The 141,719-nt window shown below is 43.9% G+C and overlaps 3 protein-coding genes and 1 non-coding gene across 7 annotated transcripts; 1 reads left to right on the plus strand and 3 right to left on the minus strand.

The window, feature by feature from the left end:
* The first annotated feature begins 9,891 nt into the window (after positions 1–9,891).
* Positions 9,892–26,304, plus strand: CD40LG (CD40 ligand). Its single transcript, XM_045029681.1, has 5 exons — positions 9,892–10,080; positions 13,478–13,615; positions 17,512–17,557; positions 19,539–19,604; positions 23,942–26,304. Exons 1-5 carry the CDS (start codon positions 9,925–9,927, stop codon positions 24,310–24,312), a joined length of 777 nt encoding a protein of 258 aa, XP_044885616.1. The 5' UTR covers positions 9,892–9,924; the 3' UTR covers positions 24,313–26,304.
* A 13,589-nt stretch (positions 26,305–39,893) lies between these two features.
* On the minus strand, positions 39,894–105,051 carry ARHGEF6 (Rac/Cdc42 guanine nucleotide exchange factor 6). Of its 3 annotated transcripts, XM_045030888.1 has the most exons (22): positions 104,360–105,051; positions 103,103–103,186; positions 93,076–93,160; positions 86,966–87,093; positions 86,348–86,549; positions 81,836–81,906; positions 71,168–71,262; positions 69,229–69,324; positions 67,711–67,833; positions 65,497–65,635; positions 60,929–60,988; positions 57,537–57,683; positions 56,611–56,697; positions 55,642–55,720; positions 54,347–54,471; positions 52,862–52,987; positions 48,500–48,520; positions 47,498–47,591; positions 46,134–46,223; positions 44,360–44,459; positions 43,517–43,571; positions 39,894–42,632 (listed from the first exon to the last, which is right to left on the minus strand). In XM_045030888.1, the coding sequence occupies exons 1-22, from the start codon at positions 104,522–104,524 to the stop codon at positions 42,492–42,494; spliced, it is 2,313 nt and encodes a 770-aa protein (XP_044886823.1). In that variant the 5' UTR covers positions 104,525–105,051; the 3' UTR covers positions 39,894–42,491. The 3 variants fall into 3 exon arrangements, with proteins under 3 accessions (XP_044886823.1, XP_044886824.1, XP_044886826.1); XM_045030889.1 differs by lacking the exon at positions 48,500–48,520; XM_045030891.1 differs by lacking the exons at positions 103,103–103,186; positions 104,360–105,051 and adding an exon at positions 99,307–99,452.
* Positions 105,052–117,660: 12,609 nt separating this feature from the next.
* Positions 117,661–132,285, minus strand: RBMX (RNA binding motif protein X-linked). 2 transcript variants are annotated; one of them, XM_045030893.1, is made up of 9 exons: positions 132,175–132,285; positions 130,625–130,750; positions 130,335–130,441; positions 123,097–123,268; positions 121,831–121,950; positions 121,351–121,465; positions 118,958–119,083; positions 118,781–118,869; positions 117,661–118,269 (listed from the first exon to the last, which is right to left on the minus strand). In XM_045030893.1, exons 2-9 carry the CDS (start codon positions 130,731–130,733, stop codon positions 117,962–117,964), a joined length of 1,146 nt encoding a protein of 381 aa, XP_044886828.1. In that variant the 5' UTR covers positions 130,734–130,750; positions 132,175–132,285; the 3' UTR covers positions 117,661–117,961. The 2 variants fall into 2 exon arrangements, with proteins under 2 accessions (XP_044886828.1, XP_044886827.1); XM_045030892.1 differs by having other exon boundaries at positions 118,781–118,884.
* Positions 130,510–130,583, minus strand: LOC123378133. Its single transcript, XR_006582475.1, has one exon. It is a non-coding gene; the product is annotated as a small nucleolar RNA SNORD61 (small nucleolar RNA).
* Positions 132,286–141,719: the final 9,434 nt, after the last annotated feature.

Raw genomic sequence — 141,719 nt, forward strand, 5'->3', positions numbered from 1 at the left:
TTTGTATGTATGTATCATTTTTATATCTGAAGTTATGAGCGTTGGCTCTATGCTTGTATTATTTGCTGTAGGAAGCACATAAGGCAGATTTGGTCAACATAGTGTGAAGGGGTTATTCAAGTAATTGGGAGTACTTAACTAGCAATGGACTTTGGGAGCCACCAATCCACATCTGAGCTTTCCTGGGAACATTCAAACTAACATGTAAACAATGGCATTGGCCTGCAAAAAATGGACTCATTCATAGACGTGGGACTTGCCCAGGTGGCTACAGACTCCATCTTGTTACTGTGATTTTGCACAGGAGAACAAAGGGGTTTCCACCCACAAGAGAAAGAATATAAAAGGTCCTGGAAACCCCTTCATTTTGTCTTGAGCTGGCTCAGGAGAAAGCCCTTCCAGCCCACAGAGATGCCTGAAAGAAACTGGAACAAAGGACAGTAACTATGCGGGTGTGAGTGATTGCTGGACCCAGACTAGGAAGGAGTCTAGTCTGTGAAAGAAGCTTATTGGAACATCTCTGAGGGTGAAATTTACCTGCATTTAGTTTCCTACTGTATTAAGCTTAGACTTGCGTGTTTTTGTTTTATTTTGCTTGGCAACTTACTTTGTTCTGTCTGTTATTACTTGGAACCACTTAAATCCTACTTGTTATACTTAATAAAATCACTTTTTGCTTATTAATTAACCCAGAGAAAGTAATTAATACCTTGGGGCGCAAACAGCTGTGCATATCTCTCTATTAGTATTTTAGAGGACAAAAATGTTTACCCTGTCTAAGCTTTATACAGAGTAAAACAGATTTATTTGGGGTTTGGACCCCATTGGGAACTGGGTATCTGGGTGCTGAGACAGGAGCACTGCTTAACCTGTTTTCAGTTAAGTCTGCAGCTTGTGGGGGACGTGGTTCAGACCTGGGTCTGTGTTTGTAGCAGGCTAGCGTGTCTGACTCAACAAGACAGGGTACTGAAGTCCCGAGCTGCCAGGGAAAGTGGGCTCAGAGGTAGTCTCAGCACTTCAGGTGGTAGTCCCAAGGAGGTTTCTGTGATCCAACCTGCCACAGGGCCCTTATTGATTTTGTGTCTCACCCACCATGTAAGCAAAGGAGCCTTTCCAAAATTCTTTGGGCCTGATCCTGCACTGTCCTGCACCTTGTGTTATCACTTACCCTTGTGAAAACCCAGTGCAAAGTGGGTGTAAAATGCTCCCACCATGAAAACAAGTGGAAAATTCTGACCTGGTAGCATTTGACACCCACTTTGCAGCAGGTGTAAATCACTGCACAAAGCACAAGGCAGGGGTTAAGCAGCCCCTGCATTTTTAATGCTATTTCCAGCATGCGGACAATCCCAGGTACAGGTGATGGGGTCACAACAGAAAACTGCTCTAAGTACATTGTGAGTGACCCACTATCTTTGGAGAAGGTCAGACCTAGTTTCTGACAGGTTGTTGCAATTGCTCACTCAGCTTGTGTCTTCTGTCAGTGCGCCGTGTGTTTTTGTTTTGCTGGTTAACACGGCAGAGATAAAGAACACTGTCACGTATCTATTTCAGGAAAGGCCTAGGAGTAGGAGTGCCAGCGTAATGCTGGGACCCTCCCCACCCACCCTACAGAGTTGCACTGTAGGAAGATGGCGTTGGCACTTAGAAGGGCTGGGGGCCTCCCGCAGCTTTCGCTCTTCCACACACCTACTCTTTTCTGTCACAAGATAAAAGGGCAGAGCCCCACTTGTGCATTTCAGTTCAGCTTTGATGCGCACAAGCCTCTGAAAACTATTGGTGAAAGCTGCTTTCGGCGTGTGCTAAGCCTGGCCACGCGCTGCTTGGGGAGCTCGTGGGGCGCCTCTGCCTGACGGGTTCTTCCCCTATGACTCAGACAGCAAGGCTTTGGCAAGACTAATGCCACAGCGTGGAGCTTTTCCAGGGTCTATTTTTAGGAAGCAGGGAGTGGTAGGTACAGCCGCCTCAGTGAGCAGTTTCTGATGCTATTTGTGTCTCAGTAAATGCAGTGGGATGCAGCATCACTTTTGAGCTGGTGAAAGTCAAAGGTGCCCTCCTGGTGAAAAGACGGTGGGTTTAGTCTTATAATCAAGAAGCTCAGCCAGCAGCACCAAAGCCATGTAATGAGCATTTGGAGGCTCGTGTTCTGCTCTCATCAAAGCCAAGTGTATGGCCTGAGCTACTTTTCTGTGCCTGGCCTTGGTTAGAGAACAAGCCACCAGCTGGGGGCCTTCCTCTCGCTCCCTGTGACTTGAGCCCCTGGAAGCAGCACTGAATAAACAAACTGCAGTCGCTGTCCCTCCAGACAGATGGGGTGCAGAGTAAGAAAGGTTGGAAGGAAAGAAGAACAGAGACATCTTCCTCCCCGCAGCAGTCAGAAGAGGAGAAGAGGGGCAGGGAAGAAGACAAGATTATGGGAAATGTAGTTGCAAAAAGCCTCAGAGTGATTGGGGCACAGTATTCTGATGCTGCTCTGTCAGCACATCACCCTGCGGTTCTTTTCAGTTGCTCTCTGCAACTCCATTTGATGACTGATGGAGTGTTTCTCCAGAACTCAGCCTGGCTGCTTTGAAATGTGGAGCCAACCCTGGGACCAAAATATAGTACGGCAGATAGGTCTGCATATGCACCATACTGGCAGAGCGTGTGCTGTGTTCCCTAGAGGAGAAAAATCTATTACTGCTGCTAGCTAGCAGAGTTACTTCTTTAGGTCAAGTGGTGGAGGTCTCTGCTGCAGTACTGAAGGCAGAGGTTTCAAACTTGCTGAAGGTTGTTACACATTCTTATCTCTACATGCACCAATTCTGTATTTCCATGTTCAAATGACAATTTGCAAGTGCAATTCTTGGTTCGTACATGGCCATGATAAAGATACTTTTTTTTTTAAAAACACAGGACTGTGAGCTTCAGACCTTTTCACAATCACTCCTGCGTGTCCTTTCTGTGCTAATGTGGACTAGATATAACTTTCTATAGTTAAACCTAGGGAGAGTCAAACATAACATTTCTCTTTATGCTGATGGCATTTTGTGTTTTCTGGCTATATTTGTTCCCTGTTTGCAAAGACCATTTTGAAACTTGGGGCTGATACCTGGTTTTCTAAATATATTGTTAAACTGAGGGCCTTCAGATTCACGTGGCAATAAGAGAGAGGTGCTATAAAAAAACCTTACAAATGGGGAGGCTAAAATATTAATGTCCTCCATACCCCTGAATCTACATCCTCTTAAAGATTCTACTCCTTGTATCTCCTTCAGCATTACACCAAACTGCCTTTGAGACTCAAAATAAAATCCTCCCTTTCACTGTATTGCTATTAGCACGTTGCACTGTGGCATGTTCATGAAGTGCAGGACCCTGTAAAGCATCAGGGGGCAAGTGGTATATATCAGCTAGCCAGACGCAAACCACTAGTGAGAACACGAAATCACACCTTTCATCAGCATACTCAATGGTGCGCTGCAGCAACCCTACAGTATTTGCCAGAACATCAGGGGAGGCTACCGGATATTTTCTTAGTAAACAAAGCTGAATGCTCTAACCATAGCTGTGACAATTTGCTGATCAGTGGAAATACCCTAAGTAGGTCACTCGGCATCCAAGCGATGGATCACATTTTCCCATCCTGTCACACAGCAGGCGGTGATCTGGCTGTGAGAGAACCCTGCCTGGTTTGGTTCAGGAGGGGGTTTGTGACTTGGGCCCTGGGATTCTGTTCAAAGGGATCTGGGCGTGAAACCATCCCAAGCCCTGCAGGTCTGCATTGAGGGGTTCAGCTTGACAGAGTTCAGTTCCCATGGGGTATCCTACACAACTAAACCCTCCCCCGCCCTTCACATCCTCCACTGGGGCCTTTCTGTGCTCCCAACTGCCCTTCCCCCTCAGACAGTTAAACCACCCACAGGGCCCTTCTGTTACATCCACCAAGTCTTCCATACTGCCAGATGACTGCTTCTGCCAAGCATGGTGGGGAGGCGTGCAGCATGGGCTTCTGCCTCCTCGAGGGCTCTGTGGGGACAGGGTGTACTTCCTCATACCCTCCACTGCCTTGATCTCATCAAACATTAGGCTGGGCAACTGAACACTGGCAGGGCCCTGGGGGATGAAACTATAGGACTGGGTGTTAACAGCATACTAAAACCACTGCAACCTCCTTCTCCTCCCTAGCCTTCCCAGCAGCCCCATAGACGCACATTGATCAAGAGGAGTGACAAGATGGAGCCATTTGGAGACTCCCAGGAGAGCTCCCTCGGTTTGGAGGAGCAAACCACCTATTGAGAATGCTCAGTCAGAAAAGGATGGAGCCTCCTAAGAGCCGCTTTGCCCAGCCCCACTGAAGTCCACAAAAGAGTCACCGCCATCTCATGGTCAAGGGTGTCAAAGTCAGCCAGATCTACTGCTAGCATCACCTACTCACCCAGCCAGAGCAGTCTCAGTGCCACGCCTGGGTTGGTACTCAGCCCCACAACAGTTCAAGACCTCAGGCTGCCATACACTCAGAGAGTTGCTTGGCCACCAGCTTTTCAATAATCTTAATCAGAAAAGGTAGATGAGATACAGGATGGTGATTGGCCAGACTGCCAACTTCAAGTGAGCAGAGCCCAGACTTCTTTAAGAGAAATTGTCAACCTTCCCTCTCTCAAGGGGGGCATTGATAATTGCTGCCAGAATCCCAGATGTACTATTCTCCCATAGAGTCATTGTTCAAGTGACTTTGTGCCAAGACTTTCAAATGTTACTAGTGATTTTGGGTATTCAACTTGCAACACCAGAAAGGGGCCTGGTTTCAGAAAGTGCTGAGTACCCACCTTTGTAAATCAGACCCCTTTAAGGGTTTCACGTTGGGCAACCAAAAATGGAGGCCACCCTAAAGCACTTTTGAAATCCTGGGCCTTTTGAGTTAAGTTCTAGAAAGTACCATCTCCTCCCTGCAGGGTGCATGTCAAGGGCTTTAAGAGTTTCCGGTGTTATTCAGAGGCTGTGCTCATTTCGGTGAAATAGCTGCTGGTACTTATCCAAAAGATGATTTGAATGAGTTTCATCTGCAGGTGACAGCCAGGGTTTAGGAATATCTGTGCAAAACCTCAGCTGCTGTTCTTTATAAAACGCTTCGTTGTGGTTTCACACATTATTGACATTGAAGGATTCGGGGAAAGTATTAAGTAACGACTTAACTTAGCACTTTTTTCTCTCATTTAAACAATTCCTTTAAAAACGAGTCTTAAATTCAGAAGCAACTTTGAAGAAGTCAGGGAAATTGAGGTTACTATCACATGTGCTTAAAGAGCAAGGATGCCCTTGTAGTAAAGGCACCGGGCTGGGACTCAGGGACCTGCATTTGATTCCAGGCTCTGCCACAGATTCCCTGTGTGACCAAGTCACTTAATCTCTGTGAGCCCAGTTCCCCATCTATAAAATGGAGATCGCCCCACTGAACCTACTTTCTGTCTGCATTATCTATTTAGATTGTAAACTCTTTGGGGCAGCAACTGTCTCTCAGCACATGTCTAGAATAGGCACAAACATTTTTGTCCTAGCACAAATCTTTGCTGAGTGTCTAGTTTAGCAATTGCAAAGGTCTTAGTCAACTTGAGTTTAACAGGAACAAAATGCTAGTCTCCAGCGACTCTCAATGTGTGTGTACAATGCCTAGCAAAATGGGGCCTTGAACTCAGTTGGGACCAATGGGCCAAATCCAAAGCGCATTGAAGGCAACGGGAATCTTTCCACTGACTTCAATGGGGTATGTGTCAGGCTCTCTGTTGCTACCACAATACATATAATAATAATAAATAATAATAAGATTTGGTCCATACAGTGGGCTTATCCATGTATAATATGCAAGAATAGTAATAGTCCCATCCCCGAAGAGCTGTTTGTCCAAAAGAAAGACAGCCCGAAGACAAGATACACTGGGAAACCCAGAGGTAGGGTAACTTGGGAAGGAGGGGGCTCTCTTTGTTTGCATCTTTTAAATTATAAGCTCGCTTCCTTTGGCCTTGGCAGAGGATGGGGTGATTCAAGAGGCTTTTGAATGAAGAAGGGGCTGTAGTTTGGCTAACTGGGATGGGGAACTTTTGTCCTATAGAAAAGCAAAGGTAATGTTTAAATTGGATTCCAGGTGTGCAGAAGAAACTTGACCTGGAACAGTTCACTGCAGCAAGGGTTTTTGTGAATGAGCCCAGGATTGCTGTTCTTTGCATTATAGTGGTGCTGAGAGGCCCAAGCTAAGATCAGAGCACTGTTCTGCCAGGAGCTGTATGTGTATGTATAGTAAGAGAAAGTCCCGGCCCTGAAGATCTTACAATCTAAATAGAGAAGGATAATAATCCTCATTTTACCAATGGGGAACCCCGAGATAAGGGACTTCCCTGAGGTCATGCAGGAATCTGTGGAGGAGCTAGGAACTGAATGCAGACCTCCCGAGTCCACAGCTAGTGCCTTAACCATAAGGCTGGCCAGCCTTCCTCTGCTATTCTATTACATTCATATGAGATAAGGCTCAGGCAGTATTAGGGCATCCATTTTACTGATCCTAAATTTAGGTACAGAGGTTCAGTGACCTGCCCAAGGTCAAACTGAATTGGTGGCACTGGTACTTGTGCTTACCAGCATTTGCATTTGCAGCAAACAGCTCCCCAACCACACAGGACAGGATGCTGGAGAGTGGGTGTATAGCTGCAGGAAGCTGCGAGCTCAGTTCTGCAAGGTGCTGAGCACCCCTGCAAGGCACTGAGCATCCTCAACTCCAAATGCAGTCAATGCGAGTGGAGCAGCACTCAGCACTTCACAGCTAGCACTCAAACTCCCGCAGGATCTGGCTCTTTAATTACCATGTGCACATCAGATAAGATTGTTGCATTTAACAACTTGATATGATGGTTTGATTGCTGCCTGAACAAGAGACCTAACCCTTTGATTTATGTTGCAAACTGCTAATCCCACATTACAGCTACTGCAGACCTGGCTCTCTGCGATGGTGTGATCCACTTTCAGCTACCACACAAAATCCGAACACTCCATCCCACTAATTGCTAATGGTTTAGGAGCCCACAGGATTACCATGGTTTTGTTACAGCAGTGCTGAGAGAGTCCAACTCAGTCCAAAGCCTTGTTCAGATGGACACTGTACAAACACAGACTAGGAATAAGTCTCTGCCTTAAAGAGCTTCCAGTCTAAACAGACACGGCAGACAAATGAAGGGATACCATTTCCTTGTTACAGCTGGAGAAGTGAGGCCCAGAGAAATGAAGTGACATTTGGATCTACATGTCACACAAGGAGTCTGTGGCAGAGCCAAGAAATGAATGCAGATTTCCTGCATCCCAGGCCAGTGCATTAAGCATGAGACCAACTTTCCTCTCTACGAATAGCGGGCTTGTTATTCACGATAAGTGCTGATCCCACTCCCCCAACTGCTAGCACTCATGAGCTTTGGTTGCTCCCTAAATGGGTCAAGTTGCAGAAAGGTCATGGCAAGGATCTTGATACCAAGAGTCTCTGCTCTATAACAACTCTCTCCACATCAGGTGATGGGGTGGGGTGGAGGGGAAGGAGAGGAGTATGGCCAGTGAGTTTGCAACAGCATGAGGTCACTCGTCAATGCTTTCACTCCCAAGACAGCGGGAGTAAAAGGGTGATGCTTGTGGATAGCTTCTCCATACCTAGGTGGTGGGGACTACCCCTCTTCTTGGGGATCCCAGTGAAAAGCCTGGAGAGTTTTGCCTGAGCAAGGACTCCAGGATTTGGCCCTCAGATTATTGAACAGTTGGGACCAGATTTCCAAAGTACTGTCTCTCTTTAAAGACCTGGTCTTATTGAATTCAGTTATTAAACTTCCACTGACTTCAACGTGAGCAGGATTGTCACCTAATTGTGCAAGTGTCATCGGGTCCACTCACCACTGGAGCACCTCCTACTGATTGCTCTGGGGATTAGCTAGTTCCAGCTCTGATGCCCACTTCTGTGAGTTCCTCGCCCCATGGTCTCTCTTTCTGTTGGACTCAGAGTGCTCCTTCATGACTCAGCCCTCCAACCAGGTCACTATAGTCCATCCCTTCTGATATCAAAGTCCCTCCCTATAAAAATAAGAACATAAGAACATAAGAATGGCCGTACCGGGTCAGACCAAAGGTCCATCTAGCCCAGTATCTGTCTACAGACAGTGGCCAATGCCAGGTGCCCCAGAGGGAGTGAACCTAACAGGCAATGATCAAGTGATCTCTCTCCTGCCATCCATCTCCATCCTCTGACAAACAGAGGCTAGGGACACCATTCCTTACCCAAAAAATGGCAGTCTTCCCTTCACTGCCCTGACTGTATCACTCCTCCAGTGGCTGGTAGGGGAACCCGGGCCCACCCTCTACTTTGGGTTCCAGTTCAGGGACCCATTCTCTAGCAAAGGTGGCCTACACGCTCCCAGACCATGTTGCTCTTCCCCATGACTCCTTCCTACTTCCAGCTCTACCTTCTGGCTCCCCTCTGCTCAAGGCTTACCAGCCCAAACTCCCTCCTCCCAGGGAGTTACCACAGGCTAGTTGGCACCGTAGCCCTCAAATACACCTCCCTTCTCCAAGGGAGTGACTACAGACTACTTCCCCCACAGCTCCTTCCTGAAACCAACTTCCTATCTTTATAAACCTGGCCGAGGTCCTCTACCAGCTGGACGTCATCAGCAATTAGGCCTTAGTACACTCGGGCTTTACTCCAGTTGCAGCCTATGGGTTAATTGGCCTAATTTATCCCCTTCAGGCCTGTGAGGGGTGGACATTCTGTCACACAGACCAGACCTTATGGGTGGGTGATGTGGGCAACCACCCAGGCTGCTGTGGTCAGGAGGGCGCCATAGTCAAGAGGCAAGAAGCAGGGTGGGCATGGGGTTTGAGGCAGCAGAAGTGAGCTTGGGGCAATGGGGAGGGGAGGCAGCTGGGTCCTGGAGTGATGGGAGGGATGGGGAGCCCAGAGAGGCAGTGGGTGCCAGTGGCGATGAGGGGATGGGTGAGTAGCACAGGCAGCCAGCGGGGGTTGGGGCACCAAAATACAAGTTCGCCCAGGATGCCATTTTCCCTAAGGCCAACTCTGCCATCCCATAAAGTCAGAAGATTCATTGAAAACTTGGCTATAAAAGTAAATAGATACTAGAAGACATAGAACCCGAGACTATGGCTGTTGATATGATAGCACATAAAGGCCCCAACCAAGCCTGGCAGTCCATTTTGCCAGGTGCTGTACAAACACATGGTAAGAGACATTCCTTGCCCTAAAGAGAGACCATCAAAGCAGACACAAGAACCATTATTACCCCCCCCTTTTCACATACGGTGAGGTCAGGCATAGAGAGATTACGCAACTTGCCCATGGTCACAAAGGGGGAGACTGTGATAAAGCCAGGAACTGAACTCACATCTCCTGAGTCCTATCTAGGTCCTTACTTACAAAACCATCTTTCCTCACTGAGGAAAACAAAAATTAAAGTAAGACTTTTTGTGTGTGTTGGTTTGACTATTTCCCAATCTTTTACTCTTCACACTGAAATTCAACAGCTTTGCTGGTGGATTTGTTTTCCTCATTTCTTTGAAGCCATCAGCCATGAAATGTTTGTCCTCAGTAGGAAAAAAATAAAGTTATTTTCTGGAGCATTGCTAGGCAAGTATGAATACATGGAATAAGAACATTCAACTGACTTCTGATAGAACAATAGGAAAAAGTATGGAAGTGAATGAAAAAAGAAAGTTCAAGTCACTTTTTGTTGTGGGAGATGGTAATGAACAAACCTACCCACTACGAAGGGTTTTTTCCAGGAAGTGTGGGCTGTCACAACTATCTATCCCTTAACTATCTTGAGTAGTGTGCTAGCGAGGCAGTTCTCATGCTGCTCCTGCACCGTGCTTTTGAAGGGGAGGCCACAGCCACTTGAACACAGAATGAACGAACCTTATAGTCCAACGACGCCTCGACCTATCAGTACCAGCTCACCTAACACCATGAAAATGTTTATGTGTTTTCTTATTGTATTTATTATAGCACAGACTATTGGGACTGTACTTTTTTGCTTATATCTTCACATGAAGCTGGATAAGGTAAGGTTAGAAATACGATCATGTTAAATGGACTGGTTCTAACAATGATTTACATTTAGCTCAAAGAAAACTAATTAACAACAGTGGAAAATGAGGCAGAATAATGCAAATAGTTGTACTTACATAGAAGCAGCATTTATCGCGTAAACCTTCTTGTTTATGCCTTAATTTTCCACTTAATAAAAGATATGTTGTCATGAAGAGTTTTCCCCTTTAATTAACAAAATGATAATAGCATAGCAAAGGGCACTGTAGATTATATCAAACTAAGCTGCTTATTTTATCAGATTAAATACAGTGACAGTAGAATGATATATTTGTTGGGTTGGTTTGAACAGTTTGACAATTATTCTATGCTCTTCGTCGGGAGTAAGGTGACATCTTTTATTTTGTGATAGTATTTTAGATTCAGCAGTATTGAGCTTTAAAGTGATACCTAGCAAGAGGAAGAGATTTCAAAAGCTTTTTAAATATTTGCCTGTGATAATTTTATAGTAAGTTTCACTTTAGGAGAGTAGAGTTTTTTTAAATAAGCATAATCCAAATTATTCTGCTTCATGCTTCTAACCATATTTTTTAAAGAATTCAAAATTTCAAAACTGTTTAAGTTTGCTCTGATTCAAACTGCAGCCAGACTATGCTATGCTTATAGTCGCTTGCCTAAAACTAATTTTTAGCCAAGTAAAAGAAATGATATACAGTAAGTAAGCCAGCTGTGTTTCATAGATCAAGTAAAACAACCAAATTGGGTATACATAAAGTATATTCTCCTTAAAAGGCATGCAGACAATATTTTCTCATTGACATTAAAAATATACATTTTTGCACATTTATAATTTAAATTTAAATGCGTTAATACTGATCCCTAATCATGGAATGTAGAGCTGGGCTCCAAATGTTAAAGTACAAGAGGCAAAAGAGTCTGGAAGATGAAGACTGGGTTAGTTTGCATGCAGAGGATTAGTTTGTAAATTCTGTACCCACTTTGAGTGGTACCTTACTATGCAGTAGTCCCACTGATTTGAATGGAATGACTTGTGCAGTATGGTACTACTCAAGAGAAACAAAGCATCACAGTCTGTCTGAATGAATGTAATGACTAGTTATTACAACAAAATATTTCTTCTCCGAGTTATGACATTGACTGTTTTGGTCTAAAAGAAGATGAAATGCAGTCGTACACCATAGAAAGAGTCTGAATCTGCCACCCTTACTCATGATGAGTAGTGAGTCTGACCCTGCATTTGGATCCACTAGCATAGATCATGCAGAAGTCTGTTCCAATCACTGAAATGTGTATCAGCACAGGAGTCTGTGTTCTTCCATCCCAATACAGCCTCAATGATTTCAGTGGGACTTTACCGATTCAAGGTTCTACTCCACAAGAGTAAGGGTGGCAGAATCAAGCTCTTCATCAAGATTCACACACAGATACCTAGAGCAACTAATGAAGTCTCACCTTCTGCTTTTTGAAAAGGGGAAAAATGTAAATTAATTAGGGCTATCAAGCGATTACAAAAATTAATTGCGCGTAATTGTGCTGTTAAACAACAATAGAATACATTTATTTTAAATATTTTTGGATGTTTACTACATTTTCAAATATATTAATTTCAATTACAACACAGAATACAAAGTGTACAGTGCTCACTTTATATTTATTTTTTATTACAAATATTTGCACTGTAAAAAACAAAAACATTGTATTTTTCAATTCACCTCATATAAGTACTGTAGTGCAATCTCTTTATCATGAAAGTTGAACTTACAAATGTAGAATTATGTAAAAAAAACCCTGCATTCAAAAATAAAACAATGTAAAACTTTAGAGTCTACAAATCCACTCAATCCACTTCTTGGTCAGCCAATCACTCAGACAAACAAGATTGGTTACAATTTGCAGGAGATAATGCTGCCTGCTTCTTGTTTACAATGTCACCTGAAAGTGAGAACAGGGGTTTGCACGGCAGTGTTGGAGCTGGCATTGCAAGATATTTTACATGCCAGATGCACTAAAAATTCATATGTCCCTTCATGCTTCAACCACCATTCCAGAGGACATGCTCCCATGCTGATGATGGGTTCTGCTTAATAACGATCCAAAGCAGTGTGGACTGACGCATGTTCATTTTCATCATCTGAGTCAGATGCCACCAGCAGAAGGTTGATTTTCTTTTTTGGTTGTTCAGGTTCTGTAGTTTCTGCATTAGAATGTTGCTCTTTTAGGACTTCTAAAAGCATGCTCCACACCTCGTCCCTCTCAGATTTTGGACGGCACTTCAGATTTTGGATGGCACTTGGTTGAGTACTGTAGCTATTTTTAGAAATCTCACATCTGCACATTCTTTGTGTTTTGTCAAATCTACAGTGAAAGTGTTCTTAAAACGAACATGTGCTGGGTCATCATCCGAGTCTGCTATAACATGAAATATATGCAGAATGCGGGTAAAACAGAACAGGAGACATACAATTCTCCTCCCAAGGAGTTCAGTCACAAATTTAATTAATGCATCATTTTTTTAACGAGCATCATCATCATGGAAGCATGTCCTCTGGAATGGTGACCGAAGCATGACGGGGCATATGAATGTTTAGCATATTTGGCATGTAAATATCTTGCAACGCGGGCTACAAAAGTGCCATGCGAATGCCTGTTCTCACTTTCAGGTGACATTGTAAATAAGAAGCAGGCAGCAATATTACCCACCAATGTAAACAAACTTATTTGTCTGAGCAATTGGCAGAATAAGAAGTAGGACTGAGTGGACTTGTAGGCTCTGAAGTTTTACACTGTTTTGTTTTTGAGTGCAGTTGTGTAACCAAAACATAAATCTGCATTTGTAAGTTACACTTTCAGGATAAAGAGATAGCACTTCAGTACTTGTATGAGGTGAATTGAGAAATACTATTTCTTTTATCATTTTTACAGTGCAAATATTTGTAATAAAAATAATAAAATAAAGTGAGCACGGTGCACTTTGTATTCTGTGTTGTAATTGAAATCAATATTGAAAATGTAGAAAAACATCCAAAAAAATTAATAAATTTCAATTGGTATTCTATTGTTATAAGTGCAATCAATTATGATTAATTTTTTTAATTGTGATTAATTTTTTTGAGTTAATCACATGAGTTAACTGCGATTAATTGACAGCCCTAAAATTAATACAAAAGATCTGAGAGCAAGTTTCAATTGCTGTTATTCATTTTATGGACAAAATTCCCATTGAAGTTAATGGGAACTTTGCTTGAGTATGGACGTCAGGATTGGGCGCTTGAGGTATAGTGTAGGGATCTACTGTTTCAGGAGACGTTGTTTCAGAATACAGTGAGCTTATTTTCTTTTGTCTGTTGGCCTCTAGCATTCTGTTTACCCTCTCTATTATCTCACTGACAGTTGGAGCAGGAGTTGAGCTTACAAGAAGACTATTTGTTCCTCCGAAGAATACAAAAATGTCGGAAACCAGAAGGTGCGGGATCATCATTATTGGACTGTAAGGAGATCATAAACAGATTCCAGGATCTGCTAGTCAAGGTAAGATGCTATTAAATAAACAAAGATGTTGATAAAGATTGGCAATGTCACATATGTATGTACACACACACAATATTGCAAAGTTGTATTTAAAAAGTAATATTTGTACACTTCCACATATTGGACCAGATTCTAATCCCATTTTAACTGGAGTTAAATTCAGAATAACTCAATTGAAGTAAATAGAATTATTATAATGTAAGTGTGATCAGAATCTGGCCCACTAAAACAAACATTATAGAGCCTGATTGTACAAACACAAACACCTGCAGGTAATTTTACTCACACAATCTGCCCCAACTGACAGTGGAATGTTTGTCTTAGAAAGTTTGACGATCATTTGCATTGAATGAAACTTTTAACAGACATGGGATAAAATGAAATTTAATTATTTATCATGTACTGAAGACAAAGGTATAGGAAAGGCTCAATTATATTGGAGTTCAGTTACTGTGTCTGTTTAGAGTGTGAGCTCCAGAGGGCTCGGATCATGTCTCCTCCATGTTAAATATAGTGCAAGGCAGTGGCGTTTGAACAATGTTTATAGAGGGGAAGCTAAAAGCCATTGAACAAAGCTATAAACCCTGTATATGATGGAAACCACTTCAAGCCAAGGCGTGGTGCCACACTTCCTGCACTCCTAGTTCCCGCACTCCAGTGCATGGTATACCAGTGGCACTTAACACATCGTAATTATTACACAGGAGTAACATTATCCAGAACAATATTTGCAATGCACCAAGCATGAAAAATATAGATGACAAAATACTGGGTCACTCTAAGCCCTTCACAATATTTGCTCTTTTTTACATTAAAATGAGTTACATTATGTAACAACAATCTCACCCATTATTTAACAAACAAGACAGTAGCTACAAAAGGGTACACGAGAGGTTGTGTTCTCAGTACCACACTCAGGACTTTGACACCCTAACTCTCATCGGCTTAGTGGGAGTGTTGGAGCTGACGCCCTGCAAGTTGATCTCATATTGTATCCAAGAAAAATTGTTCTCCTTAACCTCTGAGGATAGGACAAGGAGCAAGGGCTTAAATTGCAGCAAGGGAGGTTTAGGTTGGACATTAGGAAAAACTTCCTAACTGTCAGGGTGGTTAAGCACTGGAATAAATTGCCTAGGAAGGTTGTGGAATCTCCATCATTGGGGATTTTTAAAAGCAGGTTAAACAAACACCTGTCAGGAATGGTCTAGATCAGTGGTTCTCAAAGTAGGGCCACCACTTGTTCAGGGAAAGTCCCTGGCGGGCCGGGCTGGTTTGTTTACCTGCTGGGTCCGCAGGTTCGGCTGATCACAGCTCCCACTGGCCATGGTTCACCACTCCAGGCCAATGGGGGCTGCAGGAAGGGCGGCCACCACATCCCTCGGCCCGCGCTGCTTCCTGCAGCCCCCATTGGTCTGGAGCAGTGAACTGTGGCCAGCGGGCGCCGCAATCGGCCGAACCTGTGGACACAGCAGTAAACAAACCAGCCCGGCCCACCGGGGGCTTTCCCTGAACAAGTGGTGGCCCTACTTTGAGAACCACTGGTCTAGATAATATTTAGTCTTGCCATGAGTGCAGGGACTGGATTAGATGACCTCTTAAGGTCCATTCCAGTCCTATGATTCATTAACATTGCTCTGATGCCAGCTTTCATGCAGAACTGGAGGGAGCTCCATTTGTGGGCTGCTGGTAGGATCTGACCCTGTGTGCTAAACAGTATGCAGAAGGCCTGATTCTCCACTGTCTTGCACCTTACTGACACCTTTGGAAGGTGGGTGTAAAATGCTGCCACCAGTGTGAGATTTGGTAGTGTTTTTACACCCACATTGCACAGGTGTCAATGACTACACAAGTTGCAAAGCGCTTGAGAACTGAGCCCAGACACTGTGCTCATTTTGATTTCTGGGGGTGAGGTGCAGCACATACTATTTGGCAGCTAGAAAAAAGTCTGCTATTCACGAAGAAGCAAGGCAGCAGGTTATTCGAGATGCGTGAGAACAGTATGCATAGCACATCTGAGTCTAAATTCTGCTCCAGCATAGACGCTTTACATTACACAGTCCTTGGTTTGCACATGGAAGTGCAGTGCCATTAATGTTAATGAGAATTCCACGCACAGATCTAAGCTAGCACAGGGCTCCAGATGTTTGATGTCAGCTACATGGACACATATCATCATGGGTTTTTTTAAATTCAGGTACTTAACTATGAGCTCATTGATGAGGCACTAACTAGGATCCATTTGGTATAGTCAGTAAGTTCCTTCTGGCATTTCCCAGTGAATGGAATAGGTGAAGAGAACCAGCTAATGAACTCTGAATTGGTGTCAGACTAGGGGAAGGCGCCCTCAATCTGCCTATCTCTTGGAATAATTAATTAGCAGTGTTTATTCTGTTCAGTAAATATAATAATTTGGCATTTTCTACCTGCGTTAAGTGGATTCTGGTGGCAGGCCCATCAGGGGCCCATCAAAGTCAAATGGGAGTCCTTCCGAACGTTTTCAATCAGGCTCTAGTTAATAAAGCAAATCATGCCTGAAACTGACCAGCCTCATCAGTTCCGAATACCCTGTAGTCACGTGTATGAGCTGGAGGAGACCAGCATTGCAGCTCTATGCTATAGCCTTTTAGGAAAGCCTCACACTTTTTGAATTGCCCTGTACAGTCATTCTTCTAAGTGTTTTCAAATACACCTTTCCTGTCACAGCATTTTAATGATATAAAAACTAAAATCAAAGGCCCTTTAAATTGTGAACTACAAATGGAAAGTCAAAACTCTGCTGCACGTGACCTCAGCAGAGCTGTTTTCACAAGTTCTGGTGATAGGTATCCCAGAACCGAGAGCCAAAGAGCTCTCAGGGCCAAATTGTAACCTCACTAACACCTTTTGAATCTAGTGCTGGGGAACAGGAATAAATGAGGTCAGTAGTAGGTCTTAAATATCTGCTGTACCAAAGCAGTGAAAAATACTGCTTACCATAAAAATGAATTCCAATAGGCTGCACTGAAGGGAAGAAAAGATCTCACAACACAGTTGATGAAAATGGGAACTTACTGGCATTTTTCTTTCTGCTTTCTCAAATATTTATCTTATCTTCTCTCCATACATCAGAAACACTGATAAGGTAGTTCAGGCACTAGAGAGAACCGAGAGGATTACACTCGATGATGATGAGCTGTCAATTTCTTTTATTCAAACCTTGCCAAACAGTAATAACCAATGTCACTTGTAGGGTATCTGTGTTGGAGGGGCACTGTATTGTCCCCCACGAGTGCTATGCTTTGTTTATGTACTAGCACTGATTCTGCTAATGAAAGGTCAGGGTGGTTTGCCAGAAGAACAAAAATTGGGTGATCTATTCTCCAATCTTTTTCCACTCATGGAATTTTTACTGTATAATGAGGCTGGTAGGTAGGGGATGCCTTAGTGTTTTAAGCATCTGATTTGAAATGCAAGCAGCCCTTCATCCTCCTGTCAGACAAAAGGAATAACATGCAGTTTAATATGGATTAACCTTTAGGGTCAAACTGTTTTGCTCTGTATGGATATTTACATATGAGGAAAGGTTTGATTCCCCCACCCTGCCACTATTTTTCATTGTGCTGTCCTACCCTCTAGCTCCCCGAATTGGCTGCCTTTCCTTTCGTACGGCCCTGCGATCCTTTAGGATGATAAGTTTCATGTAAATCTAAAATATTAGGGGTCAAACTCTGTTTTCAGTGATGCTGGTGTGCTTTTACTATGAATATTGTTATATGGTCACAGAGAACTCCAAGGGTACTATTCCGATACCTTTGGTTATCACACATACATTGTAGGATGAGATGTGCTATGTTTGGAACACTAATTAAATGTGATTTCAAATCTCTGAATAACCTTTTTTAATGCTCTGGTTTTAGGATACAGAAGTCAGCAAGGATGATGCAAAATTTGAAATGCAAAAAGGTACATTTCTTGATATTCTGGGAAACTTTTACTAAATGAAATAAAGTGGAAACTAGGTCTGTTAAGAGACAATTTTCTTTGCATCACTGAAAACACCAAAGATAACATAGGAAATCTGGGAATGGCCTGCACTTTGCTTGGAGCCTGATCTTGCTCCCAGTGAAGTCAATGGCAACACTCCCATGCAGCAGGTTTTGTTCCTTATGGTTCAGAAGGTCTAGAGTCAGTATCTTAATACCTTTGGCAATACGTTAGCTTTACAGTGTCATTTTGGAACAAGATTTGAGGCGTCCTTTGCTCAGCATCTGGCTCTTTCAGTGCTATTATATCATGATAGCATGAGGCAGCAGAACATCTCTACAAACGTAAGAAGGATAAGATGTCAGAAGAATAGAAAGTGCTTGCCAGGAAAGTGACCAAAAAGTGCTGAATTGCTAAATCTGCTGGTATATAAGCCAGTAACGAAGCACTGTTCTGCCAGTGCCCCCATGCTGCTAATCCTTTAGTTTACATAGGCAGAAAATATTTTACCAGCTATTTACTATGTATTGTATGCCCATCATCTGTGTGAGGCCAGTGTTTGTACCAAACAAATTAAAGAGTTCCTGCTGCTAATTAAAGCCAGCGAGTTAAAGCCCTTTTGAAGTCAATGGGGCTGTACACTTGCAACCAAAGGGAGGATTGAAACACAGCATATACAGAAGGAGTGTCAAGGTGGCATGCATGTAAATACTTATTGGTGGTGTGCATTTTACAGTCCTGCCTGATGGATTCCTGTTGGTGCATCTGTCATATCTTGACTGGGCTCCTATAAGGGAATGTCTTCACTGCAGAGTTAGCCCAGGTGATTAGCACCTGAGTCCGAGCATTCAAGTTAGGCTAGCTCAGATGTGGGCAGCCACACAGCAAAGCTATGCCTGTATTACTGCATCCTCACTGATGCTACACTCACCTATGTGTGTAACTAGGACTGCTGGGGGCACATCCCATAATGCTTGGCACTGCAGTAAATTGAGCCACTCTATAATTTTTTCCCAGTAAATTGTGGGAGGATTTGTCTGTCCTTCTAGGCACATGGGGAATTATGGGAAGGCATTGGAGGACTATCAGCATTCAGTGATTTAGCCTGTGTCCTCTCTGCAAAGTGGGCACATTACCAGCCCGAGTGAAAGTGGAACCCAGGCTCTAACCATCACCCCAGCCAGCCCAGCTAACCCGGGGTGAAAGCACCATCAAATTTGGGTGAAAGGGTTTTTGCGTGTGGAAGGGAGGGGAGTTAGGGGCAACATTTGAGTCAGAGCCTGAGCTAACTCTGCAGTGAAGACATTCCCTGCTCACCCCAAGCAGAGGGTGTTAGGGTAAGGCTTATTGAAGTGGTTAGTCGCTGCAGTACACAGCATCCCACTGTCTGGGTGAGGTTGGTTTCTGTGAGCGCATAACACCTTTACACTGTGTGCCCCACAAGCAACCTATTGGTAATTCAGCGTGCGAGCCAGCCCTTCAGGGTCTGGGAGTTGGTTAGTTAATGCACCATCTGTCACCTCATTTGAACCTTACATTTGACGTTTGATGAGATGTCTCTGCTGTCAATGCCTTTCAGGTCAGCAGCAAAGCACTCTGAGCTGAAAGTCCCCACCTTGCTGTGCCCATCAAAGCATTCGTACACATGGAAATTTGTACATGTTTTGTTCGGTCAGACTTCTGACTGAATATTAATTTAGGCCCTGGTCCTGCAGGTCTCAGCATGGGCACAGGGGGCTGCTTCCATAGGGCTCATTGCAAGATCGGGGCCATTAACTCGATTAGACAGGGAAGTTTTCTGTCGGGGGTGGGGCTTTTTAAAATCAGTCCTGATGATTCTGGCTCTTGTGTACTTTAATATGATTACACAGCACAGTGCGTCCAGGGCAGTTGCTGTACTGCCCAAGATAATGAATAAGGATAAATACATGAATAAATCACTGGCCTTGTTTGATTGCAGATGACAGGCAGCAACCAATTTCAGCTCACCTAATGGGGTTCAAAAACAGCACCAAGAAAGTATCAGGTAAGGAACTCAGCTTTGCCAGACCTTATTCACGAATCAGAGCGGTGGAGAAGGAAAGTGGGATTTAGAAGTGGTGAAATAATCATAGTAATTATTATAATAATTGGGAGGGCATATCTAGTGGAGTCCCCCAGGAGTCAGTCCTTGCCCAAAGTCACCCAGCAGGCCAGCGGCAGAGCCAGGAATAGCACTCAGCTCTCTTGAGTCCCAGTCCTCTGCTCTAGCCTCTGGGCACACATTTTCCTGTGTGGGGTTTTGCTCTTCAGGGAATCAAACTCAGCGGTAACTATGTAGAGTATTATTCTTGAGTATGATGATATTGCACGTAGGCTAACTCCTGCTTGCCTTACTCATGGGCATCTGCCCACTGGACTCCACTGGGTCAATGCACTTGAATAAGGTGGGCTCAGTTTGGTCCTATGTGAAGTGTAATTGAAGGGCTACAGAGAGTTAGAAGACAATAATTCTAGCACAGGAGGCTGGTGACAACATAAACTAAACCTTGCAATGAACGTTTTTCCTTTTGCTTCATTCCTGGTTGTTCTCTGGTTTTTTTAAATATCGTGTTTCCTAGAAATAAATAATACATTTTCTTTAAGAAAAGGAAATAACGTCATTGTTTTCAAATGGACCACCCTCCTGCTGCAACCTGGCTAAAATACATTTGATCTTGTAGGCATGTCACACACTTTGAAGGACTGGGGAATTGGGTGCCTTTCGCAAAGACTGTGTGTGTGTGGTATATGTGTGTGTAGTGTATGTGTGTGCTTTTCGTAACGTTATTTCTGGTGGTCATTTTACAAGATAAATGCTAAATGAAGAATAGCATCATACCAGGGATTGTCAGGGTCAGCTGTGAGCGGAGAGGGTTAGGGCTGGTTTAAGTGAAGGGTAATGTTCGTCATATGCAGAATCTGAAATAGCCCATGGCATAGGCAAAATAAGGCCTAGTCCTGCAAACCCTTTGTCATGAGTGTAGTCCTTACTCATGCAAAGCGTCTCACTCTTCTCAAGGCTGTCTCCACATTTCCCCCCTTTGATATCAACAGTGAGAACACTCATTAGATAAGGCGCTGATGGTCACTGGCTTTAAAGGGTATATCTACACTGCAATTAAAAACCCATGACTGGCCTGTGCCAGCTGACTCAGGCTCGCGGGGCTCAGGCTATGGGGCTGCTTAATTGCAGTGTAGATGTTTGGGCTCACGTTGGAGCCAGGCTCTAGGACCCTGCAAGGTGGGAGGGTCCCAGAATTCGGGCTGTAGCCTGAGCCTGAACCTCTCTATTGCAATTAAACAGCCCCTTAGCCAGAGCCCCACAAGCCTGAGACAGCTGGCACAGGTCTGCCACGGGTGTCTAACTGTAGTGTAGACATATCCTTAGTCACTACGATGAACATATAGAGACCACGGAGCCATGTTCTGTACCATCTCAATTACATTTACCTAGAACAGTTTTCTGAAACTGCTCAATACGTTGTGGTCCTGTCTACACTTGCATTTATACCATTTTCATTACTGGTTCAGCTGCACTAATTGTCAGCAATAGGTAAATTTTCTAGAGTAGTCCTGGCCCAGGAGACAGTCTGCAAGAGCAAAGGTGTATGAGTAAGCGTCTGTAAGATCAGACCTATAATCTGGTAAAAATCTCTAAACCTAAGCACATTTCGATTGACTCTGGAGTAACTACCAGTAAACAGAAATTGCTCTTTCCATCTCTGACGCTACAACTCACACAGACTTTATTCCACTTTATAGCTCAACCCATAACCTTGGGGAAACCTTAGTATCAGATAAAAATCACAAAAAAACTCCCTGTAATCCTATTGATATTATAATGCAAACTAACAAACACTCAGAAATTGGAACTCAGTGCTTAGACTCAGCCATTGGAGAAAAAGAAAACAAGACAGTAACATGCACATGTATAGATCCCATGCTGGATTATTCCTTCACTAACAGAACTTCTCATTAAAGGACAAGATACCCATCCTGCTCCCATTGCAGTGAATGGTATTTCAGTTTCTCCAGGGTTGGGTTTTTTGGTGAGGTAATTAGAAACACTGATACTGGATATTATTTTCATATTAATATCTGAAGCTGGAGTTCATTCTATTCTCTTTACTGGATTATCGAGGGTCACTCAATACATAGCTTGCTCTGGAACAGTCATAACCGTCAATGGGATTATTTGTGTGCCCTAAATCCAGATCAGCCCGTGGGTGTTTAAATTCTGCTCTGTGCTGCAGTGCCACTCTCAGAACTCCATCAGGTCTAGCAAACTTCCAAAAACCTTAGTTATTTATTTTCTACTTCCTTACCTGATTCTCACTCTTTTTTTCCTATTAGGAAAAAAAAATCAAGACTTTTTTTTTTAATTTAAAGTTGAAAATGGGTATTTGCTCGGTAGACATTTTAATAGGACTTGATTTTGCATTAGAGAAGTCAATGGGAACATTGTAATTGACTTCAATGGGCCCAGGATCAGGCCCGCAGAGAAAAAAGCCCTCTAAAGGTATGTCTACACAGCAACTAGACACCCATGGCTGGCCTGTGCCAGCCGACTTGGGTTCGTGGGACTCGGGCTGTTTCATTGTTGCGTAGACTTCCAGGCTTGGGCTGGAGCCTGAGCTTTAGGATCCTCCTACCTCACAGGGTCCCAGAGCCCGGGCTCCAGCCCGAGCCCAGAAATCTTCACAGCAATGAAACAGCCCTGCAGCCCAAGGCCTGCAAGCCTCTCGGCTGGCACGTGCCAGCCACAAGCGTCTAGCTGCTGGGCAGACATATCCAAAGGGTTCAAGCTGGAGCTCAGGCTCTGCAGCCTAGGGAGAAGGGTGGGCCTGGAGACTCGCTGCTGCAGGCTGTGTAGGTGCGTACTCTAATTGCTTGTCATATTTCATGTTCTAAATTAGAGAGGGGGTTTTAGTTATTTTAGTTTAGTTATTTGACAATGCTCAAGGTGGTTGTACAAGTCAGCCAAGAAAAGGCCCCTCCTGTGCTCTTTTACTCAGCTCTCTTTGACTCTAATGGGCATTTTACCTGAGTAAGGATGGACTCCGAAAATGTCCTTGGCACCTCCATCACCCCCACTAGCTGTGGCAACTGGTGCACACACAACAGCCCAGCCTGGCATGCAGCAGATAGTGCTGCAGATGCTGTTGGTGGAGATTTGTGTCTTGCCACAAGAACATTTATGGTACATAAGTTGCTAGGCTCAGAGGCACTCACTACAACTGTAGAGTGAAACCTGCAGCAAGTTTATTTTTATACTTCCTCACCTGATTCTCACCCTCTTCAGTAGCTGGAAGAGGGCGATGGAAGGAGGAATCTAAGTACAGAGTACAGGTCAGAAACAAATGTCAGCACCTGGGTGTTGAACACACCTGATAACATAAAAACAATCATTCATTTCAGAGGGACTCTTCATGGCTATGAGTCAGCTCCTCTCAAAGGCAATGCCCGAGCACCTGAAGGCTGCATTGATTTCAATGGAGCGATGCCCATTTACACCAGCTGAGAATCTGGCTCTTTGTGTTTATTATTTGTAGCAAAACATATTATAACCATGACTACTTCTCTGCTGCGTAAAGAAGGCCAAATGCTAAGCCACACACCAGGTCAATCAGAGGGGACAGTGTGGGTTAAGAACCAAAAAAACCCAACTTCCTTCCTGTGTATAAATAACACAGCAGGGCAAAAGGCCACTCTAGTGCTGGGATCCCATTAGAGCGCAGAGGGGAAGGACAGAATATCCACCTAGAGCTCCCAATCCAGCTCTAATAATTCCCATCAGCTTGTACCTCACAGACTCATAGACTTTAAGGTCAGAAGGGACCATTATGATCATCTAGTCTGACCTCCTGCAGTGCACAATGCAGGCCACAGAATCTCACCCATCCACTCCTGTAACAACCCCCCCTAACCTATGTCTGAGTTATTGAAGTCCTCAAATTGTGGTTTGAAGACCTCAAGCTGCAGATAATCCTGATGACAACTGATACTATTACTTGCCATGAAGAACAAGGATCCCCTTTCTCCCAGAGCAGAAAGAGGGAGGCTGTGCTGTGCTGTGGGCAGCGCTCATAGCCACAGAGGAGAAGCGTCTGGGCAGGAGCAGGATGGAGACTGGGAAGCTGTGCTGGGGAGCAGTTATCTTGCTACATGCTGTAGATACACTTCGAGAGACAGTTCTTACCACAATTTGCTTACAGTCTAAACAGACAAGAGAGACTCGGGGTGGGACTGATTCCATTCACATGAAACGTTCTAATGGTATTTTTTTCTCCTAATGTGATTTCTGACTCATTCAACTCAAAAGTGATATTTTTCCCTCCACAGTTTTACAATGGCAGAAAACTGGGTATGCCCCTATGAGCAACCTGATATCCTACAAAGGAGGGAAATTGAAGGTGGAAAAAGAAGGGCTCTACTACATCTACTCCCAGGTCAGCTTCTGCACCAAGACAGCACCTGGGGCGCCATTTACAGTGTTTATTTATTTGAACCTACCATCAGAATCTGATCGGCTCTTATTAAAGGGACAGGATACACACAGCTCATCCAGTGTTTACTGTGCCCTACAATCCACTCACCTGGGAGGAGTGTTTGAACTCCGGAAAGGTGACGTGGTGTTTGTTAATGTGACGGATTCGACTCAAGTGAACTATGATCATGGAAACACATACTTTGGTATGTTTAAACTCTATTGAGAAGTGACCTGCCACGAAGAACAGAACTGCAGGAGGCCCAATCCCAACTTTGTTGAACAAAGTGAATCCTGGTTTCCAATATTTATGTTCCTCTGCATCTTTAGTTTTCTTGTATCTAGTTCTGTATATTTTGTTATTTATTAACGGGGGCAGAATGAGCCCTTAGAACAGAAACAGAACAAAGTTTGGAGCTGTTACTGTGTGCACTTTGTTCTCACCTTTACTCATTGTGGAATGTCTGTACACATCTGTATCATATGTATTTAAGCCTTCCATGCCCTGTGTGCTATCACTTGTCTGACAGAGTGGATATGCTTATTTAGTAGAACATAATATGAGTGTTTCTTTCCAAACAACATTATGTATCTCTCAGGGGACTCCAGTCAGATAGATTATATGTACCTCTTTTTCAATCTGCTTATAAAGTAACAATGGAAAAACTTTAATGGTTTAGAAATATCTTCTCTAGGAAAAAAGCAATCAGCAAATTGCCATCCTTAAGCGGTAACTGCCAATGACACATATTTACCATTTAAATAGTGTATTTCACTTGAAGTCTCCCTTCTTTTCATCTCTGTATATGTACAATATACAATCAGCAGAGCCTTGTACCTTTTATAATCATGTGACATTTGCTGGGGCTTGTTCACACTGGGTGAAATTCACTCTGGAGCAGAAGGGCCTGCACAAGGTCCATGTGCCACTCCTGTCCTCAGAACAGGGCTTCAGTGAGATGTAAATAGTCCTCTGCCCCATGGTGAATTTCATCCACAGGCCTAGACTGTCCTGTATAGATTTGTGAATGAAGGGGACACTGCTCATGGAACAACCCACAACCATGTGGAAGGGAGCCTCAGCCACCTTCCCCATACCACGACCCCTTCTCTCCAGCCCCCTGGAAAGCCCTCCTCCATGGGCCCTTATTCCACACTAGGGGAAGAAATGAGAAGGCAGAAGGCTGGACCAGGCAGGAACCCTTGTCCAGTCCTATGATACATCTCCAAGCTGTATTATCTATTGTGTAGCGCCTCCCCTGGACATTTTGGGGCTACCATTGCCAGGGTAGGTCCTGTTAGAGAGGCTCCATTGGGGTCACTAGGGCCATAGCTGGTGCAGAGGGACTGGACCTCTATGGATAGGCCCCAGAGCTTTATCCATGTGGGAACAATGGGTAATATGGGATGTCCTTGCTGAGATTTTCTCCCCGGGACCTTCCTCCCATGGACTGTGTGAGAGGGTGATCTGGCCCATAATAAATTAAGACAGTTACATAGCACCTTGCACCCAAAGATCCCAAAAACCAAGAGACTTTTAACGGTCCTGATCCTGGAACTCTGACTCACTCAAGTAGTACTCACTCATGGGAGTAGCTCGGTTGAAGTAAATAAAATTGCTTGTATAAAGGTTGCAGGATTGGGACATAGGATTTTTGCCTGAGTAAAGATTGTGAGATTGGCCCATATAGCATAGCATGATCACTTGCCCCATCTTCAATATGTAGCCACCTCTGGGATGGAAAGCAGTAGTCTTTACATGCAGAACACACCAATACCAGTGACTGTGGATTTAAGGCCTGATGCTGTACCTATGTATGTCAATGGGAGGCATGCTCAGAATCTGCCAGTCTACTTTTATATGTAGTGTTGGTGGCATAACTTTATTAGAGAATGGAGTCAGTGAAATGTTTTTGTTTGATGAATTGTGTAAAAATTATTTATTTAATTAAAGCTGTATTATATTAATGGACAAAGGGAGGGAACAACTCAAAGTTGCATTGAAAAATAGAAAGTATGCAAGGAATAAACATGACTGTTGTTATGTTTGTGCAGTAATGGTGGAGCCCCAGTATTGAATGTTGAGTTCTGAAGTGCTAAACAGGAAGTGCTGTGTTGCTTACACATCACAGCACTGAGCTCATTTGCAGTCTCGCTACAACAGTTGGTGTAGAATTCTGCATACTGTAGTGTTACAAATAACAAACCATTTATAAATTAACCAATAAAATTTCATTTTATACAGTTTTTAACGTGGTTGCATTTTTTAAAAAATATGCCAGAGTTTGCCACTCTGATTTGGGGTTTAGTGTAGAGTTCTGTACTGTTGCCCATCACTGTATCATCTGAGCACTTACACTACAGGATACTGTATGTGCTTTCCTAACTGAAGTCATGACACTCAACATTATATGTACTCTTGCAGTTTGACAGGGATTTTGACTTTTCCTCTATTGCCATACACAATATGCCCGTGCTTCTTTTATCCATGTATTTCCTGTGTATTTTCTATATGAGTTTCCTCCCATCTCTCTTTTTTGCATAACTTCTTCCTCCTGCAAAAGTTACTCTTCATCAGACGGAAGTGGAAAAGTGAAATTATCTCAGCCAATCAGAGTGCAGTTACGTACAATTCTCTTCACACTGATTGATTTAGGGAATCTTACTTGCATACTGACTCTGTGCAATAACTACGTAGTACGGAAATATATGTACCCGAGCTGGTTGCCAGCCATTATTAGCCAGTTAAAGAACAAGGATCTGTAGAACCACTGGATAGTTATTTCTCACAGATTTTTCTGTGAATGCAACTCTTTGCACTCCCATTTCTTCGATGCAGCAGTGGTGAGTCCTGTAATGGGGGGGAAGAGGCAGCTGCAGCATGTAATACATAGAGGTGTCTATTGCATTCAACAACCAATATTAAAATAAGAAACAATATGGGATACTTAGCACAATGGAAATTTATGGAGTTTTTAAAATCATTTCACATTGTCATAGAAATTGAACCCCGCTAAAGAAGCCAATGGGAATGGACAGCAGATATCTCATGCCAAAGATCAGCTACAGCTGGGAAACAATTAACTTATCAAGGCTTCTGTCCCTGAAGCAGGGGCTTTTACCAGGTCTCTGCAGCAGTCAGCACCGCTGACCATGAGATACTGCCATCTCACCTGAAAGAGATGGCAGGGATCCAGGGGAAAGCACTATGATCAAGGAACTCCATGGCCTGGTCCCAAGACATCTAAAAGAGCCTAAAGACCTGGGATGAAGACAGTGGTCGACACTTGCACTGCTCAGGCACGATGGAACTCTCTGCACTAAGGGTAAGGTTCTTCTGTGTGGGACACAGAGCTTTCCTGGGGACTGGTCGGAGACTATGGAACAAACTCCCCCAGTGTTCTGTGTTCAAGCATAAAAACAGAGAGCGCATCCTTCAGGCTTTAATCCTTCCTCCACATATAGTGCACTCTCTCCTCAAGCACTTACTGAAAGTAGAGTCCTCTACATTCAGAGCCATTACCCTAGACATAATCACACTCTTCATACCGTGACGCTCCCATTGAGCAGCGAGCTATTGTAGCCCACAGGAACGAAGGATCATTACAAATCTCACTACCTTTTACTCCAAATGCAAGATGCATTTATTTGACAGAGGTAATGTGTATTAAAAAACAAAAACAAAAAACCCTATCAAAACAAAACATTCCACTGCACACACAATTCGCCCCTGGAGAGAGGATGAGAGAACACATAACGTGACAGATGTTAGTCACTTTGCTTAATGCACTCTACTGAAGGTGCTCAGATACCATGGAGATGAGGGTGGTAGAAGAAGCTATATAGAATAGGGTTTCAGGTGTGGCTGTATGACTGTCTTCCACTTGTGCACACTGTTCCCTGCAGGGTGAGATACTGAGACTCAGTGGGTGGCATGCATGAGTTCATGTGGAGGCGGAGCTTTCTAGTGCGGTCCTGCAAGGATCAGTACTAAGCTCGGTTCCAGCCTCTCCCTACCCCCAGGCCCACCTCTCGCACTGGTATTTCTGCAAGGTTATAGTTGCAGTGGCTTTGAGGGCACCGTTTCTTGATATTCACATAGGTTTGGTGCTTACTCTGCCTTTTTCCTCTGAAGGGACAATCTGCCTAATTCCTGTCAAATTCCTACTAGGAAGCCAAGCAACTAAACACAGGGGTCCTGAGTCTCCATGCCTGTACACCTTATGCAGTCATTGACACCAGTGCAAAGTGGGTGTAAAACTCTATATAGAATAGAATACAATAGACACAAGAGCTGCACCAGTAGAATTCATCTTTTTTCGGTGGCAGCACACATACATCCAAACTCATGTGTGTCTACCACCAAAATATCCTTCAGGTTTTTCAGTGTAGTTATTCCCCTTTTCGGAGTGGCACAAAACCCGAATGGCGGACCTATATTGGCACAACGTCAACACGGACACACAGACATCAGTACTGTATTGCCAATCTCCACAGATCTCCCCTGGCCCATCCCGTGTGTGTGTGTGTGTGTGGATGACAATCACTATTGTCCACTCTCCCAAATTTATTGGGTAAGCTGATTTTGGCCCGTACTGCAGAAGCTCTTACCCCCACATCTGCCTGTCCTCTACCCAGCAATTAATTCTGCCCCCCAGCTCCCACCCCCTCAGTTCAGCCCCCACCCCTCGAACCTTCAGTCCTCCTACCTGTATCAGTTCAGCCGCCCTCAGTGCCCAGCACCTCCGTTCAGCCCCCTCAGCCCCCTCTATTCAATCCCCACTCAGTTCAGCCCCCTCTGCCCCCCTCCATTCAGCCCCATCAATCCCCATCTCTTCAGCCCCCTCAGCCCCATCTGTTCAGCTCCCTGTGCGCCTCCGTTCAGCCCCGCCAAACTCTCCTCAGTTCAGCCCCTCAGCCCTGTCTGTTCAGACCCTCCTCAGTTCAGCCGCCCTCAGTGCCCAGCACCTCCGTTCAGCCCCCTCAGCCCCCTCTATTCAATCCCCACTCAGTTCAGCCCCCTGTGCCCCTCAGCTCAGCCCCCTCTGCCCCCCTCCGTTCAGCTCCCTGCTCAGTTCAGCCCTCCAGCCCCCCTTAGTTCAGCCTCCCCCTTAGTTCTGTCCCCATCCCCAAGTTCAGCCCCCCAGCCTCACCTGCTCCTCCTGGGTTCTTCACACCCCTCTCCAGGCCTAGGGACTGCAGTGGGGTCCCCTCCTGGTTCCAGGCTGGGGGGCAGCTCATGGGCTGCTCACCCCCCCAGTGCCCCTCCCCAGGCGATGCTGCAGGGGGCAGAGGAACCATCCTGTCCCCATTGCCCACAGGAGGGGGTGGGGCCACCCCTCCCCTTCCTGAGGAGAGAGAGCGCGCACCAGCGAGCCCAGCCTGCAGTAGCTCTGATTGGTTATTCTGCCCCAAGAGGCGGGCAAGCAGGCTGGGCGTCCAATCAGAGGGCTCAAATTCCCCAAAAGGCCAGAGCGCCTCACTTCATGGCCAGAATGGCTCATGCCCAGGGGCTGAGAAGGTGGCGGTGTCGGGCAGGTGCACACTGATGCCATGCCGGCAGCCCCCCCACCCCGCTGCAATCCTACACTGCACCACTCCCGTCAGCCATGACGCTCCCCCCGGTAATCCCACCAGGGAGAGTGGGATGAGGGTGGGTTTGGGAAGGAGGTGAAGGACTCTGGGATCCCTACCCACAGTGCACCATGACTGTAGTGACAGAGCTGTAGTCTGAGGAGCGGAATTGGAGAGGGAGGGTCTGGCTTCAGGAGGGGTTTGGTGCAAAGTGACACCAAATCGCTCCTTATTTTGGGCTTTTTTGTAACAGGCGACTTCAACACAAAGTTATAGTTTAAAAACGATTCTGGGAGTGGTTTCGGTGATTGACTGGCATCAAGGTAGATGCACTTCATTAGAATTTTAGAATCCTCCTATCCCCACGCCCATTCATTTAAGAAAACACACCCAAGTTTGTGAACTTTCTGGCCCGTCCACTTGACACAGCCTATGTTCCAGTTCTTTGTCCCAAAGCGGGATATGCTTCAACAGTTCAACACAGGCATATACCACATTGAGGCAACAGAGACCATGGAGGATGGAGAGAACAAGGATGACCTTTTTTAATAATGTAAGTACAGACAAATGTATTATTTTAATATTTTTCATGTGTCACAATGCTGTATGCAGCAAAACTAGAACTACTAAAAAAATGACATTTATATACCCCCCCACACACTCCCCTTCCTCTGAAATGGGGTGTGTAATGGGTCAGACTCACCCCTGCAGCACCTCCTGCTGGTGATCCCCGGGAATTAGCTTGGTTTCCAGCACGGAGCGCCCTCTGAAGGCCAGTGATCCGCCTGTTCTCTGGCCCCGAGTCCCTCCCTGGATCCCGGTGCCCTTTTACATAGGGTGCTGCCCCCCTAGCAGTAACCCCTTTCTCTCAGGGTCTCCCCTCCCCAGGGAACCCCCACCCTCTATCCCCACCTTGCCTCAGTGTATGGCTACTGCCAGTCATTGTCTAGCCCCACGTCCTGGGGCAGGCTGCAGTATCAGCCTATTCATCACTGGCAAGGAGGGTTTGGACCTGCTGCTTTGGCCTACCCCTGGGTTGCCCCCTGCAACCACCAGTACCTGTTAGCCCAATGCTAGGCCGCAGCCTGGGGCTTTCCAGGCTAGAGCTCCCCAGCTCCTCTGCCTTTCCCCAGCCCTGCTCCACTCAGGTACCTGATCTAGCTCCCTGCAGCCAGGCCCATCTCCCTCTGAATGCAGAGAGAGACTATCTTTTCTTCTGGCTTCCCTGGCCTTCTTATAAGGCCCTGTGGCTCAGTTTGGGGCGTGGCCCCAGCTGCAGCCACTTCCCCAATAAGCCCAACCTAAAGCCCCTTCCCAGGGCTGTTTTAAAACCCCAAAAGGGCAGGAGCGGGTAACCCGCTACAGGGTGAAGTTGTTTTGAAAGGCAGTACCGCTTTTCTTCCCCTTCGTGAGACTTGGCAACATGATCTGGGCCAGGCTGCCAGCTAGCACAGGCCTCTCAGCATGTAACGCTGGCCTCTGTGTATGCTCAGCAAAGATCTGTCCTATAAGTTGGTCTGCCTGCCACATCCCTTACGACTAATGGCAGCGATCTGTGTGCAGGATATCGTTAGACTGACCTCACACTTGGTAAAGCAACTCCCATATTTTCATGTGTTTATACCTGCTCCTGTATTTTCCCCTCCATGCATCTGATGAAGTGGGTTTTAGCCCACAAAAGCTTATGCCCAAATAAATGTGTTAGTCTCTAAGGTGTCACAAGGACTCCTCGTTGTTTTTGCTGATACAGACTAACACGGCTACTTCTCTGAAACTTAATGTGTGTCAGCAATGTAATGTAGTTGTGAAAAAGGCTATTATCTTTTTGGGATGTATTAACTGAAGTGCCACATGTAAGACATGGGAGATAATTGGACTGCTCTAATCTACTGGGCACTGGAGAGGCCTCAGCTGGAGTACTGTGTCCAGTTCTGGGTGCCATGCTTCAGAAAAGATGTGGACAAGTTGAAGAGCATCCAGAAGAGAGCAACAGACATGATAAAAGTTTTAGAAAACCTGACCTATGAGGAAAGGTTAAAAAAATTGGGCATGTTTGGTGTTGAGAAAAGATGACTGAGGGGGAACCTGATAGTGCTGAAATATGTTAAGGACTGTTATAAAGAGGAGGGTGATCAATTGTTCTCCATGCCCACTGAAGGAGCAAGGGAGATTCTGGTTAGATATTAGGAAAATCTTTCCAAGTATAAGGATAGTTAAGTTCTGGAATAGGCTTCCTAGGGAGGTTGTGGAATCCTCATCACTGTAGCTTTTTAAGAACAGGTTGGACAAACACCTGTCAGGGATGGTCTAGGTCAGTGGTTCTCAAACTTTTGTACTGGTGACCCCTCTCACATAGCAACCCTGTGAGTGTGACGACCCCTCCCTTATAAATATATAAAAAAGTGTTTTTAATTTAACACCATTATAAATGCTGGAGGCAAAGCGGGGGTTAGGGTGGAGGCTGACAGCTCGCAACCTCCCCTGTAATAATCTCGTGACCCCCTGAGGGGTCCTGACCCCCAGTTTGAGACCCCCTGGTCTAGGTGTATTTGGTTCTGCCTCAGTGCAAGGGGCTGCACTTGATGATCTATTGAGGTCCCTTCCAGCCCTACATAGCTATGATTCTCTGACCCCTAAATCCTTTTCAGAGTCATTGTTTTCCAGGACAGAGTCCTCCATTCAGTAGGTACGGTCTGCATTCCTTGTTCTTAGATGTATTAAAATGTATTTTATTTAAATCTAGATCACTCTGTCCTCATTTACCACTCTACCAATCTTTGTGTCATCCACAAATTTTATCAGCAGTTACTTCCTGATCATCTGTGACATAGTGTTGAGCTTAGTACTGATCCTTGCAGGACCCCAGTAGAAAGCTCTGCCTCCACGTGAGGCCCCCTACTGAATCTCAGTATATATTAAGATATACACCTATCTCATAGAGCTGGAAGGGACCACCCTGAAAGGTCATTGAGTCCAGCCGCCTGCCTTCACTAGCAAGACCATGTACTGATTTTTGCCCCAGATCCCTAAGTGGCCCCTCTCAAGGATTGAACTCACAACCCTGGCTTTAGCAAGCCAATGCTCAAACCACTGAGCTACCCCTCCCAGCAGAGGGAATGGGATGCACAGGTGGAAGACAGTCATGCAGCCACACCTGTGGACAGCATGCAGGGAACCCGGGGAAACAGCAGCGCTGTTGGGAAAATGTATTTTTCACTGGTTTTTTTTTCATTTTTATTTTATTTTGTTGAAAAACTTGGTCTTTGGTTGCTGAAAACTAAAAAAAAAATTTTTTCAACACCACCACCTAAAACTTAGATAAAAATAGACATTTTCTTGTGAAAATGTCCATTTAATCAGAAAGCTGTTTTTGGTTGCAAAAAGGTTTTGATGAACATTTTTTCAACCAGCTCCACTAACCAGGCAAATGCCCCTGAAGTTAATGCAGCCTCAGACAGCAGTGACTTCAGGAAGATGGGCTACATGGATTGCAAGAGATTCCTTGCTCAGACTCTCTGCAGTTTTGGCCATGTCTGAGACAGCCATATGGACATGGCTCCAGGGCCACTTTGCTCAGAGCAGGGCAGCTTTGTGCATTTGGGATGGGGGACTCCAGCTGGGTCTCTGCTCTCTTGGCACTGGATCTTTCCACCCCTTTCCCTACACTCTGCCTCTAGGACTCTTGGTGGTGCCAGTCTCCTGCCTTGGACTATGGGCTCTTCTTCAGTGCCTTGCCCTTTCTAATGGTTCTTTGTACCCTAGGGAACTGTGGCAGCTTGTATGCACATTATGCAATCTCCATTCTCAGGAAAACACTGAAGCAGTACTAGGTACTCCCTCAAGTAGCACATGTTCTGCTCAGTTCCAGCCTCTCCCTCTCCCCACCCCCAAGCCCACCTCTCACGCTGGTATTTCTGCAAGGTTATGGCTGCAGTGGCTTTGAGGGCACCGTTTCTTGATATTCACACGGTTTCCTGCCTAGGTTTGGTGCTTATTCTTCCTTTTTCCTCTGAAGGGACAATCTGCCTAATTCCTGTTGCTAGGAAGCCCTGCAACTAGACACAGGGGGGCTGAGTCTCCATGCCTGTACACCTTGTGCAGTCATTGACACCAGTGCAAAGTGGGTGTAAAACTCCACCAAAGCAGAATCAAGGAAATGTAGGACCTCCAGAGGACATCTTGACCAATCCCCTGCACTGAGGCAGGACTAGATATTATCTAGACCATCCCTAACACGTGTTTGTCTAACCTGCTCTTAAAAATCTCCACTGATGGAGATTCCACAACCTCCCTAGGCAATTTATTCCAGGGCTTAATCATCCTGACAGGAAGTTTTTCCTAAATGTCTAATCTAAATCTTCCTTGCTTCCCTAAGCCCATTACTTCCTGTCCTCTGTGGTTAAAATGAATAATTTATCACCCTCCTCTTTACAACAACCTTTTCATACTTGAAGATTATGTCTCCCCTCAGTCTTCTCTTCTCCAAACTAACAAACCTAGGTTTTTCCATCTCTCCTTGTAGATCATGCTTTCTAAACCTTCAATCATTTTTGCTGATCTCTTCTGGACTTTTCCCAATTTGTCCACATCTTCCCTGACGTGCAGTGCCCAGAACTGGACATAGTCCTCCAGCTGAGGCCTCATCCGTGCTGAGTACAGGGAAAGAATCGGAGCTTTATACCCATTTTGCTCTGATGTCAGTGGCAACACAAGGTTCAGGGCAACAGGTAACCAGGCTCAGTGCGTATGACCTGGGGGAGGGGAGGGGAATTCCCATCCTGCTGCAATTTGGTTTTTTGTGGTCACATTCTTCTTCCCCTGTCATGGGAACAAGATGATGTTAACATTTCAGTCAGACTTGAGAACCACATTAAACCATTGTGAGGCATCAGAGAGGAGATGGTCTCAAAAGACCAGGTATTTAGAAGGGTTAGATTCTGCTAGTAACTTCCTGAGATTTGTGCATATGCAGCCGAGGGGACAATTGGGTCCCAGACATCTGGCCTCATGATCCAAGCTGCTTAGGGAAGAGTGGGAAGAGAAAGAGACAGACTCTTTCATAGTGATCTGGGGACAAAATACTCAGCTCTGAATCAGGAAGTGCAGAGACTTGAACTTGAATGGAGGGAGCGGTGGCCCCCGTTGCCTCCCAAACTGCTCAGGTTTCCAGCTGAAAATGACCATTTTGATAGAGGCCCATTTTCACGAAGCCTTTCGAAAGGGCTTGTTTGTTCCAAAGCAGAATGAAAACAAATATCAAAACCGCAAAAGTTGCCGGGAAACACCAGTGTTGCCCCGCACTCAGCTGTGTTCACGCTGTGCAGTTCTGAACACAGTCCAGCCTAAGCACCGAGTATCCCTTCCAATGCACCTCACAGCCAAGCCTCAAACATTTGCCTCCACAGCGAGGCTGATGTGTTTCTCCTCGCCTTAAAACAAACGCTAGTGCTAGTGTAACCCACACAGCACCTGGGTGTGGTGCTCTGTCCCATCTAGTGGCACCGAGACCACTTAGAGAGAGAGAGAAAAGGAGTCTGCTCTCACCCTTAGCTAACAGCCAGTTGGCTTCTAGCTCATGGTGGCGAGACTCATGCACTAAAGCTCCAGAGGTCCCAGGTTCGATCCCGCACACCACTGACTGGGGTCTGTCGGCATTAAACTACAGAATCACTGAAGGAAAGAACAGTTTACAGCCCTCTACTGTTGTTCAGTATAGCTCCATTTCATGAGTCTGACTGGGAGTCTTTCCACTGGCGTCAGATGAAGCGCCATGTGCATTATCAAAGAATAGATGCTTGTCTCTGCCTGCTGTTACTATGTGAGATACTTTCTCAGGGAGTCCTGAGGTGTAAGTCACACTGGCACCTTTCTGTCTCAGCAAGAGAGTGATTTGCTGTGTGATAGCAGCTAGCCAAACAAACGCCTTGGGATTCTGCCAATCCAAACTTTGCCTTACAGGTAACCCTGGGTTCCCCCAGCTCCCAAACCCGCTGGAAGAACATTCCTCCATACTGGCCACTCTCCGAAATAACCAAGTCTCCAAAGAAACAGGACGCACGCCAGCCTGCTGGCTCAGCTGAGGATGGGCACCACACTGGAATATTACAGCACTGAGATGAATTTACAATAAAACTAGAATAAGTTTAGTAATAAAGAACAGAGATTTACATGATACCAAGCAGAGATGATAGAAACAGAAAATGGTTCCAAATAAATTAAAAGTATGACATGCTTCAAAGCTTTGTCTAAAGCAATTTTCTCACCTAGTTACTTTTCCAGCATCACCAAGCCACAGAATCAGGGACCTACTGCTCAGAAATGCAATGAGTGCTGACGCAGCAGTTTTGGCTCACGGCCCCATCCAACTGTGCCTCAGTTTCCCTGCTCTCAGTGGCATGCAGGCTCACATCTTTCCCAGCTGTGCCAGAATCTCACCACTCCCAGGGGTCTTTCCTGCTCTCAGTGGACTGCTGGGGTCAGTGAGTCACTGGTACAGCTAGTAAAGCTCTGGACTCTACTGGGAACCATCTGCCGAGTGGTAAGAGATCTGGTTTCACACCTTAAGGGGGTGACAGAACCCTTCACTGGTCTGAGTGAAGGAAGCAGGCACAGCTCAAAGATGCTGTGGCCCAGAATCTACTGTGGGCCAGGACTCCATCAAGAGTAAAGAGGCGTGTCTGTGCCAGGGGCCCAGGTAGGCATGGAGGGCAGAGAGCGCTGGCCAGGGAGATTCGAGTCGGTTGGTCACTCCCTCCCCCCGGTGTGAGAGAGGTGTGCAGGAGTGTGTGTGTGTCACCCCTCCCTGTGTGTGGGGTAGAGGTGTGTGTGTCACCCCTCCCTGTGTGTGGGGTAGAATTGGGTGTGTCACCCCTCCCTGTGTGAACCCTAAAGCCTTAAAGATAAGGAAGTAAATAAAAAGAATCCAACTATGCAGTATTTCTTTTTAACACAGGCTTAGTCAACTTGATGTTAATTTGAACATTTGTACTGCATATGATTGCTGTTGAATTCGCTTGAATATGAGTAATTTTACCAAGTGTCCCGTATTTAGCATAGGGAAATATGGTCACCTTATTTAGGATGGTCATTTCCGATATCATTAAACCAACAGTGAGACTGGAGAACAAAGTAGTCAATGCCCTGTCCAGAAAAGAGAGGGCAGAAGTGAAGCTTACATCATGGCCAGTGGCCAAAAGGGAGTTGTGACAATCAGGGTCCAGACACCGCATGGTGAGAACAGGGGTCTGAACCCTGAAGGATAAGCAATGAATCAATTGATTGCATACAATATTATTGTCCTATAAAAGTGTATCCAGTAAGGTCTTTTACTGGTGATGCATATCAGCATGATCTGTATGTTTCAGCACTATATGAGGAATTCTGGCTATTTACTGAATTATGTTTTAAAGTCTGTGACCAAACAAAGGGAGAAAGAGGCTTTCTCCCAGGCAGGAGGGCAGGCAGCTATCTCCCTGTCTGCGCTGCGAATTAAGCATTGTGGAGTGGAACCGAAACACTGGAAGCTCTATTTACATAGGAGTCAAGAGGAAGAGAAGAACCGCGAGGGTGGCGTGGGACGGGGTGGTGGGAGTCATCCTGTCTCTGGCTACAAAAATGAGTTTTGGGAAACATAAGGAGAAGAACAAAAACCATTTTGGCATCCATCACTGAGGGAATAGAGGTCGGCTCTCTTTGCATCTCTGAACAGTGGGTTCCCCCCGCTATGTGGGTTGGTGACGCTGAAGAGAAACTGTAGGGGAGAAAACTGCTTTAGACAGAGCATGGAGCCTGCTAGGAGTCCCCTAGAAGCATGTTATACTTTTGTTTTATTTGTAATCATTTTCTGTTTCTGTTATCTCTACTTGGTATCACATAAATCTCTGTTCTTTATTAATAAACTAGTTTTATTATGAACTCATCTCAGTGCAGTTATATAACAGTGATGTGTGCATCCTCTGCTGAGCCAGCAGGCTGGTGTGTGTTCGGTCTCTTTGGAGACAGCAGGCTTGGTAATTTCTGCGTGTCCAGCAAGAGGGCCTGGATTCTGCAGAGGAACACTCTTCCAGCAGGGCTCAGGAACTAGGGGCACCAACAGTTAGCTGCCAGGCAAGGACTAGCAGAGTCCTGAGGAGTTTGTTGGGCTAGCTAACAATCTGGAGTGACATGGAGCTGATGCAGTTTAGCAGCAGCAAATCTCTCTTGCTGAGGCAGAAAGGTAACAAGGTGACTTACTGTTCTGGACGCCCCATGAAAGCATTACCAGTAGGGTGTCTGTACGCTGATTGTCACACTATGCAAGAACTTATTCCCTTCCACAACTACCCTCACAGCCACGCTCTCCACTGACTTTAAGCCTGAATTTACACCAGTAAACCACTTATGGGGAGCACCAGTTCCTTTAGGATGGTTGAATTAATTAAAATCACAATGTACTATTACAGATGTAGTAGAAACATGGGCATGTACTAGAGGTTTTGTCCAAGTGGGAGACTAACGGAAATCCTGTTGCAAAGAGAAGCAATAAACTCCACCTGGGCAGAAAGTAACATACTGTATAACAGGCAAGTGACTCATACAGTAGAAAGAACAGATACTTCTCTGTAAAATACCCTCGTTAGAAAACCTTTACAAGAATGAATCTGGGGCACAGGCAAGGTTTTGAGAGCCAAAGCTTCACTGCTGTCTTCACGTGTCCTAGCTAGAAGGGCTTTTCTCATTTTTCAGAGGGTGACAGGTTAGTGGTAGATGTTGCAAGCGCTTGTGCAGGTAAATTACAGCAGATCTGTGCCAGGATTGAGTAATTTGTAATTTGAGAAACCTGGGTACAAGTCCCTGCTCTGCCACAGCCTTTGTGTGACACCTTGGGCAAGTCACTTAGCCTCTCTGTTCCTCTTCTGTACAATGGGGATAATAGCACTGCTCTGCCTCACAGAGGGTTGTGAAGATAAACACATTAAAAGATAGTGAGACACTCAGATACTACAGTAATGGCGCCATGCAAGAGTACTTACCTAGATGATGTCCTGCATGGACATCTATTACACTGCCAGAAGCCAGTGAGAAAGACCAGAGCTGAGTACTGTAAGCTGGCATGTGAAGGAGCATATTATCCATGAGGAGCACAAATGGAGCAGAGACTCAACTCCTCTGCTTGCTGGGATATCCCCCAGCATGGAGGAGTGCCCAGTGGACAGAGAACTGGCTGAGCAGGCACTTCCACCCACGTCCCTATAGACCAAGCACAGGGGGCATGACGGGAGCAGGGTAGGACCATTGCCAGCTGACATAGGCTTGAGCAGGCTGTTCTAACCTATGGCTGGAGTCAGGCAGAGATTCAGGGAGTGGCCAGCTCCCCAACAGCCCAGCCCACCACCCCTCTCTGTGCTGCAGAGGATGTAGCAGAGAATCAGCCTGCAATCACCACACAACTCACCTTCTCCATATAAATCTGGTTGACTGAGGGCAGTATTTTGAACACCTCCAGATTTCACCGCGGCAGGATTTTCAGTAAAATCCACTGATGCCAGAGCCTGCCAACAGCCTGTATCCTAGATAAGATAGGACCCTGAGCCTGCAAACTCTAGCCTTAGATCGACTTCTGTATTGCCATAGCAACTCGTTCTTGGCATGGCCTTTGGGCCAAATGCCAGACTGTCAGTGGGCACACGGGGGGGGGGGGGCACCCCTGCCCTGTCGCCAAGCATGCAATTCCATGCCCAGGCCCAGGCCCAGGCCCAGGACAGGAGGTTTATTCTTTTCTAACAAAGGTTAACAAGCAAAGAGAACAGTCTTAAGCCAATACCTGGTCCCCAGGCTGCTAGTCACCCCTCCCAGGGGTCTCTGGCTCTCCAGCTCCTGGCAGCACCTTGTCTCCTCCAGCTCTGCTCCCATCTTGGAGCTGTGGAGTTGCCCCTTTGCTCCAGAGACCCACCACAGGAGTCAGCTCCAGTCCAGTGTGACTTCTGCTGACTGGGGCTCAGCCTGGCTCAGCCCTGTCCCACCAGCTGCCTACTAGCTGCACTTTACAGGCCCAGGTGTACCCAGCCCTCTTCAATTAGCTGGACTGGGCTCCCCTGCTCCAGTCCAGTGGCCCTGGGCTCAGTCTGTCCACAGAAACCAGCGATCCTGTGACCAGACACAAAGCCTAACCGAACAGGTGCTGTATTTTGAGGATTCCAATCCCGGGGACGAGGGGAACTGGACACAAAGACATCAACAGATGTAGCAAAGAAGCCATTTTTATCCTTCTTTATTTGTTGAAAATGTCACTTAAAAATAGTTCAAAATAAAAACATTAGAAAAATTGAACTTGCATAAGTAGTAACAGTAAATAAATCTACATGACAAAAGATCAAGTGGAAGGCAGCTGACACAGAGCATCCATCTTAAGACAGACTAACCAGAACCTATTTACAAAGTACTGTAAACAAAGTAACTATGGCAACACTGCTATCAGTTTGACATGGCTTCCTTTCCTTTATTTATTTCTTTTATTTTATTTTTGGCTTGTTACGCTCAGTACATGCGTCTGTTCCAAAAACGTACTAGCACATCCTCCAGCACATCAAAAATCCTATAAACATGCATATGTACACAGCATGGGTTCAAATAAACTCTAACTAGATGGATATATTTATACCTTTTGCTCAGGACCATAAGTCACAGTCTGGTTTAGTTCACTTATTGATTACAGTTCATGAGCCAAATGTGGCCTGGGTGCGTAAGTGCATGCCAGCCCAGCAAGTCCGAAGACACAGCTGGCCTGCTGCTGGAGCATGGGGTAGATTACTGCCTCTCCTACTCTGGCTCCCCAAAAATCAGTGGAGAAGTTACTCTGACAGGAGCAGCACAGGTAGGGTGACCAGACAGCAAGTGTGAAAAATCAGGACAGGGGGTGGGGGGTAATAGGAGCCTATACAAGAAAAAGCCCAACAATCAGGACTGTCCCTATAAAATCAGGACATCTGGTCACCCTAAGCACAGGGATGTTACTAGGGAAATCAGAGAACCAGCTTCATGACACCCAGCCACACACCAAAATTTCACACTTCTGCCCTTCAGAAGTGAATGCATGTTAAAGCCCAGTGCCCGTGCAATGGGGCATGGCCAGATTGCCATGGTCAGTGGTCAGCTCAGTACATCTCAGCTTCACACACTCGCTGCCGATGTGCGAGGAGTCAGAGAGCTGGTTGCTTCAGGGACCACCTACCATCGATAAGTAAGGACAGGGACAGTGAATGTTGGCCAAAGCAAACAAGGGCCAAGATTTAAAAAAAAAAAATCAAAATCAAACAAACAAACAAAATCACCCCAAACTCACAATAAAATGAAAACCCATTTGAAAATGCTCTGCCGCTTTTAGAATCCAGCTTTTCAGCCTAATTGCTTCTCAACCCCAAATGCAATTTGCACCACTCAGGTTGAACTTTAATTGCAATATGAGGGTAATAATTATTCCCTGCAATATTTCCTTCATGAAGAACTTAAAGAGTAATGTGCTATGATATGTGTCTACATCACTGTGGGACACTGCCCCTTGATAGTCATTCTTACCAGTTAGAATACTCCAGACCTTCTGCTACAATGAATGATGAATTGCTAGCAAGGAAAATAAAGCAACAATAACAAAACAAGGGGAACTCAGAGCCAGATAGTCTATATATACACACTGTATGTGTTCTTTGATTTAGCTGGTATTTCTGCCAGCAATTTGTAAAAACTGTATAAATTCTTATACAGGAGGGAGATTGACCATTGCAGCTCTTGTCAAAGCATAAATGTAAATATTTTTCCTGTTGCAACAGAACGTTGTTTCCTATTATAAAGCCCCTTTGGGGTGGACGGAGTAATTAGTGGTCATTGTCTTTTTTTCATAACCAAGGTGAAGGAACTGCAAATGTTTTAAGTAGGGGGAAAAAACCCTAGCAACCCCTTGTCAAGCCAAGTGTGCATTCCATAAAGGGGGGGGGCACATATGGCAAGGTAAAAGCACTGGGAAAATATAAAACGTATTCACTACATGGAGGTTTAGAAAGTGAAAGTGTAACAGGACCCAAGTATTAGAGGTCATGCATTAGAAACAGGCCTTTGGGCAAAAGAGACGTTAACTGTTGTGTTAACCATTAGCTGCTAAGAGGCAGTTTCATCCAATGTGACTTCCTGATGTGCTAAAGACAGAAGAAGATCCTACTGCTCCAAGGAGTTAAATTAAAAATGTCTTAAAATGTTAATTGCACATTTTCATCTGTATAAAGGCCACATGGGAACCACACTATTGCAGAGCACTATCTTGCTACAGACAACTAGTGGGGGGCGGGGGGAATATTTGGAGGGGAAAACTTCCATTCTTGATTTTCAGAAAACAAGTGCTCGTTGCTTTTTGGTTTTCACCTTACTCCAGCTCAATAACATTTCCATTTAATAAATTAAGTACCGGGCACGTTAAAAAGCATAAAAAGGAAAGCATAAAAAGTGCTTACATTTCCTTTATAGGAAACCACTGCCAAACCCCTCTTCTGAGTGGCAGTCATTTGCAGACTTCTTATTTGCTTCCAGTAGCAGGTACAATGAGGTATTAGTTGCTGCAGATGAATTGTGAATCGTAGACCCCTTGCTGACCATTTTAGCTGTTGACTATTTACTCGTTTGTGGTATGTGTTATATCCTTATGGAATAGAAACAAACTATTTTTCATTACCACTTTTTTTTTTGTAACAAAAAACCAAACTCCACAACAAAATAAAATAAGGAGCAAGAAGAGGCAAAGCATCCAGTTCTGCTTCCCAAGAATGCCTGAGGTCACACGCAACTGCCAGCAGCTTCGTCCAGAATTCAAGCTAAAACCGAGGACTTGCGCCCAGTCTCATCCCTGGCACATTCATCACTTTGCTTCAATAGCCTTCTGACTAACTTCTCTAAATCTTTTCTTGACTTCAGCTCTTCTTCCAAACATTGTTTCATTTTTTTACTCTCCTGGGGGGGGAAGAACAAACTGCTATATTTATTCTTAGCAAAGTTCAAAAACCTTATAGGCCCAAAAGAGCAAAGCATTTAAATACGCGGTTCATGTTAAGTGCAGGCCTAATGCTTTGCTGACCAGTAATAGACTTAAACATGTGCTTAAGTGTTTTGCTGTACCATGGCCTTAATCGTCGCCGAAAAGTGGTGGTGGGGGGAAGCCCCCCCAAACCCAAACACACCCAAAACAGGGACAATTGACAAAATGTAGTGCTGGTTTCCAACGATTCGCAGACCGGGTCACTTGTGGTTTGGAATAAACTAAGGGCTTGATCCTGCTCAGCAAGAGCTGTGCTGCTGTACAGGTCCACATTGAAGTTACTGGGACTTCACATGGGCATAAGCATCCACCTGCAGGAATCCCATTCCAGGACCGGGACTTCAAGGCCCTCTGGTAGTGGAGTGAGTCAAGAAGATCCAGAACTGGGGTGCAGGGGAAGGGAAGGAGGGATGCTTCCCTCTCCTACCCCAACGGGCATTAATTTTTACTTCTGTTTATCATAATCCTATCAAAGGAACACTACGGACAATAGAGATTAAAGGACAGGACAATTAAAAAGCCAATATACAGCTGAGAGAGGCTAAACCTGCTCTGTACTCTTCATATACTGAGACAAAGTATAGAGCCCCACGGATCCTGCAGCCACTTGGCACATAGAACTCGTGTTGACGTCAATGGGAAGTGTCCCTGTCAGGCAGCTGCAGGATCAGACCCATCATTTTGAAGGCATCTGAGCCCTCAAACAAAGATCAGCTAATTGATAGAATGTTGGTAGAGCAAGGCCACTTGTTTAATCACCGCTCCTTACTGACATCACATGCAGAAATGCTCTAATTACCTGCTTTAATTCTTTGACCTGATCTTTCAGTGCATAAACCGTGTCTACCAGACTTCTAGAAAATAAGCAGAAAATTAAGATAAGAGAGCTGAGGTGCAGTAAATCGACATCAGAGTGAGATCTGCATACAAATAGTTGGGGGAGGTGCTGGCAGTTTGTATTTTATCTTAGGCTGCTTATTCCAGCAAGGCTATTAACATTTCTTGAGCTAAGTATGTGCCAGCACTTCAGTGCTGAGGGTCCATCCATAAGACCTTGTTCTGGAGTCTTACCAGAGGAGCATTTAAACCTCACAGCCATCAAAATTTAGATATCTTTTCAAATTTTAGAAAATATTGTTTATCTAGGTCTCAACAACAAAACATACAAGGCATTTACATCGAATGGTATGCATGGAATATGGATGGATGAATGAATCTGTTGGGGCTTGGCAGGAGCAGTAACGATTTTACAAATAAATAACCTGTAAAAAGGATTTACCTTAGCTGTCACAGTGAAAAATCCAGGTGCAGACCCTGAGCTGGTGTACACTGGGACAGCCTCCAATGGAATGATGCTGATTTACACCAGCTGAGGATCTGGCCTCCAATTTTAAAAAGAAAAGGAGCTAAATACAAATTGGAATCAATCTTATAGTCCTCACCACCTGAAACTCACAGTGAGTGTCAAGGGCCATAGTTTGTAAGGATGCACTGGGCATGTTCTGACCTGAGTACCTATATCCTTCCAATGACACCTACACAGAGAAGACATGGCCTTGGTTTTTAAGGTATCACCCCAAATCCACTGGAATTTATCATAAAGTTTAAAGACTAAACACGCAAACAGGGAAGCCTCACGCACTTTTCCTCTGTGACAGTCTGACCATTGCTTCTTGTTTCCTCTATGATGATTTTCTCTTCCTCGGGCAGTAGGACCTGGGGTAGGGAGTCTTTACGAGAGCCTATAAACGAGAGTTGCCAAACAAAAAGAAAAACTGAAACCTTCCACAACAGCTGACACCATTTAGAAATCACAAGCCTACTTGTGAACTGGCTCACCCTAGTCTATATTAATTAGGAACACCTCCAGTGAAGCCAATGAGGATAGATCATTGTGAAACTGCTGAAGGCAGAATTAGGTCCTTGTGTTGCCTGCTATCATTCATTATTTAGTATTTAGATGACAGTAGCACCCAGAAGCTCCAGGCAGGATGGGATCCCTGTTGTCTACACATGTCCCCTGCCTTACGGTACGTCTATACTACCCGCTGGATTGGCGGGTAGTGTTCGATGTATCGAGGATCGCTCTCGTCTGGACGCGATAAATCGATCCGCTAATCAATGCCCGTACTCCACCTCGGCAGGAGGAGTAAGCGGAGTTGACGGGGAAGCTGTGGTAGTCGACTCGCCGCCGTGAGGACGGCCAGGTAAGTCGAACTAAGATACTTCGACTTCAGCTACGCGAGTAGCGTAGCTGAAGTTGTGTATCTTAGTTTGAACAAACCCACTAGTGTAGCCCAGGTCTTAGGGGGTTTCTTCAAAGGCCACGATCAACATTCCTCCTTTGAGCTAACTTGCCATTTAAACCTTGATAACGCACTAGTTTCTGCACAAACAATATGCAGCCAGGAGTAAAACTTTCTACAGCATGTGCAGAGCCAGACAGGCCAAGCCCGCTAACAATGAGAGCAGAAGTGACTCCACTCGATCCCCACAATGCCTACACGGCAGTACGTTAAATACCCACATAGAGTCAGCACCCTTAAAAACTTGTTTTTTGAGCGATCCCCATGATAGCTGTGGCCATTCTCAATCTAAGCAGCAGGAATACTGAAAGAAGGTACATTATGGGCAATGGCCTAATTCAGCAAAGCACTAAATCACGTGCTTAAATATAAGCATGTGTTTAAATCCTATTGACTTCAATGGGACTTTAGCAAGTGCTTAAGTGCTTTGCTGAAGAAGGATGGACTTAAGCATGTGCTTAAGTTAACTGAGGCTAAAGCAGTAAATGGCAAGTTGTTGGAGGCACTGCCTGAATCTAAAATTATTTGATTGCTTATAAATTAAAGTATTTGTTTAGGGTAGGAACCATTAGAAGATACATGTTTCATGGGTACCAATTTAAAAATGTTTCCTCATCTGATAGTTCACCAATTGACTCTGATCTCTCACCAGCACTGATAAATAGCTGTAGTTCCAGAGTTTCAGAAAATGTTAAATACTCGGGTTCTCATGAAGCAGCTTCTTCTTAAACATGCGGCTGATCAAGAGATAATATTCAAGCTTCCTTTCAAAAGCTACCTACCAACCTGAGATTAGCATCAGTTTCTCTTACTCTCAGCCACAGGCACAAACTAGGTTTGTTTAATTCCTATCAAGTGCTAGTGAAGTAGCTGTGTTCTACAACCCAGAGCGCCTGACATCTTACCTCCTACTTGCTCATCCTCTGTGACAGAAGAAAAACAATAGCAAATAAACCACTAGATGTATGAAATGTCCTTATCTTGATGATTCAGACACCATGGTTTCTTTGCACAAGCTTGATTGCCATATGTTGCAACACTGTTTTTTTCCTAAGAGGTGATGATCATTTCAGATACCTTGTGAATTATGTAATAGATTTGTGTGTCTACCTGAACTGAGAGTTTGCTGAAAACCTGCACCAGTGCAATAGGCCTCAATAACTTTCAGAATCTGGGCATCCTCTTCTAGTGCAGCAGTACCTGCAAAACATTGCAAATATTGGCTAAAAGCAATATATTTTGGCTTCTTTTTTCTCTTTCAAAACCCTTGCAACAAACTCACTTATGAGGAGAGACAGCCTTGCTTGTATGACAAATGGTATTGTCTCTGGGAGTGAGCCAGAGATGATAGGGACGGAGAGCTTTGTATTTCACATGAAGGCCAGTTAAGTGGAGTGGTGCCTACCACTGGCTGAGGTCTGACTAAAGGAATGATGGGGATACTGGATAGCAAGTGCTGTGAAGAGTGAGGTAGCTACTACCCACGGTATGAAGGACTTGCAGGGGAAATAAGTGCACTTGTTAAGAAGCTGCAGGCTTAAAACCCCACTGCCAGGATCCTCGAGAGAGGTACAGCTAAAAACCAGGACGCCCTGATTTCTAATCCTGGCTCTGCCACTGTCTCACTCTGTGACCTTGGGCAAGTCACTTATCTGTTTTAGGGTTTTGTACTGCCACTCTTCATCACAGTATCTGATCCCCTTCCATGTAAAAATCAAAAGTTACGTCCTAAGTAGACCTCATGGAGTCTCCGACAGATCTCCCTTAGCATGATAAAAACATTTGGGGGGGGGAGGGGGCGAGAAGGAGAGTTAGATTTTATCAATTTTTTTTTTGTTGGCAGGGGTTTAGCAGTACAAGAAGAAGCCTGCATTGGGAATATTACTCTTATGTTGGAAAGCTTTTTTGAAGAGATAGGTTTTGCAGTGTTCCTTAAAGATAGGCAGACACTGAACTGGCCTGATCTCCTCTGAAAGTTAGTTTCATAGCCAGATCCCCTTGACAAAGAAAGTTTTGTCCCCAGCTCTCACAGGCTTCCTTCTTGGGCTTTGTGATCTGCATTGTCCTAGAAGAGCACAGCTATTGTGACGTTCATAGATTGAAATTCAATTTAACCCATTAACTGCTTTGAAGATTATCATCTCGGTCCCTGTTTCCCTATCTGTATGGTGAGGATAATAACTTCCCTACCTACCTCATCATGATTTTGTGATGCTTAAATCAATGGGAAAAGTGATATAAATGCTAAGCATTCCCACAAGGGTCTCACAAAACTAAGATAGATGGCAGCTGTGCATGACATAGTGGGAAGCTTATGAGTATGACGAAGGCTTTCAAAAAATCTCAAAAACAAAGTACCTTTAGTTATTTATGTGCAACATAGGATGCATTGAACAAATGGCTCTGTTTTCATTTAAAATCTCATGTAAATTACTTTGCAAACAGAATTCCCCTACAGAAAAGAAAACACTTACTTTTTCTAATAACAAACTCCTCATCAGATGCTTTTCTTTCCGTTTTCCTTTTAGGAAGAAACTTCTTCATTGTCTTTGGACTCTTGCTGGAATCCTATAGAGAAACAGACTTTCCTTCTAAATAAGAGCCAAAGGTAGCTAAAATAGCAGAGCAATTCAGACTGAATGTGGTTCATTGCATTATGCACTAAACTCCTTTGCACGCAATTATAAAGTTAAGGAACGTCACAGCACTTAGGGCTATTTCCTGCAGTAGGTCTGTGTGCACAAATCCCAGTAAAAGCAACGGGAACTGTGCATGTATCTCAGGGAAATGACTGGGGAATAAAACGCAATCAGATGAAATATAATCTTTTGGTAAGTGACTCACATAAATTCACTAGAAATATCAGTATGATCAACTTTTCTGTGGTCAGTTATAAAATTCCCTATGGAACTGTATGCATGTTAATTCCTATACTACATTTTTGTTTATAATATAGAACATATCATAAATGATATAGTGTTTGTTTATATATATATACACACACTATATCTGTGTGTGTATAATTATAAACACCTTCCCACACACATATGTATGAAATATAGGCATATACACACAGAGTTAGTGTCTGATAAGATTGTAAAGATAAGAAACAAGTTTTTAGTTCTTTTGTTGAGCCACAATCATTCTGATTGATTTTGAAAGCATTTGTATATGACAGGTTATGTGTAATATATATATCAAGGCTAAAAGATCTGGTAACTATACAAATAACAGGAGTGTCATGTTTTTCATGCAATTCAGCCTTTGTGTCACAGTCCTAAATATTTTTTGTGAGCCTGTTCAAAATGTATGAGCCTGTTCAAAATGTATACCAATCAGAATTGAGTCATACTGTAAATTATTAAAAGCAGGCACAATTAGGAAAAAGCAAACAGGAGAGGAAGAATCTGCTTAATAAAGGTCACAGCACAAGCATTCGATGTTACAATAAGCCAAAGAGATGTATCTACCCTTACCTTTAAGATATAAGACATCCTCTAAAATGAATATGTAAAGAAAGAGAAGATGAGTGTGAGTGGTCGATGATTTTATTGACCAAGTCCATTTAATCAATAATTCTAAAACAACATTTAAATGTTAGTGTTGCAATTAATGTGCTACAAGGATTGTCACACCCTCAATATCAACATGCAAAAGAACCAAAAAGGGCATGGTTTCATGCAAAATTATGAATGTTGAAAAATAAATGAAATATGAAATACATGGCAAGCAGGCATTCATATACTCCTAATACAGCAAAAATAGTGATCATGCTTCAATGAGTAGTAGTAGGATGTCAGTAAATACTGCCTATTTATAACCATACATCTTAGAAATGCAGTAAATCACGAAAAATCCAACCTCAAAATGCAAGCTAAGGCACTGACTCTGTAGCGGCTCTGCATCCACAACTCCCACCCACCCAGACTTGCAGAGAAGCTGTAGGGTCAGGCTCAGGGGTGTTGCTCTAGGCTCAGATTTGTTTCAAGAACAGTAACCCTTTCTTCAAGTCAATTGGGGTGAGGGAACATTTGGTGTCAAGGTGGCAATGCGCCCTGGCGTGCTGTGAACTGTGTTTTCTAAAGCAGAATGGGACCCTTTCCGAGCGAAATTATTTTTTTTCCTGATCAACGTCCCCCTAAATGGGAGACTGCTACAGTGCGAGGCATTGAAATACACCAGAACTCTCCTCCTACTTCATTAGAAATAGAGTTTCCCCTACAACCATCGTCAATATGGCCCCAATCCTCAGCAGGCACACAGCAACACGGTGGAACCGCTGTGGATCTGTTGCAGAAGAGGACAGAAAGATGCCAGGAGATTTTGCAGGGAGGTGTCCACACACGCTGCATCCAATAGGGTCCCGCACCATGGGTTTCTGTGGTATCCATTTGCTCTGAGGACAGTGTGGTGTGGACAGAGGTTGGCTGAACCTCTACTTTTCCCTTCCCTAGTGTGGGCTACAAAGGCCACAGAAACTATTCTAGTCCTTAGGGTGGATTAGCAAAGTAGCTCCCTGGCCTGATAACCTGCTGTCAGGTGTTCCCCAGCAGTTAGACAAGTTTCATAGCCGAAGTACTGAGGGCCAGATTTGCTCCTACAAGCAGCTCTTACTACAAATGGTTTTGTGGGGTCTCTGGGAAAGACCCAGAGAACCTATATGATATGGGTTTTGAGGCAAGATTCCTCCTCCGGGTGCACTCACGCACGTGGTGCCCTCTGACCCAATAGAAGTTGCTGTTTGCACAGAAATGTGCTGCTGTAAGAAGAAACCTTACAAGTCATGCAAACCAGGTAATTTTTCAAGCTAGGAAATGTGTGTCACACCCCATTACCCCAAATATGGACATGAGAATTTACCGATGGGCACCTGCTCTGTAATTTCAAATTATGACTAGAAACAGAACAGGAAAAATGACCCAGTTTACATGGAAATGGCAGCACTGATACACAGTGCGTAAGCAAGGTTCTGGGGTTTCCTGAATGCAGCTAGCTATGAGAAAGAGCACAAAAATCTGTGAAATTCCGTCCTACGAACAAGAAACCAATTGAAATCTCAGTGGATGTCTAAAAATCTCCTTTCTTTCCATCAAACTCCACCCCCCCGCCCCCAAGGCAATAATGAATTTCTTTCAATTGAAGCTCTAAATTCTCTTTTCAGAAATGGATTTTTAAAATCACTTTTATATGTCTCATAACAGGAACCTGACCTGGTCTGATTTCTCATCCCCATTACATGGTTGTATTCATGAGGTGCAGCCTAAATTTTAAAAGGTCTCTTTCAAAGCCATTACTGTGCGCTAGGTAATTGCGGGAGGTGTGAATTAAGAATGCATTGTGTTGGAGCCCTTTGAGTCACTTAGTGTGTGAACAGAAATGTTATGCCTTTAAAAACAGAGCTGAATACTGGCTTCTAGTCCATGAACATAGCTCCAGTTGGAGTTCATCTGAATTTACACAGGTGTAACACCAAGATCAGAATGTTGCCTTATGTGTTTAAAATTTACGTTTTTCCTTCCTGCTCAAAGTGGGCCAATCAATTAGTGCACATTCCAGATGAGTCACGTCGGATCTGGTTCTACTTGGAATTGGGGTTCTGATTTGCAAAACGCAAACAGCTCTGAAAAGGTTTTTTATCTTTAAGCTACAAAATGATGTCGGGGAGGGTCCACATACAGATCCTAGCAGGTGAGGTCCACTTCCCAAGACCCCTCTTCACAATTGGCGCTAAAGAGCACCCTGCCAGGAACCTCAGTAGAGTGGGTCTGAGCTGAATGGCTCATTCCTAGATCCAATCCTGCCAAAATGCACGTGAGGCATGCTGATAGGGCAGTGTGAGACACACCAACTACCCATGCTGGGCCTGGTCCATAGACATTAAATAAGTGGCTTTTCATTGTCAACCTGGCATCTTTCCAAGAACACTAGCTTCACTTACACATTTTACCTTAAGGTTTGTGTGGCTGGGGGCTGGGGGCTGCCACCAGAACGTTGCCCCTTAGCACCAGGGGCGGATTAATTATTTTGCCGACATAGGTCCTGAAATAATTGCCACCCGTGGCCCCATATGAACTTATTAAACATCAATATTTTCAATATCAACACCAATATTTTCACTTTTTACTTCACTACTACTTTCAACTATTTTTTCTGTCTCACTGTTGGCACTAACTGATACAACAAAGGAATCTATTTTGCACATTTTTGCTATCATTTCATTTTCCCTTTCTTTCTTTTGTATAGCTTTTTTTTTTTTTTAACTGAGAACTGCTTAATTTCTTCCTTCCGGTCATATTATTAATGTTTAGGATTCTCGTGAGTATGTTTACTAAATGGTGTTGCGTCGTCATTGGTGGTTTCAATACGCGCTATGCGTGGTAGAATCGCGGCGTCCCTGATGCCGTGATTACAAAAATGCTACTATTATAAATTTGCCGCCCCTGTAAATTTGTCGGCCTAGGCGATAATATGCCTCTGCTTAGCACACAGGGCATTGCTGACATCCACTTTGTGCAGGGGATCATCGCAGCCTGCCCCCATGCTCTGCGGAGAGTTTTTCATTGTACCGTAGGCTTCACGCACCAGGATTTGACCCTAAGTCACATGGTCATTCTCTTATCACACAACAGTTGCTATGGAATCACCAATAATAAATTCTGTTCTTGAGAAATCTTAAACTGTTTTCTAGACATATAGTCTAACATGTGCTGTGTTGCAATTACCCAGTAATAACTTGTGAATGAGATTCAAAGGGCTGTGGTGTCAATAGTTATATTGGTCAACCTATACATTTTTGGCCTATTTTAAAAAAATCCATTTATTATTGCAAAGCAGTGATTCATCCTTAGATTAAAATGTAGTCAGTGGGCAACAGTTTGTCATGCAAGTATGAAGCTGCTTAGTCAACATTAGGGACTCAGAGCATGCAAAGATTAAGGGGTCTTAAAACCCAATTTAGTTTTCAAAATAAAATTTCTGAATTTTTTAAATTAAAAAAATCATCTCAACTGCCACAGTGATGTCTCAACCCTCCTCCTAAATAATTCACTCCTGCAGCCCGCTGACCCCCTGCCCACCAGGTTTCAGAATATTGCAGGCCCTTATAACAGAAGGGTGGATGACACAAGCCTAGGATGCTTCTAGGACCATGAGACAGTAATGTTCACACCTTTGCTGTAACCAGGATGATTGGTGATTCAGCTGTTTAGTCATCTACTGCTACCGGGAACATTACACAATTTCTCAGTTTATTCTAAGGGAGGGAAGGATGGTCTTGTGGTTAAAACAGGGGACTAAGAATCAGACCTGGTTCTATTATGGGCTTCCCCACCGACTTCCCGTGTGTCACCTAAGCCCTGGAAACTGAGTTTCCCCAGGGGAATAATACTGACAGGGGATCCATGATCTAGCACCAAAAATACAGGGTGGAGAAATATAATCAAAATTAATGGTGGTTTCCTTCCCCCAACTTTCTGTGTTAAGCCCAGTTCTGAGGTCCTCATACGTAAAACTCTCAAATGGAAGTTTTGCCTAAAGACTGCAGGACTGGAATCAGTGGAAAATATTAACTCTTCAATCCTGCAAATACGTATGCACTTAACTTAAAGCACGAAACCAGTTCCATTGATTTGGTGGGACTTACATGCTGAAAGTTAAGCATTTGCATAAGTGTTTGCAAGATCGGGGCTTTATTTTGTGGAATCCTTTAATTTAACACCTATCTTCGTTAAAGGTCATTCAACCTACTCCTTTCTACTATCATCATGCAAAACAACTCTGTGCACAAACTTTAAAGATTTCTATGAAAGGCACAATACGCTGCATGTATCCAAGATTACCTCTTTGTAACCTAGAGCTGCTGATGGTCTGAGTGGAGGAGCAGGTCGGAGACAACTTAAGGTCCAGGGTTTAAGGATTTTGGGCGGTTCCAGTGGTCCACGAAGCTGTCCAGTAGAACTAAAAGTCTGAGAAAATACCTGATGAGATTGTGAAGGCTGTTTGCCTTCACATAGAATCATAGAATATCAGGGCTGGAAGGGACCTCAGGAGGTCATCTAGTCCAACCCCCTGCTCAACTCAGGACCAATCCCCAACTAAATCATCTCAGCCAGGGCTTCGTCAAGCCTGTCCTTAAAAACCTCTAAGGAAGGAGATTCCACCACCTCCCTAAGTAACCCATTCCAGTACTGATGTTAAGTGTCTGTAAAATTTAAGTCTCTTGCCTGAAGTCTCCTCCCCATTTTAATTAAATCAGAATCATTACAATATGTGAGAGGAAAAAAAGGACCTTTCTCCATCTGAACTACTGTAAGATCATGGCTTACCACAAAGATAGCAAGGGACATTAGAAAAATGGCATGAATAGCTAGCTATAGTGTTAGGTGTGAACTCTACAGTCACAGGCATGAGGAGGCCCCAGAACCATGACCTCAATGTGAAAAATCCTGTAGCTCTATAAACTGATCTGAAATCAACAAGATGAAATTCAATAACGACAAGTGCAAAGTACTTCACTTAAGAAGGAAAAATCAAATGCACAACTACAGAATGTGGAGTAACTGTCTAAGTGGTAGTACTGCTGAAAGGGATCTGGGGGTTATAGTGGACCACAAGCTGAATAGGAGTGGCCAATGTGATGCAGCTGCAAAAAAGGCAAATACGATTCTGGGGTGTATTAACAGAAGTGTTGTATGTAAGACACAGGAGGTAATTGTCCCACTCTACTCAGCAATGGGGAGGCCCCAGCTGGAGTACTGGGTCCAATTCTGGGCACCACAGTTTCGGAAAAAGGTGGACAAACTGGAAAGAGTTCAGAGGAGAGCAACAAAATGATGAAAGGTTTAGAAAATCATTTAAACTTGAGACAAGAAGGCTGATGGGGGACTTGATAACAGTCTTCCAATATATTCAGGGATGTTCTAAAGAAGATGGTGATCAATTGTTCTCCATCTCCACTGAAGGTAGGACAAAAAGCAATGGGCTTCATCTGCAGCAAGGGAGGCTTAGGTTAGATATTAGGAAAAACGTTCTAACTACAAGGCTAGTTCAGCTCTGGAATAGATTTCCAAGGGAGGTTGTGGAAGCTTTAAAAACAAGTTGGACAAACATCTGTCAGGGATGACCTAGGTTTACTTGGTCCTGCCACAGCAGAGGGGCCTGGATTTAAGGACTTCTCGAGGTCCCTTCCAGCCCGACATTTCTATGATTCTGTGAAACTGGCTAGATACAAAACCATCTGCTTTTGTCACATTAGGTAAAAAGCCTAGTGACAATACTGAGATGCAATAAATTCAGAAAGGGCTGGAATGGTCCAACATACTTACAGAATGAGGACTCCAGGACTGTGTTTTGGATATTGTCCCTTTGGTTAGCCTTTGCAAATGGTCGAGCCATTCGTGCAAATCCTGGCTGCTGTTACAGGACACTGTGATTCGTTCTATCATGTTCCCTGAATTAGAGGATTAAATTACATTCTTTATAAAATAGCATCAATCCACAGAAGAGAGAAATTCAGCCCAGCTCATTCTGACAACAAGCACCTCCTGTGCTTGCAATGCGATATGGCTGCAAAAAAAAAAGCACTGCATCCCAGAGGAGGAAGGTGCAAGCGCCTCTATATGCGCCTGTTCCAAAGCCCAACTAAGTCAATGGGAGCTTTTCTTCTAGGGTCAGTGGGCTTTGGGGATCAAGCACTCTGTGACTCTGGTATGAATGTATCTGGAACAGTGTACTCGATTCAGGGCACCTCATTGCCGGAAAGATACTGACAAACTGGGGGGAGTTCAGAGAAGATCAGCAGAAATGACCAGGGTACTGGAGGGATAAACTTGTGAGGATTTATTAAAAGATAAATGTAGCTTCACTAAGCAGTAGCTAATGGGGGCCATGATAACAGTCTACAAATACTTACAGGGTTCAAATGCTAATGATGCAGCCAAAGTACTGATCATGGTACAAGGTTGGTCTAACTAGGAGTCGTGGGATGAAATTATGAAAGGGAAAAATTTAGATTGACTATTAGGAAAAGCTTCCGAGCAGTGAAATGTTTTGGGCTGTAGCATGATCTGTCAAGGGACCCCAAGGCACAAGACATTTATAACTAGAATGGACAAGAAATTAGGAAATATAAATCAGGGAACAATGTTGCATTGGTCAGGGATGGACTGGATGATCCAGATCTTTTTCCATTTCTAGCTCTGATGATACTCTGATTCAATGCGCAGAAGTAGTGGCTTGTGAATAAACTGGTAGTAGATTATGGAAGTGGCTCCCAACATTTTCAGAGGACATTACCAATTTAAGCAGACCTTGGCTGTACCCTACACTCCCCTCTTTCCTCAGCATACAAGCTACTGGTAACTCATAATGGAGTCTGAAGCAGCCCAAGCCCAGTCATGGCAGATTAAACTGCACACAGATGGATCAAAAGCAGACCCCCTTCTTGCTCATCAAGGGAGCTGGACACACACAACTCAGATGTCACTGTAGCATAAGAACAAGAAAAGAATAGCATATCATACCAGTGAAAGTGTAAAGCATATCATGCAGTAGCAGCTGGGAACTACTTATACAATAGATGCTGCTCCCACTGGACAGGAAATGCAAAAAGTGTAGTGACCTGTGATTTCAAAAGCATGCTCGGTCCCTTCCGTTCCTTCTAATTTTGTCAGCGTCATTCCTGTTAATGGCAGTTTTCCCTACAAAAAGAAATGAGAATGATTCAGACTCTACATCTATCATTTTTAGCCAATTTGCCTTTCTCAGGAATCACCACCAGAAATCATTGAAGGCTTCAGAAAACCAGAAAAGATTCCCCTTCCGTCTGTGGATCTAGATTTCCCTGTCCTTAGCTGGCCAAACACAAGGTCAAGTCCATTAAAGGAACTCCCATGCTAACTTAATTATAATAGGAAAGGTCACGTTGCACAACTGAGCTGTCAGTCTCAAATCAATGCCAAAGAATACCCATCATGACTCCTTACTATTATCATGATTGCTCGTGTTCATGTGTGCTTGAGTGTGATAAATTGGCATGAGGCTGTTCCTTTCTTGGGAATTATTTCATGCCTCCAGTAGCTTGTTGAGAATAAAGCCAAAAGAGAATGATTTCCACCACTCAGTCGTGTAGTAAGCCCCAGAAAACTCATTGCCTGGAGCATCGCATTATGTAAAATGGAAATTATCAGCCTATGGTTAAAAAAAAAAGGTCATAATGAAAGCTTTTAACCAGTCATTATTGAGATGGGGGTGGTACACGCCACTGACACCCAGTTTGAAGTTTCTATTTGGGTTCAGAATGGTAAAGCCATGTCAGCATTTATTGTGCATGCACCAAAGTAATTGCTCAGAACTCTCTGAGTATAAGAAAGTGAGATATTTTAATTCAAGGGCACTCACGCTGGTGGAAACTGTCTAACGACTCCCCATGCTGTATGTATGGTAAGCTAGAGTTCTCAGTTTCCTGGCGGTGGGGGGTTAGCACCACAACAGAGGAGTTTCAGAAAGCAGAGGAATTTAATCTGATTACAGACATTTGGTTTCCTTCTTTACGCCCAAATACTTGCAACTTCAAATCAAATGTGCCTACCTGATAGATAAACCCAGTCATCCGAGGGCTTGCAGACAACATTAGCAGAACATTGGAAAACAACATGAAATACCTCTCTTCTTTCTCCTAAAGTGAAAAATACGTCCATCTTACAATGCATCACAAAGATTTTCCTCAGAGACATTAGTATAATGGGCCCGATCCAGTTTCAACTGAAATCAAAGGCAATGTTCCCAATGATCATAACAGGACCAGAACTGAGCCTATTAATTTGAAATTTACTTATTTTCTTTACTTAATATCCCTTCAGAGACTATAAACATTCATATATGCATCCTCCCAAGCATTAATTTGGCTGGTAGTGAGAAGTACCAATGCTCTAACTAGGTAAATAATCAAAACCAATAAGAGCTACTGTAGTAAGAAATTACTCATATATAATACACACCCACGTACACATATATATGTACTAGAATATATAACACATATATTAATATATATACAGAGAGAGAGCATTAGAACTACCACATCTCACTTGTTTATTTAAAACTTAAAGGTCAAAACCTGCCCTGATTCTACCCGCAGAACTTCGGGTAACGGCAACAGGAGTAGTGCATATAGATTGATGACAGAACACATTCGCTTGACAATATGAAAACAGCTTTTTGTTTGAGAGATAAATGCCAGCCAGATAGGGCATGAGCCTGCATGGGGCTGAGCACTCAGGATCTGATCCAGGGATGCATTTAAGCACATGCTTAACTTTAAGTATATGAGCAGTCCCATTGACTCCTGAACTTAAAGTTAAGCAGATGCTTAAGTGCTTTGTTGGGCTGGGACCAGAGCTCTTAGTATCTTTCACAAACACGACCATGATAAAGAAAATGTTTAGACCTGAGCATTCTTTTACCATTTTAGCAGCACTGAGAGGGAGAGAAGGACTTTTGCCATGTTAAACACCTTACCTCACTTGCCCCACACTGTACCATGACCTGTGACATGTAGATTACATTGCCCATGGTTTTGATATCCTCCCCTTCCCATCCTGGAATGGACTCTGAAAGGATCTGCAATTCAAGTTGTTTCCTCTTCCTCAGCTCCTGGCACTGTGACTGTAAAGCCGATATCACAGACAAAAAAAAGTTTTGCTCAAATGAGAACAGGAAAACTTCAGAATCAAACCTGCTCTGGCCCACCAAGAAGAGATTTTCTGGCAATGCTCCTATCAGTCTGAGGGCTAACACCAAATGCAGTCATTAGTGTGACCACTTCACAAGGAGAATGTCTTTCTACAGGGCAGATTTTTAAAGGTATTTAGGATTTTGAAAGGCATCTAGACATCTAAAATGCATTGATTTCAATGGGTGTTAGGTGCATAGGTGCTTTTGAAAATCCAACTAGGTGCCTAAATACCTTTAAAAATCTGGCCCTAACATTCTACATTGTATATTACTTATTACTTATTTACGGTCACATGAACCTGGCTAAAGATTATGGCTTACTGTAACTTTCCCTTAATAAAAATTATCAAAAATCTGGCTTTAGAGGAAGACCAGAAGAGACCAGGCCACCACCAATTATCTCAGTGAGAAATGAACAGCATCACTCAGCTTTATACCATAGAATTCAAGCAAGCAGGAAATCTGAAATTTGCTTTATTGTACTAAGTTTGTTAAAGTCACAACAGTTTGATGAATTACAAAGTCAGAAGATATTTTAAAAATGAAAATTAGAAAAAGAGAAAATAAAGGGGCACTGAGGTATATGTCCTTTTGTCAAACCAGCCCTGTACCTAAGTGAAAAATGTACCCCTTTTCTAAGCCAAGGTGGCCACAGAGTGGGAATTGTGAACTTTCTATTTTTGTAGGTTTTTAATGGGAAAACAGCAATTTTGTCCAAACTGTAAATAAAGTGCAAAACTGCATGAAGCAAATCAGCAAATATTTTCCTATTAAATACTGCATAACAAAAACTGTGAATTTTGCACATCTTGAGTACGTAGATAGAGGAATAGAATAACTTAAAAGGAATCCATTTAAGTTGATCTAAAACCAGAATATCTTGTTATAGTTCAACAGAATGGGCCAAACGCTCGGCCTGTCTAAATGCGTATGGCTCCAATGAACAAAATGTGTTGCTCTTCTTTCCTGCTGCCTTAGTTGGCACATGGGAATAATTATACAAGATGCAAATGGAAAAGAAAATGAAAGAGCTGCTGAGAAAAAATTACATTTAAAAAACCCTAAGAATGTCATTATACATTTAGTTTTATTAATTGTATCTAGGTTCAGGAGTTCTGATTATACATACATGATCTCACTCTCTGAGGGCAAAGGGCCTGCTCCGAAACACTCTGTAGTCAATGGGAAACCTCTCATTGACTTCAATAGGCCCTAACTCCTGAAGTCTTCATACCGTATGTACACAGGCAAAATTCCCAGTGAAGTCAATGGAGGGGCTGACTGAGCAAGGACTGCAGGATATTGTCCTAAAGCACATGCACTACTCAGTGGGGCTGTGGAAGCATTTCATTATGGAACCTAATACAGGGTGAAGTTCTCATGACTTGGGAGGAAAAATCCTGCAAGGCCAAGCCTTGGCTCAATTTTTACTCACACTGGCCAAGCTCTTATTTCTTATTCCATTTCAAACTCAGGATTTAAGCCAGTTTTGTACAAATCCTTCAGGGGCTGTGACCCTTTCGCTGTGACTGAAGGAGGAGCCCCTTTCGGCTGTACCCTTGAGGCACTCATTTTTAGAACCAGAGTTTAGTGGTTTCCTTTTGGTTTGCAAAACTTTGTGCCAAAAGTCATGCGGTACAAGTCATATGGTAGGTCTTCTGTGACCCTGATTGGCTGAACCTGCAGTTCAGGAGATGCAAACCCACATAAAACCTACAAAAGTTTTCTGCAATCCCTATAAACTGAAACCACTGTATTATCACCCTGCTGCTACGACAGGACTACAAATAGCATTTTTGTTAGCTTTGTGCAACCCATACACTGTGCTTGGAAGCATACACTTGACTGATCCCTGACTCCATGAAAGTCATGCACGCATTTCTGAAGGCAGAATTTAACTCTTTGACCATCTAACCTCAGACATATAGTAAGTACACTACAGTGATAAGTAAGAGCCCAATCCTGAGAGGTGCTGAGCTTCAGCAAATTCCATTGAAGCCTACGAGATTTGCAGATGCTGAGCCCCTTGCAGAATTAAGTGCTTATCTTACCTTATGCACCACAGACAGTTCAACAATAGGACCTAATACATGAATAGCTCAAGTACAAATCTCCTTACATTACTAGCATCTCTAAAGCTTTAAGCCATTTTGAAGTTAATATAACTGAATTACTCCCCTATTATCTGCTATAATGAATGCAAATTGTTGAGCTGCTAAGTAAATGTAACGTGACACCCCGTTTCCTGTTTTCTATGAAATTTCTCCTCCCTCCTTTCTTCATCGGCATCACTAATCATTGTAAACTTGCATCTTCTCTGCTAAGGAAGGAAGGAAGCTGGACCACATCTGGAGTGGTTATAGTGAAAGGTATTCAGTAGCTTAACAGACACAGAACATAACTTCCTTGATAACTGAGGATTAAACCTTCCCCAGTAAAACGGTCAACCATGTGGAAGGTTTTCTTTCTCCTTTCATTTGCCAAAAGGTTCTAAAGTGATTTGGAACGATTAACTGAAATATGTTCACTATTGAATTGCTACTGATTGCTTTCCTGTTATTTGTAAAGACACAAAGAGACAGTAGACTAATAATTTCTCTACGTATTGCCATTTCACATGGTGTTATAATATTTATAATATACAAGGACCTGTTTATTATATGTTTATATTATAATGTTTCTAATATACAAGGACCTGATCCCAAGCCCATGGATACCAGTGGAAAGAATCCCAATTAAATCAATAGGCTCTGGATCAGCCACAGAATGCATCTCTTTATTAGAAGTGGCAGTTGAGTCATATACTTGCGTTAATCCTTCACAGCTCATTTTAATGAGTAAGGAATTGTGCAATTACATGCAGCAAAAATGACAAAGGTGTAAAGGGGAAAGAGATGAAAGGAAACTCCCCACCCACATGTGGCTTCCTTATGTGGCACACATTTAAAATATGTTTCTTTATCTAGTTAGGTCCTACACTACAGAGATCACAATGCAATTGTTGGAACATGCTGCCAGATGGCAAAGTCAGGCTAAATTTCAAATAAGGTGTCTCCATAACCCATCTTTTCCATTCTAAAAGACCTTTTCACAAGGAGACAAATGTCAGGCTTGACTCACTCTTTGTGAAACACAGCACAGAGAAGGAGCACTCTATTTTGAGAATCGCCACCTACCACAAGGGACTTGAAAGATGTGAATGCTTTCAAAACATCTTCATGATCCGGATGTGCCTCCTAGTGAAGGAAGAAATCTTTGTTACTTACGAATAGCAACAGCATTTGGAAATGCAGATTTCCCCCATTACTGCCATGGTTTAAAAGCCATGGAAATTCTATATGGCCATATGGAGCTGGGCTGCAGCCATTCAGCACAGGGGAGGATGCTGTATGGCCCAGGGAACTGCACATTCCAGTGGGGTGAAGGACCCCCCCCCCAATTCTATCCTACACTCTTCTACTGCCTTCGTCATCCTCAAGTGATATAAAGCAACTAAGTGAGGTGCTGATGCAAAACTGTTCAACAAAAGAAAAGGGATCAAGGATAGATATCATTTCAGCTCAACCAAACGTTGCTTTTTAAGAAAACTACAGCCCAGTGCCAGATTGTATAGGGCAAAGTTCTGCTCTCTTGTCCACAGAACAGATCTTGACTCTCATATGAAATATTCCACCGCATCACCTCCCATGTATGGAATTCACATTAATGTCAGTGGGAGCTCTGCACATGCACAGAGAACAGAAGGCTAGAGGGGCAGAGATCAGGGCAGGACACTGCCCTTAGTCTCTGCCTCCATCACTGTATGCATATGGCCATTCTGATATTGAACAGACACACACAACTCCCATCAACTTCCACTGGAGTAGTTCACACAGATCTGTGGGCAGAATTTGGCCTATACATTATACACTCTTTATAACCAAACTCCAGAGCCCAGTCGCTGGACATAGTAGCTGGCCCAGTCATGGGCAGATGGGCCAAGAACAGTGCTTAACTTGTAACAAAAGAGGTGCTGGGACTCACACGAATAGGTGCCGGGGGCTCAAATAAAATGTTTTTACTTTCATAACTGATGCAGCAGACCCAGAGGCTCAGCCCTGGCAAGCCCCAGCACAAATTAAGCTCACAGCACACAGCCACTCCCACGTCTATCACATTTGCTTATACCCTTGATTTATACACTCATACAGGCATGAGGTTCATACAAGGTGCAGCACGTATAAACCCACTCACCATGTTCACAATCTAGAAACCAACAAAAATAGGTGACCTGTGTCTGAGCAACCCTCCAGCTCTTCTCTCACCTTGGTTAGGGTGTTGGCCACAGCCGCTGTGGACATGCAGTCAGAGGAGCATGGGCAGCAGTCAGTGAGCGCGGCGTTAGGGGAGTTTCTCTTTTCCCCATTCCCTCTCTAGCCTGGGCCCTACACTAGGAACATTAGCCGTTGCTGACATGCACAGCTGGGATGGTGCTGGAAGGAATGTAAGTGCAAAGTGCAGACCAGACCTAGCCCAGCTATAGAAAACACGGCTGAGCTTTCCCTGGAGCAGATGTAACATGGAGAGACCCCACTCATCAGCAGGCAGGATCGAATCTGGGACCTCTGGAACGTCGTGCAGGAGCCTCTACTGCATGAGCTAAAAGCCACGTGTCGCTTAGGCCTGGTCTACACTACGGGGGGCGGAGGGGGAGGTGTCGAACTAAGGTACGCGACTTCAGCTACGCGAATAGCGTAGCTGAAGTCGAACTACCTTAGTTCGAATTTCCTACCTGTCCAGACGCCGCGGGATCGAACTCCGCGGCTCCCCCGTCGACTCCGCCACCGCCGTTCGCGGTGGTGGAGTTCCGGAGTCGACGGGAGCGCGTTCGGAGTTCGAACTCCGAGAAGTCGAACGCTACCCGCCGACCCAGCGGGTAAGTATGGACCTACCCTTAGCTAAGGCTGTAGCAGACTCGTCAATCTCTAGCGGGGCGAGGGGCCACTAGAGGGGGACAGGGCGCCACACCGAGCAGGCAGGGGTTACACCTAGAGGATCTCCCAGTCAATCGCAAGCTCCGGCAGCGCAGTGGGGCTGCCGCTAAGACAGGCTCCCTGCCTGCCCGGGCCCCACGCCGCTCTCGGAAGTGGCCAGCGCGGCTCCACAGCCCTGGGGGTGAAGGAAGGTGTCTCCCTCCACGCACTGCTCCTGCCTGCAAGCACTGTCCCTGCAGCAGCCATTGGCTGGGAGCAGGGAGCTGGGGCCAATGGGAGCTGCAGGGGTGATGCCTGCAGAGAGGGGGAGCATGCGGAGCCACGTGCCCCCCCCACCCCCAGGGGCACGTTGGCCCCTTCTGGGAGTGGTGTGGGGCCAGGGTGGGCAGGGAGCCTGCATTAGTGGCAGCCACACTGAGCCACAGACTGGGAGCCTCCAGAGGTAAGTGCTGCCCAGCGGGAGGCCTCACCCCAACCCCCAGCCCTGAGCCCCCTCCTAGAGCCAGCACCCCATACCCCCTACTGCACCCCAAACCCCAGCCCTGACCCCAATCCAGAGTCAGCACCCTGTACCCCCTCCTGCACCCCAACCCTCTGCCCCCACCATGACCCCCCTCCCAGAGTCAGCACCCTGTACCCCCTCCTGCACCCCAACCCTCTGCCCCCACCACGACCCCCCTCCCAGAGTCAGCACCCTGTACCCCCTCCGACATCCCAACCCCCTGTCCCAGCCCAGAGCCTGCACCCCAACCCCGTGCCCCAGCCTGATGAAAGTGAGTGACGGTGGGGGAGAGTGAGCGACAGAGAGAGGGGGGCATGGAGTGAGTGGGGCGGGGCTTTGGGGAAGGGGCGGGGCCTTGGGGAAGGGGCAGGATAGATCCTGGGTTGCCCTTAAATTCAAAACGTGATCTTGGGCATAAAAAGGTGGGAGACCACTGGGTTACACAGATATAACTGGCCTGGGTCAGCAACCAGATGGATTATCTGTACGAGGGCTTTCAAAGTTTTTAACACAGCGGCTCACCTGAACCTAGGTTAACAATGGTAGGACATTTTTAGGACACTTCCCTGGTGTGAACAAGCTTCTAGTTGCCCATCCAGAGCTGAGCTGTATTTTGGATAAAAAAGTCTGGATAAAATGTGTCCTCTGGGACTGAATCCTATCCCGGTGCGGTAACCAGGCGACCGGATCTCCCCTCTCTCACCCCTCTGCTGCTGTCAGCATTTGATAGATTTTGCTAAGGCCAAAATTCCAAATAAGCCAGTGACGTGGGGGCTTGTGGGGAACTGTAGAAGCTTTCCAGAAATATAAGTATCTTATTTAGCAAGCCTCAAAACTGAGCCTTCTTTGGGCATTTCTCAGAGCCCTGCCCTGGTGCCAGGACCCTCTGCTGCCTGCTGCGTTCAGCCCACCATGGTGTGGCCCACCATGACTGCCGCAGAGCACCACAGCGCCTCGCCAATTCACCCACTGCTGCAAGCACATGGGACAGCAGCAACTCCCCAAGCAGCCGCGTGGGAGCTGCCTTGGGCAAACCCTCCGGAAGAGGGGCCTAACACCAGAGCCTCACCAGACCCTTCTCCAGAAATCCCCACCCCCCAACGGGTGAGCAGCCTCTCCCATCCACCCTCTAGGGGCCTGCTCCCCATCTGGTGCCACCAGGTCTGCTTGTGCCTCAGCCGTTTTCCCGGGGTAGCTCCTCCTTGCCTGCACTAGCCCGGTTTCCACTCTTCCTCTGCCCCACCCTGGTTGTATCCCCTCCTTCCTCATTGCCCTCGCCCCACTGTGTGCGCCTGCTGCCTGCAGGGTTCTCGCTTGCCACTGGGAGGGTCTGTTCATGGATACACCATTGGCTGGGAGCAGGGAGCTGGGTGCCTGAGCAGAGCAGCTGCCTCAGTGGTATGAGCGCACTTGTGCTGGGAGAAGCCCGGAGCAACAGCAGAGCAGCCTTTGGTTGCTACGCTGGGAGCAGTGGCCTCTTGTGGCCACAGACAAGAATTGCAAACAAAACATCTATTTTGGTCCAGCTCCTCAAGGACACAACATGGGGACCCAGGACAGAGGGCAAAATCTGTCCTGCTCAAAACGAGACTGTTGGCCAATCTGCTGCCCTCACCTCTTCACCTCCTATCTCGTTAGCCTAGGCACCCAGTACTTTCATAGCCCTCACTGCCACGGTGTCCAAGAGCCCCCTGCCCTCCCATATCTCCCTCCTGCTGCTGCAGTGTCCAGAGGGCCGGGCTCAGGGTCACGACGCTCCATGGGGAAGGGGCTGGAGGATGAGCAGCAGAGAGCCTGTAGCTTTGAGGAGGGAGAGTTGATGCACTAAGTCTCTACGTGGGTGACAGCCCAGTGGCTCACTGCCCTCACTGCTCAGCTGACCCATGTTAGAGTAGAGCACCTAGAACCTGATTACGCATCATGATTAGACGCAGCTATAAGGTAAGAATGGCCCAGCCGTTAGGGTGCTAGTCTCCGACTTGGAAGACCCAAGTTTAGTTCCTTTTTCTGCCACAAATTTCCCGTGTGACCTTGGGCCAGCCTCTAATTCCTCCATGCCAGAAGATTGGGGATAATGGCACTGTCCTACCTCACAGGGGCGTGTGAGGAGAAATACGTTGAAGCATGTGGGGTGCTCAGTTACTACAGTAGTGGCTCCCCCGCCCCCCTAGACAGAAGGACCCCGGGTACAAGCAATTCTCAATGCAGTTTTTTTGGCAGCACAAAACCCCACTTATGATCTGCCCGGCAGACACTATGTTTCATTTACCTCCATGTGCCGCTCCAGTTCTTGGAGAAGGGTGACGTACTTATCCAGTCTCATGAAGGGTTTGCTGAGGCTTGTTGTTAAGATCAAAATCCCTGGGTTGGACGCGCCCTGGTTCTCCATAAACTTCTCCAGTTCATCACTATAAACAGAGACAAGGAAAGTTCACCAGCCTTTAAGGGCCATGTTTTACTAACACCTTCACTGTCCAAAGAACGGTGGCCCAGCTTCTTCTACATTTACCAGCTGATGCAAACACAGTGGGCCAGAGAGGGCCGGGCTGGGGTTCTGGCAGATCAAAGCCACTGCTCCCCAAGGAGAGTGGGGGCGGGGGAGAATCATGCCTCTGGAAAACCCTGGTGCTCTGCAGGTGTGTGCATGCTGTGCAACCACCACAGGTAGGTACAGCCACTCCACACACTAGTGCACTGGCCAGCTCTGCAGGGATAGGAAACCAAGTTCCTCTGGGGTGACTTGAGCCCCAGGAACACTAGGAAGGAGCAGTACCTGTGCTCCCTCCCACTGCAGCTGGCCCTCGCATGGAGTCCCCAGTGAGAGATGGCTCCTAGCACCCTTCCCCCACCCCCACATACCTGTGCCAGGACCCAGACACAACGCAGGCCCAATGTACAGTTCCGGAGAACACGTTTGTAATGACAGTTGCTCATGTTAGATGGCAAGTAGGGACTGCTGTTACAAGCTGCTGTAGCGTAGGCATGCCAAGTACTGCCAGGGCTCTGCCTAACACCACTAGGCCTCTCTCCTGTGGCATGAGGCCTAAGCACCCTGGATCCACTTGCTGCTGGGTGCCTGAACAACCCACTGGGAGTAGTAAGCAGGATTTCCTTTCTAGAGAACACACTTTATAGAGATCACTAAGTTACCAGTGACCACTGCTAGAAGACTGTGTCCACAATTCAAGAACAATGTTGCTATATTGGAGAGGGTTCAGAGAAGAGCCAAGGAACGATTAAAGGGTTAGAAAACACACCTTACAGTGACACAGTCAAAGAGCTCTATTTAGCTGAACAAAGGGAAGTTGAGGAGTGACTTAATTACAGTCTATAAGTACCTCCATGGGAAACAAAGACTTAAAAATGGGCTCTTCAATCAAGCAGAGAAAGGGCTAACATAACCCAGTGGACACAATCCAACCTAACACAATTCAATGGCTGGAAGCTGAAGCTAGAAAAATTCAGATTGAAAATAAAACGTAAATTTTACCCAGTGGGGCTAATTAAACATTGGAAGTTGTTCCAAGGGTTGTGGTGGATTCTCCATCACCGGCCATTTTTAAATCAGGATTGGATGGTTTTCTAAAAGCTCTGCTCTAGGAATTATTTTGGGGAAGTTCTATGATCTGTGTTTTACAGATCAGTCTGGATGATCACAATGGTCCGGTTTGGCCTTGGCACCTACTAAACATGCACAACATGCTCAGCTTTGGCTCATAGCACTTTGGAGAGCACATTTTGTGTGTATCAGCATATTCACCAAAACAGATCAGTTAAATGCGCATTTGAAACATTCTCTGGCTAATGAACTGAATGAAGGAGTCACTCACAATAGCCAGGACTGTAATTAGACTAAATTACAATCAGATGTGTTACAAGAGAAACATTTGAAAGGCCTTGGGCTGAGGTCACTGCTTTCACAGCTGTGTGCAGGAGAGCTGAGCAGCACTGGGGGGAACGCAGCAGTAGCCTGTCAGCTCAGAGGACTCTCTTAGTTCTCAGTTTACAGTATAAAGCTAAGGCACATGCAGGTGTCTGCCCGGGAGTCACACCTTGAATGAGAATGTTGCCGTGATTAGTGCAATAATGTACAGAACTGTGTGGCCTCTTTGTGGTTTGCTGAGCAAACCTCTGTTTCAAGTCTCTTCACGCCATATTTTGGGCCTGGTTCTGAGAGGTGTGGAGCACCCTCAAGTAAGTGAATGTAAGTTGAAGGTGTCTGAACCTCACAGGATCAGACCCCTGATATCGGCGTGTCAGTGTCATGTGGGATGCTTGTGTGTCCTTGCAGTGGAGGTAGGTGAGCACAGGTTGATCTGCGCGGTGGCAGGTTCCTCTGCACACACATAGGGTCTTTGGAAAGGGTCTGTGCAAACATGTTGCCTTTGGATCCTGTTGTCGAGATCCCAGGCAAAGGCCCTGGCTGGACTTGGCATTGTTAAAAAACGGATGGTTTGCTCTTTCGACACAAGCCGTTCCTGACCTGTGTTGGGTTAGCACGTTAACAGCGGAAGGGTGGTTAGCGCAATACGTGAGGTACAGAGATCGGAACTGTGGCATCAGGTTCATAAAACAGCCTCCCACTCTCTGCTGGTTCTCGGGAAGCCTGCAAATATAAGCAGCAACATCTTCAGAGCATGTCATTGAAACAGGAGTTCATGAGCCAGGTCCTCAGACATGACAAAGCATCAGTGAAATGGACACACTGTATTTCATAACCAGCTGTCAGTGCTAGCTGTGGTAGAAATTCAGCTATGTAGAGCAGTGGTTCTCAACCAGGGGTACACGTACCCGTGGGGGTACACAGAGGTCTTCCAGAGGGTACCTCAACTCATCTAGATATTTGCCTAGTTATACAACAGGCTACATAAAAAGCACTAGCAAAGTCACTACAAATTAAAATTTCATACAGACAATGGCTTGTTTATATACTGCTCTACATACTATACACTGAAACATAAGGACAATATTTATATTCCAATTGATTTATTTTATAATTGTATGGTAAAAATGAGAAAGTCAGCAATTTTTCAGTAACAGTGTGCTGTGACACTTTCGTATTTTTATGTCTGATTTTGTAAGCAAGTAGTTTTTTAAGTGAGGTGAACGTGGGGGTACGCAAGGCAAATCCTGAAAGGGGTACCGTCGTCTGGAATGGTTGAGAGCCATTGATGTAGCCCACCGTAAGACAGAACACACTTAGAGCCTTTCAGTGACGGAATTCAGAATTCTAGCTGGGGTGCTGTAACTTTAGCTGGTCAAACACTCCATAGCTGAGGACACACATGGAAGTGCCTCTCAGGTCTCTGCTGTGGCTGCTTAATGAAGTGTGAGTGTTCTCTCTGACATCTCTGGCCTGTTGCTTTGGGCCAAAGGAGCCCCTGTCCTGCATGGCTCCTTCCCTCAGAAGCTCTGTGCAGTGCTTGAATAGGAGATGAGAAAGAGAAAGGAAGCCCAGAGTCTGAAATGATTCTGCTATTTTGACCAGCTTCCCCGCACCCCTATCCCATTAGTCAGTTTTCTTTTTCTCTTTTCAGCAACCCCCAGTAAGAGGGATGAGACAGAACTATCCATTTCTCCCAGTTCTAGCCCAGGCTCTGCCCTGGTCACATTGACAGCTGGGGATGGTGCATTCGCTTGGGATGAAAGGAAAAGATTTAGGTTGATACTGTTCAAAAAGGCTTACAAGAGTTAGACACCTAGTTTCCCCTGACTTCCAATGGGACTTGGCATCGGTCTCCTAAAGGCAAATGCTAGTCTTAACTTTCTGTTTATAAGCAGGGCAGTTCAGAAGACACCTCAGAGGTACACATGTCACTATTTCTATTACTTTCTCTTACCCTCTAAGCACTGATGACAGCCTTCTCTAGCTCCTCTTTCTTCTATATTAAAACAAATGTACAGACAGTAGCTAGGAGCAAGGTTAATAAATAGGCCTTTGTATTATTTTTAACCACAGGTTAGTAACTCATCACCCTTAATTGCAATGGCAGATGCTTACTTTGCACATTCTTCCAAGGCTTGATTCAGTGTTAGCTGAAACGAACATATTTCCTCAACATTTCCCAGTAAAGATGCAATATCCACCACACTTAGCCTGAAAGAATTAAAATACTGAATAGTACTTGATAGGTACTTTGGAATGATTCAAAACAAATCTCTTATTTAAAAAAAAACCATCTGAGAACATCTCCAGATAACCTGTTCAAAATATGGGAGATTTAAAGTATTAAGAAACACAAATTAATGTAATGAAATACAAAACCAAAATTCATGATACACAAATAATACCTTATAGAAGATTGCTATCAAGGCTTAACTGAATTGTATTTTAATCCCATAATCGTCTCACATTGTTTAATTGTCCTCATTGATATAGACAGGATTTCTTCTGGGGGCGGAGAAGGAGGATGTAGACACAGAGATACGGGCAGAATAGTATTCATAGGCAGGCCAACCCTGACTCATGTTGCAAGATTGGAGCTTTAGATTGTAACCTCTTCCAGGGATGGACTTTGTACAGCACCTAGCACTTAGGAGCTATTGCACACAAATTACAATGACAATCTCTGTGCTCCCTGCACTTCCTGCTAGTCTTCCCACCATCAGCTCAGCACCCTCGGTCATTTCAGCCTTACTTCCCTTTGTGCTCTCTACAGTTCTGTGATAAATCAGACTTCTAGATACAATTGTTACAGCAATATGAGAAAGTCACGTCACCTAGTGTTGTGCCCCTGGATCCCAGGATAAGAACTGTGACTAAGAAGGCCAACATGCATCCTGTGGAGAAGAAAGGCTGGGGTCTTGAGACTTTTCCATTGCTGAATTTATCCACACAAATATTTCCAAAGGTTTGAGGAATCTGGACACCATGTGACTTAAAAAACAGAAACTTTGTTCCCATAGAAAATATGAAGGGCTTGAGATTCTGCCCTCACATCTCTCCAAACTGGAAAAAGGCTGTGTTTGACCTCTGCGCTTGTAACCTACTGGAGTTCTACTTTCTCCTCACAGTATGCAGCACCAAAATCCAGAGATACCGCTACTCCACGGTTACAACTGCACAACTTCTAAAGAGGGGGTGGCTGGGTCTACTAGATGGAATTATCCAAGCATGCATATTGTGCCTATTTATGCTACTACCTAGGACAGAGGACTATAAAGCCAATGCAGTAAGCATAAGAGACAGGTTACTGAAACTGGAATAATTTATGCACAGTGAGACTATTGATGTGTAGGCAACCAAGAGATATCTACATGCCATTGCTTGGACAAATGAAAGACAAAGGTTTGATAAAATCCTAAATTTGCGATTGGATGTAGATGGAATCTGAAATTTTCACATCAGCTTTTCTCATGATAGTGATGGAAAACATTTTGGACTATGTCTTATTTCTGCACCTAGACCCTGACAATGACCCTCAGTTGTCCAGACATCACTTTGGCTATCCATAACTGCAGGATGATGTGTAGAGAACAAGAAAACACTTCAAGCAGATCAATGTACAGAGAGCGGGGCAATGCTTACTAGTTAGCAAATTCAGAATAAACAAGCGCCAGACTAACCATAGTTAATGCAATTCCTAGATCATAGCCTGGTCTAAGTAATGTCCACTGAAGAAATGACTAGGCGGTCCCATTTGAAGTTGAGCAGCCAAAATAAGGCACATTGGAGGAGAATACACATGAGAGAACAATTCCATGTATGAGCCTGTAGTGATCATATCTATCAGAATTGCATATTTAATAATCCATCGCACAATCAGATGTCTACGCAAAAATGCAGGAAAAGGAAGAGTCAGAAGCTATCACAAGCTTTGTTTTCCTGATCATTCTGAGGTTTTGCATGAGTACCTTTAAAGAGCAGAATTGGTCCCTAAATATTCAAAAGTGAAAAGGCTTTGAAGTGTTGTGTCATCACAGACTGACTTGGGTCTTACTTGTCATAGGATTGGAGGGGTCTCAAGTAAGTTCCCAGAAGTGACTGTAGTTCCTTAGCATAGTCACGTTCTGTTTCCAGAATACTTTGCAGTACCTACAGTGAGAGACAGAACAAAGAGCAGATCTCAGCACTAATGACTAGGTGCGTGACTACATCAGCTTCCAACAACAGAGCAACCTGGAAACATATTTTAAATCCACCTCTGACTTATTAATGCCTAAAGAACATGCTAATGCAAGACAGAAACTGTGCAAAACAGGAATGAGGTTTCAAATTACAGATTTGATCTCACAAGGTGCAGTGTCCCAGGAAAGCAGTCAAAATAAGCCTTAGGGCTTGGCTACGCTTGCAAGTTGCAGCGCTGGTAGAGGCTTTCCAGCGCTGCAATTAGTAACCGTTGTGGAGGCCAAGAATTAATTAATAAAGGTTTGAAGGGATCTTAATGTATGTTAGCTAATTAGCAGAGGTTAAGCTGTTACCCTGTATCTGGTGCAGAGTGAATTGTGTGAAAAGTCGTTATGACCTTGTGAATTGCAGTCTTGTTTTCTGTTCTGGTATTGCAGACAAATAAGATAATGAATAGGCTTATGTATAAACAAATGCAAATGTTTACTTTTACTGTCTGCAAGTTTGCTAGCCACTGTCTGTTAAGAAGGTATAAAGATTGTTATGATTGTTTTACTAATTGAGAGAGATCTGTTCAGGACAAGGGGCAACCCAGTTCCTGACACTCTCTCCCTCTTGTGTTCACTAGAGTATTATAATAAAGTATTTGTTTTTGCTGCACCTAAACATAAGCGAGAACTGAGTTTTCTTCGACAATTTGGGGGCTCGTCCGGGATGGCAACGCCCACGGACACACAGACGGCTGCTACGGATCGTTCCCCTTCGAACCCCATGGCGCCACAATAGAGGTAAGAGACCTTTTGAAATCTCTATTGGGGTATCGGAGGAGGACTGTCTGTGGGGGACGTCTGTTTCTGTTGGGCTCACGCCATCTGAACTTTTTGACTGTGCAGCAGGATCAAATGCAGAGTGGTATTGGGGAGAGGCCCCAAGAAGGTTAGTTATAGCAGTACTGGGAACTGCTGAGTTGGCCAACAGGTAATGCATAAGGTAATGCATTAGAATGCACCGGTGCTGAGGGGTTTTTACCGCCTCAAGAGGGGTTGTCATACCGCCTCATGGTATTGGTCCGGACCAGGTAATGATGCATCTTGGTTAAAAAAAAAAAAAATAAAATAAAATAAAAAAAGAAAAAAAAATTTTAAAAAGGTTAAAAAAGGGTTAAATAGAGGAAAAGAGGCCTTGGTGTGTGTGTGTGTGTGTATACCTGTGTGAGTGTTCGTTGCTGGAAGACGCCCAGATTGCCCTGTGAAGCGCTTGCTAATGATCAGGAGTAGTCTAACGCAAGCCCAGTAACTAGTGGATCTTTAGGAGATCCGACCCACGGTGGGCTGACTCAGCTTGGCATAGTCCGGCGAGGAAGCTGCCTGGGTCTAGGAGTGTGTGAACCCATTTTCCCTCCCTTTCCCTTCTGTGTGGGCTACTGACAATCTGATCGTCTCCCTGGATGCAATTAGAGTATGCGGGTTTATCTCCCGGAAATGGAGTCTTTAGCCGACGCTCTTTGCTGAAAGGAGATGTACGAGGGTCGTAGTCTTTCTTGTGAGTCTCTCCTGTACGTGAGTGCCCTGTAGGGAGGGATTCTTAGATTCTGGTCCGCTAGCGCGGACAGGGACCCCTTCAGTTGGTGTGACTGGAACATGGGGGGGGAACAGTCTAAACTTTCCACTTTACCCCCTAAGGGTACCCCAGCATATTACATGTACGTACATTATGGTCCTAAAACCTGCAGGTATTTAAATGATTGGAATCTGTACACGCGTGAAAATTCATTTAAACAATGCCCATTAGAAGGTACCTTTGAGTTAGATAAACTTACATGCCTCCGTGAAGCCCTTAAATCACACACCTCTGCTGCGCAGTGCGAGCAGTTTCTGTCTTGGTGGGAGGAAGCAACAAAGAGACTCCATGAGTCTCGGGTGCGGAGTCTGAAGGACTCCCAGGAGAAATTAAAAACTGAAGTACAAGATTTAAAACTTAAATGTCAGACATCCAAATGTCTTCCTGCTTCAGTGCAGCCCTCTGCTTCTCTTTATCCTCAATTAGTTAAACCTGAAAGTGAGGAGGAGACTACAAAAGATATAGTGGATTTTTTTAGCAGCATTCCACAGCCGCAGCAGGCTTCCCCCTCGGCCCCCCCTTCTCGGGCTGTGCAGGCAGTAATTGTTTCGTCGCCGCAATTATCAACTGCACAAGTTGTTCATTCTCCTTCTTCGGAAGAATTATCTTCTTCCCTACTGACTGACACCAGTAGTCCGGTTAACCCTACTTCTGCTGATAACCATGCCGGCTACTTTCTTAGAAGCACGACACAGGCACTCCAGGCTCCTTTAAGGGACTTGCCTGGAGCTGGAGCGATAGGGGGGTTAATTAAGGTACATGCCCCGTGGACACCTGGAGATCTTAGAAACTTGGTGAAAGAATTTCCTAAAATCAGGGAGGAGCCAGTAAAGTTTAGAGAAGAGCTCCAGACAGTGATTCAGTGCTATAATCCATCTTGGGCAGATATTAATCAACTTTTACGAGCTGTACTGCCCGCCGAAGTACAGCAACGCCTTAACAGACAGGCAGCTTGGCCTGATGCCGACCCTGGTATTGGGGATGCTTTGACAGAGGCTAGGAATCGTCTCTTGACCTCTATTTCAGAAGTTTGTCCTAAGAAAACAGATTGGACCAAGATTGCAAATTGTAAACAAAATAAGGGAGAATCCCCTGCTGATTATCTTGATAGACTGACTAAGGTCTTTGAACAGCATTCGGGAATTACTGATCCAGCTGATAATGCCAGGGAAGCGGTGGGAGCTGCTTTTGTTCAGGGACTCTTGCCAAAAGTTCAGCAACCATTGAGAACTATTTGTATTGGCTGGCAAACTAAACCCCTTTCAGAATTGGTGACAGTTGCAAATCATTGTACAGCTTGCATAGACCAGAAGAAAGAAACCAGTGAAACAAAACTTATGGCTTTACAGTTACAAACTTATCAGAATAGGGGTCGTGGGGGACTGAGAAGAGGACGGGGACGAGGTCGTGGGAGAGGTATGGGACGAGGTTCCTCATATCCTGCCCAGAATCCTGCCCCGACTGGGAGCACTGCATGCCACTTGTGTGGTCAGGAGGGACACTGGAGAAATGAGTGTCCAAATCGATTTGCTCAAAATCCTACTCAGTTCCCCAATCCTGAAGCACCTGTATTCTCCCCACAAGGAACCCCTTACTAGGACAGCCTGAGGGAACGTAACTGCATCATGAATCCTTTAATTTCTATTAATCAAGAAGGCCCGTTTGTTGATTGTAATATTGCTGGTAAATCTGTTACTTGTCTTGTAGACACTGGGGCTAGTAGGTCTGCTCTGAGATCCTCGGAGTTTCCCTCTGTTCCTTTGTCCGCTTTGTCTGTTAATGCTGTGGGCATTTCAAACTGTCCTGTTTCGCATCCTGTCTCAGTACCCCTCGAAATTTGTCTTGGCCCTCTAGAAGATAAACATTCCTTTCTACTCAGTTCTACTTCTCCTGTGAATTTGCTGGGAAGAGATCTGTTGTGTAAATTAGGTTGTACCATCTACTGTACACCAGATGGCGTATTCTTACAGGTTCCTGATGAGAATACTAACCTGGTGTTGGCTACACTCCATATATCCGAGCCAGCTGCGTCGAAGTCTCCACTCAGCCCTGACCTTGTGCATTTGTTGTCACAAGTGCCCCCCCATCTCTGGTCTCGTCATGCAAATGAAGTGGGACAGATTAGAACAGCCGAGCTGGTTAAAATTCTTGTGGACCCTGCTAAGCTTTTGCCAAGGATTCCACAGTACCCACTGCGTCCTGAAGCAGTGGCAGGCATAGCTCCGGTTATAGAATCTTTATTGCAACAGAGTATTATTGTTCCCACTATTAGTTCTTGTAATACTCCTATCTTTCCTGTAAAGAAGCCAGGAAGGAATACCTATCGTTTTGTTCAAGACCTTCGCGCTATTAATGCTGTGGTTTTGCCTTCTTTTCCAGTGGTTCCAAATCCAGCTACAATTCTTTCTTGTATTCCACCGTCAGCCACTTATTTCTCTGTTGTAGATTTGTGTTCAGCCTTTTTTTCCATTCCAATTCACCCAGATAGTCAGTATTTGTTTGCCTTTACTTATAAAGGATGTCAGTATACCTGGACCAGGTTACCCCAAGGGTATACTGAATCTCCCTCCCTGTTTTCTCAGATCCTGAAGAAGGATCTGGATGATGTGGTTTTCCCTGGAAAATCAGTACTTATACAATATGTGGATGACCTTTTACTGGCGTCTTTCTCTTTTGACTCTTCTAAAACTGATACTCTGACTCTTTTAACTGCTTTAGCTGCCAAAGGTCACAAAGCATCCCGAGAGAAACTCCAACTGTGTCAACCCAAGGTTCATTATCTTGGTCATGATATTTCTCATGGCAAGCGTCATTTATCAGACTCTCGTATTTCAGCTATTTTAAATATGCCTAGGCCTAGTACTGTTTCTCACATGCGTACGTTTCTGGGCATGACTGGATATTGCAGGCAGTGGATTTTAGGTTATGCAACAGTGATTAAACCCTTACAGGTTCTGACTAAGTCTGGTACCCCTGAACCTCTTCCTTGGCCCCCAGAGGCTGAGAGCGCTTTTGTTGCTATTAAACAGAGACTATCTACTGCTCCGGCCCTGGGACTTCCTGATTATACTAAACCATTTACTCTTTTCTGTCATGAGCGTAATGGGTTTGCTTTGGCTGTACTAACGCAAAAGCACGGGGACAAACACCGTCCAATTGCCTACTACAGTACTGCCTTAGACGCTGTGGCGGTAGGATTTTCCCCTTGTTTACGGGCTGTAGCGGCAACGGCCCTTTCTGTTCAGTTATCTGAATCTATTGTATTGGGTTCTCCTTTGAGTGTGTGTGTTCCGCATGCTGTGGCTGCACTCTTGTTGAAATCTAGGACGCAGCATTTATCCGCTTCTCGTCTTATCAAATATGAACTGGTTTTGCTTTCTTCCTCTCATATTACTTTGGCTCGTTGCCCTGTTCTTAATCCAGCCTCTTTGTTGCCTGGGCCTGAAGATGGAACCCCACATGATTGTGTGTTTGTAACGTCTGTTCTTACTCGTCCTAGAGATGATTTACTGGATGTGCCTTTGCAGAATCCTGATCTCCTTTATTTTGTGGATGGCTCGTGCTTGCGAGATTCTAAGGGTACATTAGTTGCTGGTTATGCTGTCTGCACTACCTGTGCTGTTGTTGAAAGTGCTTTCCTTTCTTCAGTGTTTTCCTCTCAAGTAGCTGAACTGGTGGCTTTGACTCGAGCTTGTGTTCTGGCTAGAGATCAAACGGTCACTATCTATACAGATTCTCGTTATGCTTTTGGAGTGGTTCATGATTTTGGATTGCTTTGGAAATATAGAGGCTTCCTTACATCCACTGGTTCTCCTATTAAGAATGGTTTTTATGTTTCTGCTCTTTTGGATGCTCTTTTGTTGCCTAAAGCTATAGCTGTTGTTAAATGTACTGCTCACAAGACCCCTCATGATGAAGTTACCCGTGGGAATGCTCTAGCTGACTCTGCAGCTAGGACAGCGGCTCTTTCTGCACCTCAGGCTGTACATTCCTGTGTACTGATAGAGCAGCCTTCACTGGCCTCCCTTGACGATCTGGCTAAGATCCAGGAGGCAACATCAAGAACTGAGAAGCACTCTTGGAGTGCTGCTGGCTGCATTTTACATTCTGATAATCTTTGGCGTGCCCCGGATGGTCGCCTGGTGGCACCAAAGATGTTATTGCCCTATCTTGCTCGCATATACCATGGGATGGCACACGTGAGCAAAGGGGGGATGGTTGCTGCAGTTGCCCGAGATTGGTTTGCACCCATTTTCCCTTCTGTTGCCCATTCCTACTGTCAACACTGTGTGATTTGTCAACAACACAACATTGGTAAAGCTGTTAAAGCTATGCGAGCAGCCCACCCTCCTCCTTGGGGACCTTTTGTAAATATTCAGATTGATTTTATTCAAATGTCTAAATGTTGTGGTTATGAATATGTATTGGTTTTAGTTGATGTATTTACCAATTGGGTTGAAGCTTTTCCCTGCAGGAAGGCAGATGCCAGGACTGTTGTGAAACTTCTGCTTAAGGATTTTGTCCCTCGTTTTGACATTCCTGTGAGTATCAACAGTGATCGTGGAACTCACTTTACTGGACAGATTGTAAAGGAGTTATGTACAACTTTGCAGATCCAACACAACCTTCACTGCCCTCATCACCCACAATCTGCTGGGACAGTGGAACGCCAGAACGGGATTTTAAAAAATAAACTGGCCAAGATTTGTGCTGAAACGAACTTAAAGTGGCCAGATGCCCTTCCATTGGCACTGATGAGTATGAGAGCCATTCCAATCGAAAGACTGGACTCAGCCCTCATGAGATTTTGACGGGGCGCCCAATGCGACTACCAACTGCACCCCCACTGACCTTAGCTCAGATGGACATTCATTTGATGGATGACATAATGCTTAAGTATTGTCAGGCACTAAATGTGTTAAGTCTTTTTATACACAGGTGAAGGAAGCCTTACCGAAGGATCCTGTGCAACCTTGCCACTCGTTGGAACCGGGAGACTGGGTCTACATAAAGGTCCATCAACGGAAGACTGCCCTGGCTCCACGCTGGAAAGGCCCTTTCCAAGTCCTGTTGACTACCAACACTGCTGTGAAGTGTCAAGGACTACCTGCCTGGACCCATGCATCGCACTGCAAAAAGACCCCTCCACCTCGGGAGGCCACACCTACTGATGATCAACGTGCTCCTTCTTCTAGCCCTGCTGCACCTGCTGGACAGCGGAAGAAGAGGACAAGGTGACGTGCTAGAAACCTCTCCCTTGTCCTCTGACGGACCTACTGTGCCTTTGGATTTTTCTAAAGGTATTCCCACATTACAACCCTCTTCCCTTTATCATGCTAGACCACGATTGTTTTTGGGGAAGAGGAGAAGATACATTCGTTCTGCAAACTCCTCCAGAGTTCCAGATGTAAACGAAATTGTATATTCTAATGAGATTCGTTGGCCCAGACCTTCCCATCTTAGTGATTTATTAGAATATTGCTCAGAAAGCCTATTTTTTAAAGTTCAACAGACTTCATATGAGAGAACCATTGAGTGGAAAACAAATGGCTCAGTGGCAATAGAGATCCATAATATTACTGCAGATCAGCCCCTAGCCTTTAGATATGAAATTGATGGATTCCATAGTGAAGTAGATATGATGGTTATTCCTGGAATTTGTGCTATGTTTCCTGAAAGAGGCCCTTATTGTTATTTGGTTACCCAATTAGTGAATAATCAAACGACTACCCAAAGAGTTTGTTCTACTACTGGGAATTTTACCTGTCTTGAGACCATTCCAGTGACTGATAATGTGACTTGTACTTTATTGCAATACACTCCCTCTTATGCTATTGATATTAATGCCTCTCAGAAATATATGCAGGTCTACAACCAACAGATGTGGTATAGACCTACGCTGAGGGAAATGTGCCAGAATATCGGTGGACTGTACTAAACACTACACTAGGGACTGTGAAGTTTACATTGCCTTTATCTAGTTTTCAGATCACCTCTACATATCCAAATTGTTCCCAAGGGGCTGCCATTAGATTAGCACAACTGAGGGCCTGGGTTATTTCCTCTAGAAAGAAGAGGGATCTAGCCGGATCCTTGTGGGATGGGGCCAATTCTGCAGCTGCTGTTTGGAATATTTTTAAAACCCAGGAGCATGATGAGAAATTGGGCCAATTAGAGAAGGCCACTGGCCTGATTTCTGGGGCACAGCTGACACAAGTGCGAACCGGAGTGGGTGAGTTACATGTCATTTCCGCCCTTAGTTCTCTGACCCAGAATTTATTGAGAGAGATGGTACTGAATATAACTGAAGCTGGGAAGGCATTGCAGTGGGATCTAGCATGTTCGGAAATTCAGGATTTCCTGAATGACCAGTTGATGGCCATTCGGAATGATCTAGTGCACCAAGCTTGGCCCACTGCCCTTACAGACACGTCAGGAGTACCATCTGATCTGTGGCCATGGAGACATACTTGGAGACTTTCTGGATGGAAATGTGGACGTTCACAGTGCTCCTTCCAAGCATATGGACCGGTTAAGGGGGTGTGGGCTCCCACATACCGAATCCTGCCGGTCCATGGGGAGGATGCATGTGGGATTGGGTGATTCACCGAGATATCTGGGAAGTCAGGCCACCTGATTCTCCTAATCGATTTTTAGTTAGTGCTCCTGGGATTACAGCTGATATTTGGATGGGGTTAGGGAATTTATGGACATTTTGGCCGTTAGAACCACCACAGCTTCAGTGTATACGGAAACTGAAGCCAGGGGAAGTTGTCACTGTTTATGACAATATTTGCTGGGAGGGTAAAGGTCAAGGGACTACCCTTACAGGACACCCACTTTTTCAGGCTAATGATAGCTGTGTGTACGTTAATGCCACCACGTTACAAGATATACATATTAATCTTACCACTGCTGCAGGCAATCATATTATTTACTGGCCTGCAGATAGAATGTTACATGTAGCTCTTAGATTTCAGGTATATTTTAATTGGACTAGGATAGTACCTGATCGTTTTCAGAATTTGCTTTCATTGTTGCCAGAGGTTCGCAGAATCTCTGAGTTGCAGGGGCAAATTCACATGCTTCAGAATATATATCATGCTGAGCAGAATGCCTTTCATACCGCTTATAGAGTTTCTACTTTATGTACTAAGTTTGATGTATTGTGCTTTGTTACCAAAACTGTACGACAACCCCATTATTTTATTCCTATGGGGATGTTATTGTTTGTAGTGTTGTTAGTTGGTGTGGGATTATGTTATTGTTGTTGTTGTTGTAAAGGACGTAATGATAGTAATACTACTTTTCATGTTCATGCTAATCATGCATTGTCCTTACATCCCATGAAAACCCCTAAGGTTGAGATGTCTCCTGTGGACTCTGAAATCCATGGTTTAATGCAAATTGAGATTTGAGGTATTTGTTGTACTAGAAGTACAAAAGGGGGGAATGTGGAGGCCAAGAATTAATTAATAAAGGTTTGAAGGGATCTTAATGTATGTTAGCTAATTAGCAGAGGTTAAGCTGTTACCCTGTATCTGGTGCAGAGTGAATTGTGTGAAAAGTCGTTATGACCTTGTGAATTGCAGTCTTGTTTTCTGTTCTGGTATTGCAGACAAATAAGATAATGAATAGGCTTATGTATAAACAAATGCAAATGTTTACTTTTACTGTCTGCAAGTTTGCTAGCCACTGTCTGTTAAGAAGGTATAAAGATTGTTATGATTGTTTTACTAATTGAGAGAGATCTGTTCAGGACAAGGGGCAACCCAGTTCCTGACACTCTCTCCCTCTTGTGTTCACTAGAGTATTATAATAAAGTATTTGTTTTTGCTGCACCTAAACATAAGCGAGAACTGAGTTTTCTTCGACACCGTCCACACCTGCAAGGCACATCCAGCACTGCAACTCCCTGGCTGCAGCGCTGGCTGTACACCTGGTCAGGTTGGGGTGTAGCGATTGCAGCGCTGGTGATCCAGCGCTGCTCATCAAGTGTGGAGACACACCAGCGCTTTTATTGGCCTCCAGGGAATAAGGAGATATCCCAGAATGCTTTTAACTAAATTACTCTCTTTGTTTTGTTATGCTGCCTCTCTTTGTTTTGTTGTGAACTCCGATCGGAGCTCCGTTGAACTGCTTATCTAAAAAACAAACACTGATCACAGCAAACAGGAGCTATCTGTACCTGGCTGTGAACGATCAAATGAGAGGCAGGGAGTGAATGTTTGCTTGACAGAGAAACAGCGTTGGATGCAGGCTGTTTGCAATTAAGACTAAGGGTTCGCGAACATTTTGTGATTTTTCAATCCAGGAAGCTAAACTGTTGGCTCCAAAAATCCACTCTCTCTATCTTCCCCACTCCCTGGCACAGTACACCACCCTCCACCCCCCTCTTTTGAAAAGCACGTTGTTGCCACTTGAATGCTGGGATAGCTGCCCATAATGCAGCACTCCCAACAGCGTTGCAAATGCTGTAAATGTGGCCACACACCAGCGCTGGTAGCTGTGAGTGTGGCCACACACCAGCGCTGGTCCTGCACAGCTGCATGACCAGCACTGTAACTCCCAGCGCTGCAACTTTCAAGTGTAGCCAAGCCCTAAGAAGCTGCTCCTTCTTGACTTCTCTTTTATGTTATTCAGGGCCGGCTCCAGGCACCAGCACAGCAAGCACTCTCACTTTCTGTAGCATCTTATATGTGTAGTTTATCATCTCAATAACCAAGCAGACATCTTGAACCAGTGAAGTCTCAATAGTTAAATTTAAACACAAACTGCCAGATCCTCAACTGGCATAAATTAAATTAGCTCCAAGGACTTCAGTGAATCTGCGACAATTTATATCAGCTGAGGATCTGGTCCAGAGGATAAAAATAATACTCTGCTTATTAAAACATATAATCAGTGCTTTAAAACTTACCACCGTATAATAATTCTTTGTAAGTTGAGGGCTTTCCTGTCCTTTTAATGCTTTGGGAGAGAGTGGTTTATCTGAACAAAAAAAACAACAAAAAACCCTGTAAATTATAAAGCAGAACTGCTATCATCCTATCAGGAAAATCCACATCTGTATCTTGTCCAGCAGACTGCAAAAAATCACATAGTCACAGAAAAAAGAGAAGCTCAATTGCAGGGATTTTTAAATGAAACCTGAAGCAAACTGAATGCATGCATGAAACTGACAGCTGTGTAAGTCTGGACAGAACTGCAACACAGCCATTCTATGATATTTACACGTTTTTTTCTAAAATAACTGGCAACCGTGCAACAGCAGGTGGGGTTTGCAGCAGGGGTTTTGCTTCAGCCAATCCGCAGAATTCAGATTTCATACTCCTAACTCTGGGGACTTCTGGGTTTTGGGGTTTGCTGTGGGTGATCTCTAATTCATGATTTATTTAAACACACCTTAATAAGTAGTTGCAAGTTGAGGTTCAACCCTGCAGTCCTTTGAAAGGCAAAATCCTCACTGAAATTAAGGGAGTTTTGAGTGAATAAGGAACAGACCAAAGCTGAAAGGCTCAAAGTTCAACCTACAGTACATCTTTCTCTTACATCCATTTGCTAAGATGACTCACAGTAGCCCCTTTTATCCAGTTGGTCTGTCCCCTCCTCCCACACCTCCCAGTCACTGTTGCACTGCTCTTTTCCCTAGAAAAAGCTAACTATGCCAACAACGTGCAGTGGTAAATTGCTGTGGGTTCACAAGGAAGAGAACAATACCTCTGCCTTAAGCTGCTCTTAACTTTAAGGGCCTAAAAAACCACATAATTGCCAGGAGGCGTTTCCATTTCGGGCATTGTTTCCTCTGTCTAGAAGAACGGGTTTGATGGTATGCCCTGCTCCTCCACCTGTACAGGTAATCAGCCCATACATGGGCTGCCCACGGGCTCATTCCTGCATTCCTTTGGTGTACCAAGCTCCCCTTGGTGTTAGTGGGAGCTCTGAACATATAGGAAGAGCTTGAGCGTTGCCAGGCAGAATAGACAGTGGTATTTTATCCTGTGTGTGCTCTTCTTGCAATCTCCAAAGCACACTCACAGTCACGCAGACAATAGGGGGAGAAGCTGAAGTTGATAAACTGAGCATATTTCAGACTGCAGCTTGTTGTATTTTCTATTTATTGCCCTTGCAGCATTTCCTGTCTCCTCCACAGAGGGTCCCTGTGCATCACTTAAAGCACCTGATGATGCTTTACTCCACACCGGTAGATATTATGGCCCCAAAATACACTGAGGATACAGCGCGAGTGCAAACAGCATCATGCGACTGAAGCACTGAAAAAAGGCAGAGCGACTCTGTTGTGCAGATGCATTCAAGCTGCAATGGTAACTGAATCAATGAGAGTTAATGTCTGTGTTCTAACATCTGCTGTTGTGTTATTTAGAGACTTTAATTATAAACCTGCAGCAAATTTATCTACAGCCTCTATTAACTTGGCCTAGGGGGCTTTGGTTCAGGTCCTTTCTGAGCTTTAACTTGCTTTAGGCTCTGAGGGCTCTAGGTAGGGAGACCAGACAGGAAATGTGAAAAATTGGGACAGGGGGTGGGGGGTAATAGGAGCCTATATAAGAAAATGACCCAAAAATCGGGACTGACCGTATAAAATCGGGACATCTGGTCACCCTAGAGCCTCTAGGGTAGAGGGGTGCGTATGTATGTACTGGCTTTTTCCGTCAGGATACCAGAGTCCATGTCTTGGCAGACGTCACAGGTAAAGAACTTAGGCCATTTTAGTGCCTTCCCCTTCCGTGCAGACTGCAAACCCTCCATGAAGCCTGGCACAACGAGCAGTGCCTGCATGACACTAGAGTGTGTGTGCAGGGTCAGCCCTGCAAGATGTTAGCAAAACAGCAGGCACAGGCCCTGCCCATAGGTGCTGGAACTAAGGGCGCTGGGGCTGCTGCTCCCCCCCGCCGGCTTGAAGTGGTTGCCATCCTATAAAGGGTTTAGTTTGGTTCATTGGCTCTCTATACAAATTGGGCTTCTCCATGCTAGGCCATTGTCAAGCCTGTGCAGAGGGCCAGCACAAGGTCCATCTATCCCCAAAATAGGGAAAAAATCCATGGCAACAGCTGGTGCTCACCTCCAAAATACTGGCCACAAAGGGCCTGGTTCACTCCACTGAAGTCAATGGAAAGACTCCAGTTGACTTAATGAGAGTTGGATCAGGCAGGTGCCTAAATATGGATCTAAGGGGCCTCACTTTAAGCTCCCACCTTTGAAAACTTTCCCCACTATTTAAAAATCTGCTGAAAGCAGATTTCAAAACTCAGCACATGAGGAGAGAAATCAGCTCCCTGAAACCACCCCCACCTCCACTCAGACGTCACAAGCCAGTCTGCAGTTACCTGGCGAACAGGTAACTGCTTCCTGCTTGACAGCCCAAACCTGCCCCCTCCTCCAGACGCCTGGAGGCCCTTGACAAACACAGCCAATCCCTTCTGCATGCCCAGCTCCGGAAGGGCTCCTGGCATGAGCACACGAACCAGGGTGCTGGGACTGGGGGGTGTCAGGAGGCAGGGTGAGGTTACAGGTTCAGCAGCTATGTGGATTCTCTAGTCCATCTCCACCCCCAGATATGGTGGGGGAGGGGAAGGGGGGCAGGGCCTAGAGCTGGCATACAGGCTACTTATTCCTGCTGCTCTTGCCCTGCAGCCTTTGCCCAGTGAATTCCTAGCACCCCATGGAGCTACTTGAGCTGGGTGCTAGAGGGAGGATTGGAGGCGAACAGATTTACAGATCTAAAGGCTGTCATGCTCCTCTTGGGCTTGCTGGGAGATTAGCTCCAGTGTGGCCCCTTCCTCTTACTTTATGAAACCTTCATTTTTCTGCTTCATGTGACTGACATTTGTTCCCTCCCCCGGCTTTCCCTGATAGACTCATTCTTTGAAAAAGCTGCAGCAGCAAGTCTCAGAGTCTTGGTCAACTGACTTGGGCTCCCGGGGCTCACACTACCCAGCTAAAACCAGCAGTGCAGACGTTCCCGCTCAGCTGGAGCCTGGCTCTGAGACCCAGCCAGGAGGGTGGGTCTCAGAGCCCAGGCAGGAACATCTACACTCCTAGCGTTAGCCCCATTGTACAAGCCCGACTCAGTTGACCCAGGCTCTGAGACCCACTGCCCCTGGGGGAAGGGGGAGTTGCAGTGGAGACGGATCCTATGACTCCACTGTAAAATCTTGGTGCAGCTGTTACATTTTCCTTAGACAAAGGGAAATAGCGGAAGGACTGATCTTATGCCCATGTTTATATTGCTGCTTGTAACTTCGCATGTATCAAAGCGATGGGTTCTCTGTATCACTACTTGCACCGGTAGTGATATAAACTCATAGATACACTGAGGCAGTGTGGGTTAGTGGACCAGGCACTGAAATGGGAATAAGGAGACCAATTTCCAGCTCTGCCACTGACCTGCTGGGAGACTTTGGGCAAGTCACTTCCTCGCTCAGTGCTCAGTCCCTCCCCCCCGCAGTCTATTTACATTGTAAGTTCTTCAGGACAGGGACTGTTTCTAACTATACCTATGTCCAGCGCCTAGCACAATAATATACTGATCTTGGTTACGGCTTCTAGACCCTGCTGTAATAAACAATAATAATTGAAAGGTAAAACTTTGTTTTCAAAAATATAACATTTGTCATCACAAAGTGGCTCCAAACGCGTAACAGATCTAACATGGGGAGCTCTATTTAAATGGAATTGGAACCACAAGAGGGCAGTTAACCAGGATGAGTTCTGACGTCATGATTGTTGCATAATTATGAAAAGTTACATTTCTGAAAATTTACAGGAAATTCAAGGCAAAACTGAAAGGAGTTAAGATTTCATCAGACAGGTTCTCTTCTCTTATGCTGCCTGCAGCTGAAGATGCATCTAGATAAAGCATACTGTGTGAAATCAACCAGAGCTCCATATAAACAAAGGAATCATTCCCTATGGCCATGTAGTTATTGCTGGCTTCCAGGCTGAAATTGTGAGCGTTCACGATACCGCTCCCAGGAATGGCTACATCAAAAGGAAAATATGCACCAGACACATAGAAAGGTCCTCAACAGAAAGCGAGCTCTGTGCTTAGAAACTGGAGAGACCAACTGGCCCCCACTTAAAACTGAAGGCAAATGCCATGGAGTCAACACAGCATGCTCTGCCCGTTTCTAAAGCCATGGAAGGTACTCTGCTCCCACTCTGTGCTGTTGGGGCTGAGCAGTTTCAGACGGGAGCGCTGGCTTGAGGTGGGAAGCCAACGTGGGAAGAAGCTGCAGACCAAGGCGTGCAAAGAGCGGGGCTGTCTCCTTCTATCCCTAGTCCGGTCACTATTTCTGGTACAGCACTGAGCACGCTAACAGTGCTTAACAAACAACTGCAATTCCTGAAAGGCGTCAGGGGACAAACTGCATTATCCTGTTATTCAATGAGCCACTGAAGATTTGCTTACCGGCAGACTTGATTTCTTTGACATAGTTACTGGGGAACCAGCCTGTTTTTCCATTCAATGTACCTTCCCACCAGCCCCCATCTTCAACTCTGGTGACATAAATAATGTCTCCTTTATTCACCGAGAGCTCATCTTCATTGGTCTGCTTAAAATTGAATCTGGCCTTTACCACCAACTGATAACTACCATTTTCGACCATCTCCTAAGGAAACAAACATTAAAGAGTATTAGAAACCAATTCAAGGGGTAACCAAAATTATACTAAGGTTATGAGGATACTATTCTTTGCATTTTTATACCACCAATAATATCACCCCCTTATCTAAAACCTTCCATCAGAAGATCATAATGTCTCTTATAAGCAATAATTAATCTTCACAATAGCATGAGAGGCAGATAAGTATTAGTATACTCATTTTGAAGATAGATATTCTGAAGCTCAGAGAAGTCCTTTGACTTGCTCAAGATCATATAGCAATCCAGTTGCAGGGCTGGGAAGAGAACTTAAACTCTGATTCCCAGTCCTCTGCTCTCGTCACTAGAATGTGTTCCCTCTCTCTATGATAGATCAATGGTTGTCACCATTAGGCTTGATATTAGATTTTAAATCAAGAGTACCACAGGTTTCGACTGCCTCCTTAACACTCTTGAAGTTATAGATGTTGTTCCGTGTAAATTAGTCTGGGAGCTGCTGGCAGCCGCGCTATGAGATGATAAACGTGAACATGGCCTTTCTGATGGTTGATCTGTTGAAGGAAAAACAAACTGAAATGTAATGTGTTTTACAAAATTGTCTCTATTTCCTCACAATTAAGAGAACAAATAAATGCACAGAACTATAAAGTCTCCAAATATTTAGGGGCTCAGAGCAGACAGCTGAATGCTGCAGTGCTTATTTTGACTGGACCAATGCCATTAACCATGTAAATAAATAGTTTAAGATGTGTTACATTTTAGCATGATAAGAGATTATGATATGTCATCCTCTAATGACTGACAGAAAACAACAGGAAAAATAAATCCCTACAGACAGCTAGTGGAGATTCTTCCTCCATTCCAACAGACAGAGCTTGCAGTTTTGGAATTAAGTTCTTGGTCTCTACTCTCAATGCCACCTGCATAAGATGTGGGAGATAAGTGGGTGGCTGGTATTTATGGCTATATTTCATGACCAATAAGTTTACTTGTTTCTACTCTAGCCACTTAAAATATTTGTCAGGTGATAAAAACCTGTTGGTCACTATAGACCTGAGCTATATTTAAACCAGCGGCATAAGTATTAGAAACTGCTTATACTACTATCAATCCCATGAACTATCCGGTCACCTGCACAACAGAATTTTCACTCGTATGCTTCCAAGCAGAGAAATCATGTTTCAAGAAATTATCACTCTCATTTACCCTCTACTACTGTGTCACATTTCCATGTTATCGGAAAAATAATCAAATCATGTGAGTTTCATATGCTGTCATTTGCAAATGAAGCAAAGGCAGATGTTATCATTTCAAGAAGCTGTAAAGTATAGGGGATTTAAAGACTTGCTGTAGGTACTCTTATTCCATTTAAATATAACATAAGAACGGCCATATTGGGTCAGACCAAAGGTCCATCTAGCCCAGTATCCTGTCTTCCGACAGTGGCCAATGCCAGGTGCCCCGGAGGGAATGAACAGAACAGGTAATCATCAAGTGATCCATCCCCTGTCACCCATTCCCAGCTTCTGGCAAACAGAGACTAGGGACACCATCCCTGCCAATCCTGGCTAATAGCCATTGATGAACCTATCCCTCCATGAATTTATCTAGCTTTTTTTTTTTAAACTCGGTTATAGTCTTGACCTTTACAACATCCTCTGGCAAAGAGTTCCACAGGTTGATTGTGCGTTGTGTGAAGAAATACTTCCTTTTGTTTGTTTTAAACCTGCTGCCTATTAATTTCATTTGATGACCTCTAGTTCTTGTGTTATGAGAAGAAGTAAATAGCACTTCCTTATTTACTTTCCCCACACGTGTCATGATTTTATAGACCTCTATCATATCTCCCCTTAGCCGTCTCTTTCCCAAGCTGAAAAGTCCTAGTCTTATAAATCTCTCCTTATACAGAAGCCGTTCTACACCTCTAATCATTTTTGTGGCCCTTTTCTGAACCTTTTCCAATTCCCATAGATCTTTTTTGAGATGGGGCAACCACATCTGCACGCAGTATTCAAGATGTGGCCATACCATGAATTTATATAGAGGCAATATAATATTTTTGTCTTATCTATCCCTTTCTTAGTGATCGCCAGCATTCTGTTTGCCTTTTTGACTGCCGCTGCACATGGAGTGGATGTTTTTAGAGAACTATCCACGACTCCAAGATCTCTTTCTTGAGTGGTAACATCTGCCATTTTGTTGCCCAGTCACCCAGTTTTGTAGCTCTTTGCAATCTGCCTGGGACTGAACTATCTTGAGTAGTTTTGTATCATCTGCAAATATTGCGACCTCACTGTTTACTCCTTTTTCCAGATCATTTAAGGCTATGTCTACACTGGCAACTGAATGACAAAACTTTTGTCGTTCAGAGGCGTTAAAAAACCACACACTCGAAAGATAAACTTTTGGCTGACAAAAAGTGCTGGTGTGAACAGCGCTTTGTCGGCAGGAACGCTCTCCTGCTGACAAAGCTACCGGCGCTCATTGGGAGTGGAAGTTTTTTGTTGGTGGGAGAGCTCTCTCATGGCGACGAACAGCAGTTACACTGCGTGCCACCTTATCTGTGGCAATGTTCATGAATAATTCTACCACTCCTTCTTGGCTGAATTCTTTTCCTCACCCCCATGTAATCGCATTGCCTGATGCACACAAAGTGAAATCTAATTCTTAGCTCCTTGAATTGTACTGTTGGTAGCAATAACTAACAGGATGAAAACCCACTTTGCAAAGACAGGGTGTTTTTCTCTAAAATGTACTGACATTTGATCAGACTCATTTCAGCTGTTTTCAGTGTTCTGAGGATGGGCAAACTGGCAGGACTGGCATGTGGCCAATTTTAGATGTTTTTCCCCATGATTTGTTTTGAAAAGGCAGAGTACATAAACCACAAGTCTCTATTCCTCAACCTATCCAAGCCATGAACAACAGTATCAAGAATTTTATCTGGTTACTGTAGATTTTAAAGTTTTACCTCCTTGTATTACTAGTTCTGTACGTACGTAAATATCCAGGGACAAATGTAAAACTGACTCTGACAGTTTGGCAGCAAAACCTATCATTTATGGTACATCAAATTGACATCCTACTTTACGCCTGCTCCAAAATGGAATGGTGCTGCATGTAGCTCGCCATATGTTGTCAAAATATGGTTAAACTAGCTGAGTTTTCTGTTCAGAGTTGGATGATACTATTTTAGGCATATCATCACAGCCTGATAGATCATATTATTATAGCCTGATTTTTTTCCCTAAAATGAAAGCCTAACACTTGATATGCAATGCAGAGAGCTCCTGCATTCTACCTTTACACACTATTATGGAAAACCAGAGTTACCTTGCACGACTGCATCCATGAAGTCACCACGCATATGGGCTTCACAAATATACACTGGTCTGGGTGTGCAAATGCATTGAGGGCGAGCACAAAGTCCTTTGCATGAGGAAATGGAGTGTGTGGGGAAGTATGTGCTCAGAGCAGCCACTAAGAGGAACCTCTGTTCCTGCCACAGGACAGCCAGGCAGCATCAGGGCAAGCTTCCCTGCACTGTCCCATTAAGATGACTCAGCTCCCAACTGGAGGGACCCCAGGATGCGGAGGCGTTTCACCCCAGTGCGCCACTCAGTCCTGGGCCTCTCTGGTGAGACCACACACCTGGGAGCCAATCTGTGCCATCTGTGGCGGTGGTTTCTGGGACAAGGTCTCCTGTTTCCTGGGAACTGGGTCAAGCCAGTGCTTTGACATTTTAGAACTATAGCTTTTTACCTCTCTCCTTTTCCCAAAGGTTTTTTCCCTCTGAGCAATGAATTATGTCACAGGCATCAAGCTATGCTAACTTTTAACAGAAAAAGCACGTGTTCAAACTGATGTTTCTCATGAAACTTCCTCTGATTCCAGTTTCACCGGCCCTTTTGGTAAAGTAACAACAGTGACTATTACACAGCAGAGCGATGCTCCAACTTTTACAACGACTGTACGAACAAAGTCTTCTGTTACCATGTTCACGCAGGCTCGTGGGGCGAATAGCTTCTGAAGTGGGTGAATGCAGCAATTGTGCTTTGGCACTTCAGTTGCATGAGCACAGATGTGTAGGGAAAGTGAGACAGTTTACCCCCAGCAAGCAGTGCTCATGAAAGCAAAAGCACTAAAATTCACAAGACAAAATAGATTTTCACTGTTATGCAGCCTACTGCATTCCAGATAGTTGGTGCCCTCTTCCTCCCCCCGGGTGGATGCATTTCAGATGCTCTATATGTAAATAGTTTCGGACAGAAAGGTGCTATATCGATGTAAAACTATTGTTATTAGACCATAAACACTGTAAGGATTGGTGCTCTGGAAATACCTGAGACATATACAGCAGACAGAGATTATAATAGTCTTGAACGATCTCCCAAATGTATTAGGCAGAAACCTTCTTTCCTAAAACATCTAGTTTGCTGGCAAATAGTCCTGTTATTTACATTTTCATAATAAATAATAATAATGATGATAGCTAATGCAACAATCCAGAGTATAGCATATATCACTAGCTCTATAATTAGATCACTTGTTATGAAGTTTGCTGACACTACAGAACTTTTCCCAGTTACATTATGTTTGGTAACATTTCTGCTACCATATCAGACTTTCTTCCTTTCCAGTTCTGAGATGTAGGACATATGCTGAGGCCATATGGGAACTATTTTGCTTGATGTATGTTGTATACATCCAAAGGCACTAAGGAATTAATGGGTACAGGAGATGGTTTCAACTGACTGAAAACAGGATCTTTGTTTCTTAAATGTTTATCTGTTCCTGAAGTTCATCCCTTAGCTGAAATAAATGTTCATTTGTGATGGTCATCATAATTTCAAAAGCCAACCAGTCAATATCAGAGAGGATTCTGAGTTCAGGTGGGTAAAAACACCAGAGCAGATGAAAATTGAAAACAAAAGATCCTGTTTTCATGCAAATTTGCCTTGCATACCTTCCAACTGACCTGCATTTTGTACTAGCATCCCATTGGCCCACAAGGATCTTCTGAATTGGCCCCATGAGATCTTCTCATTTAATAGGCCCACTAAGAAGATGCACTGAGGATGAATTGCTGATCGTGGGCTTCTCAGACAGCTGACTAACCAGCTGAAGCAGTGGATCAGCTGGCGACCTGGAGGTAAGAACTTGTATTTTCTTATCTAAGAGGAGCAGCATTCAGGAAAGGGAGACTTCTTTTAAAGGGGCATTGTCAGGTCAACTCAGGCCCAAAAATTAGGTTTTGTATAAATGTGGTTTTATAAAACCTCAGCTCAGCAAAAATGTTTCTATAGCATTTTAATTCCAATGAGAAGGTTTCTTCCTTGTATGTCAGTGTTCCCCTGCAGCATTGCACTAGTGCAAGAGGACTTGACAGCACAACTAACTAGGCAAGAGTGGGCATATTGTCCCTTCCCACCCTGAGAGAAATGCAAACTGGATTTTAAAATTCTTTCTGCATGAATAACCTGAGATGCAATTTGCAACATAATCAGGAAATATGAGAGGCTTTAAAGTATGTCATTTGTAACCTTGCAGAATTCTCTGGGCCCTGATCCCGTCACTGGGCACAGAGGTCTGCCTGTGTACATCCAGTTGCAAGATTGGGGCCATAACTACCTTCCCGCCTCCAACCTCTTTTCAGATCTGTGAAATGCAGACCTCTTGCCAAACCTACCCATTAAGGCATCCTGCTCCTCTCACCCCTCCCTCCCCCCCGCCCCCCGCCACTCTCCAGAATAGACTGTGCCAGGAATCTAATTCTTTCCTACGGTCAGTACGGAGTGCAGGGAGTTCTACCTAATAAAGTAAGACTGTTTCCCCACTCATGGTGTTTAGTGGTTTGCTTTTGAACCTTCTCACTTTATATCTGATTTGACAGAAAATAAGAATGAGGAAAATGTGAGAGAACAGCTAAATATGGAGAAGGGACAAACCAGATTTGCTTTGCCTGGATGACCTACTCCTGCACTGACCAGAGCAGACAGTACTGTCAGTGGCACAGTGCACATAGCGGGCATCTGATTCCTGATCAGGGACACACACTTCACAGACCTACACAAGGGAAAGCAAAGGTCATTGACACATTGGACGGAGTGTCTGGGAATTCTGTGTGTTTAGACATTTGACAAATGTCCAATGCAGATGGGTCTACTTTTTTGTTCAACCTTTAAAATGTACCATTTAAAATTCAATGCTTGCATTTGTTGGGGCTAGAGTCTCATTTATATTAAGGCCCATTTATGCTGATGCACTTGAAGGTCCATCTCTACAGCCAGAACCATGTAAAGGACCATAGTGTAAACAAGATTCTAACCTCCAAAACACATCTCTCAGGAAGCACATTTCAGTCCTAAATCACTAGAAATGCAAATGTTAATCCCACTGTACCACACGCTCCAGGGGGGCAGTTCTGTCTGCCAAACCTTTGAAAATAATTAGAAATCATGTGTTACTAAAAATAGCAGACCATATTTAGAGGTAGACTTTTTTTTTTTTTAAAAAGATAAGAGTTTTCATACCTTCAGTAGCTTTGTTTACAGCTGCTAAGGTACTCAGCACCTTGGAGAAATTTTCTCCGGCATACAGATCGCGTGCATCAAAGAGCTGTAAAAAAGGAACTATGTCAGTTTAACACAAAACATTTTATAATCCCAGTCTTACTGGCTCACTCTGGTAAGCAACGACAGTGATTATTAAATGGTCAAAAACCCCTAAGCATCTTTGTGGCATTTCAAATATAGGAAGAGGTTTTGGAGTTGATTTGTTCAGCTTCCTTTTAGCTTAGTGGGGTTAAACTGGCAACAGATGTTGGAAAAAGGTGCATGTACCCATGCAGAGCAGGATGCTATGGACATGAAAGGAAGAACTGTGTGATGTTTGCAAATGAGGGTCAGATCTTGCTCCTCTTGAAGTCATTCAGAGTTTTGTCACTTGCTTGGAGGAAAGGAATGATTTTCACTGCCATTTTAGTTATCTAAGCTAATGGGACTGAGAGTGTAAATACTTTAACAGCGAAGGGGCCCAAACCAGGATGTTCTGCACTTACAACCTGGCATGCAGTACACCTTGACAGTTATCCCAGGCAGCCGGCACTCACTATCCAGTATATAAGGCATTCCATTCAAAAGGATTCATTGCTCCAGTTAGCAGGTGGAAAAAATATATATCAATGGGAAGGGTTTTATTTTCATGCCAGTGACCTGTTGGGTTCAGTGGATCTTCTGGACCTGGCCTGTTAGAAACCATCATCACCATGGAGATAAAATTCTGCATTGTAAGTGGCATTCACTGTTACACATTGATCCAGCATAACAGACGAGATGCTTTGGGGGTTTTCAAAGCACTCTAGCATCAGTCTCACTCTTTGATATGGGAGAAATTCACCTTAGTGCAGAGGGTCTGTGAAAATCCTTTCAAACCACTTGAGTGGGGTTGAAGAGGTACACGAAGCCTTGTGTGGGGACACCACCTGCTCATTCGGAGGTATACCTTGTACTGGAGCTAGAGCTATAGTTCTGCAAAGCCAATGAGCACGGAAGGCCTTAACCACTGTCCAGTCAGACACTATCCACTGACAGATTCTCCCGGTGCACTAAAAAGTACTTAGTGAAAACAAGCACAAGATCATTCATTATCTTAAAAAACTCACAGAAAGAGGGGTTACTCTTTAACAGGGCCCCTTTTCATTTCCTACATAGAGTTCCTCATGCACGTTTACCAAATTCCTAATAAAGTCAGAAGTAAAAAGTGCCTTTGCCCTCCTCCGAATCCAAGTTTCTATATTCTCTCTCTCTAGACATATGTGCCACACACATCGCAGAGCATCTGAGCAGTAGGCATTACACAGTAGGTGAGGAAGACAATAACATGCAGTTCTCGGTTTTAAAAATCTATATAACCACTTGGATCCTTGCAGTCAGGCATTCTAGGAGAATGTCATCTGCAAGAAGAGGTATTAAAACCACCCCTGATAAAACTCTAATAAGTGGAAGCAGAAGCCTCCCCATTTAGAGTTGTATGAAAGAGTGTGTTAAACTTAGTAGCTCTCTTTTCAAACGACACTACTCCAAACTACCCAGACTTATCCCTTTGATACTTCTATAACTCTGTAAGATTGAAGGAAGTTTCCACATATATATTGGGGATACTCTAAGCAGATCTTCTAATGCGTGTGCTGAATCTATTATTGGGTTTGTTTCTGTCAGACTCCCACAGGAGTGGACCATACACGATCCACTGGTGTCTGAAGTAGTTTTCCTGCAGTAGGTGCCACTTGAGCAAGGGTTTCAGCTTTAAATAGCAACATTAGTTCCTCCCTCAAAAGACAGGCTAAAAGAGCTCATGAATACAGTGACCCCATGGGCAGTGTATGTTATGTCATATTAACATGGCTTCATTCTGCCAAGCCGAAGATGAAAGTAAACACTGGGATTGCAATGTTTGCTTATGTTTTCTCTGCTGTGTCATTTTCTGGGTCATGTCCTTTTCTTTCCACTTCAGCAGTCAAGGAAAACAAGCCCAGACTTGCAACGGTGGCATCAGTATTTTTTTTTAAAGGAGTGATTGAGAACAATTCTTCAAGAAAGCAGTGATCTCTCCAGACCCAGAATGAATGGGTGCGCTCATCTTCATTAGACTTATCCTCTGTGTGTGTGCGCACGCACATGTGCAAAAGAGATGGTGATGGAAGGAAAGAAAACAACTTTTAGGTTTATCTACATGGGGGAAATTGACCAGAATAGCGCTCTGAAATAACTGTGTCCATGTAGGGAATTATTCTGAAATAACTACTGCACTTGAAATTCACTCCATAGCTTATTCCAGAATAACTTTCCATGTAGACAAGCCCTTACTTGTAAGATATAAACACTTCTCCTTCTGTTTCTCCTGTCCCTAATTTTGTTCTCTTAATTAAAGATGAGCTGCAAATCCAAAAGGAGAAGTGTGTGTGGCACTTTCCACTGATACTTTATGATAGTAAAAGACAAGAGGCCAGCTCCTCAGCTGGTGTAAATCAGTGTAGCTTCACTGAAGTCAACGGACCTACGCCAATTTACCCAAACGGAGTCATGGTGTTTTTCCTACATTAGAAATAACAGATCCTGGCTTCCTCCTGTGGAAACATGTGGCCGCACTGGTGACATCATATTAGGATAAAATCAACTGCAGCTTTCCCAGTCCTCAGCTGTAAGGGGCAGAGAGGAAGTGGATAGAGGTGGGAGCTTGGAGGGAGATTAGAAGAGCAGCAATCCTTTCCTGTGGAGCCAGGTGCTAAAGGACAAATCAAAGAAGACAAGGCCATTGTAGAGAAGCTAAATGAATTCTTTGCATCAGTCTTCACTGCAGAGGATGTGAGGGAGATTCCCACATGAGCCATTCTTCTTAGGTGACAAATCTGAGGAACTGTCTCAGATTAGGTGTCAGTGGAAGAGGTTTTGGAACAAACAAATAAATTAAACAGTAATAAGTCACCAAGACCAGATGGGATTCACCCCAGAGTTCTGAAGGAATTCAAGTATGAAATTGTAGAACTGCTAACTGTGGTATGTAACCTATCATTTAAATCAGCCTCTATATCAGATGAATGGCAGAGAGCTAATGAAATGCTGATTTTTGTAAAAAGGCTCCGAGGGCTATCCTGACAATTGCAGGCCAATAAGCCTAACTTCAGTACCAGGCAAATTGGTTGAAACTATAGTAAAGAACAGAATGATCAGACATACAGATTAACATGATATGTTGGGGAAGAGACAACACGGTTTTTGTAAAGGGAACCCATGCCTCACCAATTTTTAAGGAGGTCAACAAACATGTGGACAAGGGTGATTCAGTAGATATAGTGTACTTGAATTTTGAGAAAGCCTCACCAGAGGCTCTTAAGCAAAGTAGACAGTCATGGGATAAGGAAAGGTCCAATTAATGGATCAATAACGTTTAAAAGACAGAAAACAAAGGTGGGAATAAATGGCCAGTTTTCAGAATGGAGAGAGGTAAATAGCAGAGTCCCCCAAGGATCTATACTGGGACCAGTGCTGTTCAACATATTCATAAATGATCTGGGAAAAGGGGTGAACAGTGAGGTGACAAAGTTTGCAGATGATACAAAATTACTCAAGATAGTTTATTTCAAAGCAGACTGTGAAGAGTTACAAAGGGTACTCACAAAACTAGGTGACTGGGCAACAAAATGGCAGATGAAATTCAGATGATAAATGCAAAGTAATGCACATTGGAAAACATAATTCCAACTATGGGGGAGGGATAGCTCAGTGGTTTGAGCATTGGCCTGCTAAACCCAGGGTTGGTTATGAGTTCAATCCTTGAGGGGGGCCACTTAGGAATCTGGGGCAAAATCAGTACTTGGTCTGGCTAGTGAAGGCAGGGGGCTGGACTCAATGACCCTTCCAGTTCTAGAAGATAATTTAATGGAGACATACCTATTACTTATTTTTTTATTAATTAACTATGCAATCAAAATGATATGGTCTAAATTAGCTGTTACCACTCAAGAAAGAGATCTTGGAGTCATTGTGGACAGTTCTCTGAAAACATCCAGTCAAAAAACCTAATAGAATGTTAGGAACCATTAGGAAAGGAATAGGTAATAAGATAGTAAATATCATAATGCCACTATATAAAACCATGGTACACCCACACCTTGAATATAGTGTACAGGTCTGGTCGCTCCACCTAAAAAGATATGTTAGAATTGGAAAGGATATACAGAAAAGGGGAACAAAAATAATTAAGGGATGGAATAGCTTCCGTCTGAGGAGAGATTAAAAAGACTAGGACTGTTCAGCTGAGAGGAGAGAAGAGATGACTAGGGGGGTTATGACAGAGTCTACAAAATCATGAATGGTGTGGAGACAGTGTATAAGGAAGTGTTATTTACCTCTTCACATACCCAAGAACCAGGGGTCTCCCACTGAAATTTATAGGCACCAGATTTAAAACAAACAGAAGGGAGTACTTCTTCACACAGCACACTGCCAACCTGTGGAACATGTTGCCAAGGGATGTTGTGAAGGCCAATATATAAGTGCGTTCAAAAAAGAATTAGATAAATTCATGGAGGATTGCCACTGATGAGCCTATTAGCCAACATGGTCAGGGACACAATCCCATGCTCTGGGTGTCCCTAAACCTCTGACTGCCAGAAGCTGGGACTGGATGATAGGGGATGAATCCCTTGATAAACTGCCTTGTTTTGTTCATTCCCTCTGAAGCATCTGGCACTGGGCATTGTCAGGTGACAGGATACTGCGCTAGATGGACCATTGTCTGACCCAGCCTGGCCATTTTTAATTTCTTACGGTCTGCAGAAGGGAGAGACCGTCCACTCATATTATATGAGAGCTGTCGCTGCTCAGCACCTCTGAAAATCAGGCCCTAACATATTTAGCAAGTCACTAACTGAGAACAAAACCTAGGGATGTGTGTGAAAGTTTTGGAGTATCTGGATTTATTATAAACTCAGCATGTGAATGAGGTTCACCAAGGGTTAAGACCCTTTTAGCAAACTGGAAATGAATTAGGGCTTTGGATGAAAGAAGGCAAATTTGCATGGTTCTAACATGAAACTAGCAAAACTCAGACCATTAGCACAAGCCCAAAACCCAAAGTGAAACAGACAGCAAGGATATAGACCCATGTGACCAAAACAGAACAAAGATTTGTGAACTAAAACAACAGCTGTAGTCCCACCTGCTGCTCTAACTACTAGGCAGTCAGTCCCTTTCGGCAATTAGGACCCTAATCCTGCTTCCACTGAAGTCAATGAGAGTTTTGCCATGGATTTCAGTAAGAGCAGGAACAAGTCCAAACTTCTATATCTGTGAAAATATTATATCTGCATAATGCATCTGTGAAAACCAGCAAAACTGAGATTTTCCAGAACAGTGGGGAATGTTTTTATCAGCACTATCCAGTCCTTGCTCTAATGGAGAGAATTTCCTCCAGGAAGATTCTGCACAGCACAAAAGAGCTGGTCCCACAGTCTTAGCAGCACTACCTTGGTCACACCTCCTCCTTTCCTAACACCCTAGGTACCGGCCAGTCCTTGTGCACTGTACCACTTCTGTGCATGGCACCTTCTCCTCATAAAGAGCAAATCCGTTTTCCAACTTGACCACCATAAATGTCACTTATGCAACTTGTGCCGGTCCAGAGACATTTGGGACCCTGGTATTTCTTGTTTGCTTGGGCCCCACCCCCTCCTATTTCACCCAGTACCCATCACCCAGAGCTGAGCTCCGGGCCCCGGAACAATGGTTTCTGCTCCCCACCAGCCTTGGTTGCATCCTCTCGCCAAACGTAAATAGCACCGAACATTAAAATATGTAGACAGCGGCGTCAGGCAGTACGGGGCACGGGCCGCCCTAGTTCTGCGTGCACTAAGCACACGGGGGGAAGCCGGGCACAAGGGGCGAGTCGCTTTACCGGCTGCCACGGGAGGTCAGAGAAGGGTCTGCAATGCCAGGCGGCGAGCAAGGGACTTGGTGGTGGAGGCTGCCGGTGAATCAACGTGCGGCCGTGCTCCGGGCTGCATGCCGAGAGGACGGGACACTTCCCACGCGCCCTACCGCGGGCAGGGCGGGCACCAGACCCCAGCTGCGGGGCAGGGGAAGAGGGGGCAGCCCGGCGCGGGGGGGGGACCCCAGGGCAGCAGGGCAGGGCACGGAGGGGCTGCCACGGGGCACCCGGGGCAGGACTGGGCAGGGAGCGGCGCGGGGGCGGCGGGCACTCACGGCAGGAGCAGCGGGCGCTCAGTCTCCACGCGGCGCAGGGCGGCGTGGCGGCCACCCCCGGGGCATGACCGCGGCCCCCGGGTCTGTCCGCGGCGGAGGCGGCGCTGCTGGGTGCGGAAGGCGGCTGCTGCTGGCTCTGACCCGGAGCCGGATCGCGGCCCTAGGAAGGGGAAGTGACAGGGAGCGCCTCCCCCCAGCGCGCACGCTGCGCCCGGGTCCGGGGAGCGCAGGGCCAGGGCGCCCCAGCCCAGGACGAGCTGCGGCTGCCCCCTTCCTTGGCGCGCCACCGGCGGTTCCCGGCGCACAGAGCTGCTCCCCGGCCCTGCACCCCACACTCAGCACCCGGAGATGCCTAGTGCCCAGAGCATCTCTCGCCAAAGCGAGTGTATCCAGCTTGCAGCCTCACCAAACGCTCGGTGCATCGGCTAGCAGCTTCGTACCAGCCCCGCGCGGAAGGCAGCCCTGGGAACAGGTTAAATAAGGGAGAAACTCAGTTTCCTCTCTGCCAAAGGAAAAAGAGCTCCCTCGCTTCGCCCCCGCTGGGGAACGGGGAAGCGCTCTGGCTTGTGCAGGAGCTCACCCATCCTGTTTCCATCTATTTTAATCACTACCTCTAAAATATTGTCATCCCTCTGCCCAATAGTAGCATATGCCAGGGCCTGAAGTCAAGCTATTTTCTTAGTGTAACTTGTTTTATTTACACGATTTGCATCAGTCCCGGAACAAAGGTGGTCACAAAATCAACCAGAGAATCCTTGCTTTCGGGATTCTCCACCCAAACGCCAGCGCACGGTTCTCTACCGCAGGAGAACCAGCTCTCCTACTAATTGCCACAGCTCCCTCAAATAGAAACCCACCAAACTAACACTGCAGCTTTTCCCCATAGCCAGCCAACAGTGCTCCTGCGGTAGGAAAAAGAGGAACTTGTCAGACTATATGCAACAGCACATGCTGGTGCTCCCACTATCACAATACCTTACAATGGAAAATTAGTAGTAGTAATGACCAACAGAACTGTCAGAAATATCAAGAGAAGGTGATAGAAACCAATATGGATCTGATATCCAGGTGGGATAAAGGCAGAAAAAAAATCCAATAAAAGCCCAATATCAAGAGAACAAAGGCAAAGAGACAACAGACTTAAAATGAAAGCGTCCCCTTTTCTAAACTTTTTTAAAATAGAGACAAATTGCTATGCAGTGCCTTGTGAAAGAGTCACAGTTTAATCAAGGAAGTGACATTTTAAAAAATAAAATGTAATTGCCACAAGATAGCAAACTCAAAGCCTCCTGGCTCTGGGTGTCCATATGTTCAATTACAACCCTGCTTCCATGAAGTGTGAAATTCCCAGTACACTTCAGCAAAGTATTCTCCAGCAGTCCCAACAGAGAAAATAAGGAATGTGCCAATACCTTCTCGCTCCCTAGAAATGGTCCTTTCAGAACAAGCCTGGGGTATGTTGAGGTGGGAGGGAGTTTATTGTAGATTATGTAATACCAGATGGCATACAACACCCTGTCTTCTTTTCTTTCTTTCCTTCCTTCCTTCCGTCCAGTTTTTAATTCTCTTCAGTTAGCCTACCTTTCAGTCAGGTAGCTCAGGTTTTCCCATTGTCTCACCTGACTTTCTCTCTTCTTCCTTCTCTCCATCTCTTCTCTGTATTTTCTATCCTAGGCTTGGTGTTTCCCTCATGCCTGAGTGGGTCTGAGCTTTCCCTGGGGAGAGCAAACCCTCCCTACATCTCACCAAGTTCATTCATTTCATCTCCCTCCCCATCTCTCCCCACTGAATACAGCTGGCTGAAATTCTTCCAATTTAGACATAATATTGAAATTGGAAAAAAAGGGGGACATGATTTTTTTTGCTAAACTCCCATTTTTGACTAACTATAGTGCTAGTTCATATTGTTCAAATTTTGAAGTAAGTGCCAGTTCTCCTATTGGCCTCAGAGATGATACTTTCCATAAGTAAAATTCAGTGGCGGTACCTGAGTGAGTAAGGCTTTGCAGTATCTGACCCCTTTGTGCTAAAGTTAAGGAAAAGCAAAATTCCTGTTTTCAGAGATGTTTTTTACAGTATGACTGTTTCTGGTATTTCTGATAATTATGTGAAAACCAAGGAATTATTTGTTTAAATAATGGCTTTTTATTAATGTCCTGTGCTTCAATTAATATACAGACTAGCCACCAGTCCAGTGGTTTGGGCAATTATCTGGGATGTAGGCAATCCTGGTTCAAGTCCCTACTCTGCCTGATTTGGAGTAATTCTTCCACATCCCAGGTGAGTGTACTTGGATATTCTGGTGTGAGTCTCTTGTTCTCCCTCATTTTGACCAGAAATTCCATCCTGAACCCGAAAAGCCTTTCAGAAGAAAGTTTGGTCTAACCTGACATGTTTCTGCAAATCAGCATTTTCTGACAAAAAAAGTTTTGTCAAAAAATTCCCAACCAGCTCTACTTATTTCCCTCTAAAACAGTATTTTCTCCTCAGATTCATCATTAGCACTCTAAGGAAGTTAATGCCAAATTTTCAAATAAACTTCCATAGTAAGATGTCATTGTAACTGTGTGAAATAAGAGGCTTTTTTTTAAAAAGGCTGTTTTAAATCAACTCAAGGGATGCCACATGACCAATCTGAAAGAACACAGCAAAATTAGCTGAACTTCTATTTTTAAGAATCAGCACAGTCATTTAGGCCCTGATCCCACAACCTGTTGTGTGTGGGCACACCCTTCCACTCACATTGGGGTTAGGCTTGGGCACAGGAATCAGCTTGCATTCATTGGGACCATATAAAAGGCCCATTCCGCAACCCTTACTCATTTAAACAGATAATATTTACGTAAATAATCTCTTTGATTTCATTGACTTTTTTTGTGTGAATAAAGGCTACATCTATACAAGCACGTTTTGCAGAATCAGGCCCAATATTTGTACAGCATTTTAGAATCCTGTTGTAATAACTGGGGTCTATCAGGCCTACCCCAATTGTAAGTTTAGCTGCTGAAAAGTAGGTGAAAGTTTATAACACTTTCTTCCCCACTAAGAAGGGCTGCCTGACAAAATAAGACTAATATATGCTCTATGTGAAAAAGGGATTTAGATAGTTTTTTATTTTGTTCCATTAACCAGGCAATTTGAATTCCAAAATGCCTTCTTCTGATTCTTCGTTTCCTCCTGTGTATCCTGATCAATAAATGTCTAACTTTGGCATGAATTTTCTAGTATGTTTGCCATGGAATTAAGTAGGCCAAGGTCTCTGTACTCAAAACCTGAAGTCTTATTTAACTGTTTAGTGTTGTACAGAGACAGGGTCATGTTAATACCTTTGACTCCCTGGAACCATTTATTCTATCACAATTAACACAATTGTGAGGAAAGACCTTGGATAAATGTAAAGTAGTCTTAATATTACTAACATAAAGCCAATTCAAGCAGGGCTGAGGATTGCATGAACTTTTCTTTAGTACCAAAAAATCTTCAACAGGATCAAACTGCTCAGCTTTCTCTAGAAAGAATGTTATTTTTAGTATATGTTTCTATTTCAACATTTAGTTTCATCTCAAAGACTTGAAAGGTAGTCTGTTCAACTCTGAGACACTATTACATTTGCAACATCTCTCTGAATCCCTGTCCCAAATATTAAGGAATCCAGACTCTCATGTATTTTACTAAAACAAGAATAATGATCAATTTAATTTCCTGTTATGTGGTCTCATTTAGGAACATTCACAAGGGAAACATTAGCAGAATAATAATTTAAAAAAGTGTAATGGAGAGAAGTGGAATAACTTACCTCCACTTTAAGTGCGGCACAGCCTTTTAAAAACTCCTGAATGTTACTGATGCAATCTGCTTCATTTTTGGGCTCCAGACAATACTAAAGAAACAAAACCCAGACATGATTATTGTATTACCATCAGGATAGTCTCTGCTCAGCAGGCTTGCATGGATATTTGACATATGCATCTTATTCTGAATTAGGGAAGCTTTTTAGAGGGAGGTATGGGGGTGGTTGGCAAGCTGTTGAACCAGGAAGAGCCACTGGAGGAAGTGATGCATAAATCTAAATGGTCGGCATATTGTTTTGAATGTCAGCATATGACACTGCCCTAAGTGATAGTGAGAAGCTTGACCTTTATCAGCCCACTGCCCCAAACCACCACTACATACATAAATGGAGATATATATCCAGTTAGCTCAAGTTATTTTTTTTTAAAAGGCTCCTGTTCTATAGGATGGGGAGGAATCTGTTTTTTCTATCATTTTACTGACAGCCTGTCCTGTGTTGCCATTTCCTATCTCTCATCAAGCTCCTTCCGCTTTTCTGTTTGCAGTTACTTATTGCTGATTTGAACGGTCTGCCTACGTACCAAGTAAAACTATAACACGATGTACTGATTTGGTTTAGCAGCTTCAAAACATTGCAAATGTATTGGCCAGACCAAATACAAACTGGCACTGATGAAAGGTACTTTTATTCCTAGTTGAGTCCCTTCTCTATCTTCTTATTTTTCCTGATTAGCAAGATATTAGTACATTCTTTATGGAATTGTCTTGAAAATTCAAGCATTATATTTACAAGTCATAGATACATTATCTAAAACTTGGAGATTTGACCTCTGGTTGAGTAAATAAGTATTTCTATTTCAAATACAAGAGCATGCATGAAAGTCATGCCAGGATTTACGCCATGCATGCATAATTCAGCCAATTCCAATTGTAAATGCAAGCAATATGCTTTTGTGATTGTTTGTTTCTTGTTGTTGACAACATTTCTCTAAGAGATTACAAATTTTTAAAAAGCTACAATCCAAATTTATATTTTACTTATATCCAACTAACAATACAGTATCTTTGACACAGATAAAATACTGAAGTCTCTCTGAAACTCAGATGGCATCTTTCCTTGCTTCCCTCCTCTAAAAAGTCATTAGAAACAGTGCCTGCTGGTAAAATATCGTGCTTTGGTTTCTCAGAGTATTAGAGACATGCAGCAGTGTGGCAAGATGCTCCTGCCATAGTGACTACCAAAATACACTTAAGAAGTTACCTTTTCCACATGTCCTGGAAGAAGCCGATTAACCAATTTGCAAAGTACTACTCCATCTTTCAGAGAAGCTTTCAGGAACTGCTCTGGATCACCTATCATCTTTTTGGGGGAATTTAAAACTCCTAATGAAATAAGCCATGTCACAATTCGCTCTTCTGGATTCATCGTTAAGAATTCTGCCTTCACTGCAGAAGTTTAGTGCAGCTACGAGCTCTAACCCACATCCGTGATTGCATCTTCCTGCCTCTTCTAGTGACTGCCGAGCTAAAGTTTGAAACAACTTTTAATTCTGCATTGAAAGCCTCTGAACGTGTGATTTTTTAAAAAACAGAAGCTTTGCTCATTCTAAATGAAGAAACAAGTTTGTGGCTGTCTAAATGGTTTCAGGTCCTTTATTATTGTGCTTAAATATGGTGAAAGTAAGTAGAACTTTTGTGTTGCACGGTTGCTTGTAAATAAAAATGAATATCCTCTCTCTGTTTAGATATTTATATCACACCCATCAGTAACTTATCTGAGTACTTTATCCTAATATAGGCGAGCAATCCTGAAAGTTATTAAGGATGTGAGTAATTACCCTTGTGTACTATACTATAGTACCACTGAAGTCAATAGCAATACATGAGTAAAGTTATGCATCTGTTTAAGTGTTTGCAAGTGTGCGCAGAATCAGGACTGCAGTAAACAATTAAGAGCTTGAAAATTTAATTGAAAAAAATCAATAAAGCATTTTGAAATAATTGTTTAATTTTTGTGACAATTTTTACAATTCTTACATAACGTGTTTATAGAACATTGAATTTTTCCATTTTCAAAATCTTAAATGTTAGAATTAGTTTTTCAGGCAGTTTAGCCACACAGTGAGATTTCTTCTGCCCTCTCCTTCCCCCACCCCCACATCCCTTGTTTAAAATATCACTGTTGAAGTTATTTTGAGCACAGAAAAATGATAAATGGACATTTTAGATAAAAATATTGAGAACATGAAGTTTCACAAAACACAGAAAAAAAGCACATTTTCCACTGGAAACAGAAGTTTAAACTATTTTCAACAAGTTCTACTCAGAACACACCATTCTAAAACACATGAACTACTCCACTCTACTTTGGAAAGTTAAAAGAAAATCTGGCTACTGTAGTGTGAATAAAGAACTCACATGAGACAGATCTCAGAGAAAGTAAAGCCCATTCATTCTTTGTAGCAATTTAGAACAGAGCAGCTGTCCTTTCTTCTGTTCTCTTCAGAGCTTGCACCAGCAGAGCCAGAACCTGCATCCTATCTATTAACAAGGTCATGGTTCAAAATGGCAGAGGGAATCTGGCTCATCAAGGAAAAGTCAGTTACAAATGGTCATCTGGATACCTGTAGCTATCTCCTTCAAAACAGTAATTGACAGCTCAGCTGGGGAGAAACACTCAGCAGGAATAAGCTCTATTTGAAAATAAAGTTTGAATTACTAATTGGCAGTTTGAGGCTTACTACTACAGGTGTCATTTTCAGGGAAAGTGTGACCTTATGAGTCACTAAGGTCCACATGCAAAAATGTGCATGGAGTTACCCAAGCAATTGCAGGTACACAATTGCACAACCATTTCTGCATGTTGAACTTGTACCTCCTTTCTTGTTTAGCTCTGAAAATATGGGAGTCTATTCTCAGATTGGAACCTTAACAGTTAAATGGATCCACAGTGGCACTGAAATGATGGCACAACAGGCTGTATGGATCATTTACAACAGTCCAGTAGCACCAGCAGCTCTACTATTGGAGTCTTGCTTTTAACTTTTTTTTTTTCTTTTCTCTTTTCTTTTCCCAGGTTATTTGGGTACTGTTCAAAACTAGGCAACACACTCTCTAGTGGAAAAAAGGGTTAATCTCTTGCAAAGGCAGGCAGTACTGTGCATCACTGATCTCACCTTCTTCAGCAGGGGACTGAGGCTGTTCCCACCAAGCCTTTGCAGCAATTGAAGCAAAGTTGGCTATGAAAGGCTGCCTCTTTGCTTCTCGCTATTAACTGGGAAATAAGTTGCAACACCTTCCACTTCTTATTGGGTGGAGTATCTCTTGGAGGGAAGAGAGCAAATGAATGTCTTACAGCGGAAGCCTAAATTGGAGAGGGTTGGGGTGACTGGACACAAGATTCTGCATAGGAAGCCAAGCATCGGACAAGGAGTGTTGCCATGGGGAAGAGTTTGCATGGAGAAAAGTGGACTGCTTGTTATATCTGGAAGATAGGAATCCAGCCACCAGCAGTCTCTCCTACTATTACTGAAGGGTGGAACTTTGTGGCAGACATCGCCTCTGCTGCATCTTGGTCCTCTGATAACACAGAGTGACTGAGGCAAAAATAGCAAGGCCCAGGAGTCATCTCTGGCTCTCGAATATCCAAAATGCACTTCCCCAGGTATCAAAGAGGCCTTGTTCCCACATTCCCTGTAGGCGTTTTCATGGTAGGAGAGTAGGCAGGTATTTCAGTAACTATACATTTCTTCTATACACTGGAACTTCTAATATCAACTCAGACTCCCCATCTTTTCAAAAGTGTGATCCTCCCCTGGAGTAAACCCCCATTCTACTGCCTGTTGTGATCTTGTCAGTTTTAAATGTTATTCCATTTCCTGTTTTATTTTTCAAAGGTCTTCTGATAACAGCCACAGAACCAGTAAGCAGCAACCAAGATTTTCACAGGTGACTAGTGGTTTTGAGGGGTCTCAGCACTTCTAAAAATCAAACCCCCATAATGTGTTGCAAATTGAGAACCCCTCCAATTAACGATCACTTCTGAAAATTGTGGCCTGTATTCCTGCACAGCCTGCCGGCGTCCACGCAAGTTAAAGGCACGCAACACTTTCCTGAGTCCAACTTCATTTTGAAACAAAACTTGGTTATCTAAATACAACTTTTCCAATTTGTGGGCAATTTTGCATAAGCATCCAATACCAATCTACCACACTAAAGTCCTGTTGAAAACCCCAGGATTAGATAGTTGGGCACCTCACACAGCTAATAAGTCTGAATTCTACTGCACACAAGTCGAAGTTCTGCAGCAACTTCAGATCAGTTAGAGCAGTGGACCTCATACTGTTTTACTGGTGACCTCTTTCACATCACAAGCCTCTGAGTGCAACACCTCCTAATAAATTAAATAGTTTAATATATTTAACACCATTATAAATGCTGGAGGCAAGTGGGATTTGGGGTGGAGGTTGACACCTCATGACCCCGAGGGATCCCAACCCCCAGTTTGAGAACACCTGAGTTAGGTTTTTATTTACTGAATTGGGTATGAAATGTACTTTAAAAGATGCACCAAGTCCCAATTTATTCTAAGCTATTCCTACTGTTTTTGCAATAACACCTAGCTGCAAAGGACTTGTCTTTATGTACAATGCTACAGCAGCACAGGATGCCGCTGTACCACTGTGCCAAAGGGAGAGCTCCCATCAGTGTAATCATCCACCTCCGGAAGCAGTAACTACGTGGACGGGAGACGCTCTCTCCTTGACATAGCGCTGTCTCCACAGGGGATTAGGTCGGTATAACTACATCCCTCAAACAATGTAATTATACAGATATAGGCCTCAAGTATAGACCTGGCAAAGAAGTTATCAGAATCTTGAGTTTTGGCAGCTTGGTAGAGGCTTTTGACACCTAAAGGTGTGGCACTTTGGGATAAGAACATTAAACTAGATGTCTTTTCTTAAGACATGAGCAATGAATAATTCAGTGCTGATTTTTATAATCAAGTTTGAATTCATTCTATGGCAGGTATCAATGCAATAGTTTACAACTGGTTTGCATTTTCAAGGTTTCTTTTTCCAGCACTGACGACTAGACAATTTTAAAAAGGCACACCAGTGACGAGTCTCAGGGAACATTAGTCAATGACTCCCCCTATGGACTATTTTAAAGATGGCTTGAATTTACTTTCTAATCAACAGCCCTATTTAGCCAGTAAGCCTCAAGACCACAACACTGCAGTAAGCAGGAAGGCACATAAAGTATTTTAACCCTAATAATTGTCTAAGACACTATTGGGGGAAGGGAGAGATGTTTGAAGGGTTACTTTAGAAAGATGACAGCTGTTTTGGAGGTTTGCAATATTAAAAACAGGTACAGTAGCAGCAGTATTGAAGCAGATGAACAAGCTCGCAATCTAAACTACAAAAACAGTAAAATTTAATCACATGCCTATTGCCATATAAACATGTACTGCAAACTTCAAATTTGGGGCCCATTACAAGGCCTCTCTCTCACACACGTGATCCTGAGTTTTATATTTTAGCTGTTATGTAGTATCTAGGCTTAAAACAGTACAATTATTTGCATCAGTTTTTTAATCTTTGGTGTTAAGACTTTTCTTCCCCCGAAAGACCTATATTTGGAACTTAAGGTAACCTGACAATGCTCCTTTGCCTAAGACACCATTCTTCCTCAAAAATACACGCTCCCCTGGTTTAGAGAATTATCAATGCCTAGCGAAAAGATGTTCAGTCTATTTTAAACTGAAAAACAGCAAAGATTCCTGTCGCACCTTATAGACTAACAGACGTATTGGAGCATGAGCTTTCGTGGGTATTCACTCACGAAAGCTCATGCTCCAATACGTCTGTTACTTTAAGGTGCCACAGGACTCTGCTGCTTTTACAGATCCAGACTAACACAGCTACCCCTCTGATATTTTAAATGTGTTGTTCAAAGGGAAACATACCTAGCTGTAATTGTCTCTACAGTTAATATTTCCAAACTAGATTTTACATTTGAGGAAATGTAGTACCTCAGGGATTTAGACATTTAATACTTTAAAAAAGGTTTGTTTTTTTTTAAAAGGGGGGAGCATAGCAATGCCATGGGTTTTTTGTGGACCCCATGTTTGTTTTTCAGTGCCTATCCGTAATTTGCATCCACAATTACCATGATTGCCTGAATAAGCAACCATTCCTTCATGATTTGCATGCAACTGCATGTTTTAAAAATAAATCAGACCCTGAATTTCTATAAAGTTTTAAAGATAACCTGTGCAGAGAAAAATAAATTGGTGCCCTCTTTTATGATATATAAAGGCAGCCTGAAAGACTAAAGCAAAGATTTAAAAGTTAGTTTTTAGTGTGCCACTTTATCTTTCCATGAGTGCTCATCCCTCTCTAGTAAAGAAAGCCCCACCAGCATGCCTCAAGTTGCTCACCTAAACTAGTGATATGGATTCTTTGGTACCAGAATTCTGGGTACTGAAAACATAGCTACTGAACATAAACAAGAATCCATTGGGCTGACTTCGGTGGTCAGCTGACAAGGTGAATTAAAGGGGTGTGGTATAGCTATTCATGTTAATTAAGACTGTTTCCCAATTCCCACAAGTTCTCTTTTTATATTATGGTCAGTTTTGTTAAACAGCTTTACACTACAGAAAACGTGTACAAGACTAGAGGCAGGTACAGAACTAAGCTGAGGTATTATTTGGTAGTTAAGAAATGTGTTTAAAATCAGACATTTCAAGAGTTCCGTTAACCTTACACTTGCTTAACAATTACAAAATACTAAGACTAGCACCAGAATTTAGAAGACAATTTCTTGTAACGTACATAGTACAAAGGTTCATTGTATTATATGTAACTGTAGTCAATCCCATCAGAGATCAGCACTATTCCAAGCAAAAACTGGATATTGTTTAATATTCCAGGAGTTATGCACCTTTAATATACATATCAATATAGAAGTCTACAACATATGCACAATATGGTAAGCAGGACCGAAAATTCTACAGCAGCACTCTTACTACAAATTGTGTAGACTCAAGCTAAGTCCACCATCCAGAACTTCCCAGCACACTAATCACATGGCCTAGTTTTCTGCATCCATAATGCCTAAATCAACTGTAGAAGGGTGGGGTGGGGTGGAGAGAAGAGATGGATTTTTAGCAGGTAGATACTGGGCACCAGGGAACATACACATTGGCGTTTGGGCGCACAGGATGAACACTAGGTGGATATTCTGCTTAACCTTCAAATTTTAGAATTAGTCCCCCCACCCCAACTGAATGAACAACATACCACTAGACTTGTTTCTGTAAAATCTAGTTAAAATGCAGTGTTGAACTCAATGTGTACAGTACTTCACACAGAAAGTTAGTATCTTCCTTTCAAGCCATCCTTTGTCTGGACAGCTAGGTCAGGGACAGGCATGAACATGCTCAATAACCGTATTTGTAAACTGAAGCTTAGCTGCTTCACTTACACATCTATCACACGTTCCGTCAATGTAAAGTTTATTAACCATGACACTGCATTTTCACGAATGAGAAAGATTAGGGATAGCATAGAATTACTGATGCTTGAAAACTGGATTTCACTTCTACCATATATTGGCAAAATAAGCAATAAACATACGTAATACAGAATACAAATGCAATATAGACAACCTGGAGATGTACTTAAAAGACAAGATTCCATACAAACTAATTAGCTCTATCTTAGAAGGATCACATCTGTAAGTAATCCTTTATGAAAGATGATAGCTGGTACAAGGGTACCGATATCTCCAAGGATGGATTTGAACATTCCCCAGAAGTCCTCCATACCTTATTTTAGGTTTATGAATATTACCTCTGACCCAAAAGGGAAAAATCTATTTCTGCTCTCTTGCAATGTCCAAAAAATTCACTTTAGAGGACAAATGCAGTTTTTGTTAGGTGGTGGACAACTCCCTACAAAACTGCCACCATAGCTCATAGGTCATATTGTGGCATGTAGTATGGAAGAACGCTCCCATCTCCTACACCCAAAAAAGATCTAAAGGTTGGAAAATTAAGTTGCTTATGCAGAATACCCTGAAACATAAAAATGTTCTTGTGCTTGCAAGTCTTCCCCTCCACTGTGAGTGGGCAGTTGCTTTTGCTTAAGTGACCTGATATTCCATTTTCAGCTCAGAGGGACAGTTTCTGCAAACTGTTCACCACGGCTATCTACACTACAGAGTTTTATCAACAGAAGTTATGCCACTTCAATTAAACCACTGTTGCGTGTCCACACTATGCTCCTTGTGTCACTGGAGCACATCCACACTAGCCGTTTTTGTATTGACAGAGCAGTGCATTGTGGGTAGCTATCCCACTGTGCAACTGGCCATAGGGTGCTTTAGGAAGGATTTGCAATGTCTCATGGGTCAGGTACAGAACAGCATCACATGATGCAGGTTTCTGAAGCTCATGGTTCCTTGGGCATTCTACTAGATTGCCATCTGCTTTTTAACTGAAGGGTATGGGGGGGGGATGTGTGTGTAGAGATGTTGTCTAAGTTCAGACAGCTGCTGGAATCAGCCAGTCCTGAGGCAGGGAGACACCCTCCCTCTTCCCCCCATGCATATATCAGCTCCCACTTGGCTCTGCACAGCAATTTCTCATCACACACCCCGCCTCTATGTTCCTAGTACAGAAGACAGCAGCATTCCACATTAATGATTTGCTCTTTGCTGCTGGAGCTTAACTGTCAAAAACTCCAGAACTTCCTGGAGCTTTGAAAGGGGAGGGGCACATGCATGCAGGGCAGGAGAGTTCCAAACAGTGAGCAGATCAGTACGGGGCACTGATAAGATACTGGGGGAGGCCAGTACTGGCAATCTAATGAACAGCAGCATCTACACTGACACTTTGTCACCAGAAGTGGCACTGCAGTGTCTACACCTTCACGGTTTTGCTGACAAAGGCTGCCTTTTCTGGATAAGACTCTGCAGTGTAGACAAGGCCTAAAAGTAGCACAGGAATGTTTGTTCTGCTGCAGCATCAACATGAGCACACCCACACTTACTTCTTGGAAGTGGACAGTTACAAAAGCCAGAAAAACGCAACTTAGTTCACACTTTTCATCTATAAAGGAGATACTCCCCCCAGATGTTACCATTAGTAACCTTTCATGCAGCAATGCTCCAACAAGAACAGCTCTAAAATAGTAATTAACAACTTTCTTCAAAGCGAACATTAACATCTGCACATGCTGAATGCTGGCCAAGACCACTTTTAGAGGTGGTTAAAATGTGTGTTGCACTAGTTATCCTTCGATTTCCCAATACGCATCCATTGTTCCATCGCTTTCTTCCAGTCACTCTGTAACTGAGGAAAGGAAATGTGTTAGTACATTGTGTATTGCAGAACAATGAAGTAATGTAGTTTCTTCTCCTTAAGTGGTAACTGAATACGTTTAGGCCTAGGCTAGACTTCAAGAAGCAGAATGCTCTTCAGCATCCGTTTCACACTAGAAGAGATGATGGCAAAAGCCACTAGGTTGGAACATTCGAGTGTGACCCAAGATATGCACAGCTCTTGCACTAATTGTAGCTGGAATGTGCAAAGGTTATGACTTACTGAATTAACTAAGACATGGGACAAAGCTTTCAGACCAAACTGATACAACTGTGGGAATGAAAACATTACAGCTACATGTCCATCTGCTAATTCACTCCCCACACATGAAATGATCCGCACTTGTTGCAGAGAACCAAAGTCACTTGCTGATCATTAGGACCATTACGAAGAATACCAGTGCATTCTGGGACAACCATGACTACAAGGAGTGATAAGTATATCAGCTGGATCATCAAGACACTGTTTATAAGAAAACTGTTTCAAGTAGAGTCAAATGACTTGTTGCATTAATGCCCACTGCAGTGGTTTACTCCATTAGCACAGCTGCCATTCTTGGAGGAAAGAATTAGAAAAATAAGGCACGAGTGTATATTAAAACTACAGGTTGCAGTAGACCTCACACAATGCTTATATGTAACATATTTTGAATTACAACTGGTCCAGTACACAGTAGATGACAAGTCAAGATATTTATTGACATAAACATCAGCTCCATTATCTAAAACATTAGGAGTTGTTCAATTGCCAAGAGTATAACTGCTCATTGCAGTAACTGAACTCTACCAGGGCATGACAATTTTGTAATACATTTAATATAGCTAGAGAATTACATCTATTAAGCCAGATGATTATATGAAAGATGAAGAGACGTGAGCTCTACCAGCAAGATGCCTTGGCAAAAGCCTGGCAAGCAGTCGAAGCTGCACCACTTGACTTGGCTCTTTCCTCTTGATTGGGGAAATTCATGTTCTGATCAAGGCTCTGGCTTTTTGTAAATTAAGCTCCACCTTCCCTAGCAGGAATAAACATACCATCTCTTCAACTCTCCAGTTCTCTCACTGATGCAAGTGGGAAAGAGGACTCAGCAAGGAAAGACGCCTGCTTCTTAATGCCAGAAACAGAAGTTTGAGGGGGGTGAGTAATTTATAGGGAAGGATCAATGTCTACCTTTGCTGATGTTTGTAAGTTTTCTAAACAGTGTCAATTTAAGAGTTTGTTCACCCACAAGGTTTGGAATTACCGTCACTGAAACATATTTAAGTGTCAGTCTCACACTAGAGATGCACCGCAAAATGGAGCAGCAGTTGAGTACTTTTCCAGATTCTGCAAACTTACTCTGATTTACTTTTGATGGCTGTATTAACAGCCGTTAAAGCTAGGAATTTGTCTTCCTATTTGCCACTGGCAAGATTTTTTTTGAGCCCTAGACTTAGATAAAGTTAATTCTATACTAAACCTTCCATGAGAGGATTTCAGAGCACTCGACGAACAGCTTTGTCATTTATCCCCATGAGGTTAACTTTTATAGGTAAGGAAACAAAAGTGGAGATTAAGTGGTTTGTATAATGCCACAAAAATCACCTGTAGCCAATCTGGTAATAAAACTGGGCCTCCCGGTTCCCAGATGGACCTTAATCCTGACCCTGGGCTCCAGTTAGTGGTGGTTTAGAGCAGTGGTTCTCAACCAGGGGTACACAGAGGTCTTCCAGGGGGTACATCAAGTCATCTAGATATTTGGCTAGTTTTACAGCAGGCTATATGAAATGCACTAGTGAAGTCAGTACAAGCTAAAACTTCATACAGACAATTACCTGTTTATACTGCTCTATATACTGAAGTGTAAAATATTGATATTCAAATTGATTTTATAATTATATGGCAACGAGAAAGCAAGCAATTTTTCATTAAAATAGTGTGCTGAGACACTTTTGTATTTTTTATGTCTGATTTTGTAAGCAAGTAGTTTTTAAGTGAGGTGAAACTTGGAATATGCAAGACAAATCAGACTCCTGAAGTAATGTGGAAAGGTTGAGAACCACTGGCTTAGAGATGTTAATACTGATCCTAATGGCAAATCGAGATCTTTTAATTAATTTTGCTTTTCCAAAGTCACATATTATTGATAAGGAATAGGAATGTAGGCTGCTCACAACTTTGTTGCATCCACTATACTGTCCTAGATATGTAGTGGGAAAAAGTAAATTAGTGCAGAAACAAATCCTAGAGTAAAACAGTGTTCTAAATTAATAGTGCACCCTAGTTAGTAAATATTTTCCTCCTCATGTCAAAATAGCTTTAAGTAGTCAAGGTAAGTTACAAAGCAATATTATAACATTCTGATAGGGAATTGAGCAGCTATGTAAGCCCCTGGGGGCTGTACTTTTAAATGACAATTCCAACAGAACAATAACATGAAAACACCCAACACAGTAAGAGTCACACTGGTATGCGACATGCTCCACCTTTGTCAGCTAAAAACTCTCCAAAAAACTTTCCTAAAACAAATAGTGAAAGTCACATGCACAAGGCAGTACCTGCTTCCCTATTTCAGTTTTTTTAAAGCAGCATTTTAGAAAGCAAACAAGAAGCCAATGTTTTACTGCAAGTTCTCTTTTAGAGTATAGATTTTTCATGTAGTTTCTTTTAAATGGGAATGTCCCATCTTTTCTATGCTTTGTTAGGTTTTGAGGTTCACCCAACATCCAAGTTAACCCACATCTTTGCTACTGCAACTGTTTGGTTGGAGGCTTTTTGGTAAAATTGTGTTAACAGAGCAATAATCCATCTGCTTTGGGGGGGGGGGGGGGTATTTGTTTCAGTGATCCTTTCATCCTTATTCAGTTGTCCCAGCAAACTGGAAACATCTGTTCCTGTGCCTGCTGGGCCCCTGATTAAAGGGAATATGCACTGATGTGAAAGAGGTAGGCTTTGTTGCGCTAAACAATAAGCAAATGACCTACAGAACTTGAGCTGTTTTGCTTCATTTGTCTGTTATTCCACAGTTTAGTAGGAGAACCTCAAAGGCAAACTCAAAGATCATTAGATATTAAATTAAGCTTAGTCATATGATTTTGGATCAAATCTCCATAAAGAAGGTGGCACTGCTTAAAAATTAAAGCTAAACTGCAAAAGCAGCATGGCCATTTTCTTTTAAACAGGCTTATTTTGGCTTAGCTTCATTAGCTCAGGAGTAAATTTAAAGCTAAAAAAGCAAACTCAAAAAACAAAATAAGCATCCATACAGCAGTTTGTGCTAGTTTAACTACTCTTTACTGAACTCTTAGCCGAGCTAGTGCATCTCACAGACAAGGCCTCTGTGTATGCATTTGGTCCAAGCCCCTTCCAGTTATCCTTGCCACTTCCCAACCTGCTAAAGTAATCTGTTCAAACGTCCTAAAAATTTTGCTTTCAAGCATAAAAACAGGCATGTTCTTTGCCCCCCCCCAAAAAAAGTGAGATCAAAAGTTTGAACATGAAAAAAAAGGAAATTTCTGTAAAGTTACAATGCTATTATATAATTTACCTTTCCTTCTGTTACAGCTGCAGTCACTTATCCATGCAGATGTGTCAGAACTGTACCTCAGATCATCACGCCTTTGACGGTAATCAACCTGCAACAATTAAAACAGATATGACAGAGCTAGAACAGATTTAAAATGGTTATCCAACCTATAACTGTCCCGGTCCCAGAAAAGTCACAAGCTTGGGTTTGCAGATTAATGTGTTTCAAGTTCTACTACTTCTCTTTAAGTGGTGGAAGGTTCACTGGCTTGGAATGGACTGGAATGGCTTAGTGATAGGTTGCATGGCTTATGGATTCTCATTCCTTTCCAATGGTGCACTGCCATGTTAAATCCATAAGATGAACGGCAAATTTATTTTGAGGACTAGAGTAGTAACGTTTTTTTAGTTGGAGGTCTTCAAGTCTACTATATTCAAGAGCATCTTTTGAACTTCATGGCTCTACCTGGGACATGACAACTCACCACAGGTTCTGCCACTTGTACTAGAATTTCCCCATATAATGCAGTTTCACAAAACTAAAATAAAGTCAGGCATCCAACTAAACGTCAAGTTTGCAATGGCTTGCTTGAAAATGCCCAATATCCGAGCTGATATATTTGGCAATCTAAGCCAATTCCTGATTTCATCAGGATTTTAATATTTGTTAGAAATATAGTATATGCAGCTTGTTTTAAGTGTCTTCAATGAAACATACTGAGCATAGAATTCCCCCTCCCAACCCTACTTTGCAACATATTTTGTCTACGAGCTGCATTCTTAAACGCTTTAGTTTCAAAATTGATGCCATACATGCTTTATATCCATAAGAAGAAATGTTGAATTTGGAAGACTTCTAATGCTTTCCAGCATTGCTTTTCCATAAGATATTGTTTTAAATACAGAAAGCACTTCCATTGCCATGACGTACAGCATGTCTTACTGTACTAAGAGGAAGGTAATTTGGTTCAATTTTGACAGACTGAAAAACTAGTTTGCTTTGCTTACCCATCTTTGCTGTTTCACAGGCATTTGATGCTTTAAATCTGTTGTGGAATGCTGAAAGATTCACTTGTTTTTATGAAGTCATAAGCCTTTGAGAAGTTGGAGAGAAAGACTTCTTTGCTTATCTTATTTTCTCCATTTGCCTTTGGAATCAAAGATGTTCCTTTAAAAGTGAGACACTACACAGAGTTGCAAAAATTTGAAACAGTATGAGTAAGCATCGTTTTGTAGCTTCTTTGATGGAACTGGTCAAACCTTTTATTTACAGTATTCTGTAGTTGACTTATTACATGTAAATGGTTTATTTTGGGGGAGAGGTCCTTGCAAATTCCCAGCAAAACAGTAGGAAGGCAAAGTATGGTCAGCATTATCCATTTGCTGTTTCTGGTTTAGTGACTGAATGGAATCCTTATTTTTTCTTTACACAAGGATCTGAAGAAATTTTGAACTGGGAATATTGTGTGATTTCAGAACCAAAGAGGAAACTGAAATTATAGCGTGGAACATCCCCACCACCCTCCACACCACAAGTAACTAATTTGTTTAGAATGAGAGTTTGAATGTGTAGAACGATCCATCTCCATTTTAGATGGCTAGATGTTGTGTGGAAGATCTTAGAACTGCTTGTTCCATTCATGAGGAAAATCAGATGGGAAGTGTGGCATTTCAGGGAAACTTTTACTTTGAAAGTTACAACACTAGTACACAGCTCAACTTTTATACATTTAACATCTGCTTTTTGAAAGAAATGTTAACAATTTTGAAATGAAATTAAACATTGTTTTAACTTTTCCTCACAAAAGCATAAAAATCATGGAGGGGGAAACTTAACAGGCAACAATAAAAAAAAGGTAAGAACAACTTTTCCTTTTAGTAGTCCTCTGGTAGTAAAGATAGAACAACTTCCACTTGGGTTTGTGAGAAGTAATCTGTCTTGGTCCAAAAGTTTATGATTGTTTTTCAGTATCTGCTTCTGCCTCCACCCCTATCAGATCGGCTTCCTCCACGGCCACCACCTCTGGGTGCTCCGCGGCTTGAACTGCTGTATGAATCACGGGGAGGAGGGTAACCCCTTTCCATGGAAGGGGGAAGACCTCTGTCTTGTCTTCCAACACGATCACGACCACTTGAGTAGACATCACTTCTGCTGCTTGAATAACTTTCTCGACTTCCATATCCATCTCGTGTACTGCCGTAATCATCATAGCGACTGCTTCCACCATAAGATGGCGGGGGCCCTCGTGCAGGTGGAGCACTACGTGAGTTACCTGCAGGGTCAATGGTCAGGTAATATGGCAACACTATAAGTTATATATAACAATTTAAATCTGAATTTACAGAATTGCTGCACTAAAGTTTACTGTTACTCTTTTGTATGAATTGAGACGTTCTTAATATAATCTGCCATGTTGGGACATTTATAGTGGGGGCTGTGTATCAGGCAGCGAATGAATTTAAAGACTGTTTGAAAGGACTGAAGACGGTGTTTATTTCAAGCAGGCTCTTTTGGGGGATATTCCAGAACAGCGTGTTATTTTTAGAGAAGAAACTCAGCCATATTTTCCAGTGATAGTTGCAATTCTGAACTGTAGACTTTGCTTCGTTAGGTTACGGTAATCATTTGATCATCTTGTTAAATAAACTAATAATTGCATTCTCACTTTCACTGTGAGGAGAAAACTGAGTGTGACATTCCCCCGTAAATGCAAGCAGCCTAGTAAATCAGGATTAGGAAGCCTTTACAAACTCTGCTACAAGATCCTCAAAATGGGTCCTTACCATAACTCTCATACGAATCTCTGTAAGAGCCTCCACTTGGATGATCTGAATAGTCTCTATCACGTCCACCACCATAGCCATCACGATCACTATAAGAAGAAAAACTGCTGAGACTTACTACAAATCAGTGTTGTGACGGAGTGTGACTGAAGTTGAGAAAAATACAATGCTAGGTACCTGTATCCTCTAGAGGGGTACTCATCACGTGAGCTGGAATGACCATAATCACGGTATGCATAATCTCTTGGAGGCGGCGCATAATCTCTTGTATCCCTGGAACTTGGATAATCTCTACTTGAATAACTAGAAAAAAAAGTGATAGCTGTCAACCTCCACCTCAAACCCTGCTTTGCCTCCAGCATTTATAATGGTGTTAAATATATAGAAATGTTTTTAATTTATAACAGGGGGATCTCACCCAGAGACTTGCTATGTTAAAGGGGTCACCAGTAATAAAGTTTGAGAGCCACTGATCTAGACCATCCCTGACAGGTGTTTATCTAACCTGCTATTAATCTCCAGTGATGGAGATTCCACAACCTCCCTAGGCAAATTTATTCCAGTAAATTAACCACCCTCATAGGAAGTTTTTCCTAATGTGCAACCTAATCCATCCTTGCTGCAATTTTTCCTCCCTCCTCCTTGTAACCACCTTGTATGTACTTGAATCACCTCTCCGTCTTCTCTTCTCCAGACTAAACAAACCCAATTTTTCAGTCTTCCCTCACAGGCCATGTTTTTTAGAACTTTAATCATTTTTGTTGCTTTTCTCTAGACTCTCCAATTTGTCCGCATCTTCCCCGAAATGTGGTGCCCAGAACTGGACAGAATACTCCACTTCAGAACTAATCAGCATGGAGTAGAGCGGAAGAATTATTTCTTGTCTGGTTTACAACATTCCTACTAATACATCCTAGAATAACATTAACTTCCCGCCCCCGCCAAATTGTGTTACATTGTTGACTCATATTTAGCTTGTGATCCAGTATGACCACCAGCTAACTTTCCGCAGAACTCCTTCCGAGGCAGTCATTTCCCATTTTGTACGTGTGCCTTCCTAACTGGAGCACTTTGCATTTGTCCTTATTGAATTTCAGCCTATTTACTTCAGATCATTTTGATTTTTAATCCTATCCTCCAAAGCACCTGCTCCCAGCTTTGTATCGTCTGCAAACTTTGTAAGCGTACTCTCTATGCTATTATCTAAACCATTGATGAAGATGTTGAACAGAATTTGACCCAGAACGGATCTGTGCAGGAGCCCACTCAATATGCCCTTCCAGCTTGAATGTGAACCGCTAATAACTAACTACTCTCTGGAATTGTTTTCCAACTAGTTATGCACCCACCTTGTATTAGCTCCATCTAGGCTGTATTTCCCTAGTTTGTTTATGAGAAGTTCATGTGAGACAGTATCAAAAGCCTTACTAAAGTCAAAATATACCACATCTACCACTTGTTACCCTGTCAAAGAAAGCTATTAGATTAGTTTGACACAATTCCTCAACAAATCCATGCTGCTACTTATCACCTTATTATCTGCAAGTTGATTAATTATTTGCTCCATTATTTGTCCAGGTACTAAAGTTAAGCTGACTGGTCTATAATTCTCCAGGTTGTCCTTATTTCCCTTAGATGGACACTACATTTGCCCTTTTCCAGTCCTCTGGAATCTCTCTGGTCTTCCATGGCTTTTCAAAGATAATTGCTAATGTTTAGATATCTCCTCAGCTTCTTAAATATTCTAGGATGTATTTCATCAGGCCTTGGTGACTTGAAGACATCTAACTTGTCTAGGTAATTTTTAAATTGTTCTTTCCCTATTTTAGCCTCTGATCCCACCTCATTTTCACATTATGTTAGATGCCCAATTGCTACTAACCTTTCTGGTGAAAGCTGAAACGAAGCCATTTAGCATTTCCACATTTTGTTGTTGTTCTCCCTCACCAGCATTGTGTAACATGCCTACCCTGTCCTTGGTCTTCCTCTTGCTTCTAATGTATTTTGAGAATGCTTTGTTACCCTTTATGTCTCTAGCTAATTTAATCTCTTTTTGTGCCTTGGCCTTTCTAATTTTGTCCCTACATACTTGCATTATTTGGTTATATTCATCCTTTGTAATTTGACTTAGTTCCCACTTTTTGTAGGACTCTTGAGTTTCAGATCACTGAAGTGGTCATAGGTAAGCCAGGATGATCTCTTACCATACTTCTATCTTTCCTATGCAGTGGGATAGTTTGCTTTTGTTCCCTTAATAAAGTCTCTCTGAAAAAACAGCTAACTCTTGAACTATTTTTCCCTTTAGATTTGCTTCCCATGGAACCTTACCAACCAACTGGCTGAGTTTGCTAAAGTCTACCTTCTTGAAATCCATTATCTTTATTGTGCTGTTCTCCCTCCTACCATTCCTTAAAATCATGAACTCTACCATTTCATGATCACTTTCGCCTAAGCTACCCTTCAATTTCAAATCCTCAACCAGCTCCTCATAGGTGAGCATAATTCTCTGCAGGCAAAATTAGAAATCAGGACCCTGGTTTTAAGCTTTAACTGTAATGCATTAACTTTACCTGTCTTTTGTACTATAACCATCATCTCTTGGTGACATGTAGACATCTCTCCGTGATGGCATTGGCTCTCTGCGTGGAGGACCACCATAACTGTCTCTTCCACGTGATACAGGAGCTTTAAAGAAGGACAATTCAGGTAAACCAACTGTTTAAAAATGAAGCAAGAATGCTGCAGAGGAAGTTCCTCAATGCAAAGTTGTATTAACAGCATAGTTCAGAGTTATTTAGGAGATCACTTTGCTATAGTCTGCATTCAGTGCAATACTGTTTCATGGCTCTGCTAGTCAAACTAAGAAACAGCAGTAGAGGAACATCTTTAAATAGTCACAGATCTGAAAGTTCTGCTGACATGAAGAGTCAATAGCTATACAAGCACAAACATTATACTAACAATGAATTTGATTTAAAGTGATTGGTGATTTGTTACAGGCATGGATAAATCCAGCCAACCAAAAAGAAACAACGCATTGAACTCCTTACCTCTCCCTCCCATTCCACTACTGCTACGCACTGGCCCTGAAGGTGCTGATCTTTTAGGTGGAGGTCCGCCACTTCGTGGAGGTGGACCTCTTTTCATTGGAAGTGGCCCCCTAGAAGAACCTAAAAAGGTAAGAGTAAGTCAACCGGTTATTTATATGATGAACTAGATAAGCCATTTTTTATATTGCTACAGTTTAAATGTCTAAAATTTGAGATGATTAAGCAGTGGCAAATCAGTACCACCAAGAGAGAACAGAAGTCTGTAGGAGGAACTTAAGAGACAAGTGGAGAAGAACTGCAACACTCTGACCACATGCATGCTCCCTGAGATTCCAAAATGGCCCTTTTTTGGTACAGCGGTCAAATCTCGGAAGCCCTAGTCAGGAATAAAAGATGTAGTGTGACCAAAGGAGGAAGAGCAACGTAAATCAGATTACATGGTCACATAGCCTAAATAATGCACAAGTCCACTGTTTCCAGATAGTGTGGCCAAATAAGGAACAGAGCAGCCTAAAAGCAGATTTGACCACATCCTACCCTCGAGGAAATGCAGGACCCACTATACAGACCCCACAGAACAGAAATCTTTAAGTATTTAGGAGGAACTGCTTTCTGGCTGTTTTGCATGCAAGCTTCAGCTACACCGCAGATATGGGGCTACTTGCTTCTCCCATTAAGAAAGCAGCTTGTTTCATTTTAGTCCAGTATCCAGACAAACACTAACAAAACCTTGTGTGCTACTCTAACATTTTCTACATCAAAGGATAGCCAGTCAAATATCTCTCCTAAAAGCTACTGCTCTAGACAGTGCTATATTAAACAAGCAGCGCTCAAAGTTTGAAGAATTAAGCTTGACCCTCAAAGGATCAATCCCTGAAGTCAGCAGCTATTGCTTGTTGAGTTTGTCTCTTCTGGCAGTAAGGTGAACAATTTGCAGTCTTTTTCCCAGCTGCAAGATGATTTTCAAACTAGGACACCAGAAAGCTTCCTCGCTTGCTTGCAAGGCAGGAGTTTTGCTTTCCATTTTAGTCCAAAGTCAAGCAGAATGTTATCTGTAGAAAGGAACCCTCACACACTAGAAGGTTTAAGTCTAATTACCTAGCCAATAATTTGACTCAACTGCAGAGTGCACATTTTGTTCTGTTTTTAATTTAAAAACAAGGAATACTTTATTCAGTGGCTTGATTTTTCAGAAGGATATCATCACCTTCCAAATCTGATAGTCTTGCATGTTGTCCAAGTATAATCAGATATGTAAATACATACCCAAGTGACTCCCTCTTGAAGGCGGTCCTCTTGCTCCACTTCCGCCTCTTCCACCTCTAAGGCCCCTGGGAGGACCTCTGCTTCTTGGAGGGGGCGGTGGTCCACGTCTACCACCACTTTCAAAGGATGGCTTGGTTGCTTGTTCCACTTTAATTGCTTTCCCATCTAATGACTAAAAAAAAAGCCGCTTTACTCAGTGCTCAGTTATGCTTTTGTCTTAAATAAGCAATTGGTAATTGTAGAACAGCTTTGAATCTTCAGAATGCCAGTATAAACAACTGGGAATGTACTCAGAAGGAATAAGTTCTACAGGAAGGTTCTTTGCTCCTGTGGCACTTAGGGGAAATCTGCAGCAATTTCAGAAATTAGAACTCTGGTATTTTTGTGGTGTTTAAACTTAGAATATATTATTTAAAACAGACGTATGCACTACTCTCTCCAGTTTCAGTTTTCAATAGGCCATAGGATTTTTATACCAAACTACAGTGGCATCAGAAGTTCCAAGGATGAAGCTTAAAGGTTTGTCAGCTGGATGCATTAACTTGATGTTTCTGCTAAGATGATCAGCCATGAACTAAATTAAAGCTGGCATGAAAACTAAAGGCAGTTTTAAAATTAACACTGAACTGAACAGTTGATACCTTTGCACTATTACATCAGGCTGCCTACTCAAAAAGGTGACAGTCAGTTTATGTTGTTTTCAAGGTCCTCTGAAACCACTAGGAATAGATTTTTTTTTTTTAAAGCAAGAGCTGATTCTAGATCTAGATTTAAAGGCATGGCTCTACAAAAATGGGTGCCTTGTGTGGCCATAATACAAGTTCAGTGCTCAATATATTCAACAAGTAAACTCAAAGTTTTTCAGCTGCTTTGTTACCAGCCTATTATATGCTGGGTTATCAAAAGTTTTGGAACCAAAGAGTCAAGAGTCCTTAAAGGATTTGAGCTTATCTATCAAGACTGCAGGCTCTGTGAAAGGTTTGTGTTATTTAGATTTCTTCACATCTACTCTGCCCAGAACTCAAAAAGGACAAAAATATTGCGCTAAATACATCTCATTAAAGAGAATCAAACTGATTATTTTAGTTCTCCCTTTCTGCAGTTAGTGATCATGAGGCCTTTGGTCACCAGTAAAGAGAGGTGTCTTGCAGCCTGTAGGTGATGACACCCCCTTACCACTCACATCTTTGAAGCTTTATAGAAATTAGTTCCCTATGGTGCAGTACAAGCACTCTCCCATAGCATGTTACCCAAGAGTCCAACTCAGTCTGCTGGATGCAAGCTGGAGACACAAATACTGTAAACTGGATTGTTTAAGTTGGAACTATGACAAGGCATCTGCAAGGCTCATGGAAAAGCCATCAGTTGTCATGATGAGCTGAAATATTCTAGAAATGGAAGCAAGTGTTTTGATTGGTTAGTTTCAATTGCATGAGGATGCAATCACTTCTTGGACACAGTTTGTCTGAAGAGGTCACTAAGACAGCAGAAAGACTGGAAGGAGCAAGCTTTATCACATGACCATTTGCTCCACCTTCTCCTGGCCCATTGTAGATTCCTGCCACTTTTGGGCCTTTGCTGTCCTGATACCAAAATATCTCTTTAACCATTTGGCATTGTCTAACTCCTGAATACCTGGAATGCAAGCTTTAAGTGCCTGTTGTCATCTATTCCCTAATGTGTGGTTTTCCTTCCCCGCATTACTTCTTTCCTATTTTTTTTGCTTTCTGTTCAATGAGAGCCTGGCTTACTCAGCCAAGATAACATCACCTTCTGTAGCAGGTGCTGTGAACCTGTGACCAAAGGCCAGCTACAAATGCCTGGGACAGTCCAATACTAGTAAGTTTGCAAAGGTCTTAAGTGACTAATAGGATGATGTGCAGAGCCTGTTTTACCAGCAGCTAGGATGCAAGTGAAGAAAACAAGCATTAGTGACACAAGCGGCATTATTTTATCTTTGCTTTTATTTTTCCTACCTACAAGCTTCTTGTTTGATTCTAAAATAAAACAGATTTAATTCCAACTGCTCAAGACAGTCTTTTGGGAATTAGACAACTAATACAATCTTCAGTGCCTTCAGAGAAAGCTCAAACAGGGGTCTACCCTATAAAAAGGAGACTACAGCTGAAAAACAACAATTAAAAATAAAAGCCCTAATTTTAAAGCCTTAAAGTTAAAATGCTTTAATTATTTCCCTTTCTCCTCCTGTGTCATAAAAAGTCAGAAATTTAAATAGTGGTTATTACAATGGCAGCCAACAATAACTTGATGTAAAACCCCAAGCCACCTTTAACTGGTTAGTGTTGTATCAGCAGAACAGTAGTTTTACTAACACCTTATCCTTTGCTGGGCCCAAGACAGCCTTATGAACACAGCACATCCATAGTTGGATCATGTCTTAAGCTTAGTTTTATAAACTCTCTGGGGGCAGCGATCACCTTACTCTGCAACAAATACTGAAGTTCAGCGCCATGGTTATAAGCCACAGGTCCTGACCCAACAAACAACTACAGTTGCTGGTGTACTACCTACGCAGCAGCTGGGAATGGGCAATCAGTATAACCCTATAAAGGTGGACTGGGGAGGTTCTTATTAAGTGAGGATTAGAGAATTACCCTTGACAACAGATGTAAAGATTGCCAAGAAATAGTACCAAGGTGTGCTATTAATGCCTAAAACCTTCAAGTAACACCACGCTAGCTAAAGCGTAAGAGGTCAGGTGGATTAGTTTGTGCATTGGCAGGCATTTAATAGATATGTCATTCCTCTTATACTGCTAATTGCTAACTGTTTCTGTAGTCTGACTTCAACTTCAATTAGCCAAGATGGGCAGGGATGCAAAAACGGTAAATACTTTCCTTAGTAGCAAGGTAACAGGCCCAGGTTCATAGCAAGAAATGAGTACTTCCTTGCCTGCTATCATAACACACGGCTGTCATACTGTCCTGACACTTTGTATTAGGATGCATCTGACGAAGTGGGTATTCACACACGAAAGCTCATGCTCCAATATGTCTATTAGTCTACCAGCCGCCACAGGACTCTGCTACTTTGTATTATGTGGTCCTTGATTGAACAACAGAAAGGATTTTCAAGTTCACCTGATGGTGTGCAACCAGACACTCTTATATAGAGTTTGGCTTTCCATATGTTTTATTGACCATGAACAGCCCACTTTCTCAGACCAAACTGAATGCATCTGCAATAGTTGGTACTAGAAAGACCTATCAGCCCACTGATGACTCTAGGACAGCCTTCAGTAAAATAACAAACAGTATACCTAAATCACCTATATTTGGACTGTATGGCACTACCAACCACTGATGCAAGGATCTCCTCTGCAGGTAGGCAGAGGTCATACCTAGCATCATAAAAATGTATGACTGGAAGTGTCCTTGAAAGGTCATGGAGAGCATGTTAACTATAATCTCAGGAAAACTGCACTGTGAGCATTAAGACCATTTGGCAAATGCCTTCATTAGTAGAAAAGCCATGGCTACTGGAGCCTAGGATAGTTCCAGAGAGGGTTTATCTGTAGTGATCACCATGTATGAAGAAGCAAAGGTATGTTGTGAGCTAATCTGACTGCAGTGTAAAAGTATATGCTTTATGCCTGAACCAGTTTCAGAGAGAAAAAAATAGGGATAAAAGCTTGCGGTACTACACATAATTTGAACTCTGATGTAACTTCAGTTTCCTTAAATCCATTATGGGATGAAGACAGTCTTTTCAGAATGACAAAGCATCTATGAAGTAATTTCTTCTGTACTGCTTGAACATTTCTTTTGTCGCCCATCCTTATTAGAAAACTCAGTTTTACCCTGAATAGCAAATCATTTGAGGGATTTCTGAAAACGTATAGGAAAGAAGCTAGGAGGCAGCCCAGGATGGAACTCAATCTCATATGGACCAATCAGCAGCCGAAACCCAGTGATCTGTGGTAATTTCACTCTACAAGGATGAGAATCACCTATCCCCAACAGAGAACAAAGCAAAGCCATCTTGACTCCCAGCAACTATCAAACTTGAGAATTATTAGAAGTGAGAGTGAGAGGGTAGGTCCATACTTACCGGCCGGGTCGACGGAGAGTTTGACTTCTCGGAGTTTGAACTATCGCGTCTAATCTAGACGCGATAGTTCGAACTCCGGATGTGCTCCCGTCGACTCCGGAACTCCACCACCGCGAACGGCGGTGGCGGAGTCAACGGGGGAGCCGCAGACTTCAATCCCGTGGCGTCAGGACGGTTAAGTCAGTCGAACTAAGGTAGTTCGACTTCAGCTACGCTATTCATGTAGCTGAAGTCGCGTACCTTAGTTCGACCCCCTCCCCCCCCAGTGTAGACCAGGCCTAAAAGGCAGAATAACTCTACCAATTTGAAGTGTTGTGCTCTCTTTTGTGCTGTTTGGAAGACTTGGACTTGAGATGATAGAAAGAACCAGAAGTGTAGAACTCCCACGCTTCCTTAGGCTAAGAGGTGGTCAGCCAATAACCTACTACAGATCTAGTTTAATCTTTTCCAGAGGTCAGGCTTGCTGTATCCCAACAATCCTACACCTGGTTTAAGCAGCTACTCCCTATATAGAAAGCTTCTGCTGCTTTCCCACTTTAGGAAACCATGGAACCGAAGAGGCCCCTTTATGGGAACAAGGTAAGGATCTAAAGATGGAAACAAGGCTCTGGCTCATGGGAGCTCTGTCCTATAGAAAGCCTGGAAGAACGCATGCGCCTTTTCTGACCTAAAGTGTCTCAGAGGAATAGCGTTACAGAGCACTAGCGTTGGGATATCTTCCACAACGTTCAAATGACAAAGACGAAGGATGCAATGTTGTAGCTATATTGGTCCCAGTATATCAGAGAGACAAGGTGGGTGAGGTAATGTCTCTCTCACCAACAGAAATTGGTCCAAGACATGTCTCACCTACACCTTTTGCCTGTCCCTCGCTCTTTTCTTAAAAAAAAAAAAGGCACAAAAGATACCACTTTACCTCGGTTTCCCTCTGGGATTGACCATAATTGACCCAGAATGCAGTGTGTCCAAATTTAAGCAGATGCAGATATATAAACTGTTCTGTGGCCCAGAACAAGTTTTTAAAGATTTTCCATGAAAGGTCCTTCATTTCATGCATCTGCAGTTTATCACAGGAAGAAGGAATCAAAGGCTGTTGGACACTTAGGACCACCCTTCAGATCATTACTGGCATTGAGAGGGTGCTCATACAACCCAAAAGGCACCATTTTATTAAGGTTCTATCAGTTCAGTGATGCAGAAGGTGCATACTACTTTAGAATGCCCAGATCTCCTCAGAGAAATAAAATTAAACATTATATAAACAAGCCACCATTTTAGCTAATACACTGGGCATTTGTTCTAAAAGTTCCAAGTGTGGCCAATCTTATACTCTAATATAGAAGACCTAAAATAAGAACAATCTCTTGTAGTAAGAGGAGTTTTAGAATAGCACTCTACACACACTGCCTAATGATCAAATCCTCTCAGCCAGTCACTAATCTCTAGTGCCTCTGCAGTTAAAGCATAACATTATTTCAAGCCACTCTGGTTTAAACTATTTAAGAGGACTTTAGAATTGTGCTACATAGTTCTCAGTATTACAGTAACCTGCATATTTTGAGGTAAATCCTGGAATAACAGCACCTTTAAGGAACTGTCTACAAGTCAGTAAAAGACTGCCTTCCAAGTCACATGATTGTGAACTTTGCCTCGGAAAGACTGCTCATCTCTGAAATGGTGGCACAAGTTGTAACACTAAGTTGGGCATGAGCACCAAGAACACATGTTCAAACAGTTTGACAGCAAGTCATGCTATAGCTAGCTTTTACTGTTTGTGTTTGACTCTCACTGTGAGACAACATAAGGCAAGGATTAAGAGAGCTTTGCTGAAATTAAATATTTTAACTAAGAACACGACCAGCACGTTGATGTTCCATTCCCAGGATTCCATAGATACTTACTAAAAAGCCATTGAAACACTGCAAAATATAATTCTTAATAACACTAAGATATGTATAACACTCAAAACATATCAAACGATTGAATATAATCCAAATTGTGAAGAGTGCCAAATGACAACTAAAGAACTCTAGATATAGAAGATAAATAATAAGATCAATACAGGCTTCCTCAACTGCCCCAGCAATGTGTCAATTGATTTAGAGGGGACACCTCCAAGGGAAAAGTAAATCCAGTCCTACTACATAGTTGTTCAGCTCTTGAGATTGCAAAAAGGAAGGCTGTGATGCTCATCAGCAACAGCAGACATTTCCCATAGGGAAGGCAACTGCAATCAACTTTGCAATATCACCCTGGACTACATACTAGCCTGTGACCTACAGATCAAAGGCTATGCATCCCCATTACTATCCTGGGCCTTTTCACTTGTTTCATAAAAAGCTGACAATGTATAGCTACATTATTTGAATATCAGTTTAAATGAAGCAATTCAAGCCTTTCCTATCATCAAAAGTTACTGTTCTTAGTTAAATTGCCAGATTTGAGAAAGGAGCAGACATGCAATCATGGCTGTTACTACTATTGAATGATATAGCTGGAAAGCCACCTTCCTTATCATGCTTAGGTCTGGTAGTGTGTGCTTAGTAAGCACAGATATCCTTTATCCATCCTCTACAGCAGGAACAATAACTGCTAAAAGACGTGACTAACTGTCTCAAATTCCAAAAACTCTGTTTCTCTTTAACTTTGTATTTATCAAAATGTGTCAATATTTAGCCCATGGAGACTCCCATCTTTTCAGATTAAGAAATTGTGTTTGTATCAATTCAGTACTGTAGATGCTGTTCATAATCAAATTTAGACTTTGATAAGAGTTATGTAGCTTTTGGCTTCACAAACAGATAGGGTAAAGAATTTTTATAATAAAAAGCTAAAAAACTCCATCCGAAAATCATCCTGATTTTTTCAAAGATACATAAATTAGCTTCCCTCTTATTCTCACTAGCAGGAAGCTTTCACACAATCTCCAAATCCTGGGACAGAAAGAGAAGCTTTAATAAATGCCACTTCTATAGCAAAGATTACATTTAGCATTTGTAAGTTTAGCAGCAGAAAAGAAATTTGGTCATTTGTTACAGCAGGACTTGACTCTCAGGTCTTAATACAAGTCTTGTTTGTAAAGCACACTGCTATTAAGTTCAAATAATTAAGAGTGACACTGCACTGTAGTAGTGATAGAACAAGCATGATTTAATCAAACATCATACCTTTCCATTCATATCCCTGGCAGCATCCTTTGCATCTGCTGGGCTCTCAAATGTGACAAAAGCGAATCCTCTGGACTTGTTAGTTTCACGGTCCTTCATCAAGAGAACTGCAAATACAAACCTAAAGGTTATTCTACTTTTCCTAAGTCTCACAGCATCACCTACCCCTTACAACGTGCTCAGAACTTCTTAGAGGATCAAGAAAGCAATATCACTTCAGCTGATCAATGCCATAAGATTCATCACAGCATAACTTTTAGTTAGCATCCATTTAGAAATTTTATTTTTACCTTCCACAATGCGCCCATATTTGCCAAATACAGCCTCAAGAGCTTTCTCATTTGTCTCTGTATTCAGTCCACCAATGAACAGTTTCCCAGGACGATCCGCTTCAACCATTTTGACTCTAGTAGGACCTATAAAACATAAGTTCCATTAGTGAGACAAGATGGCATTAGAGAAAAAACTATTTTTTTTGTAATAAGTTGTGAACACCAGAAAGTATTTCAACTCACAACCTCCCTCTCCTTCCTCACCATATAAAAGTGATTTATCCTAACCAAGTCAGAAACTTCAGAGTGAAAAAGAAACAGACCATTTGTATGAAAGAATGAGATAGCTGGACACAACACACAGTATCAATTTGACAAAGCAATATTCATAATTAGCATCCTAATAGTATTTCTAACAGATGAACCTATATAATTTGAACCATCTAGAAGGAAGACAAACATGCTATAAAATACAGTACTGGAATACATAAACCGTTTTTTGGGGGGGGCTGATGAGACCTTAATAAGCCCTGCTCTAACTGCACATGATGTAGGAATGACGTTTTATGGGCAGAAGGAGCAATTTTTAAATCCTATGGAAACAAAGCAAAATCCTTTACCAGAGGGCAAGAAGCAGGACCCTGCAGCTACGTTTAAAACGGTGCAAAACCAATCTCAGAGTAATTCGCTTCAGGCCGGTTTCGGCCAGTTGGCTCTTATTTCCAAACTCTGCACAAGCCTAGTTTGGAAATCATGGCCCGTTTTTCAACGTGCTGATAATAGGGGGGCCGCGTGCAACCCGCCACTGTAGCGCAGATGGGAGTCAGCAGCTACGGGAGGAATGTGCCAACGCTGCCCCCCCCCAAACACACAATGGCGGGAAAAGCAGAGCCCCCCCGGAATACCAAGGCCGTCACAAGGCGGCGCGGTGGCTGGACAAGCGCTGCGGCCGAGGAGAAGCGAGCACGCGGGACCAGCAGCCAGCCACAAAGACAAAGGCTGGGGGGGGGGGCTCATGAGCCCCAGGCAAGGCGGGGGGGAGGGGAAGGAGCGTTAGACCCTCAACAGTCTCGCGACACTACCACAAAATGGCGGCCACGTTTGGCGGGGATAATCTACCGGAGAGGCGGGTCGCCTCGGCAGCTCAACTGGAAACTACCAGACCACGTGTGTCTGCCCGGCATCGAGCCACCCCAACCGCAACAAAGAGCCGCGCCCCTCCCGCCGCGCGCTCACACACACAGACCCCGCGAGGCCCACCCAGCGGGACCCGAAAATTACCCGACACCTAAAATGGCGGCCACCGTTCCTCACGCGGGTTGGCCACCTCACCCACGCGCGCGCACCCCGGGAATCCACCGACCGAGCCGGCGCGGCGCCGAACCGCAGCCAGTGCCCGAACACCCCGCTCCAGAGCAGGAGGAAGCTTCAGCTCCCCGACGGAGGGCCGGGACCTGACCCTCTCCAAAAAACCCTTCTTCCCTATCCCTTTGGCGTCCTCTTTCCTGCCCCCCGCGACCCCGCTCTCCTCTCCCGCGCCATTCCCGCCTGCCGCGGCCGGGACTCACCTCCCCTCCCGTTCCCGTCCTCGCAGACTGAGCTGCAACTGCGCAATGAGAGAGCGAACAAAGGCGCTGCAGGCCTTTATATAAGTGACGTCACCGCCTCGAACGCGACGGCGGGACCCGGATGCAGCCGCCAGCCGGGAGGGGGCTCGTAACGGGGGGGGGTTAAAGAGGCCCGAGTCGTTGTGGGAGCTTGGGGATAAGGAGCCTTCTTTCGTGTGGGGGCGATTGGCTGCTCTAGGGGGAGAGAAAGGACCCTAGAGCCCGCCTCATACGCTGTGGGCCTCACGCACAGACACAGCCCCCGCCTGCGCCTAACAATTAGGTCGGCGTAGTGTCGACCCCATCCCTGCTGTGAATGCAGCGAAATTGAGGGGATGATTCTTCCCTGGCCTAACTGGGGATGTGGCTTACTCACAGCAGTGGCTCTCAAACCGTTGTACTGGTGACCTCTTTCACACAGCAAGCCTCTGAGTACCCCCCCCTTATAAATTAAAAAACACTTTAATATATTTAACACCATTATAAATGCTGGAGGCAACGCGGGGTTTGGGGTGGAGGTTGACAGCTTACACCCCCACCCCATGTAATAACCTCGTGACCCCCTGAGGGGTCCTGATCCCCAGTCTGAGAACCGCTGACCTACAGGGATGGCAAAACCCCTTCTGGTGCTGTAGGACACTGTGGCTGCACAGCTGGTGTACCAGCGCTGAGCCGCTGGAGTGGCTGTAGTGCAGATACACCAGGACATGATGAAAAGCCCTCATTTACACCCAGGTTTTGTGTTGGTGCCTATAGGGCACGTCTATAGTAGAAACGCTATAGCAGCAGTGCTGCTGTAGTATAGACACTAGAACCACAGAAGGGGTTCATTTGTTGCTGTAGTAAATCCACCTCTCTGAAGGCTGGTCTGCACTAGTGCTGTACAGTTGAACCTCAGACTTACGGACACCTCGGGAATGGAGGTTGTCCATAACTCTGAACAAGAGGTTATGGACTTCAGCCAAGGGGGAGGAGAACAGATTCAGGGTGGGGGTGGGGGCAAAATAGCTTCATACATAACTTCCTGCTATAGCCTGGGTTTAAACTTTCTGAAATACATTTTGGGACAAAACTTAATGTTTAGGCTCTGGCCAAGGGGAATTTTGAATAAAGTTTGGGCAAAATCCATGCAGATTTTCAAGTTCTGTAAGGGTGGAAAAACATTCTCTCTTCTCACAAAGTTAATGCCATATTCTCCTCTGCCAGCTATGTAACTTAGAAACAGTAGTGCAGGGGTTGGCAACCTGCGGCACGCGAGCCGATTTTTACTGGCACGCTGCTGCCAGCCGGGGTCCTGGCCGCTGTCCCCGCTCAGCCCGCTGCTGGCCTGGGTGAACGGAACCCCCGGCCAGCAGCGGGCTGAGTAGGGCCGGTGGCCGGGACCCCGGCTGACAGGAACTGGCAGATGGAACTCCAGACTGGCAGTGGGGTTCCAGCCGCCGGCCCCTTGCCAGCTGGGGTCCCAGCCATCATTTTAATTTAATTTTAAATGAAGCTTTTTAAACATTTTAAAAACCTTGTTTAATTTACACACAATAGTTTAGTTATATAATACAGATTTATAGAGAGACCTTCTAAAAACGTTAAAATGTATTACTGGCACGCAAAACCTTAAATTAGAGTGAATAAATGAAGACTCGGCACTCCACTTCTGAAAGGTTGCCGACCCCTGCAGTAGTGCTTTGAAACCTGACCCCAGATCCTGCTCCATGCAGACAAATCCCTGCACCCACGCAGAACCCCACTGCCTTTAATGGGGCTCGTGCTACATGCAGCTTATTGCAAGATCTCACTAGGAATGAAACCTTCCAGCAAACGCCAAGAAACGTGTACTGATATGTCTGTTGACAAATGTGTAATCCTCAAAAATGGCAATTAAATATACATAGTTTATTCAGAATTGTGGAAAGACTTTGATGGAGAAAATAACTGTTAGCAGCAAGTATGTGTAGTACTCCTGATGAAATTCTGTGCCAAAAAAAATTAAAAATTCTGCACACCATATTTTAAAATTCTGCAAAATTCTGGCAATTTATTTAAACTACCATACAGTGGAAGTAGAATGGGAATGGAGAGCATTGACAGAAATCCCCAAATCCCCTTTGTCTAATAATAATGTAGCTAGGTTTGATCCTTTATTTGTAGTTATTAGTCAACAAATATATGTAGCCTCAAGATAGTTAAGTCCAAAGCAGACTTCAAAAAGGTACAAAGGTGTTGTCAGTAGCTACTGGTGTGGTGCTTTGCTCTTGTTCGATGATGATAACAGTCGACTGTGTGCGTGTTCCCTCTGTGTGCTGCCCCAGTTCTGCACAGATAGCTGACACAGCAAATCCTGAGAGAACCCCCAAAGTCCACAGACTCTAGTAAGGTACGAAGGAACCCGAACCAGGTTTATTGTCAAACGAAGTACAGTAATAGTTTCCCATAGACTCTACAAGATATACTATGAATTTGTGCCCCCTGGCAATGGACTGGCTCAGTCAGTGGCGGGACTTTCCACTGCCCCCTAGGCCAGACAAAGATGCGCACTCCAGGACCTACTTTTATACAGTTACAGAACAGATTACTCATCCCTACTGACATATTGAAGTACAGCCCTTGGCTCATTAGGGGCTGTCTCCCTCTTTGATCATGTTGTTTCAAACAAATCTATCCATCATGTCCTTTTGACCCTGTCTTTAAGATGCACCTGCCTGTTCCTTGTTATCTCTGTGGAGTGTTCTGATGCTATCTTGGCACAAGTTCCTCTTATTAGCACTTATGTTTGGATGCACCTGCTTCTAGCAACCCTCTTCTCCCTAATTTCTGTGAGTGGGGCCTGCCTTTGGTTCACAGCCCAGCTTTTGATTAGTAATGCCTGGAAGTACTTTGGTTCAGGCTTCAGGCCTCAGACTGGGCCTCTGACACAAGAGGTTATGTTTCAGGGCCTCATCTTACTACAAAAGGAATCTCTCAAAACTGGGTGACTGGGCAACAAAATGGCACATGAAATTCAATGTTGATAAATAATTCACACTGGAAAACATAATCCCAACTACACATACAAAATAATGGAGTCCAAATTAATTGCTACCACTCAAGAAAAGATCTTGGCGTGGTGGATAGTTCTTTGAAAACTTCTGCTTAATGTGGAGGGGCAGTCAAAAAAGCTAACAATATTAGGAACCACGAGGAAAGGGATTAATAATAAGACAGTAATTATCATAATGCCAGTATATAAATGTGTGGTATGCCTGCACCTTGAATAATATGTGCAGTTCTGGTCAGGCCCATCTCAAAAAAGATGCATTGGAAATGGAAAAGATATAGAGAATGGCTACAAAATTGATTAAGGATATGAAACAGCTTCCGTGTGAGGAAAGATTTAAAAGACTGGGACCGTTAATCTTGGACAAGAGGCAGCTAAGGGGGGAATTGATAGAAGTCTATAAAATCATGAATGGTGTGGAGAAAGTGAATAGGGAAGTGTTATATACTCCTTCGCGGAGCACAAGAACCAGGGGTCATCCAATTAAATTAATAGGCAGCAGGTTTAAAATAAAAGGAAGTACTTTTTATACAACACACAGTCACCCTGTGGAACTCATTGACATAGGATATTCTGAAGGCCAAAACTATAAGTGGGTCCAGAAAAGAAATTAGATAAGTTCCTGGAGGATAAGTCCATCATTGGCTATTATCCAAGATGGTCAGGGATGCAACCCCATGCTTTGGGTGTCCCTAGGCCTCTGACTGCCAGATTCTGGGACTGGATGATAGGGGATGGACACTTGATGATTTCCCTGTTTCGTTCATTCCCTTTGAAGCCTCTGGCATTGTCCACTGTTGGAAGACAGGATAATGGGCTAGATGGACCATTGGCCTGACCCTTTATGGCCATTCTCATGTTCAGTGATGATAAAACTGACTCATTAGTGGCCACTGAATGTTTTCTTCAGTGAAGGCAATTTCTCTGGTGTGTTTCAGCTTTCTCTTCACATCAGTTTTGGCTGCAGCAAGAATGTTGAGTAATGGGGAGATCTATTTTCCTATTATCCTCATAATCCAAAATGGCTGAACTATGTTTGCTCAAAACCAAACTCTTCACATGTGCAGAGAGACCAAGTCCATTTTGATTATGGGCAACAAAAGCCTGTTCTCAATAAAGAAATTGTATAGCTGGTGCAAAATGATAGAAAAGAAGATGGCTAAATTTTTCACAAGTGTCTTAATTACCTTTAAATAATTGTGATGTTCTCTACCCAATCAACAGGTATGAATCTTTAACATTTCTGTCTTGCTAGCTACAGCATACGGATAAAAACAATTTAAATTGTGGAGGTCCCTCTATGGAGATTCCCGGTGAATTCACAAACAAACTGGAATTGATCTACACTTATTCTGTGAAATTTGAGGCAGGCATATTCATATTTTTGTAACCAGTCCACTAAATTGTTTGGATCCAGGTTCTTTCTGGCAGTTATATTTGTCTAGTATAAACATTTGCACTATTTTAATGGTTTTATGAATATTAGTTTTATGAATAACAGTGCAATCCAAATTATGGTAGTAGGAGAGCCTTAAAGTGAGTGTATTTTTAGTCCTTTCCAGCTGAGTTTCTGTCCTGTCTGGTTTGAAAGTGCCTTCATTATAATTTTATCCAGGCTCTTGCAACCACTACATTAACTACTTGATAAAGAGGGAGATTGTTTTCAAAGACTATCAGTCCTTATTTCACCTAATACAGCACAGGGCAATAGCCAATCATACTCTTTACTCCATCTGAAAAGCAACCTCCTATCCTCACATCCTAGTTTCAGTTTCCCTCTTGTTTCAAAACTTGCCTCTGTTCAGCCTATCCTAAAAATGTGGTAATTAGGATTTGTTTTTGTGATATAAGACACCTGTGTACTAGGAATTGGACTGAGAACACTAGTTCATTTGGTAAAGGCAATCTTACAGCTTTCATATAATAGCTTTCATTTCCCACCCAGTTGAAGTTGACTTGAACTTGTAATCTTGAGGTGCAGTGCTCAATAACCTATTACTTTTCCCTTGAGCCATCCAATCCTCCTTAGAGGCTCTGATTTTACTACTTGGATGAGCTTGCTGTCCATTAACATTTGTGTTTAAATTTTGAGGCTAAATTGGAATTGTAACATCAGTTTTTTCAGTAATTTACAAAATGTATTGAGAATTTGGGACATCTATTCTTCCCTCAGCAAAAGAGCAGATAATTGCTGCTAGTTCAGGCATTTCCAGCAGATGTCACTATGTACAACTTAAATACCAGGTACACTTAAAATTGACTAAAAGAACAGGAGTACTTGTTGCACCTTAAGCCTGGTCTACACTACGCGTTTAAACCGGTTTTAGGAGCGTAAAACCGATTTAACGCCACAACTGTCCACACTAGGAGGCACCATATATCGATTTTAATGGCTCTTTAAACCGGTTTCTGTACTCCTCCCTAACGAGAGGAGTAACGCTAGTATCGGTATTAAAATATCGGATTAGGGTTAGTGTGGACGCTGATCGACGGCATTGGCCTCCGGGAGCTATCCCACAGTGCACCAGTGACCGCTCTGGACAGCATTCTGAACTCGGATGCACTGGCCAGGTAGACAGGAAAAGCCCCGCGAACTTTTGAAATTCATTTCCTGCTTCCCCAACATGGAGATCTCATCTCATCAGCACAGGTGACCACGCACAGCTCATCAGCACAGTTAACAATGCAGTCTCCTGAGAATCGTAAAAGAGCCCCAGCATGGACTGCACGGGAGGTACTGGATCTGATCGCTATCTGGGGAGAGGATTCAGTGCTAACAGAACTGCGTTCCAAAAGACGAAATGAAAAAGTATTTGAAAGAATTTCTAAGGCTATGACGGATAAAGGCCACAGCCGGGACTCAGTGCAGTGCAGAGTGAAAGTTAAGGAGCTCAGACAAGGCTACCAGAAAACCAAAGAAGCAAACGGAAGGTCCGGGGCAGGTCAAAAAACATGCCGCTTCTATGCTGAGTTGCATGCAATTTTAGGGGGCTGCGCCACAAGTACCCCACCCCTGATGGTGGATTCCGAGGTGGGGGTTGTAATCTCTGCCATGGCTGAGGATTATGCAGACGGGGAAGATGAAGATGAAGAAGAGGAGGAAGACATAGCAGAGAGCACACAGCACTCCGTGAGCCCCAGCAGCCAGGAGCTTTTTATCACCCTGACGGAATTACCGTCCTCCCAGCCCTCACAAGCCACTATCCCAGACAATGACGCCATGGAAGGGAGCTCTGGTGAGTGTACCTTTGCAAATAGCAAACATTGTTTTTTAAGCAAGCCTTTTTTAATGATTGATTTGCCCTGAGGACTTGGGATGCATTCGCAGACAGTATAGTTACTTAGAAAAGTTTGTTAACATGTCCGGGGATTGAGAGGAAATCCTCCAGGGACATCTCGATGAAGCGCTCCTGTAGGTACTCCAGAAGCCTTTGCAGAAGGTTTCTGGGCAAGGCAGCCTTGTTCCGCCCACCGTGGTAGGACACTTTACCACGCCATGCATGTAGCAAGTAATCAGGTATCATTGCGTGGCAAAGCATAGCAGCGTATGGTCCCGGTGACTGCTGGCATTCAAGAAGCATCCGTTCTTTATCTTGTTCTGTTATCCTCAGCAAAGTGATATCGTTCAGGATAACCTGGTTAAAAATCAGGAATTTAAGTAAGGGGGGTGGCCATTTTTCTACTGGGTTCGTGGACTGCATCAGCTTAAAAAAAAAACTTTCCTGCACGTAGCGAAGCGGGGGGAGGGGAGGAGTGAAATGCCGATGATCTTTTCTGTGTTTGGTCACCGGCGATCTTCCCCAAGGTACCAGACACGCAGTGGGTAGGGGGGGGGAAGGTTGTTGATTAGCAGGGAGCTAGCGTGGTATTAGCCATGCGTTGGGGGGGAGGGGTACATCACTACAGAAGCAGAAAGACAGTGGCTTACCATGGCCGCATGCAAGCTGAATTCTGATGCCTGGACCTGTGTCTGTGAGATCTGTAACTCCAGAGCTGCAGGCACTCACTATTAAGATTAAAAATGCGACCTTGTAGGGAAATCACATGTGCTAGGTGAATACTTCTTTTCACTGTGAAAGAGTATAATCATTGTTCTGTAAAATGTATCTTTCTAAATATTTATCTCCCTCATGCAGCTGCAAATTTTTCAACCATCCCTCCTCCATCCCAAAGGCTAGCACAGATAAGGCGGAGGAAAAAGAAGACGCGAGATGAGATGTTCTCGGATATTATGGAAGTTACACGCAATGAAAGAGCTCATCTGAATGAGTGGAAGGACGTGGTTTCAAATTACAGGAAAGAGGCCAGTGAACGTGAGGACAGGAGGGATGAACGTGAGGACAGGAGGGACAACCGAGATGAGAGGTGGCGGCAGGAAGACCGGCAGGAAAATCAGCGGTGGCGGCAGGAAGATCAGCGGTGGCGGGATGCAACTCTGGGGCTGCTGCGTGATCAAACTGACATGCTCCGGCGTCTTGTGGAGCTTCAGGAAAGGCAGCATGATCACAGAGTGCCGCTGCAGCCCCTGTATAACCGCCCTCAACCCTCACCTTGTTCCACATCCTCCTCACCCAGACGTGTAAGAACGCGTGGGGGAGGCTCCGTGCACCCGCCCACTCCACCCCCGTGGACAGCCCAACCAGAAGGCTGTCGTTACTGTGAATTTTTTTTTTAATGGCCTTCTCCATCCCTCCTATCCTCCTCCCAAACCACACCCTTACTTCTCTCCCTCTTTTTATAAGGAATCAATAAAGAATTCATGCTTTTTAAATGAGAGTGACTTTATTTGCATAAGTAAGCTGTACTCGAAGGGGGTGGGGGAGTTGCTTACAGGGACTGAGTCAATCAAGGGGGTTGGGTGTTCATCAACAAACACAGCAGTCACACTGTACCCTGGCCATTGATGAAGCTCGTTTTCAAAGCTTCTCTGATGCGCACCGCTTCCTGGTGTGCTCTTCTAATCTCCCTGGTGTCTGGCTGCGCGTAATCAGCGGCCAGGTGATTTGCCTCAGCCTCCCACCCCGCCATAAAGGTCTCCCCCTTACTCTCACAGAGATTGTGGAGAATACAGCAAGCAGTAATAACATAGGGGACATTGGTTTGGCTGAGGTCTGAGCGAGTGAGTAATGTCCGCCAGCGCGCCTTTAAACGGCCAAATGCACATTCCACCACCATTCTGCACTTGCTCAGCCTGTAATTGAACAGATCCTGACCACTGTCCAGGCTGCCTGTGTATGGCTTCATGAGCCATGGCATCAAGGGGTAGGCTGGGTCCCCCAGGATAACGACAGGCATTTCAACATCCCCAACTGTTATTTTCTGGTCTGGGAAGTAATTCCCTTGCTGCAGCCGTTTAAACAGAGTAGTGCTTCTGAAGACGCGAGCGTCATGAACCCTCCCTGGCCATCCCACGTGGATGTTTGTGAAACGTCCCTTGTGATCTACCAGTGCTTGCAGCACCATTGAAAAGTACCCCTTGCGGTTTACGTACTGGGTGCCCTGGCGCTGCGGTGCCAAGATAGGGATATGGGTTCCATCTATCGCCCCCCCACAGTTAGGGAATCCCATTGCAGCAAAGCCATCCACTATGGCCTGCACGTTTCCCAGAGTCACAACCTTTCGTAGCAGCAGCTTAGTGATTGCTTTGGCTACTTGCATCACAGCAGCCCCCACAGTAGATTTTCCAACTCCAAATTGATTCCTGACTGACCGGTAGCTGTCTGGCGTTGCAAGCTTCCACAGGGCTATCGCCACTCGCTTCTCTACTGTGAGGGCTGCTCTCATCTTGGTATTACAGCGTTTCAGGGCAGGGGCAAGCAAGTCACAAAGTTCCATGAAAGTGCCCTTACGCATGCGAAAGTTTCGCAGCCACTGGGAATCGTCCCACACCTGCAACACAATGCGGTCCCACCAGTCAGTGCTTGTTTCCCGGGCCCAAAATCGGCGTTCAATGGATAGAATCTGCCCCATTACCATCAGGATCTCCAAAGCGCAGGGGCCCGCCGTTTGAGAGAATTCTGTGTCTACGTCCTCATCACTGTCATCGCCGCGCTGCCGTATCCGCCTCCTCCTCGCCTCGGATTGAAGGTCCTGGTTCACCATAGACTGCACTAGAGTGCGCGAGGTGTTTAAAACATTCACGATTGCGGTATGGAGCTGAGCAGGGTCCATGCTTGCTGTGCTATGGCGTCTGCACAGTTCACCAAGCAAAAAAAGGCGCGAAACGGTTGTCTGCTGCTCAGGGAGGGAGGGGTGAGGCTGTACCCAGAACCACCCGCGACAATGATTTTTGCCCCATCAGGCACTGGGATCTCAACCCGGAAATGCCAAGGGGCGGGGGAGGCTGCGGGAACTATGGGATAGCTACGGGATAGCTACCCACAGTGCAATGCTCCAGAAATCGACGCTAGCCTCGGACCATGGACGCACACCACCGATTTAATGTGTTTAGTGTGGCCGCGCGCAATCGATTTTA

This window comes from Mauremys mutica, chromosome 9, assembly GCF_020497125.1.
Source record: "Mauremys mutica isolate MM-2020 ecotype Southern chromosome 9, ASM2049712v1, whole genome shotgun sequence".
Lineage (NCBI taxonomy): Eukaryota > Metazoa > Chordata > Testudines > Geoemydidae > Mauremys > Mauremys mutica.

Excerpts from the sequence above, each read along its gene's own strand:
- CD40LG (XM_045029681.1), top strand. The coding sequence starts at position 9,925 with ATGAACGAACCTTATAGTCCAACGACGCCTCGACCTATCAGTACCAGC. Across the intron at positions 10,081-13,477 it reads TTCACATGAAGCTGGATAAG|TTGGAGCAGGAGTTGAGCTT; the intron begins GTAAGGTTAGAA and ends TCTCACTGACAG. Across the intron at positions 19,605-23,941 it reads CAGCACCAAGAAAGTATCAG|TTTTACAATGGCAGAAAACT; the intron begins GTAAGGAACTCA and ends TTCCCTCCACAG.
- ARHGEF6 (XM_045030888.1), bottom strand. The coding sequence starts at position 104,524 with ATGAATCCAGAAGAGCGAATTGTGACATGGCTTATTTCATTAGGAGTT. Across the intron at positions 57,684-60,928 it reads CATCTTTCAAGTCCCTTGTG|TCACAGTGCCAGGAGCTGAG; the intron begins GTAGGTGGCGAT and ends TCGGCTTTACAG. Across the intron at positions 43,572-44,359 it reads CAGACTGTCACAGAGGAAAA|AAGTCTGGTAGACACGGTTT; the intron begins GTGCGTGAGGCT and ends CTTATTTTCTAG.
- RBMX (XM_045030892.1), bottom strand. The coding sequence starts at position 130,733 with ATGGTTGAAGCGGATCGTCCTGGGAAACTGTTCATTGGTGGACTGAAT. Across the intron at positions 121,951-123,096 it reads TTCAAGAGGGAGTCACTTGG|GTTCTTCTAGGGGGCCACTT; the intron begins GTATGTATTTAC and ends TTACCTTTTTAG. Across the intron at positions 118,270-118,780 it reads AGATTCGTATGAGAGTTATG|GTAACTCACGTAGTGCTCCA; the intron begins GTAAGGACCCAT and ends TTGACCCTGCAG.